At 39.5% G+C, this 133,666-nt stretch overlaps 2 protein-coding genes across 2 annotated transcripts; both read right to left on the reverse strand.

Annotated features, from left to right (window-relative positions):
- Positions 1-17,112: 17,112 nt before the first annotated feature.
- Positions 17,113-116,472, reverse strand: CACNA1S (calcium voltage-gated channel subunit alpha1 S). Its single transcript, XM_031937116.1, has 44 exons — positions 116,306-116,472; positions 109,736-109,841; positions 84,400-84,539; positions 82,356-82,498; positions 81,962-82,114; positions 79,880-80,085; positions 76,820-76,923; positions 75,347-75,492; positions 74,737-74,818; positions 72,771-72,931; positions 68,096-68,321; positions 66,481-66,688; positions 65,364-65,484; positions 64,612-64,726; positions 62,711-62,804; positions 62,286-62,355; positions 58,276-58,408; positions 57,774-57,903; positions 54,342-54,401; positions 50,070-50,176; positions 49,782-49,869; positions 49,359-49,466; positions 47,848-47,900; positions 46,845-46,991; positions 45,389-45,590; positions 44,571-44,729; positions 42,241-42,351; positions 41,363-41,446; positions 35,817-35,873; positions 35,069-35,197; positions 34,496-34,561; positions 34,008-34,099; positions 33,106-33,265; positions 30,848-30,975; positions 30,312-30,408; positions 29,663-29,765; positions 26,718-26,819; positions 24,873-24,997; positions 23,903-24,031; positions 22,475-22,716; positions 20,785-20,861; positions 19,358-19,470; positions 19,003-19,149; positions 17,113-17,954 (listed from the first exon to the last, which is right to left on the reverse strand). Exons 1-44 carry the CDS (start codon positions 116,455-116,457, stop codon positions 17,694-17,696), a joined length of 5,637 nt encoding a protein of 1,878 aa, XP_031792976.1. The 5' UTR covers positions 116,458-116,472; the 3' UTR covers positions 17,113-17,693.
- Positions 116,473-118,124: 1,652 nt separating this feature from the next.
- ASCL5 (achaete-scute family bHLH transcription factor 5) lies at positions 118,125-119,441 on the reverse strand. Its single transcript, XM_003767562.2, has one exon. It carries the CDS (start codon positions 119,439-119,441, stop codon positions 118,821-118,823), a length of 621 nt encoding a protein of 206 aa, XP_003767610.1. The 3' UTR covers positions 118,125-118,820.
- Between the last annotated feature and the right edge of the window lie 14,225 nt (positions 119,442-133,666).

The following is a 133,666-nucleotide window of genomic DNA, read 5'->3' on the forward strand; positions in this document are numbered from 1 at the left end:
AAAGAGACAGCCCCGAAATCTGAGTCACTTCATCCAACCAGGAAGTGGTTTTGGCCGGAGCCCATCCCAGTGCCCATCTTCAGCCTGGCCCCTGGGCTTCTGAGCTCCATTAACCTCCGTAGAACACTGGCCACTGTCTCCGACCACTCAGCGCTCCTGGACGCCGCAATACAGATCGGAGGGAGTCCTTCCCCCGCACCCACCGTTCCGAGTCACAGCCAAAGCTGGATTTTAAATAGGGTTTTAAATTAGCTCTAAGAGGTTCTTGGGTTTTCCCCTTTTGTGTCATAGCGTCATAACACAGTTCCCCGTATCTTCCCGGACCCCTCTGGCAATCTAGTAAAGCTAATAGATCCTTTCTCAGAATGTCTTAAACGGGCAAAGTGAAACACACACACAAAGTAAGGAAATTATGCCGAAATGCAGCTGGTTAGAGTACTGGACTGGAGTCAGGAAAATGAGTTCAAATATGGCCTCAGACACTTAGGAGCTGTGTGGCTCTGGGCTTGTCGCTTATCTCAGTTTCCTCCTCTGTAAAATGAGCTGGGGAAGGAAATGGTGAGCCACTGCAGGATCTTTGCCAAGAAAATACAAACATAGTTAGCAAAAATTAAAAAAACAAATTCGTGTACTCTTGCTAATGGATGGAGGCACGTATAGTGGCTGGCTTCAGAGACTAGGAGAGCCGGATGGAAGTCTTGCCGACCTACTGTCGGACTGTGACTCTGGGCAAGACTAATTTCCAGTTCTCCGAGCATTTCTCTAAGACTATAAATCAAAGAGATGCCAGTCTGTAATAGTAGATGGAATTTCCTCATCCGGGATATAGTCCCTACTTTCAAGGAGTTTACCATCTGCTAGGGAGTGATGTGACTCGTAAATAAATCAGTGTTGGTGAGTAGAGAGTCGGCCTCTAAGGCAGGAAGAGCAGATGGAATTCAAGATGCAGCTTCTGACACATTCGAGCAGTAAGAACCTAGTTAAGTCCCCTAATCCATCAGTACATCCAGGCAAGCCTACCTTCTCCTTCTTCTTCTCCTCCTTCTTTTTCTTCTCTTTTTTCCCCTCTTCCTCCTTCTTTCCTTCTTCTCTTCCTTTTCCTTCTCCTCCTCCTCCTCCTCCTCCTCTTCCTCCTCCTCCTCCTCCTCCTTCTCCTCCTCCTTTTTCTTTCTTCTTCTTCTCCTCCTTCTTCTCTTTATCATCCTCCTCCTTCATTATTATTGTTATTATTATTATTTTGAGGCAATGGAATTAAATAACTTGCCCAGAGTCACACAGTCTCAGTCTCATACAAGTCTGAGTCCAAATGTGAATTCAAATCCTTCTGACTCTAGTGCTCCATTCACTTCAACATCTAGACAAAGCTTTAAACTGCTGAATAATTACAACTTGGCTTTGGGAGAAGGGGCTTTCACACTGGGAGTTCCAATTATACCAATTAGATGATGGGAATCATAACCGAAAAATCCCACAACTTCAAACTTAACAAATAAATATATACTACAAGGTAGAATTTGATGGGGACAAAGAGATTTAGTTACAGTTCTACAATAATTTGAGTACAGAGAGATCCTTTTCAGCTGGAGGATCCACATCGGGGAAGGCTTCACAAAGCCGCTGATGCTTGAACCAGACCTAGAAGAAACAGAAAATGATAAGGAGGGAACAAATATTAGAAGCAATCAAGACTGAGCCTATTCCCCAGCCCATGTTAGTAGGCTGGCATGTGCAAATCATATCTGAACTCTCTTCCCCCAGGTTATCCTGCCCCCACTCCTTGGTCCCAGGAACCTTTTACTGAACTCTCATCACCCACATGATAAAGACTCCAAGAGCCGTGTCATGGAGCCTCCCCCACTAGGGAGACATTAGAGAATTTACACATAAATCAGCTAATATTACATATACTGTCCACTACAGAGACCCAGAAAAGAACCATTTATTTATAGACAACCTCTACTCTCCCATCCTGGGGGACTGAATTTGCTGTGCTGCCCACAAAGGGTAAGAAGGGATAAAAGGGCTGGCTGCTCACTTCTCCTGGTCCTAATTTAATCTTGAAAAGGGCACTAAACCCAATGGGCTGGTATATCCTTGGAATCTGGGATTAGCTTTTCCCCAGAACAGGACAAACACATTACAATCACAATATAACAATGAGCATTTGTACAGCGTTTTATATAGGTGAACTCATTTAGTCCTTGCAGCAGCAATGTTGGGGAGGGCACGATTATTCTAATGCCCTTTTACAGATGAGGAAACTGAGGCACAGAATAATTAAGTGATTTGCTCAGGCTCACACAGCTAATAAACTTAGGTCTTTCTGATTCTAGGTCTGTCCCCTGAAGCCTTTGTAGCACTGAACATCTACGTAGAGCCCTGTTTTAACCCCTGAGGAAGATGTAGAGTTTACAAAAGAGAGAACAAGATTAATGTCCTGCCCTCATGGAGTTCACAAAGAGATGGAACACAAACACAGTGACCATAACATGTTACCGGATAACCCTATCAGGGAAGGGTAAAACAAGCCCCTGAGGGTGTCAAATGGGCAATCATCATTCAGGTGATCTAACTGATCCTAAGAGGTGCCCAGCCTAATGTTTCTAGCTCTACTCTCTGGGAGATAGATATCTAGAGCAGTGGTCCAGAGTCTGGTCCAGTCTGGTCCAGAGCATCCTCAGAATCTCAGAAATCCTTTCAGAGAGTCTACAAATTCATAATTGGTTTTTATTTTTAATGTGATCAATATCTATAACTATAATCCACATAAACAAAAACTCTTTGGACAGATCCTCAATCATTTTAATAGGATAAAGATATTAAGAACAAAAGTTTGAGGACCATTGATCTAGAGGCTTTGTGGAGGCAGCAGAGACTTTAGAATCTCAGCTCCTGTCATTATGGGGGGAAGCTCAAACAAGACCTTATTTCTAAGCCTTAACTGCCTCATCTGTATAATGGGAAGACAATGTTTGCAATACCCACTTAGCAGAGGTTTGCTGTGAACAAGGGGCTATGCAAAGCTTAAAGTTCTGTAAAGATGGGAACTATTTAAATATTGTTAGCCAAGAATCTGGCTCAGCACCTTCCGGAGCTGCACTGATGGATTCCAGTTCTTTCGGGCCTAGGCCAAACTGGAGTTTCCTGGCTGGCCCCTGAGCTGCCTAGGAGGTCCCCTCCGACAGGACAGAAGGTGAATCACTCCAATACAAACTGACTCGAGGATTCTCTGCTGGGAAATGCCGGGTTCTCTGCTCCCATCCCGCCTCCTCATCCTGCAGTCCCAATGCAGAGGAGAAGGTAAGTCAGGGCATGGGACCAGGAGAAAGGAAACGGAAGCACCAATCGCTAAAGGCTTAAGAAAACAACTCCTCAGGAAACATGAAGGCCCATCAGGGTCAAGACTTGGGAAGCTTCTGTTGCCTCAGCCTCTTCTCCTTCCTGAGGGCTCCTGGACTCAGCCACGGAGCTGGGAGGGTCCAGGCCCTGCTGTCTGGGCAGGACAGTTCCGAGGGGATGCGATGGGAGCGTGAGGATCATCAGAAAAACTTGGCCACACGTGGAGGGAAAGGAGCTCCAAGGGCAATAAGAGGGGCTAAGATGAACTGTCCCTTCAGGATGATATAGCCTCATATTCTAGTTTATGCCTCCATGTAAAAGTCACTGAAATTCTGTGATCTATGAGCCCATAGATCTCTGACGGTATTGGGATGATGATTTAGGCTCCCAATTCCCAGATTAGCCCCACTTCCTCTGTCGCTAGAGCGAGGGGAGGAGGCAAGACTCACCCACAAAGGAAACCAGACTTGGTTATAAATAGCAAGGAGGGGAAAATAGCTGTTAGAGATCACAAACATCCAACCAGCCTCGGGGTATTTTTAGTTCCAAGTGTTAATGAAGGTTTAATTAGCCCTCTCTAAAAGTGAGTTTCAAACCATGGTCCTATCCCCCAAACCCTTTCCAGGTGCAGGAGTTTGGCTAAAGGTAGAAGGTAGGGACAAAGACCATTCTGCAGTGAAAGAAACATTGGAGCAGAAAAGGGGCATTGCTCAAAAAGCATCTAATCCAGGGAGTTTTGAGCTGGGGGGCATGGGGATCTATGCGTATATTTTGAGGAGTCTTTGAACTTTTCGGGGAAGAAATTACATCTTTATTACTTTCCTCTAATTGAAATTTGGCTTTTCTTTCACCTATGAATGGAGGGAAACAAATATTCTGACAAGGGATGTACAGGTTCTACCAGCCCGAGAGACAAAAAGGTAAAGAACTGATCTAATCCAATTCCCTCATTTTATAGATGAGGAATTATTGTTCAGTCATTTCTGACTTTGTGACTCCATTTGGGATTTTCTTGGCAAAGATATTGGAATGGTTTTCCATTTCTTTACCCAGCTCATTTTACGGATGAGGAAATTGAGGCAAATTGCGTTAAATGATTAGCCCAGGGTCACACAGCTAGTAAGTGACTGACGTTGGATTTGAATTCGGAAACATGAATCTTCCTTACTCCAGCCTTGGCCCTCTATCCATTGCATCACCTAGCAGGGAAAGGCAAAGTTCCAGCAAGGTGACCGGCAAAATAACTAGCAAAGTCACAAGATATTTTTTGGCTGAGTTGGAACCAATACCAGTCTGGCAATCTTTCTATTACAGGACATTAAATCTTGGAGGAAAAGATCATTTCCAATCTATCCTTTCCTATTTCTTTCCCTCTATTGCCTCACCCTCCAGAAACCAGGGGCTGGACTCAATTAAATGTGAATTAAAAAACATTTAACTAGCTCTGTAACCGTGAACAAATCCCTTCATTTCTCTCCTAAACTGAAGTTTCCTAACTCTAGTTTTCTAAACTGAAAAAAGAGAAAATTGTTATAATCCATCTAGTGAGGACCAATGAGGTATTTGTAAAGCTATGAGCAACTCCACCACTTAGTAGGTATTTAATTAGGTGCTGATTTCCTTTCTTCCTGACCTATTAAAGACCAAGATCTCCCTTCCATTGCATCCAGGGCCATCTCCAATCATCCTGATCTGTATCTTGCCACTGGATCCAGATTGCTCTGGTCTGTCCTCCCTCACGTAAGGCCTAATGTCATTCTTCTTCAAGAAATAGGACAAACAACAAGGACACATATGGGACTGGTGGCCAGAAAGAGTCACTCTAGTTAAAAGAGTTATAGGAGAGGGTGATGTGGTAAGTAGAAATGTAACAAAGGTAAATTGAGGCAATTTCTTGGGAGGCAAGACAATAGTTTATTAATAGCGATGTATCTAATTGCTAATCAACTGATCACTAGCCACCTCAGCAAATGAGGAATCTAAGCATGACCAATTAGCAATAACCAACAAATTGGGTCAATGGCTTTTTTCAATGATCAAAACCTGAGTGAGGTCTTTAAAACCTAGTTGTCTGTTTTGTATAACCTTACATATACCTTCTCAATTTGGAGATGGAGGGAGGAAGGGAAAGAATCTGGAACTCACAATTTTAAAAACAAATGTAAAAAAAGTTTTACATGTAACTAGTGAAAATGAACTATTAAATTATAAATTTAGTTGTGTATTTCTTCTGATGGGCCCTACAATACATTATTTAAAGTTCCCCTGCAAAGATAAGAGGATTTTGATTGGAGACAATTTAATGAGGAGGGTGGTTAAGAGTTGCAGACTAATCTGCAGCTGGGGAAAGTGGGTTGGCCTTTAGATGTGGCTCATTATATCTTGCCTGATAATTAAGAAATGCTGTCAAGTAATTTTGGTCAAAATTTCAAAACCACCCCAATCTTGATCTCTTTCTACCGCCTCCTCCCTTTTAGGGTAGCTAGGCAGTGTAAGAGATGTCAGGCCTGGTGCAAGAAAGGCTCATCTTCCCAAGTTCTAATTCATTCGGACACTTACTAGCGATGTGACTTTGAGGAAGTCACATAATCTTGTTTGCCTCAGTTTCCCCACCTGTAAAATGAGCTAGAGAAGGAAATAGCAAACTATTCTGATATCTTTGCCAAGAAACCTCCAAAGGGGGTCAAGAAGAGTTAGATATCTACCTGCCATCCAGGGAAGGGATGGGGAGAAGGAGGGGAAAAGTTGAAACAGAAGATTTTGCAAGGGTCAGTGTTGAAAAATTACCATGCATATATTTTGTAAATAAAAAGCTACAATAAAAAAAAATAAAATTGCACATAAACTTCTAAGGAATATATTATACAAATATGCATACATACATATCAGATATATCTAATATATTTTAAATATATCGATACTTGTAAAAAAAAAAGTCAGACATGACTGAACTATTTTGCATTGGTAACTTTGCTCTCTGCAATAGTGTGATGAGATCTGAATCTGGGGATCCATCCACCCTGCTTATCATTATTTTGGTCCCAGTGTTGCAACTTCGGAGCTGTCTATTATCCTTTTGCTACTTATTTCTATTGCTTATATGCTTAAATCCTCCATCCTCTCATTTAGGGTTTAGTAGTATTCTACTTTTGAAATAATCAAGTGATGTTGTCCTAAACAGACCCATCTGGAAGATTATACTAGTCTTAAGAAATCCTTCCCTTTAATCTTCACTGGATATTTACCTGTTCGAGAGTGACAAATGATTATAGTTGTTGTATGATTTGTTTTATGTCTGGATATTAGAGTCTTGGTACTAGAATCAGAAATTTCATAGTCTTGATATTAGAATTAAACATTCCTCCAACAAAATTAATTTCATTGTATCTATTGAATCTTATGTGATTTTGAAATGTTCATGGGGTATATTGTATTTTATTTTTCCAAATACATGTAAAGATGGTTTTCAACATTCATTTTTATAAAACTTTATAAAACTTCCCTCCTGTCTTCTCACAACTGCAAGCAATCTGATATAGGTTAAATATGTGTAATTGCAAGGTAATTTTCAAGACTGTGTTTTGATCTACTTAATCAAATACAAAAAAAGTTTTTTCTTACGATGAACAAACTAAGCAGAGTAAGATCTTTGAGTCAGTTGTATGACTGAGATGTGGTTTGCTAAAATATTATTTGTGAAAATCTGTTCCTTTTTCCTTTTTTTCATCAAAGATATTATTAATTCATGTATAGATTATTCTTATAAAGTTTTTTAAATTAAAAAAAGAAAGTAGCTATATGGAGTCAGAAGTTACTGATGACTTTTAAGTCATATTTTTTCCTTAGGATTTTTCTAAGTCATTCACTATCTTATCCTCTTTTATTTGTCTTGAAAAGTGATCCCTCAAAATTGTGTCACCCTCAGCACAGATTTTCTTTTAGCATATTTCCTCTGGCTCAGTTGCCCTTCCAGACTTTTTTGTCCTTTAAGGTAGTTCCTCTTACTCATGGGCCATACCAGGGACTAAGATATTAACGTCCAAAAAAAGTGATTCCATTATTACCAAGATTTCAATTCAATTCACAGAATGTATGTTCCTGACATTGTATCACGTGGAAGTTGGAGGGGAGTCTCACACAAACAGAAAAAAAATAGCCCTTGTCTTCTAGGAGTTTACGTTCTCTTGGGCAAAGAGATGAGGGACCTAATTTGTTAGAGAATCCTGACAGATCTGTTCTGCTTTTTGTTTGTCATTTTCCTTTTGGTTTCATCTTTAAATGTTCTTAGTATCATTTGGTTTAATTGGGACTCACGCCAAGTTCCCTGAAAATGTCTTTGTCTCTCTGTTGCTTCTTGCTGTGTTATGAGGCAGATATTGCTTATAATCTTCTACTACCCTTAAATGTAAAATTCTGTAAAACTCCCAGGGTAGTTGTGAGGATAAAAAATATATATAATATTTTGTAAAGACTTAACAAAACTTAAATGTTAGCTGTTATTTCTAATAAAAATTATATATAATAATTATATATAACTTACTAATAATAATAGTTATAATTATTAAATGGACATTTCCCTTGGCTGCTAAGAAAAGAAAGATTTATCCTCTGCTAATTGAACAAAGTTGCTTTGACTTTATTAGCTTCAGTTTTTCCATCAGTAAAATAGAGATAATACTATTTGTGTTCTGCACTTCTTCTTGTTATTGAGAGGAAAACTAACAGATTATGAAGGGTTATATAAATGTGAGTTATCATTCTTTTTGGGGAGGTGGGGGAACCCAACTTTTGTTTTAAGTATATGAAGGAAAAGAAATGGATCATACATGTGTAAAGGGTTTTTTTTGGGGGGGGTCTAGTCCTCAGAGTATGTGTAATTATCTCTAGCTGCTGTTAATTCTAGGGATAGGTTTTCTGAGCCAGCCTTAGAAGTACATCATGGGCTACTTTTATCACTACCTGGAGGCTTATCGTAGTTCCCGACTCACTCAGCACCCCAGCAAGAGATAGCATGTGCTTTTATTTCTGGATCAGGAACCAATTAAAAGACTTTTCTTCACCATGAAGTAAGAAGATAGGAAGTATTCATAGACTGTCTAAGCGTTTTTCAAACCAGGGACAAGGCCCCTTTATTGCATATCATCACACACTTGCAAAAGCAGGCTCACAGAATCTTTCATGTTTGTTGGCAGCAGGCAGAGACTCCTGGCCATGCTCTGGGGACTAGATTCCCTCTGGCCAGTCCCCAGCGTAGAGAAGCATGCAGAATCCGGGACTGATGGAAGAACAGAAGAAGTTTGTGGACGGGAGGAACCTGATTCAAAGAAGAAAAAAAGGGGGGAGTAACTGGAAAGAGTAGAAGTTTTGAGGGTCCATCAACCCTCACCCTACCCCACCTCTAGATGTGGTCCTTGGCCCCTTTGTGAGTCCTTGCATCCTTGCCATTCTCCAGGGACTGACTGAGAACCCCGAAGTGACCCCTATCCTGGTTAACCAGAGGTGGAGAGGAAGCTGCCCTTCTTTCAGGCTCTCCCCCAGCCCCCACTGGGATGGTTGCCTGCTGCTGGGGAGAAAGCCCCAGTGTTCTTACTCTCTGCAGCCTGCAGCTTTGGCCACCTGTTCCAGAGGCTGAGAAACCAGGAAAGAGGCCCCTTTGTTTAACTCGGATTTTGACATGGTCCCTGGGAACCGAGAGGGTGTGTATGGGGTCTTGTTAACTCTTCAGGCTCTCCAGATGGTAAAGAGATCGGCTGTGGGGAACATCTGCCTGGGAATCTCTGAAACACCCCCAATAAGCGATTAGGAAAAACGGCCCAATTCCTTCTCCTGGCAATTATTTAGGAAATAGGTCCTGCAACGGGCCTTGGTTCTTGAGATTAATATAGCAACATGTCTAGTAATTCCAGCTGCGATGATGTAATTCCTCTCTCAGTCAAGGAGGTGGGGATGGGATGGCCAGACATTATAAGTGCTTAGAGATCTAAGTACCCACTTACATCAGAACAACATTAAACCACTTCACACAATCTCTTCAGGGACAGGTGATCTGCTTCTGTTACTTGTAACCAATGCTATCATCTTCAAAGCCTGGGAAACTGGATTTCTCCCCTCACCCAGCTGTGTGCTCAGGAGGGGGGAAGGGGAAGTAATCCGAGTCTGTCCAACCGAAGGGGCTACGTCCAGGGATAGAAAGTGGGGGGGTCTCAAATCTGGAACATATAACTCTAAGGTCTCAGAAAAAGAAACAAGTCGAAAATGGTGGAGATGTAAATAGAGATACAAAGTTAAAGGGAAGAGCACTGAGGAGGGAAAAAGAAAAAAGGGATGTGTATGTGTGAGACAGAGAGACACACAGACAGAGGGAGAGAGAGACAGAGAAAGATAGAGACAGAGTGATAAAGAGAGAAAAAGAGAAACAGAGACAGAGAAGAAACAGAGAGAGACAGATAGACACACACACACAGAGTAATAGAGAGACACACACAGAGAGACAGAAAGAAACAGAGACAGAGACAGAAAGCTCTGCAGAGATTTGTCAGAGGAAAAGAGGAAATGGAAGACTGCAGAGATCAAGAGTTCCCTGGGCTTTACATAGCCCATAGCTCAGTGAGGGAAAATCATTCTCCTTTTACAGATGAAGAAACTAATCTTTTGAGAGGTTTAAATCGCCAAGATCAAGTTCATGCTCGAGCAGCTCAGGACTGAGCTCAGATCTTTTGACTCCCAAGTTGGGTGTTTTCCCATTTACTCATTGTTCCTTCTCCTCAGTTTCCCCTGATCCCCACAGCTAGATGTGGGCTTTTCCTCACCTGATTCCTAGGCACTCTGCTAATACACTTGTGTCCTAATTTTATATTTATTGATGTGCATGTCTTATTTCTCCTGGTAAATTTTCAAACTTCCTGAAGTAGAGAAATGTCTTATTGTGCCTTTTCCAATACCCGTGTATTGGAACACAGTGTACAACAGTTATATAAGTTATACACAAACATGCATATAGTTAAGCATTTATTAAACACTTAGGCACAGTACTAAGTATTAAGAATACAAAGCAAGGCAAAAACATGGTCCTTGTCTTTGAGGAGTTCACATTCTATCTGGAAAAACATCACGCCAAAAAAAGTCTGTACAATATATATTCAGTCGGTGGAAAGTGAGCTTGGACACTAGCAGTAGGGGGAATCGGGAAAGGTTTGCAGAAAATAGAACCTTAACTGAGTCTCTGAGGAAGCCAGGAATAGAGATAAAGAGGTATTGGGCAGGGGCTAGGGTGGGGGGGAACAGAGAGGGCCAGGGAAAGGGCAGTGGGTTTGGGAGAGGAGTTCTTTGTGCAAAGAACAAGGAGTCTCTTTCATGAGAAACAAAAATTACAAAACTGAAAAGGTAGAAAAGGGATAGATTATAGGGCTTTATAAATACAATAGAGGGTTTTATCCTTGATCGGAGTGTATTGATTGGGGGAGAGGGAGTGTGTGAGATGCTCAGCACTTAGGTTTGGAGAAGTCATCTTGGCAGGCAAGTTGAAGATGGAATGCACTGGGGGGGGGGGAACACTCGAGGCAAGCAGATCCATGGGAAGGCTATTGCGAAGTCCATTGTGGGATACAGAGGACCTTCCCCACGATGTGAGTGGAGAGGAGATAGATGTATGTTATGAAAGTAGAAGGGAAAAAAAACTTACCTGAGGAATAGTAAACATTCAACTAATATTTTCTAAATGATTAAAAAGGCAGAAAGGAAGGATAGGAGAAAGAGGAAAGCAGGAAAAAAGAATAGAATGAATAGGAACCTTCAATCTGGCTGAGCGCCCCTCAGCCCCACAAAAGAACCAACAGATTGTCTTCCTGTGAGCTCCCGGCCCCTTCCCCCAGAGTCCTTGGGGACCCTTTCACTCCCAGGCTGCTGGAACCCAGATGTTGCCCAACACAAGCCACTTCCCTTTGATTAAGTTAACAAATAAACACCCAGCCCAGCCCCAAACCAACTCCCAGACTGGGAGCTATTGATTTTCAGTCTCAGGGGATGCATCATTTCTCAGTATTTTAAGGGATATTCATTCCAGCCAGACCCAGCCTAGTAAACTGCTGGCAAGGAGACTAATGAGCATTTAACACTTTTAAAATAAAGAGGACTGAGGGCAAAGGTTTGAAGATGCTGGAGGAGATGAGGCAGGAAGGAGAAAAGTGCATGAGATTAACCACCCACTTGCTTACCTATCTGAAACTCAGATGGAAACTGGATGAATCAGGAATTGTGATTTTATTGGTATCATCATCGTTAAAGTTTATATGGAGCTTACTATGTGCCAGATAGAATGCTAAACATTTTATAATTATTGTCTCCTCACAACAATTCTGAGAGGAAGGTGCTATTATTATCCCTATTTTACAGATTAAGAAACTGAGGCAAACAGAATTTAAGTGTCTTCTCCAAGGTCACACAGCTAAGGAATATAGGAGGATACATATGAACTCTATTTCTCACTGCAGGCTCAGCTCTATCTACTGTAACATCAAACACAAGAATCTCTTGGAAGGGAAACTTCTTCCACCTACATTACTTAGCTCTTCACTATTGTGAAGACCATTGTCACACAGACAGAACAGTTGTGTGTCCAACCCAGGTCTTCTTGACTCCAAGGCTGCCTCTTTTAAGAGAAAAGTAAGGCAATACTTTAACTCCACATAACTTTTATTTTATTTTATTTGCTGAGGCAATTGGGGTTAAGTGATTTACCCAGGGTCACACAGCTAGGAAGTGTTAAGTGTCTGAGGTCAGATTTGAACTCAGGTTCTCCTGACTTCAGCCTGAGTTCAGGGCGGTGCTCTATCTGCACCTTATTGCTGTCCTTATAACTGTTTTCATTTTGTAGAGAGGAGGTAGGAATGAATGGAGAAGTCTTGAACAGTCAGGAACATTTCAAAACTGGGACTTAGGTCGTATTATAAGAAATCAGCAGACAGAATTATAAGTCAGTCAAAAGAGTTAAAAAACAGAAAGTCTAATCTCTTTTTACACATTATAACCTTTGAAGCACTTTCTGGTTCCTCTAGTCTTCATTTCCAGACTAAAGAACACTAATTCTTTCAACTTTGTAATATGATTTTGGAAATGATTATCCTGATTACCAGTGTAATATTCTCTCTAAAATGTAATATTCTATATTGAATTCCCAATCCCTATATTCATGCCCACCTGCATTTTTTATTTCCTTCACAAGCTAATTGTACAATATTTCAGAGTCTGGTTCTTTTTGTACAGCAAAATAACGGTTTGGTCATGTATGCTTATTGTGTATCTAATTTATATTTAAATATATTTAAGATCTACTGGTCATCCTGCTATCTGGGGGAGGGGGTGGGGGGTAAGAGAGGAAAAATTGGAACAAGAGGTTTGGCAATTGTTAATGCTGTAAAGTTACCCGTACATATAACCTGTAAATAAAAAGCTATTAAATAAAAAAAAAATAAAATGTAATGTTCTCTTGCTGGGGTTTCCTTGGGATCTCTGGAGGCAGTCTTAGTTCAGTAATCACCACACGAGTACTCGTCTTAAAGTCCAAATCCTTTATTGTCTCTTTCCAAGTCTTGTCTCCTTTCCTGGGGCTCGGTTAGTTTTCTGGAGATGTTCCTCTCTCCTTGGTTCCAAGAGCTGGAGCTCCCGCCTGCCTTCTCTGGCTTCTGAATCTTCCCAACTGAATCCTGGCTGAGGCTCTGAGAGCTTCTAGTGCACCTGCCCTCTCTGACCCTGAGAGCTTCTTGCTTATATGCCCCACACTGAGTATACACCAATCATTCTATCACTAGGAAACCATTATTTGTTGTAGGATTAAATCAATGCTAAACGAGATTTAACCGTTGTCTCCTCAATTCCTGTGGGGTTGGGGAGATAGTGGGGTAGGGATAAGGTGAAAGTGGGAGTGGGGAGGCTTATAACTTAACCCTTTCCTTGTGTGAGCCTGAGCTCTCCCACTAATTGTCCCTTCCCCAGAAATCATACCTACGTAAGCAAGTACAGGGTCACTCTGGATTGCACTCCTGCTCCATAACTTGATTTTTCATGTTCATTTCATTTTTCTTTGCACCTAGCCTTCCTAACTTGATTTTAAGTGTCCTTCCAGCAAGGACTTTCAAGTCACTTTTGAAAGTGTTTACTAGGTATACATCAGAGTAACTAGGTATTACAGTGGATAGAGCACTGGTCTTGATGTCAGAAAACCTTATGTTTGTGAGTTCAAATCCAGCCTCAGACATTTCTTAGCTATATGACCCTGACAGCACCTGGTTTTCCTCAGTTTCTTCATCTGTCAAGCAAGATAGAGAAGGAAATGACAAGCCACTTTAGTATCTTTGTCAAGAAAACCCCAAATGGGGTTATGGAGAGTCAGAAATGACTGAATAACAACACGTACAAATCCATTTCCTAGATGGACACAAGCAGAGAGATCATGGACAAATCTCCAAGCCTCATTTTTTAATTGATAAAATAGGGATGTTACCAGATCAATAAACTCTAGTAGCTTCTAATTGTCTCTAAGATGAAACATAAATGCTTCTATTTGATTCTTAAAACATTTCATAACTTGGCCCTAATCTCTCTTTGCAGAATTATTATATATTATACCCCTTCCTCAATTCTATAATCCAGCCAGTTGACCTTGTTTCAGTTTCTCACATGATACCCTTCCTTCTTCTCGGCCTTTGCTGGGGTTGTCCTTCTGCCCCACTACAATGAACTCCCTTTCACCTCCACCTCAGACTATCCTTAAGATTAACTTCCAGCATCAGTTTCTACATGGATTCTTTCCTGATTCTCCTAATTGCTCATGCCTTTTCTTCCTGTCTCATATTCTGAATATATCCATTCTCTTTAAATTTCTATAACCCATTAAAATAATTTGCTCACTTTCAGTCCAGGGGGCAATAGAATGGGTTCCCTGAGGTCCACAGGTTTGACTTCTTTGGTTTTAAGGAGATGATTTTAAATGAAAAATGTCTCACATAGTAATGGCTTTGATCTCTTCAGGAAGGTGTACAGGTCCTGTTCACACTAGGTTATGAATGATTCATTCAAAAAGAATTCCAATGAACAAAGGTTAAATGTCTAGGATTATCAATGGGGCCCCATTTTTATTGTGTTCAAAGTATCCTCTCTGAGAGACTGTAAGTTCCTTGAGGGTAGGCAGTTTCATTTTTGTATCTATAGTAAGCATGTAATAAGTGCTTCTCAATTTATAGCCTCTATCTCACCAGTTTGTTGCTAGGTTCAAATGAGATAAATTTTTTTTTTTTGAGTAGGGTTGGGAAGGGTAAGTAGGGTGTATGGTGGGTAGGGATGAGGTGAAGGTGGAGGTGGGGAGCCTTGTAGCTGATGTGATTTCATCATAATAGGCAATGAGACACTCACTCAACTGTCCTGCATTGAAGACTGCTGAAGTTAAGTGACTTAGTAGAGATCATTCCATCAGCATGTCAGAGATAAGACTTGAACCCAAGACATTGGAACTCTGAGGTTTCTTGCTCTTTAGGCTATGAGAAAATTGAAACTATCAGCAGTTAAGTGATTTGCTTAAGATCATATGGCTACAGAAACTAGGCTGATATTATAAGCAAATTAGGAGAACAAAGGATAATCTACCTCTCAGATCTGAGAAGGAAGGAATTTATGGCCAAAGAAGAACTAGAGAACATGAAATGAAAAATGGATAATTTTGATTCTATTAAATTTAAAAGTTCTCGTACAAAGAAAAGCAATGCAGCCAAGATTAGAAGGGAAGCAGGACACTGGGGAAAAAAATTTTTATCTCCAAGGTTTTTGATAAAGGCCTCATTTCTAAAATATATAGAGAACTGACTCAAATTTATAAGAATACTAGCCATTCTCCAAATGATAAATGGTCAAAGATCCCAGACAATTTTCCCACAAAGAAATTAAAGCCATTTGTAGTCATATGCTCTAAATCACTATTGATTAAAGAAATGCAAATTAAGACAACTCTGAGGTACCACTTCCTATCTCTCAGATTGGCTAAGATGACAGGAAGAGATAATGATAAATGTTGGAGGGGACTTGGTAAAACTGGGACAATGATGCATTATTGGTGAAGTTGTCAACTGATCCAACCATTCTGAGGAACAATTTGGAACTATGCCCAAAGGGCTATCAAACTGTGCATGCCCTTTGATCCAGCAGTATTTCTACTGGGTCTGTATCCCAAAGTGATCTTAAAGGAGGGAAAGGGACCTGCATGTGCAAAAAATGTTTGTGGCGGCCCTCTTTGTAGTGGCTAGAAATTGGAAAATGAATGGATGCCCATCAACTGGAGAATGGTTGGGTAAATTGTGGCATATGAGTGTCATGGAATATTATTGTTTTGTAGGAAATGACCAGCAGGATGATTTTAGAGAGGCTTGGAGAGACTTACACGAACTGATGCTAAGTGAAGTGAATAGAACCAAGTACACAGCAACAGCAAGATTATATGATGATCAACTCTGGTGAACTTGACTCTTTTAAACAATGAGGTGATTCAGGGCAATTCCAATAGAATTATGCTAGAGAGAGAGTATTTTCACCTTTTTTTGGTTTGTTTGTTTGCTTGAAATTTTTTTTCTCATTTTTTTTCTGATTTTCTTTTGATCTGATTTTCTTGTGTTGAATGATGAATGTGAAAATATGTTTAGAGGACATTGGATTATTTGCCATCTAGGGGAAAAGGGGAAAAAATTGGAAAAGGATTTTCTAGGGGTGAATGTTGACAATTATATTTGCATATATTTTGAAAAATGAAAAGCTATTTTTAAAAAAAAGATCACATGAGTAGTTAGTAGCGTCAGAATTAAGGATTATAGGATTTAAAGCTGCTTTTCTTTTCTAATCCATTCATTTTATAGGTGAGAAAAATGAGGTCCAGAGAGAACTGGGTTTGTCTCAGATCACAAAGATAGCAAATAGCATGAATTCATATCTTTTCTCAAGTATTCTCCTGCCTCCTAGGCATATCCAACGTGTAGGACATTGGGAAAGGCAGATCAGAAGACAGAAATCCCACATGATACAGAATTTTCATTGATGATATTGAGAGCAGGGGAAATGAAAGGTGGGGACCCAGCTAGTTCTCTTCCTCTTCTCTGGCATTCCTCTTTCTGGGCAAATTTAGGGACCCTCCTTACTTGGAGGACACTACAAAAATCATTCTGCAAGGACACCATTGAATTGGAGTCAACAGCTCAGGTACTTTGCATGCAAGATTCACAGGCGTATTGCCAGGCCAGCTCCTTGAAAAGCTCTACCAGTTGCCAGAAATTTGGGCTTGGCACAGGGCAGAATGTTGATACCTGCATCCCTTAGCTTGAACATGAGCATACACACACAGAAAGAAAGAGAGAGAAAGATAAAAGACAGAGAGAGAGAGAGAGAGAGAGAAAGAGAGAGAGAGAGAGAGAGAGAGAAGGAGAGACAGACAGAGACAGAGAATCTTATTTCTCTGGCTACACCTTAACTGGCTTTCAGACCCCAGGAGTCAGGGCCCCTGCAGTTGGCAGTGGGACTGACCCAGAGATGCCAGGGTGTCTGAGGCAGACACTGTCCTTAGCTGGGCTACTCAGGTGACAGACGGAGGCTCTCTGGAAGCCCCTTTAAGCTTGCTGTGTCAGACAGTCCTGCTGGGGAGCTGGATTTAATCCCACCCTGCAGTCTGCTCCCCCTCTTCTCCATTTCTGTTTCTATAATCAGGAAAGATTGGTATGCCCCCTCCCCACCTCACCCCCAGTACTCTAGCTCAAATTTCTCTTTCCCAAACTGGTCCCATTTCTAGGATTTTATTTCAGGGACCTTACAACAGAAAAAAACCCCAAGTACTAAAATAAACTGAAGTACCATAATATGGTGCCATCACCTTGGGTTTCTATTAGAATAAGAATCCTTCTGCCTCCAGATGGTGACAGATTGTCCTGATGTCAAATGGGCTTCTGGGTCTGAGATGGGGGTGGGGATTTCAGATTGTTCCAGGTCAAGGAGGGAAAGGGCTTGGGTCCAAGAAAGGAGACAGGCAGATGCTGAATGCTGATGTCACACTTGGGGGTCTTTAATGCCCTGCCAATGGTAATGACCTTGTGCCATTACAGACATGAGTCTGCCGGGGCCTTGGCGAATAATCTGGGGAGGCTCCCTTCATTCAGACTCCTGGGGAGGAGCTGTTTTCTTCTGGTTTTTCACAATATTTCATGACCACCTGTCCCTCAGCTAATTAGATAGCTCTCCTAGGGGGAAGATGCTCTGTTCCCAGGTTGGAACCTCTTCTACACCAGAGCCTTTCTGACAGGCCCATTCTAAGGGGTTTCTCAGTGAGGGGGTCACAGCTGGGTGGTGATGAGGGCCTCTCGGGAGCCCCACGACCCATCATAGCTGCCTGGCGCAGGCCCTATGGCTTGAGACTCCAGGGATGAAGGGGACCTGTTCCTGTCTTTTGGACACTCCTGTCCTTTCAGCAGCTCATTTGCTGCCTCCTCCACTTCCTCTGGTTCCATCTGGCAGGCGTCGGCCAGTGCCCGTCCGGTTGCCACCACAAAGCCCGTATCGCCAGCCAGGGTGCCCAGGCCACCTTGAACCAGAGCCTGCCCAGAGATGAGAGAAATTAATTCCTTGGTGGGCTCTGGCTTTTTCAGAACAGATCTTCCTTACTCATGACCCTGGGACTGTCCTGCTTCTACTTGTCCCAGACCTCATTTAAGTGGGTAGTCTTAGCCCTAAAGCTGTCATGGGCACTGGTGCTTAAGTCAGAGCAAGTAGCTTCAAATTAAGCCTCTGATAACAATAGTGCTTTAAAATTTGTGAGGCCTATTACAAATATCTCCTTTGCCCTAAGTGCTCTTATTATTATTATACTCATTTTATTAAGTGAGGAAATGAAGGCAGACAGATTAGGGGTGTGTGTGGAGGAGATAATAAATTCTGGGAGAGAATCTAGAGGTCAATGAATTTCCACTCCTCTCATTTTAAGAATAAGGAAACTGAGGATCACAGAGGTTAAGTGACTTGCTCCCAATCATACAGGTAGCTAAGTAGTACAGTGAGCAGAATATTGGATTTGAAATTAAGAAGATCTTAATTAAAATCACCTTCAGATCCTGTTTCCCCACCTGTAAAATGGGGATAATAATGACACCTATCTTTTAGGGTTGTTGTGAAGATCAAATAAGATAATATTTGTAAAGTGCTTTGCAAACTTTAAAGTGCTATTGTTATTATAATATATTATTATATTATATTGTTATTATAGCATATAGCTATGTTATATCTATAGCATATTATAGTATATTATATATATATTATATACCTCAGAGACTTGAATTGAACCTACATGCTCTGATTTGAGAGCTAGTGCTCTAACAATTGTATCATGGCAACCAGGGATTTAGATCTGCCATTTATATAATGGAGGGAACTTTCTCTGCCAAAGAAGATCCACATCTGTTCTGCAATTTATAGTTTTGGAGAGTTGTCTGGGAGCCTATGAGGTTTAATGATTTTCCTTTACTCAGCCATGTCAGAGGCTGGATTTTCCTAAGTCCCCTTCTTGTGCCATCTTCCCCTCCACAAGCAGAAACCCCCTCTCCCTTCATCATTTCCTTAATTCTGGGGTGTCACCAGCCCCAGACTCACCTTCCGGATCAATCGGGCAGTAGCAGGTGTAGAAGGTGCAGGAGCTTCTGGGTCTGCCCCCTGACCTCCACCTGTTGTCTCTGTGCACGGGGACTCTGGCGGGGGGCTCTCTCTCCCCCTGGAAACATCATCCTCCTTCCTGTGAGCCTGCTCCCAAATGGACAGGGGAATAGATTTCAGGAGGAGCACGAATCTTTGGAAGGACTCCTGACCAGAAATCCTGAGTCCATTCTCAATTAAGGACCGATGTCTGCTATCCCACTGCCTCCCTAGGTCCCCATCCCCTCTCATCCAGCACACATATTGTCCCGTGGCTCAGTTCCATAAAAGAGATCAGGGCTTTCCCCTTTATTACCTGGTCAGGGCAAGGGGGAGCTTGGGCCTTGGAGCATGCCCCCAGGCTGGTTATCTTCCTCCGGGTCATTCTAACCTTATGTTTCTCCGGATAAAAATCATCTTGATGTTCTGCTGGGGAGAAAGGGGAGCTGGTTTGACCACTGAGATAAAGCCAACTTAAAACCTCACTGGGTCCTGGTAGGGCCCCTGGCACACGGGCATTCTCTGCCAGGCAAGCCAAGAGAATTGACTGAAAAGCACATGCTCAGGTCTCGTTAGCATCAAGACCAAGCAAATTTCCCTGGTCTCCAGTCCAAGCAGTCCAAAACAACTTCCGTATATCCCTTCCTTGGAGAAGGCTTCACCCCTCCACTCCCTTCCTCGCATTCCCTTGCATCCCTTCAACTCATAGAGTCTTTTTGCTACACTCTAAGCCCATCTTGTTTTTTTTTTTGAAAAAAATTTCTTTACATTATCCTTTGCACTCACTTCTGTTCTGATTTTTCCCCTCCCTCCCTCCACCCTCTCCCCCAGATGGCTAGCAGTCCTATATATGTTGAATATGTCACCATATATCCTAGATACAATATATGTGTGCAGAACTGAACAGTTCTCTTGTTGCACAGGAAGAATTGGATTCAGAAGGTACAAATAACCTGGGAAGAAAAACAAAAATGCAAACAGTTCACATTCATTTCCCAGTGTTCTTTCTTTGGGTATAGCTGCTTCTGTCCATCCTTGATTAGTTGAAACTGAGTTAGATCTTCTCTTTGTCAAAGAAATCCACTTCCATCAGAATACATCCTCATACAGTATCGTTGTTGAGGTATATAATGATCTCCTGGTTCTGTCTAAGCCCATCTTGTGATAAATTATTCAACCCAACTCCACATGCTCCCCCATTTCATGCACTCATGTCCTTGCTCGTTCATCTCTTTCTGAAACTTGCTAGGTGAGAGTTAGCTAATCTTAAAAACTAATTCTAGCTAAGGACTGCCATGTTGGGTTAAGGAGCTGAATTTTTCATAAGAGCTTTCTGGAGACAGCTTAACCACATACATTTTCTCTAATGCTGGTGGGTTTTCTTTTCTTAAGGGAAGGTATTTTTCACAAGTGCTGCTTTATAAAACTTCCCTCACTTCACACAATTTAGTAGGCAGCTTCCCACACTGCCCACATGGACTGGCTGAGGATATACCTACCATCCTGCTGTCCCACGTAGTTCCCTTGGTAACAAGCTCCAAGGCAACCCCGCCTCATCTTGCCTACTGCACGAAACCTGAGATTCTATCCCTTCCCCAGGCAAGAAGGGGCAGGTTTGGACTGGAGAGTCCTCAGAAAGTGCCCACTTAAGGAAGCAGAAGAGATGGGGAAAGCTGGGGTTAATCCCAGGTAAAGCTGGGCTTCTCATTGGGCCAAAAAATAAAAATAAAAAGGAGCACTGACCTGGAGCAGAGTGAGGGTGATAAAGGGCATCCTTCTTCGGGGAAGATAATGCTGGAAGCTCATTCTCATGATGGATACTGAAACAAGCAGGAAATAGACCATCACTCTCCCTATTCCTTATGGTGACCATCCCCATCATCTCGAGACTTCATTCCTCCCTATCATCAATTTTTCTGATGGTTCTTCACTTTTCCCATGGATTTGGTTGCAGCATGAGACCATGATGCTCTATGGCCAGATAGGAACCTATCTGAACACCCAACAACATCTAACCCCTCCTGTAGATTGGTTACCTTCCTTGTCACTCACTACTTCTAGGGTCACCCCAGAGTCTCCTTACCTTTGCTCCCATAATTCCCTCCCCCAGAAACATCATTTTCCCTTTCTACCAAGTAGTAATAGGCAATCAGAAAATACTTTTAAATTGAATTGGTCTTCCTTCATGGAAGAGGGAGAGATTCTTGCCTATGGGAGGTGGCTGATGCACTGAGCTCATGCCCCAAAGCTCTCTACTCCCCTCTCTACTCTACTGCACTTTAAATAGTACAGGATTATTGTACTAATCCTGAGTTTGTTGACTTGGAAAAACCACAAATCAACATTATCTATGTTTTATTGTATTTTTTACTATTTTGTCAAATATTTCCCAATTACATTTTAATCTAATTTAAGCTGCTCTAGGGCAGCTTTTTGATACCTCTTATCTAGTCCAAACCTTTTTTTAGATTTGAGGAAACTGAGGCAAATAGAAGTTATTTTCCCAAGGTTACACGAGTGAAAAAATTGGGTTTTGAGCTCAAAATCTAGATAGTCCTCTATCCCAGTCTTACAGGTAACACAATGTTATCCAGGTCTGGAGTGGGAAGAGCTGAGTTCAAATCTAGCCTCAGACTAATGTGTAATTGGGCAAGTCATTCACTGAACTCTGTTTACCTCACTTTTCTCATCTAAAAATGGGGATAATAACATAACCTACCTTCTATGATATAATATTATAATATTATAATAATATATATATATATATAATAAAGTGCTTAGCACAGTGCCTGGTATATAAGTAGACACTAAATCAATGCTTGTTTTCTTCCTTCTTTGTAGATTTCTTTTTTTTTTTCTGAAATATTCAGTTTCTTGTATCTAAATCTTCTTTCTGCCTCCCCTCCCCTGAGTCTGGGTTATTGTAGAGTTCTACTTTTAATCAAAACATTTTCAATAAATTCATCAATTCACTTCACTGCTCCCCGGAGATGCTACCATCTGTCTGCAAGTCTGCAGAATGAGCAAATCATTTAGGTTTAAATGCCAGTATCACTTCTGAAAAGGGGATGCCCCCTCCTGGTCTGAAGGGTCTCTGCAGGCCACATGAGCCAGCCTATGTCCAAGTGAATTGGAAGAGATATCAGAAGGTATCGAGTCTAATGTCTTATTTTACAGAGGAGGCTTAAGAGGTAAGGGGACTTTTCCAAGCTCACAGAAGTAGCAAGTGATAGATTCAGAATTTGAACTCAGATCTTTTGACTCCAAATACAATTTCCTTTCTCAATGAAGCACTTGGCTCCCCTCCTCATGGGAGAAATGAAGTGAATGCCCTTCCTTGCTCCCCCAAGCCGGGATGATGCTTGTTCTTGCTGCCCTCCCCTCCCCCAGGCCTCCATCCCCAAACCCAGGGCCGCCAGTTTCTGGTCCCCACCTGGAGGATACACAGCTGTTGGCGTTGTTGGCGTTGGCATTGCTGGCATTTGTGTTGGCGTGAGTCCTGGCCAGGGGGTTGGCAGGAGGTTCTGGGGGGAAGTCATCTAAAAAGACGGGTGAGTCCATGTCCTCCATCTCCATCTCGGTGAACTGCAGGGGCCTCTGGCTGGCCACGTTGGGGGGCAGCGAGTCGGTCCTCTCCAGGAAGGTGTCCACCTGGCCAAAAAGGCCGCCCGTCCTCTGCAGCCAAGGGAAGGGGGCAACAATGATGGAGAGGAGGCCTAGGTCAGGCTGCCAGGGAACTTGAGACCAGATAAGGTGAGAAAGGGAAGGTAATGGAAACAAAGGGCCACCTGCTGCCTCAAACAGGCTCCCAGGAGAATGGGGTGGGCAGCGAGGCATTTTTGGGGTTTGACGCCTCCAGAGCGGTTTCCTTAAAGAGCTGCTTCTCTCCCTGGAATGGCAGGACAGACAGCCTCCTGAGCTGGGAATGGGGCGGGGGGAGAGAGAGACACAGTCTCTGCCCTCAGCAAGTTTCTAGCCCAAAGGACTAGATAATAATATAATTACTAATGTTATATTAATAATAATCTGGCTTGAAGGGCTAAATAATAATATAATTACTAATATTGCATTAATAATAATCTAACCTGAAAGGCTAGATAATAAAATAATTACTAATATCATATTAATAATAATTTGACCTGAAGGGCTAGCTAATAATAGAATTAATAATAATAATCTGGATTGAAGAACTAGATAATATAATTACTAATATTATGTTAATAATAATAACTTAGCCTGAAGGACTAGCTAATAATATAATTATTAATATTATATTAATAATAATCTGGCCTTAAGAAATAGAAAATAATATAATTACTAATATAATAATAATCTAGCCTGAAGAGCTTGATAATAATAATATTCCATTAATAATCATAATCCAGCCTAAAGGGCTAGCTAATAAAATAATTACTAATGCTATATTAATAATAATTATCTGGCCTAATGGGCCAGATAATGTAATTACTAATATTACATTAATAATTGTCGATAACTAATTATTACAAACAAGGAGAAATGAAGACAAGGATATTAGTGAGAAATGGACAGAGCAATAGATATAAGGCTGGAGAGAATGGAAGCAGGTCAGGCTAGTCAGGATTTGTATGGAGAGAAGGAAAAAGAAGAGGAGACTTAGAGATGGGGGACGGGACAGATTGTGTGTGGAATTAGAAGCAAAGATCATGAGCCAAGTAGCCACAAAAGGTGAGGCTAGTTAGGTGATGGGACTGTGGGCTCTGAGGTTGCTGCTTATCTGAGTACAGTAGTGATCTGACACTGGTGAGGCTCTGAGCTGCTTCCCATGGGGCCATGCTGCTTGGTCATTCCCCAGCCACTCAGTTTTCTGGCTCTCACTCACCCGGTAGATCCCTTCCTCCATGGCCGCCTCCACCATGGCCCTCTCCAGCTCTTCCTCGGCTGTCAGATCTCCAGAGATGGCTCGGTGGATCTCAGGAGCCGCTTCCTCCTCAATACTCCGAAGACCAGCCTTATGCAGGAAAAGAAATGAATGATTAACCAAGGAGAAGAGATGAGGACTCGTAGCTCCAGGGTTGCTCTGTTCCTCTGATCAAGGTATCCCACACTGGGAGCCATTCTCCCTAACGTTCTCCTACTGTCTCTTTTTCATTTTATGTCCCTCACTTGCTTTTTGGCTCATTGAGCTCCCTAAACATAAAATCCTGGAGCTCCCAGGAAAGTCACCTAATTCAAATCTTCTTAAATTGTGGGTTGTGACCCCATAGGGAGGAATTGAATGTGAGAATCACCAAGTTATAAATTATTACCAGAAAATGTTTGATTTGTATACCTATTTTATATATCTACATATCCAAGACTGCATAAAAATTTCTTGGGTGAAAAGGAATCACAAGTAGAAAAAGTTTAAGAAGCCCTGATTCTGTTCATCTTATCTAGGCAATTCCTAATGCTAATCATCCCAGGGGATATACCCTCCTGGGTTGCCTGGAATGGATTTTTGATAAGTTAATTATGGTCTAGCTGCAATTATTCCTATTGCTTTTTACTCTAAAAAGCTGGCCCATCTCCTGCAGGATGAAGTATCTTTTAACCTTGGACCATTCAGAAATGACATGCATCTCCATCATTGATATTGCAAGAGCACTTATAAGTTATTCTGTGCCCGTATTCTCAGCTATAAAATGAGCTAGAATGGATGATCTCTAAGGTTCCTCCAGCTTTAACAGTATGAACCTCTGATATAGGAAACATGGCGTCTCTGCTCTAGATTTTAGGGGGAGATGATATCTCTTAGGAAGGATGGCGGACGTGTGCACATGTGGGTAGCTCTGGGCCATCATGCTACTCACCTGGATCTGCACAGTGTCTTTTTTGGGCCGATATCCATAATACTCCTCCTGGCGCTTCATAAACTTCCGGAAATGCTCTTGGATGAGGAAGGTAGCATAGAATTTTCCTACGGTCACTTCATCATCTAGAGAGTTAACCAAACAGAGCCATAAGCCCCAGTTAGAGTGGGCTTCCTGGGCTTAATATGGGAGTGATAGGGTAGAAGAGTCAAGAAAGTGTTGTTAGATGTTACAAAACTTCATTTCCCTTGGTTATTTGGGCCAATGGGAATACTCTTTCCTGAGGCTCATAGTCAATTCTGGCAGACTTCCATGAGTGCAAAGTCATTCTGGACATTTGATAGCAAGGTATTCCTGTCTCACAAAGCCAAAGGAAATCCCATTCCTTCCTCTCCTTCAATAACTCGGGATCTCAATTAGGATTCCATGTAGCCATTGTTTATATTATGATTTATTATTGGTTATATTATGAATTATGATTCCAAATAGCCACTGGTGAAACACGTTATCCATTTCTTGACAGAGAGGTGATGGAATCAAGATGCAGAATGAAACATACATTTTTGAACTTAGTCAATGTGTAAATTGTTTTGGGGAAACTATGCATTTTTTTTTTACAAAAACTTTTAATGGAGGAAATTATGGAGGAATGAAGGGAATATCTCTCCTGTATTTTCCTACTACTGAATTATTCATTGTTCTCTTAAAAGGAATATCTCACATTGTTGGTGGAATTGTGAATACATCCAGCCATTCTGGAGAGCAATTTGGAACTATGCTCAAAAAGCTATCAAACTGTGCATACCCTTTGACCCAGCAGTGCTACTACTGGGCTTATATCCCAAAGAGATCTTAAAAGAGGGAAGAATGTGCAAGAATGTTCGTGGCAGCCCTCTTTGTAGTGGCTAGAAACTGGAAACTGAATGGATGCCCATCAATTGGAGAATGGCTGAATAAATTGTGGTATATGAATGTTATGGAATATTATTGTTCTGTAAGAAATGACCAGCAGGATGATTTCAGAGAGGCCTGGAGAGACTTACACGAATTGATGCTGAGTGAAATGAGCAGGACCAGAAGATCATTATACACTTCAACAACAATGCTATATGATGATCAATTCTGATGGACCTGGCCATCTTCAGCAATGAGATGAACCAAATTAGTTCCAATAGAGCAGTAATGAACTGAACCAGCTATGCCCAGCAAAAGAACTCTGGGAGATGACTATGAACCACTACATTGAATTCCCAATCCCTCTATTTTTGCCCGCTTGCATTTTTGATTTCCTTCACAGGCTAATTGTATAATATTTCACAGTCCGATTCTTTTTGTACAGCAAAATAATGGTTTGGACATGTATACATATATTGTATTTAACTTATACTTTAACATATTTAACATGGATTGGTCAACCTGCCATCTGGGGGAGAGGGTGGGGGAAGGAGGGGAAAAATTGGAACAAAAGGATTTGCAATTGTCAATGCTGAAAAATTACCCATGCATATATCCTGTAAATAAAAAGCTATAATAAAAAAAAGAAATATCTCTTAAGCCACTATTTCCTTAAAATTGATAAAGTATAGCCAAAAAAATACAGAAAAAAGTAATTGAGGCATCTTTTAAAAAATCAGAGAAAGAAACGGAAGAATAATCAGAAAAATGCATAGGAGCAGAGTAATTTTGAAAACTAAAGGTTGAATTTCTTATACTTAAAGATCAAAGGAAGTAATTATACATATACTTATATACTATTGAAAATATGTATTCTATTGATCATTTGTTAAAAATAAAAAATTTTAAAAAAATAACCACTGGTCTTTGGCTCCTTAAAGCCATACCTACCTCCAATGGGGGGAATGACTTGATCGAGAAGCTTCATACTAGTTCTCTTCCAAATCTTCTTGATGATGGCTCGTAGCTCCTCATTGGCCTGTTCAAAGTTACCTGGTGTCAGGTGAGAGGCAGGAATGGCTTCTTTTAATATCATTCATACCATGTCAATGCCTTGAGATAGAATGGCCTTCCAGTGATCTCTAAAAACCTTGGAGCCAGCCAGTCACTCATAGGAGGACAGGACACTTTTCTTACATCATTGCCCTTCTAGTGGATCTGTAGTAAGATTTCTAGGATCATTGTTTGCTACCCTGTTGTCAGGAACTAAAGCTAACCTTATTCTGGGTCATTATCTCAGCTGTCTAGGACCGAGGGACAGAACACTTCTGCATTTCAAAGTTCTCTGACATCTACCTCCTTGTCCATCTCTTACTCCCTAATGTTAACATGCCTCCTGTAAAGAAATCCATTTTTTCACTCATTAATTATAAGACTCAATGGTGACTATTATATGGAATAAGCTACTACAAGTGCTCAGGGTGGGTGGTGGGTGGTGAATGGGAAAGACTGGGTGGGGACAGCTACTAGGGAAAGCCCACATTAAAGTTGTGTAGAGACTTGGTGATATCTCATGGGGTTAATGGGACAGTAAGGGTCAAGGGGTCTAAACCATTTTTGTATGTCATGCATCCCTTTGGCAATCTGTTGAAATCTGTGGATCCTTTCTCAGAATGATGTTTTTAAATTAATTAAAAACCACATAGTATTGCAAAGGAAACCGATTACATTGAAATGTGGTTGTCAAAATATTAAGAGAACAAATTCACAGGTCCCAAGTTAAGAACCTTCGATGTAGAACCATATACACACACACACACATATGTAAACATACATAGATATGCAGTATATTCTAAAAGTCTTAGTACAGTTTTAAGCTACTAATGTTTAAAACCACTAAGACTTTTGGGCCATCTTGTATTATATGTGTTACAATAATATCTATTATATAATGTATCAGATCATATATAATAATAACAATATTATTATTTTTACTGTTTTAACAATAATATAATAATCTATATTTATGCACATATAATATAATAAAATATTATTTTACATTATTATAACATAATGTCTATATTATATTATAGACATAATATCTATTATATAATGTATCATACCATATATCCATCATATTATATAATTACTAATATGACATATAATTACATAATATGTTATTTAAAATTTATGTGTTAATATATTGTTAATAGATAATATAGTATATAATATAGCATATAACAATATATTAATACTATAGTATATCATATTATAATATAGGTATAGCTAATAATATAGCTAATATATATTTGATAATACATAAAATTAGTTAATACTATATATATATATATAATATTATAAAATTATATAATATAATAGATAATATATATAATACACGGTGACAATTCATAGAATATATTGTTTTTGAGTTATTTCACTCATGTCTGATTTTTCATGACCCCTTTTGCGACTAGCAGAGATAGTAGAGTGATTTGCCATTTCCTTCTGCAGTTCATTTAAAAGATGAGGAAACCGAGGCAAATAGGGTTAAGTGACTACCCAGGTCCACACAGCCAGTAAGTGTCTGAAACCAGATTTGAACTCAGGAAGATGAGTCTCCCTGTCTCCAGATCTGGCACTCAATCCATTCTGAATATTCAAGTGAGGAAACTAGGAGAGTCCAAGAGAATGGCAATCTTCCAAGCCAGGGATGTCTGAAAGAATGGTAATGGCTTCATTGGAAATAGGGAAGTTTGCAGGAGAGATGAGTTCAGTACATAATGAGAAAGGGGAAGAAAAGGAGCTGTTTTACACATGTTGAGTTTGAGATGGAACATCCAAATGGTGATGTCCAATAGATAGCTAGTCATGTAGGGCTGGAGACTAGAGCAAAGACTGAAGTTGTGTATTTAAAAGTAGGAATAATAATCATAGAAGTGATATGTCAGCTGATGGGTATTGATGAGATAACTGAGAAAGTGAAAAGAGGACCCAGAACAGAATCCAGAAAGAATTTCTTAGTTTCTAATGCTGGGTTTTTAACTGTTCTATCTGAAATCTTCATATAATTTTGTGAATGGTTAGCAATTTTATCCTTTCTCTGTAAATATAATGTAATATAACATCATAATATCCTTTCTCTCTAAACCTTTGCTAATCCTTCAGAGGGGCTTGGGTTTGAGAAGGGAGCATCTGCCCCAGAAATGGGACATCTATGGTGACAGACATATTCTAAGGTACAGAGGTGGAGAGTGATTCAGTGCTGGCACACAGTTGGCATTTAATAAAGGCTTGCTGACATTGATTGATGAATGTCACTGACGTTTTTGCTGATAGGTCTAGTTAAGAGCGTGTAGAACTAAGCGAACTACTCCTTCATGTATTTCATGAAGCTGAGGGGATAGCTGGTTTCCATTTAGTCTTCTAGCTGTTCTCCTATGCACCAGCTATATTCCCTCCCTCTATTCTTTTCTTGAATTGAGCCCAACGGTTGCTACCAATGACACTTTTCAGAATAGCCTTAATAGAAAGTCAGTTTAAAAAAATATAAAAATATATATTTATGTAATATATACAGATAAAAATTATATATATTTATATATAATTTATTTATTCATGTATGTATTTATTTATGGGAATGGATCCTCAGGGATTATTCTGTATCCAGAGATACAGTTCCCTTTGAGTCCTGTAGGGCTGAGGGCCATGTGGTTTGGGGAATTTCCCCATTCCTACTCCAGTATTTACATTTTCATCATGCAAACCAAAGGGAGGCTAAGGGTAAAGGATGGCCCTCTCTTCAGCTAGAATGTTGGAGAATCAGGGAGCATTTGGACTAAAAATATCCCTCTACTAGGAGAAGAAAAGAGAAGCCATGAAAGGAGCGGGATTCTCACCTTCTGTTTTGATCTTGAGAGCTGTTCGAACCAGAGCAAAGAGAGTAGCATTGAAGGTGACGGTCCCATCACTGTTCAGGGGCATGTTCATGCTTATCAATCGCTACACAAAGAAAGGGAATGGTCTATGGGTTCAGTAGGAAGTGACTGGATGGGGAGCCAAGTTTGGATGGTGAACACCATCCTCATCAGCAAAGGACCTAACCCAAAACCTCCTGAATCCAAGTGCGGGATCCTATCCAGTAAGCCACACTCGATCTTTACTAGATCTTCATTAAAACCTAGATCTTGTAGGTTACTTCCCAATATATTTTAGAAATGAAGTTTTTATCAGAGAAGCTTGCTACAAAGACTTTTTCCAGTTTCCTGCTCTCCTTCTAATTTTAGATGTATTGGTTTTGTTTGTGCAAAATGTTTTTTCATTTTAATCCATCCAATACCCTAGATCTCCTTTTTCTATGTCTCTACATTTTCTACTACAGCATACAGGGAGATTACACTATTAGGAGACTGCAAAGTTGAGAGAAGAATCTCTCCACAGAGAAACAGCTGGTCAGAGTCAGCATACATGGCTCCCACCTGGAGAATCTCCCCAGCTCCCCAGCCTCCAATGTAGAACCTCCCTGGCAAAACACAAGTAACTGATTACCTTACATGCCACACGGTGGGGGCAAAACTTCCCAAAGCCCAGAGGGGGTTGGATTCTTCTCAACAGGGTCACGACATCCAGATGCTTGATTCTGCCCCTGGGGGATAAAAGCACAATTTCTTGAGTTTATTATCCCACCTGAAATCTCTCTCTCCTCTCAGGGAGTTGGAGACGGGGAAGAAGGCCGGGAAATGTGGGAATGTCTTGCTCTTGGTTTCAGAGTCATGATTTAAAGTCCAGATCTGATGGGAGGGAAGCTGAGTTGCCATTCCTTAGAAAACCCAATAGATACATTGCCAGCTACCCCATGATGTAGCTGAAGTAGTCAGAGGTTGCTGTATCCAGGGGTCAAGGTATTTCTCTCTCCATATTCTGGTATTTTTTTCTTTCCAGGGCAAGAAACTCATTTCAGAGGTAGAGATCAAGGATAAATTGAGATTTAATAGGAGAGATCACTGGTATAACAGATAAGATTCTGAACTAGGAGTGAAAGATGGAGGGCTGAGACCAAGGTCCCTCACTCTGGCTGTACTCACTTAGCTTCAGGGTCATATTCAGCCCAGATCTTCTTGAACTCATCCAGGTGATGTGGGCCCAGGATGGACCAGTCTCGGGTGAGGTAGTCAAAGTTGTCCATAATGACAGCCACAAACAGGTTGATGATCTATAAGGAGCAGACCCAAAAGGTTCCCAAGCATAAAAACCCAGAAGTGATTTTTATCTTCTAAGAAGTCTTAGAAGAGCTGGGGAACTCTGGATGTGGAGCGTTGTATCATATGAGCTAATATTTGTAAAGTGCTTAGAACAGAGCCTGATGCGTTGTAGGTATTATGGAAATGCTTATTCTCTTTCCTTAACCTCCTCTCTTGGCATAGACTGTCAGATTCTGTTGATGTATTGATTGTTTGCCTTTTTTTTTTCTATTTTTAGTCTTTGTTATAAGACTGTATTTGTTATAATATCTCTCTGGGAGAGAGATATTTGGAAATGACATAAAGTGTAAGATTCCAGTACAAATTAAACAAAAAGCAAAAGAAGTGATGGGCAAAAGGGAACAATGGGACAGGAGCTGCTGGTGAGGGAAAAAGAGTAAGGCACTGAAGAGCTCCTTCTGGTCTTCTCTGGGGGTGGAAAGCTGGATGGGGTGTTCGGGAAGAGACTGCTTTTTGTCTTATTCCTCACAAAAGATTTTATGATATTAGACAAATGACTTAAATTCTCTGACTCCAGAGTCCTCCTATTGGGTCGGGGGGGGAGGGGAGGAAGGGAGGTATTACTTTTGTAAACAGTGATTTTGGGGTGAGTGAAATAATATTTAAAGCCTTTTTTTTGTAGGAAGCCCTTTCACAAATATGAGGTCACATTAAATCTTCTATAAAAGTAATAATTGATAACAACACAGAACTTCACAACTTTGTGCATACTTTCTCATTTAAGCCTGACAAAAACCCTGTAATACTGTAGGAGTATATTTTCCTTTCTTCCTTCCTTCCTTCCTTCCTTCCTCCCTCCCTCCCTCCCTCTCTCCTTTCTTTTTCTCCCTTCCTCCCTCCTTCTCTTTCTCCTTCTCTCCCTCTCCCTTGGAGTTCATCAGTTCTCTCTTTGGGGGTGGATAGCACTTTTGATCATGGGTCCTTTCATATTGTTTTGGATCATTGTATTGATCTGAGTAGTTAAGTTTTTCATAGTTGATCATCTTTACAATATTGCAATCACTATGTACAAAGTCCTGCAGGCTAATCTTAAAAAAAAAAGATATCATCTCATATACACTAAAATTCATGGCATCACTTTTTGTGATAATGTGATAAATGCCTCTAAATTTGGGGATGGCAAAACAAAATGTCATGTGTGAAGAGAACAGAATCTTATGGGACCATGGGAAGTGATGAAGAATTTGGGCAAGCATGAGGAGACTTTTATGAATTGAAATAGAATGAAATTAGCAGAACCAAGAAAACTATATCTATGTATATATACACATACATATACATATGTGTGTGGATGTATGACAAATATATATGTGTGTATATATATATTATATATATATATTACAACAAAATAAATAGAAGGAACAAAACCCCCAACTGAATGCTGTTTAATTATAATCAAACTTAGAGAAGACATGAGATATTATACCTCCCTCTTTTCCTTGTAGAGGTAGGGGACTATGGTTGAGAAATATTTTTAGTGTATTTGGTACATATAAAATATTTACACACACATATAAAATAGCCTGAAAATTGTGATTTATGTGAAGGAAAAAAAAACAGCTATCTAATAGAAGCTCCAGATTTACCCTTAGAGAGATGAGTTACAGTCAGGAGAGTCTTCCTTTTCCAATGAATTTGTTTCTAGTGAGTCCCTAGTAAAGGGATCCAGATTAAACACAGACTGAGAAAGAAAAGTTCAGGCTTAGGAACATCTCAAGGCAGTGACCACCCATGATTCCAGAAGACCAGTCATGAAGCATGCTAGCCATTTCCGGACAGAGAGGTGATAAACTTGGTACAGAATGAAATACCCATTTATGGACATGGCCAATGTAGGAATTTGTTTTGTTTGACTAGATATATTTGTTACAAGTTTTGTTTTTCTTTTCTTTTTGGAGAGGAGAGAAGTAGGAAGAAGAGAAAAGAAATGTTTGTTAATTTAAAAAATAAAATTTAATCAAAATAAAATAAAGAGGAGAAAAGTTTAAAAAGGAAGAAAAGTCCTAAAGGCAAATCTGTGCCTTTGATTCTCATTTTCATCCCTGTCCCTGGTTTCCATGATGCCTAAATGGGTGACTTACCAGGAAGGCACAGAGCATGTAGAAGCTGATGAAGTAGAAATAGGCAAAGCCTGTACCACAGGTATACTCCTCCCCAACAGGAGCATCAGACTTGGGGTCACAGAGTTTTCCATAGCTGGAGGCCAGCAAGATTTCCTGCCATGCCTCTCCTGTCGCACACCTAGGGTGAGATAGCTTCTGTTAACTGTTTCAAACCTGGAATAAATAGACTTTGCCAGGATGCTAGGATCCCGTTCCTGACTTTGCTCTTGCATTCCTGTGTAAACACTTAGTGTTTTTCTCCTGTCATGCTTCAATTTGTCCTTTGCCCTTCGAGTCCCAATATCTCCATTCTTCAGGGGGATGATGCAAGGATGTATGACCTCAAATTGTGAAGATTCCTAAGAGTCAACCAAGGCTAGTTTTCAAGACTAAAGTCACCAAAGGGGAGACTTAGTAATACTGTGTGAGAGTGGCTTGTCTGGAGTCATAATAAGGAAGGCTTTAAGAAACGAAAGTTTGAGATCTTTGCCTCCAGGAGTTCCTGGCTGGGTTAATGAGATTCTGTCATCAGTGAGGGATTAAGCTTGTGCTATGGAAGAACAATCTATGTGTTTAAATGGGAACAGATTAGGGAGCAAAGGAAGCATTTTCATTATTGAGGTAACAAGTTAGGAATCAAAAAGGGGAAGACTCCCCAAAGTGTAACTATGCTTTGTCTCAGGATGAGGAAATATTTTCTTTCCTTAGAAGACTTGCTGCCTCCTTATAACCACTATCTTGCCCTATCTTGAAGTCTTTTGCCAATTTATAGTACTATGTGGTACAGCCCACTCTCCCCTCCCAAAAGACCTTCACCCCCAACCCCATTCTATTTTATTTGGTGGAAAAAAAATCATAGTTAAAATTCTAATGGCTCCTACCTGAAGAGCAGCAGCACAGCTTGTGGGAACGTCTGGAAGTTATTATTCCGATTGATTTGGGTCCCATCCACCATAGCAATTTTCCCAAACATCTACAGGGCAAAGAGGGCTACAGTTCTCAGGTTCAGGATGTAAAGATCTCCTAATTTACACTACCCAAGCTCCTCACCCTCATTAACTTCTCCCCAATTCTCCTTTCTCCCTTTATATACTAGAGGGCCCTGAGAACTCAAACTCCTCAAAGAAACGGTTCTTATTACTCTAAATTGGCTGAACATCATTTTATCAGGTCATAGGATGAGGCTATGAATGCAAAGGTGGATGGGGGCTGGAGTTGTGAGTTGTGAGACATTTCACATCTTTTGAGATTTACAGTTAGGACCTGATTAGTGCTGACCAATCCCCTGGTGTGGTCTCAGGCATTCAAACTGGTGCTATTTGAGGTTATAAAATATGGTACTTGGTTCTAGTCTGAGCCCTTTTCTCACCTGCATCCCGATGACGGCATAGATGAAGAAGAGCATCACAATTAGCAGGGCCACATATGGCAAAGCCTGGAGGACAAAACCAGAAGAGTTAGAAGCGTTCCACAATAGAGGAGCCTCCCTCCCAGAGACAGGACAATCTCCTTATCCCTTCTCCCATTTGTTCCAGACTTTATATCAGCAATGTTCTAAACTCCCACTGCGGAAACTTGCTCCACTGATAAAGACTGGTAACTCCTCTGGAATGATTTAGTTGTCCGGGGGCATTGAGAGGTTGGGTGATATGCTCATTATTACCCAGCTAGGATGTATCAAAGTCAGGACATTTTGACTCCAGGACCAGCATACCGCCTGTAATATATTGTCATAACTCCTCTTCTCTTCTCTCCTCCCTCTCCTCTCTAAGGACTTATGGGTCTGCCACTTCCTGATGGGGGGACAGAAAGCTGATGCCTCTAATTTGGCTTTGATGAGCTATTGTCTCCCCAGGAGCCAAGTGATGGGGGTCTCTTACTGAACCCTTACTATAGGCCCCCAGAGTACCAAGGAGCAAACTTGGAGAGCTGAGATACTTACCTGGAAGGACTTGATGAAGGTCCAGAGCAGTGTTCGGACACCCTCACCCCTGCTCAATAGTTTTATCAGCCTCATGACTCGGAACAGGCGGAAAAAGGCACTGGATATGCGGGCGCTCTCATCAGGATCCTGCCAGGGCAGCAGCCCCAGAAATCAGTCTAAGGAAGGAGGCTTTCTCCTTGAGTTCTGCAGGAGGAATCTGCAGGAACCCTCCTGGGCTAGGCTTGATCTGGTTCCTGGTCACTAAGGGGAACCCATATCTTTCAACTAGTGTTAATATTCAAACTTTTCTGTGAGGAAATGTCTTTTCCCTGTTTTTTGTTTTTGTTTTTGTTTTTGTATTCCAATCCTCTGACTCTATGAAGTGCACTTGTGGAAATTAAAAGAATAACATCCTGGGAGTGAAAGGTTCTGGATTCTATTTCTATTTTGGCAAAATGATTTGTGTCTCAGTTTCCCTATCTATAAAAATTGATGGAGGGGTTAGTGAGTGGGAAGGGCTTTTCCAATGAGATACTGTGGTGAGGTCTCAAAACTGCACTGAGAAAAAGCCAGGCTTGTTCTGACCATCAAAATGACCAGCAGCAGCACCTCCAAGGGAGCTAAGCTCCTTGCCTGGCTGCCCCTTGAGTTCCAAGACCCACCCCCATCCAATGCACTCAGCAAGACCCAAGAAGAGCGGGAGGGGGAGGTACAGGAAGAAGCTGCCATGCAAGGACAGGAGCAGGTTCATGCAATCAGGAATTACAGTGTTGGCACAGCCTCCTCCCAGGCAGTACAGTCCCCCACTGGAAGCCAGGAAAGTCTGTAGAGAGAAGAAATAACGGGAAGGGAGAAAAATCAGAAAGATGGGATATAGAAGGAGGAAGAAAGAGATGAGGTAAAGACCCAGGGTTTCCAAAAGAGACAAAGGCAGAGCACAACATCTCATTTTGGGTTCTAAACCAGTAGGCCAGATGGTTTCTAGTCTGTTTCTAAAAGGCAAAGAGGAAAACATTGAAGGGAGAGGGATGTCGGACTTGAGCAATCAATAGGAACAAGGGAACAGAAGAGTTGAGTCTTTCTACTTTCCCCAAGATCTGCATATACTCCATCTGAATTCTTCACCCCAAATGAGGTCATCTTGGCACATATAACACTCCCGATGTGGACACTTCAGAGGGAACCTGCTTTTTCATTTGAAAATGGATCCAGATAAATCCAGATGTTTCAGAAGGATTTGCATCTGGACCTCAACCTCATATAGCTCCAGAGATGGAGAGGTAGGTTCCTCATAGCGTTGTACTTTAATCGCACAAATCTAGTGCTTTCAGTGGATGCTATTTCTTTGCATCGAGATCAGGTGGGGAGAGCACAACCTCTCTCTGACCCAAGTCACTCAGGAATTGAAAGATTAGGTGGAGAAAAAAAGAGGGAATAAGTATCCAATAGCTCCTGCTCCAGTTGACCTTTGAGAGGTTGGGATGTGGGCAACTTGGGATCCATTTGGTGAAAAGTATTTTGTACACAGAGACATGGGCTCAGAGGAAGCCAATGCTCAGTTACATTAGATTATTCTTTTTACAGATTACCTGATAAACATGAGAGAATTAAAGAACTTATTATGGGTGTGTGAGAGACAGCAAGGCAAAAAAAGTGACCTGGAAGCATGGAAGAGCTAGATTTGAGTCCTGTCTCTTGCCTTGACATATCCTGGCTGTGTGATCATAGGCAAATCATTTAGGTAAAGACCAAGACCAGACATAAAGTGAAGAAAAGGTACTGACCTGCATGAGTAGTTGGAGTTTCCCTATCTGAGAGTTCCTTCTAAGAATGAAATCGCAGGTCCAGTAAAGCATCTTTCATTTTTGTGATATTATATATACAGTTTACAAAGGTTACAGCTTTCATAGACAAATATAAACTCCTCAAGAGTAGGTACTGTTTGTCCTTATTGTTAGAGGGGTTGGCACAGAGCTTCATCCACAGTAGGAATAGAAATAGGGGCTGGACCTGCGATTTCATTCTTAGAAGGAACTCTCAGATAGGGAAACTCCAACTACTCATGCAGGTCAGCACCAACCAAATCTGTTGTTGCTTTAAAAAAAAAGCCATATTTCAAAAACTTTTTCTGCAATTTATGTCTGGTCTTGGTCTTTACCTAGAACTATGAGAGGTTAAATGACTTGCCTATGATCACACAGCTAGGATATGTCAGAGACAGGAGACAAGACTCAAATCTAGAAAGACTACTCAGACCTAAAGGGCAAATTCCCTGGGCTCACTATTCTCACTATTTCATTATTATTACTCCTCTGCTAAAGCCCTATCCTCCCTAGCACAGGGATGATCCTGAATTTTTAAAAACTGTTAATTAATAAGCATCCATTAAATGCCTGCTGTATGTCAGGCACTGTGTGTGCTGTTTGTTGGGAATGCAGATGCAATATATCTCTACTGGCAGAGCATTTATATGTCAATGGATTCTAAAACCTGAAGGGTTTTGTCAGCTAGAAAGGCTTTGAGTCTGGCTGAATTTGGTGAGACATCACCAAAAGATCACCAGCCACTGGAGAAGAAGTCTTTTGATCATGACTCAAGAAGGAAATTCATTAGAGATCAGCTTGTGGACTACATTCCCATGTCAGGAAAACCACAGACCCTTAGAAATACTGAAGCATTATTATTGCTGCTATTTTGATTATTGGTATAATGGTCAGAGCACCGGACCTGCAGTCAGAATGTGGCCTCCAACAGTAACTAGCCGTCCAACCCTGGGCCTATTAATTTTTCTCAATTTCAGTTTCTTTATCTATAAAATGGAGGTAACAGGACCCACTTTCCCAGGATGGGTGTGAGGATATAGTGACATAATATCTGTGAAATACTTTGCAAACCTTAAAGTGCTATGTAAATGTCAGCTATTATTACTCCCAACCAGTTTAGTTTCCTTCTGCCACACAGTACACAACTGGGCTGCCTCCCTCCAGACTCAGCTGGTTTATGCCCAAGGAATTTAAATTAATTTTCACATGAGCCTGAGAAAACATTTTTAGGAGGAGAAATCTGTTGTTGCTAAAAAAAAAAAAAAAAAAAGCCATCTTTGAAAAACAAAATAAATAACTCAGAATATTTAAGAGTGTTCTTCTTTGATGATTTAAAAAAAAATCAAGGCATGGCTGTAGTTTGGGAAACCAAGAAGCACTTTGAGATTTTATTCAAACCGTGTTGTTCTCCAAGAGGCCTGTGAACAGTCGGGCTAGGGGATTATTTTGGAATTCTATTTCCCCCGGAAGCTATATATATAAATTCCATGAGTAGAAAGTTCACACACATATACAAACATCACCCACTTTCAAAATAAAAAAATAAAGTCTCTAGAGAAGATACAGAAAAGCCTCAATCTGCAGTCCTTATATCCTGTACACATCCTACCCAGAATTCAGACCTTGGTAACCCATCATCAATCCTTTTCAGGATTCACTTACCAGCCTGCCTTGGTCTGTCACTTCAATGCTATTTTCACTAGCTCCCTAGAATTCCTTTGACTTTCTGTATGTCTGTATAATCACCAGAACTTGTTTTTTTTTTTTATTCCTCTCTTAGACAAAAATGGAGCTAGTGATTGTCATAAAATTATTGGATCCACTAAAAATTCATCCTTGTCCTCAGTGGGGTTCTCACTGTTGCTTGACAGTGTTTTCACCGCTAATTGACTCTATTTTCCATGGTAGTTCCAGATCAATCATTTCCCCACTATTCCAGGTCTACTCTTGACTTCCTTATTTTACGTTGAAGACCTGAGCTCCTGTTTTACAAACAACAGGGTTATCTAACTTGAGATACCTCAGCTTCCCTTTTCTCTGTCTCAAAACCTCTCTGTTATCACATCTTTATTTCAAAATTCCCCTGTAACTTTGTCCAATTTTCATCTTATCTCCTGACTCAGAGAAAGTACCTTTCTTCTTTTTAAAGGTTAACACTTCAATTTGAACTCTTTTAAAAAATGGATGATTATTCAATATCATACTTGCCTTCTAAAGGGGTGGAGGGGGAGAATTTGGAACTCAAAATTAATAAAAAATTTTAGATGTAATTGGGAAATATTTAACAAAATAAAATGTTAAGGGAAAAATAATTATTACTTGTTTTTATATCACCTAGGCTTTCTCCTATATCTTTATTCCTAATCCTTCCTATTCCTTAAGCCATCCCTCATAATAAGAAATTTTTTTTAAGAGGGAAAAAACTCCAGCAAAATTGATCCACACATTGAAAAAAAAAAGCATGAATAATGCTTTACATTTATGGAGCTCAACCTTTACAGGAGTTTTCCGCATAAGTTATCCTCTTTCCAATGGATCTTCCATGAGGAAAGAAGGAATTGTTTATATAGCAGCTACCATGTGCCAGGCACTGTGCTAAGCACTTTTAAACAAATATTATCCCATTTAATCCTCATGACAACCCTGAAAAGTAAATGCTAATCCCTATTTTACAGTTGAGGAAATTGAGGCAAATGAAAACTAGGCCCCCTACCCACAGGTCACAGAGCTAGTAAACATCGAAAGTCAGATTTCCTGACTCTAGACTCAGTGCTCTATTCACTGTGCTCCCAGCTGCCTCTGAGTTGCCATAAGTTTTACCCTTTATTTTGCCTGTATTCCAACTTCTTGCCCTAGTTCCCTCTTGTGTCTAATCTCAGGTCTCCCACTTTTGAAAAATGTTCCCCCAAGCCTGCTTCCATCCTTAAATGGCATCCTATCTGCTTCTCACTATCAAACATCTTGACAGAATATATCTTTAATCTCTACTTTTACTTCTCATTATCCATTTAGACATGAACTATTGAAATTTGTTTTCCAACCCTACAGAAATTTCTGCAAAGATCTTTTATTTGCCAAACTCAAGAATAATACACTTCTCATTCTCCTTGGTCTCTGCAACACTGATATTGTTAACTACACCTTTTTTTTAAGCCCTTATTACTTTTTAAAGCCCTAATTAAAAACAATAGCAACAACAATCCTTCTGTGGGTTCTATGATATAGTTGTATAATGTCTCTTCCTATTTCTCCTTTCTTTTACTTCTCCTGTACCCCAATTACTGATATTATTTTTTCTCTTTGCTCCTCCCTACTTTAATTTACTTTTCACATAGGTTGCCAAAGTGAATTTCTTCAAGCCAGGATCTGATCATGTCACTTCCCTACTTACTAGCCTAGTAGTTCCCTATTACTTCTAACATAAAACATAAAATTCTCTATTTGGCTTTTAAATCCTTTGCAACCTGTCCCCAATCTATCTTCCACTTTCTTTACTACTCCCTTTCCTGTACTCTGCAGTCAAACTGGTGTTCTTTCTGTTCCTCACACATGGTATGTATCTCTCCTTTCCCTCTGCCTTAGTGGTCTCCAGTGCCTAGAATTCCCATCCTCCTCACATCTGCCTTATGGATCTTAAACCTTTCTGACTTTCCTTTCCTTCCCACGGAGACTACAAGTGAGTATGGTCTGCCCCAAGCCCTTCTTAAATGTAAACTGAGAGGATGTGACAGTAGAATGCCTACATCGGTTGTTCTTAACCTTTTCAGGACCCCTTTTAAAAAGGGAAAAATAGTCCAGTATATGAAAAAAATAACTCTTAGAATCACAGGGCCTGGATTCAAATCCCATCTCTGATGATGACTTGTATATCTTGAATGAATCATTCAATCTTTCCAGGTTTTAATATCCTTATCTGTCAACAAAGAGGTTAGATTAGACAGTCTCTGAGTTCCTTTCTAGATCTAGGTCCATGATCCTATTAGTATCTGAGGATTGGGAAAATATATCCCTTTTAACAAAGAATTAATAAAAGAAAGAAAAGCAGTTCAGCAAATACAACACATTTTACTAAGTCTGACAGTATGTGTAGTGCTCTGTTTCCAGAGCTGTTTATTTCTGGAAGGAAGAGAGAGAGAGAGAGGTGAATTTTCTTTGGGGTGAAACTTCTTGGATGTTTTAATTACACAATTTAGTTTTTGCTCTGTGATATTCTTTTGGGATTTGTCACATTCTGCCTTGTATTGTATGAAGTGTCCCAAAAGTCTCAGTGTGGTTTAAAGCTGTATTTATTTGCCAACATGTTTTATGGCCCTCGTGGGATTGTAAATTCCTTGAGGAGGGAACTTGTCTTTTAAAAAAATCTTCATTGTGCTTAACAACACCCTTGACCTAGGAAATGCCCATTAAATATCTGTTGAATCAATGAATGAATTTGCATATCTGGAAACCTTACCCTCCTTTTGGGTACCTACAATCTCCTGAAACTCACATCAATCTCGCTAAGGATGACGTCAATGATGCTGCCGATGACAATCAGGAAGTCAAACACATTCCAGGGGTCCCCAAAGTAGCCCTGAGAAAGAAAGGAAATGGGAGGAGTGAGGGGAAGAAGGGAGATAAAGAGGAGAGAGCAACAGAAGAGGAAGCAGTTTAGGAGGAGAAAGCATCCTCAGTGGCCAGTGGGGGTTATAGAAACTCCCTGCTGAGGGTAGGTAAGAGTTATTAAGTGTTCAGAGTTTGAGGAAAAATCATGAACCAGGTCTTCCTCTAGTGGTTTAACATCTATAATTCAGTTTCTTTCTTTCTTTTTCTTTTTTTTTTTTCCTGAGGCAATTGGGGTTAAGTGACTTGCCCAGGGTACCCAGCTAGGAAGTATTAAGTGTCTGAGATCAAATTTGAACTCAGGTCCTCTTGACTTCAGGGCTAGTGCTCTATCCATTGACCCATCTAGCTGCCCTTGTATAATTCAGTTTTAAATCAGGTACTTCAGAACGCCCCCTCACATTTGTAGTGGGAAAGGTGTTAGATTCGAAGCCAGGATATCTCAGCTCTAGAATTTACTTGCTCTGGTAAATTGGGAAAATCATGTAGCTCTCTGGTCTCAGTTACCTCATCTGCAAAATGGGAATTATAATTCTTGCATTATCCTCCTCACAAATTCCAGAACCTCTTTGATTTTCACTTTCCTCATCTATAAACAGAGGAGATTGGAGTCATGACCTCTAAGGTTTTGTCCACTTCTACACCGCTTACTTTAGGTTCTAACAAGTTAAAGTCTATTTCTCTGTGTTGAGAGGGATCCCTTCTCATTTCAAATTCTGCTTCTCGCATTAATTTGTGACCATGAACGCCATCTCCAACACTCACCTTGGCTTTGAAGGCCATGAGCTTGAGAATCATCTCCAAGGTAAAGATGATTGTGAAGGCCACATTGAGGATATCCGAGATGTGGTTCATTTCTTCTGACTGGTTGTAATGCTGTGGAAATGGAAAGGAAGGGAATTGGACTGGCAATATGGCATTCTTGAACCTATTTTCCAAAGATTCCCAGAGTTTAAATTTTCTGAATCAGAATGTCCCCCCCCCACAAACTTCTTTCCAAACCCTTCCTTTTCACTTTTTCTGTCCTCCCTAAGTTCAGAGAATTCAAGTGATTAATAAGCACTCATATGCCCAGATCCCTCAAAGATAGAATCCTATGGAAACATAACACAAGGGAGGAAAAGGAGAAGAGAGGCCATTTCTTTCAGCCCTTATGTCCACTTTTCTTCAGATCTGCACTCAGTGGTTAGTGGACCAGAGGACTAGACTTTATTTTTAGAATTACTCTGTAGATAAATAGGATAGGAATGAGGAAGTGGCCCCCTTCTTCAGAAAAGTTCTGTGTTCAATCTCTATTTAGCTGTTATTTCCCTACTTATTTAAAAGAGAATGATCTTGTCTCCTCATTATTCATGTCATGAAAATAAAAGAACTTATATTTTCTACTTCTTTTTCTGTCCTCCCTCCCCCGTTCAACTATAAACTGAGCCAAGCTTTATTCCCTCTACTTTCTTTCCTATCAAAGAACTGGAAATTGAGTGGATATCCTTCAATTGGGGACTGGCTAAATAAGTTATGGTAAATGAATGAAATGGAATATTATTGTTCTATAAGAAATAAGCAGGCCGATTTCACAAAAGTCTGGAAAGATTTACGTGAACTGATGCTGAGTGAAGTGAACAGAAGCAAGAGGACATTATATATAGTAACACCAAGATTATGTAATGAACAACTACAATGGACTTGGCTCTTTTCAACAATGAGATGATTTAATGAAACTCCAATAGACTTGGGATGGAAAATGCCATTCACACCTAGAGAGAGAACTATGGGGACTGAATGTGTATCAAATCATAGCATTTTCATCTTTTGTTATTGTAATTGTTTGTTTGCTTTTTTTTTCCTTTCTTGTGTTTTTTTTTTTTTTTTTTACCTTTTGATCTAATTTTTCTTTCTTTCTTTCTTTTTCCCCCCACCCCCGAGGCAATTGGGGATTAAGTGACTTGCCCAAGATCACACAGCTAAGAAGTATTAAGTGTCTGAGGTCAGATTTGAACTCAGGTCCTCCTGACTTCAGGGCTGGTGCTCTATCCACTGCACCATTTAGCTGCCCATGGATCTAATTTTTCTTGTGCAGTATGAGGAATATGGAAATATGTTTAGAAGACTTACGAATGTTTAACATATATTAGATTGCTTGCTGTCTTGAGGAGGGGGCAGGGAGGGAAAGAGGGAGAAAAAAATTGGAACACAAGGTTTTGCAATGGTGAATGTTAAAAACTATCTTTGCATGTATTTGGAAAAATAAAATGTCATTAAAGAAAAAAAACCCAGTAGCCTTCCAAGCATGGTTCAGTGGAAAGAATATTGGATTTAAACCCAGAATTTGCATTCAAATTCCAACACTTTCACCTTGGTGGATCTTGGAACACTTCTTCAAACTCTCTGGCCCTCAGTTTTTTCATCTGCTGAGATGAGAGAGTTGGACTAGAGCCTATCATGTGAATCCTACTGGAGGGGTTCTTTTTGCCCTAATGGATTTGGACATATTCTCACTGCTCATATTCTCACTAATTTCCTTTTCTTTTCCCTCTTAAAGAGTCATAATCTTTGTTCCTTTAGGACTTAGAGAACTTTTCCCCTGTAAAGGATGTGAATACTTTAGCATCCTCCTATTATTATTATAATGTTTTTATCTATATAATAACAGATACATTAGTATCTTATAGGGGGCAGTGACTCAGTTTGGATAATTCTATTTGTATGGTGTCCAGTATGGCATTTGATTATCTATCAATTGTTAGAAATGCCATAGTGGTAAAGGGCTGGGCTAAATGACCTCTGGGATCCTCAAACAATTGTAAGATTATTTAAACAATGAGATGATTAATCAAAGCTTAAAAATAAGCAAGATAATGAAGTATCTAACTTTGGAGATCCTTAGAGATATACCTTCTCTGTGAATACCAAATCTATTCCTAATTGAAGTGTTACTGAGATACCAACCCAGACATTCTAGGGCAAGGATCTCATTCTGTAAGTTAAAAGTCTCTTGAGATACTTCTTTGATCCTGGAATCCCTACCTCCCTCCTACCCTCTCCAGGGATCTGTCCCTTCCCTTAGAGCAGGTGAGCTGACCCAAGGAGCCTCTTACCTGCATCCCCAGGCAGATGGTGTTGAGCATGATGAGGGCGAACATCAGGTACTCAAAGTAGGAGGAGGTGACGACGTACCACACTTTGTACTGATAGGGATTCTTAGGGATGTAGCATCTCAGTGGGCGGGCTTTCAGGGCATACTGCACACACTGGCGCTGAATTATACCATACCCAGGGGTGTTAGAATTGAGGGAGGCAGGAAATCCTCCAGAGGGTAGTAGGGGGTAGGGATATGCTTGTGGGGGAGTGTGCATGATGGCAAGCACAGTCTAATGGAGTTGCCCAGTCTGCTCAGGGGAAGTTGTACCATCCCAGTTCTCTCCTAGCTCCAATGCTAGCAGACTGCCACCTCTTTTGTATTAAACAGCAGCTGGCACAGGAAGGTCCTTATTTTATAAGGCTTGGTGTTCCTTCTCAGCTCCATGCTGCCTCTTGTGGCCTGTAGCAATTATAAAATGCTTCCAGCGATATATAATTGGTGGCAATCTCACTCCATTTGTTTGACTTTTACCCAACTGGTGATGTCTCTATCTGCCTCCCACTCTCTATCTTGGGCTACGTGTAGTGCTCCAGCTCAGATATCTGAGCCAGATATCTCAGTGAATGTGTCAGGTAGACTTCTGGACATAAAGGGCAAATGAATTTGGTGCTACCTCCAAACTAAGAATTGCTCCCTTTGTCTGGGATGGACTCTTTCTATCAGCTGGCAAGATCTCTCCCATCCCACAATCCCACCCTAACCTCCCTTTGGGGCTCTCGAAGTGAGAATCCTCCCTCCCTTTCCCTGATCCCACTTTTATGGGCATGAGAGTACCTGGTTCTTGTCGAGCTCACAATTCTTGTATTCGGTCTCACCCTGCTCCTGGAAGGTGACTATGATAAAGCCCACAAAGATATTCATCATGAAGAAGGCAATGAGGATGATGTAGATGATGAAGAAGATGGCCATCTCTACACGGTTGTTGTAAATGGGACCCATATCCTCAGTATGTGTGTCAATAGCTTTGTAGAGAAGCCTATGAAGGATGGAGGAAATCGAGGGAATAGGGAAAGCTAAGGCAAGATTAAGAAGAGCCTTGAATTTCAGACTGATTTTGGACTTAAGAATAATATTTGTACTAACTACGGAATTTTTTGATGTTTCAATTTCTTTTTAAATTTAAATTTAGAGGGAAGGAAATAAACATTTACTAATTATCTATTTACCTCATTTGATCCTCACAACAACCTTGGGGATAGATGCTTTTATGATCTCATTTTATAGTTGAGAAAACTGAGGTGGACAGAGATTAAGAATCTTGCCCAGGGTCATATAGTTTAATAAATATTTGAAGCAGATTTGAACTCGGGCTTCCTGACATTAGGCCCAGGGGTTCTCACCAGTGTACCACCTAGCTCCTCTCCCTCCCATCTGCCATTTTTTAAAAGTAAGAAGAGGAAAAGCCTTATGACAAATATGCATTTTCAAACAAAGTAAATTTTCATATTGACCATGTCCAATAATCACAGGGTTACTGCAGGGAAAAGTTTAAAAGCACAGTAGAGTGATAGAACAGAATCTTCCACTAGGGAACTGTTGGATGTTTTTGAACATGGAAATGTGATACAATTGACATTTACAAAAATAATGATAACCAGCATTCGCATGGTACTTTCTAGCTTTCAAGCCATCTAGCTCACTGAGCATCCCAGTTATCCTAAGATAAGGAACGGGAAGCTTAGAAAGGTATATGATTTGCCCATCGTCTCCCAGCTAGTAAGTGTTAGAGGTAAGATTAGAATCCAGGTCTGTCCTAGCTCCAGTGCTAGTGGATTGCTGCCTTTTTTGTATTAAATAGCATCTGGCTCAGGAAGGTCCTTATCCTATAAGGTTTGGTGTCCCTTCTCAGTTCCATGCTTCCTCTTGTGGCTGTAGCAATTATAAAATGCTTCTAGCAACGTATGATTGACAGGGCTAACCTATTTATTTTACCCATGTATCCATGGGCACTCTACTTAGTGATTAGGTATCCCAGGTATTTTCCCACCTTGCTTTGAGAGGGACAGCCTCTGAAAATGCCCTGCTATATTTACAGTCTGTAAGTATTAAGCATGTTCTCAGTGAGTACATGTATACACATACACTGCTGGCTACAATGAGTGTGCATGTTGGGGTGGGTAAAAAGGGTGTATTTTAGTTATCCAAGCACCCTCCTAATGTAGCCATTACCATCCTATTTTGTATACTTCCCATCTTTATTCCTACCACCATTCCCAATCCCCACACTTACTGGGGCCATCCCTCAAAGGTTGAGACAGTGAAGAGCGCCAACATGGCGGACAGCACATTGTCGAAGTTGAAGTCATTGTGTAGCCACTCTCGGGGATATACTTGCATCTGGTTCGGGTCTCCATCTTTGTACACATAGTAATACCCCCTGAAGAGAGGGAAGCCAAATCATTTGAGTGGCTTAGCTGCCATCCCTGAAAGTGCTCTTTTGGGGCCTCCCTCCACCCCAGAGAGCCTCAGACACCCCATCTCCAGAAAAATAACAGGAGGGCTTAGAGCTCACAGGAATCTCCCAAGTGCATGATCTCCTGATGTCATCCCCATTGACTGTATTTCTTTGTTAATAAGGGAGGGCTCTGAGAGAGAGGGGAGGATCACTGGGAAACAATAGCAAAGAAAATGATGATGAAGATGTAGATCCCATTTCTCAATCTGGAAGGTAAGTCATGGGGGCGTTGGGTTTTCACAGGAGCGTAGACTCACAGGATTTAGAATCAGAAAGAGCCTTGGAGATGATTTTCCACAGAGCGAAGTGTTTTGCCCAGGGTTTAATAGTAAGAAGAAGGGGAGGAATGTCTCCTCACTGATCTTCCCCTGGTCTTAGTCTCTTATAAGAGTATAGGATCATAGATTCAAAGCTAGAAGAGACCCCCAAGGGCCAAAAAGTCAATTTTTTCCATTTTCCAGATGCAGAAAGTGTAGCCAGGGAAGCTAAGTGAGTTCTCCAATGTCAGACCCATAAGAAAGCTCAAGTTTTTAAAATTCATATTGAGGATTCTTCTCCTATACCACATTGCCCCTCACTTTTCCCCAAATCTCCCAGACCTCTAGGCTTTAAAACACTATCAGATCTTTTCTACTAGTGACTATGTCATTTCCTCCTAGCTGATGCTGGAGTCACCTTTCTGAGCAACCCTGGAGGGAGAGCGGGGGAACCTTCACTAGATCATGTCCAAGTGGGGAGGTTCCTTCAGAAAGCTGGAGGGAGGTGGGAGGCAACTTACTTGCACTCAGCTTCAGTCATCTTAGATAAGTCATTGCAGCTGTAGAACATCCCCTGAGGTGGGGTGGAGAGAGGGAAGAAAGAGAAAGGGAGGGGGAACAGAGACAGAGGCAAAGAGAGACAAAGACAGACAGAAAGATGGAGAGACAGAGATAGACACACACAGAGAGACAGAGACAGAGAGATACAAGGGACATAGAAACAGAGAGAGACAGAGATAGAGAGAGACAGAGATGGAGGGAGGGAGAAGGAAAAGGAGAAAGAGAAAGAGAGAGGGAGGAAGGGAGGAAGAGAGAAAAAGAGAGAGAGACAGAGAGAGACAGAGAGAGAGAGAGAGAGAGAGAGAGAGAGAGAGAGAGAGAGAGAGAAGGACAGGACACAGAGAGGGAGGAGGGAAGGAGGGGAAGAGAAGGAGAGATAGAGAATGTTGTCATGGAAACTGAATTTAAAAATGGGACCAGAAAGGCATTATGATAGAGGGAGAGTACAGAATTACTGATTCTAATAACTATAAAATCTTCTTGTCCATACTCTTTGGAAGGAAGGCAAGGCAGGATAGACTTGAGAATTATTTTAACAATAGCTTAACAATAACATTTTCTTGTTAATAATAACATTGTTAATATGCTATGTTACAATATAATATACTGTAGTGTAATAAACATTGTTAATAATAGCATTAGGGGCAGCTCCTATATCTCAGGGATTACTAGAGCTCAAAGATACACCATTTATTTAACTTATTTTTAACATTTTCTTTTTACATTTTCAGTTTCAAATTATTTTCCTCCCTCTAGTTCATATTGAAAATGCAAGTAATATGCCATCAATTATACATGTGACATCTCAAAGGAATATCAAACACTGTCTAGTCTGGTCTTTCATTCTGAAGGCTGTACTTACTTCCTGTACATTTTCTAAGTGAGGAGACTGAGCCCAGAGAAGTGAAGTGATTTTGTCCTAAAAGTATAAGTAATAAATGGCAGAGGGAGAATTTGAATCCAGATCCCATCATTTCAAATGCAAACATGTTTCTTTTGTGCTCCCTGCCTCTCACAGCTGGTTCTATGAGGTTCAGCACTAGAGTAAAACAACCAGGAACTCACATCCTATTGCTCCTTCTTGCTCTAAAAAAGATCAAACAGTGCAGTTTCCAGGGGGGCACAAATGCTCAACTGTCCTCAGAGAGTCTGTTGCTTCCTTCCTCCCTAAATATCCCCCAGATCAGATTGACCTCTTTAGCAAGGAAGGACTAATTGCCCTGCAACTTGGGATTGGAGCACAGAAGGGCACCTTACTTAAATTTTTTTTTTACAAGTAATAAGTATTTTCTCTCACTCCACTCCCATCCCCTGAAAACAAAAATCCTTGTAACAAGTGGAGCCATATGTACAAAAGTATTTATAGCAGCTCATTTTATGATAGCAAAAGAACTGGAAGCTAAGTGTGTATCTGACAATTAGAAAACACGTGAACAAATAATGACATCTGGATGTAATGTGCGCCTCTTACCTTGAAGAGCTGGACTCCAATGCAGGCAAACATGAACTGCAGGAGGGTGGTTACTAAAACGATGTTGCCAATGGTCCGGATGGCCACAAATACACACTGAACTACATGCTGAGGGATGGAGAAAGGACCAGGTAAGGACCAGCCTCATGGCTTCTAGGCTTTGGGGAGTCCCCAAAACATACAAGAGCGGGGATTCCCCCTGATTGGCGGGAGAGAGACTGACAGTAGACATTTATGAGGTCCCATTGTGGGTGGATGACCAAAAAGGGGCTTGAGGCAAGAACCTAGCATGATTCAATGACCTAGCTACGTGAATCAATGAACCCATTGGTGCTTTGGTGATAATAGATCACCCATTCCCAGCTATCTTCATGTTTCTTTCCCAATTAGGGAAAGTGGGTCCAGGGCCCATAGAGCTCTCACCTTCAATCCTTTGGCTCTGTTGATGGCTCGGAGGGGTCGGAGTACCCTCAGTACCCTGAGGATCTTCACCACAGAGATGGTACTGGATCTGAGAGGGTATAGTATAGTATAGTATAGTATAGTATAGATGCTTTATAAACTTTTAAGTATTATAAAAAGTATGAGTCATTGTCATTGTATGAAACTTATGAGCCCTGAGTTTTGGGAAAGATACTAGGAGCTTTGGGGGTCAGTATTGTCGAACTCATGAGGTCTCCATCCCCAGGGATAGCCCTAGTCATTGCTCACTCAATGCCCATGGAGATGAGGGATACGGCCACGACCAGCAGGTCCAGGATATTGAAGTAGTTGCGTAAGAAGGAGCCCTTGTGTAGGAAGGCACCATAAGCTGTCATCTATGGAGGGAAAAAAACAAACACAACATTGAACCAAGGGGATGAAACAGATTTAACAAGGTTCCTTGTCAATGCTGCCTTCTCTATAGACTGCCCACCTAGAAACCAACTTCTCAATAGTTCTTTTATAAATTGATTTTTTATAGATGGGAATATTGTGAAGTGCCTAAAGGCAAACAATTAATTTACAATATAAATCAGAGCATGAAAAGTGCCCAAGATGGGTCAAAGTACTAGATGAATGTTGAAGAGAAAGAGAGAGAGATCAATTATAAGTGAGATAATCAAGGAAAATTTCATGAAAGAGGTGGTTTTTGAGCTGAACTTTGAAGGGTGGGTAGCATGCATCCATCACATCAATGGTGTCAAGCTTACATAGAAACTAAAATACATGGAAATGATTCCATGTTGATATAGAAACACATATTAATACTATGCTCTATTGTATTTTTATTTACTTTATTAGATATTTTCTCATCATTTTAATCTGGTTTGGGCTTCATTTGAGAATGTTGCCAGATGTATTGTTAGAAAGAGAAAGAAAAGGGATCTGAAGTGGAAATATCTGCATGGATAAAGGCAAAGAAGTGGAGACAGCAAGTCTGACTGGAGAATAGAATGTTCATAAGGGAGTAGCGGGAAGCAACAGAGCTTAGAAAAATAAGTTGAATCTGATCACAGAGGGCTTCAAATATTACACTAAGAAACTTGACCTTTACTTAGTAGCCAAATGGGAATTATTAGACCTGATATAAGGAAAAACTTTCTAATAATTAGAGGAATTTTAAATAGAGTAAACTAACAGAATATAAGAAGTTACTTCCTTTTCATTGGAAGACTTTAAATAGATGCTGGAAGACTACCTGTTGGTTATGCTGTAGAAATCATTTGAAGTATAGATTGTACTAGAAAACCACAGATGTCCTTTCTAAGTCCTAGAACAGAATTAGAATGGAACTACCTAGTACTGGCTCTGAGATCCTGAGCCATGAAATTTCCAGAGTGAAAATTCATATCTCAAAAAATTAGAACGTGATTTATTGTTTCATTGATTATCTAGATTTAAGAAAGTGATGGGCTAAAAATACAGATCAAACTTAAAAGTATGTTATGGACAACATTTCCCCCACCTCTGAAAGCTGATTGTTAAATATTTAAACAGCACACCCCTCCTACAGTGAGTCCATTTTCTTCTTTTCGCTATCTAGTAAGCCCCTTGATTGGTCAAAAAACTATGTAAATAATTTATTCTAAGTGTTTCTTATGGTACTAGTCTAGTACTATGCTCTGTATTTAGAAGGGTATTTTTTTCCCTCTTTTTTTGGATTATATCTGTGATTTTACTGGGACTGGAAACTCCACACGAGATTTCTTTTGGCAATGAAGACTGGTACCTGGTCTGCAATTTATAATCTAAGAGAGCTGCTGATGGCACTGAAAAAGTAAACTAAAAAAAAAAAAAAAAAAGGAAACACCCTTGCCCAGGGTGAAACAACCAGTAGATATCAGAAGTGAGATCTGAATCTATGCTTTCTTAATTTCAAGGCCAGATTTCTATTCACCACATCAGCAGTGCCAAGCTCAAATGGAAACTAAAGTAAATGGAAATAATTCCATATTGATATAGAAAAACACATATTAAAACTATATTCTATTGTATTTTTATTTGTTTTGTTAAACATTTCCTCTGCATTTTAATCTGGTTTGGTTCTCACTTGAGAGTGTTGCCATATGTAGAGACACCTTTTTGACACCTCTGCACTACACCAATATGCTTAAGAAATGTTGATGAATGTTTGATAAATGAAGAATGAAAATATTTAGTAAAGCTAGTGCTCCTTTTGACTTCAAAGGGTAACTCTTCATCTTTTCTTCAGGATATGAAGATGGCATGACAAATTCTGTCACCTTTTTGAGAATTTTAGGAGGGCTTTCTTTTAACAGTTTGATAATGTCCCTTTGCTCTTGAAATTTGAAAAAAATTTTTAAAAGTTTTAGACTGTTAAAAGCCTTCATACCCTTCTTGATTTTTCTCAACCTATCCTTGCAGACTTAGCCCGATTATTGTTGGACGGGTATATTCTATACTCCAACGAAGCTAAATGCCTAACTGTTGCCTGGTCTTGGATCTTATGTTTTCCCACCTTTGAGCCTTTGATTGTGTCAGTCTTTCCAGGAATGCCTTTTCCCTGAACTTCATCTCTTCCTTTTGAGATCCAATTCATCTTTCAAGGTTTTAAACTTTTCCTTGCTCCTTCCAGTAGAAGTGATCTCTCCCTCTTCTGAAAGCTCAAATCACTTTGAATCCTTCTGATGATACTTACATTATTTCTTGTACAGTAGTCATTTTTAGACATTTTTTCCCTTTCCTAGTAGATTTCACCCTCCTTGAGGGTAGGTATTGCCTTCTTTATCTTTGTATCTTTTACAGTAACTTATATATAGATGTTTGCTGAATGAATGAATAACATTCAGCAGATGATGACTCAGAGAAGAATATGATATAGATGTAGACTTTTGGAAGCCCAGACCTAACAACATGGGACATTCTGAAGGAGAAGCTTTCCTAGTTTTAGCTAACAAAGAACAAGAGACTTGGAACTACTCCAGTGATAATCAACCTTCAATATGTTAGAAATATGCTAGAGAGAGTACAAATGAAGATCATGCAGTATGCTAAAACTGGACTGCAACTTATAGAGGTATTGTATTTTGCAACAAAGGGACTATACACCCACTCTGTACTTGTCTTGTGGGTCATGAGAATAGATATACAGATCCTATCCTCACTCATCTATTTACCCATCCATCCATTTATTCATTCATTTACTTTTTCATTCAGTAGAAATTCACTAAATACTCATTGTATTTTAAGTCTTTTGTGAATATAAACTAGATTAGTTTCTGCTTTCAAACAGTTTCCTACCTAATAACAGAGAGGAAGAAGGCAAGGGAGGGTATCATCTTTGTACTATTTTGCTGGGCTCATGCAACAAATGGGCTTCTCTTTGTATACTTTTGGAGGGTTGCTGTTTTTTGTTCCTGAGGTGATAGGATAAGTTTTATTCATATGTGATGGTTACTTGGAATATCCTGATTAGCCAAGTGTGGGCCTGGGCTTATAGACTGGATCAATGATATTGGGTGGGAAGACACTAGTGAAGCAATCCCAGTTCAGAAAAAGATTATTTGATCTGGGGATATGCAATGGAGATGATGCTCTAGGGCAAGAGAGAATCATGATGGGCCAACTTAGACCTGGGACACTATAGCAAGGAAGAAAATATAAGTATCCCCTAAGCAGGAATAGGGTAATTTTCTTTCATTTGTCCTTCCAGTTACCTTACCCTAGTGTATAGTTTGGGAAGTAATATATTTCTATTTCTTTCTTATATAAACAGTGGAAAATACATTCACTTTTGGGTTTGAAGTATATAATAGACAGGGGAAAGAGAGAGAAGATCCAGTGCATCCGCTGTTATGATGACAGCAGCAAAAACAATGGAAAAGATGATTAGGGGATGGATTTTATAGACATATGAACCTAAGGAACCAAACAGATTCAAGGGTCAGGAAAATTTGACATCAGAGACCAAGGAAATTTTAGAAAGTAGAGAAAATTAAAAAAAAAAGCATCGAGGCCTATGTATAACTGTGTCTGGAGAAGTTCCAAGGTGTGTCTGACTTAGCCTGGTGGAAGGCCCAGATAACTCTTCCATAGCCTGACTGAGGCCATTGAATAAGAAATCCCTTTCCTGCAGCACCCAGGTTTTTTGATTTGGAAAGTTCCATTTGTAGAAGGACCTTGGGAAAGATATACCTCTTTGGGGCTGATTTGATCTTTTCTAACTCACTTACTAGCTGTATGACTCTGGGCAAAGCAATTTAATTTGTTTGTGCCTCAGTTTCTTGATAAATGAAGGAATGAAAATATTTAGTGGGGAGAAAGTTAGGCTTAATAGCTATCTAAGATCCCTCTGAATTCTAAATTTGTGACCTTATGGTAAACTCATGGCCAGAGGCATAAACACTACTTTCTTCCCCCGCCCCCTCAAAAATGCAAAGGGGAGTATGGAAACCTTAGGCTGGGAGAAATATGTAAGTCATTGGCTTAAAAAGCTATGTGGGTAGATGGGGTCCCTTGGGAGTCTTCTGGGATACTTACCTTGAGCACAATTTCGACAGTGAAGACAGAAGTGAAGGCAATGTCAAATTTGCTAAGGATCTAAGGTAGGGATGAAGGAATAACATAGGAAAAGAAAAAGAAACCAGTGAGAGTCAGTGAGGTAACAGTGACATTATGACCATCATCGAAAGCAAAATAAATTGAGAACCTATTTGTATTCAACTCTGTACATGATACAGAGGTTTTCATGCAAACAAGACTGAATAGATTCTCAGGAGTTCTTAATTTGGAGTTTTTGAACTTAAAAAATAAAAACTACTTTGGAAAACTGTATTTCAAAATAACTGGTTTTCTTTGTGCTCCTATATATTTTATTTTTTTATTTACAAATATTATTTTGAGAAGAGGCCTGAAGGCTTTATCAGACTGTCCAAGAGGTCTAGGACATAAAAATGGTCAAAGATCCCATGAATTAAAACCCAAGACCTGACACTGATAAGAATGAACATGTAGTGGGTACACAGAAAATTAAATCCTAAAATTTCAAACACATGCTTGGATAGATGGAATTAATACCATTTTGTATAAGTTGCAGTCTAAGGTATTTGGATAAGGTGATGCCCTGGAAAGAGCATTGAACTGGGAATTAGGAACCCTGGGTTCTAATACAGACTAATTCATTGGAAAAGTCATTTTCCCTCTGAGCCTTGTCCTCCCTGATCAAAGGAGGGGGTTGGACTATATGAACTCTAAGGTTCTTTCTAGCTCTGATATTCTATTATCTGACTAACTTAGTGATCAAATAAAGGCTAGCACCTTTTAGAGGCTGTATGTGAAGGGACAAAGTAAGAGACATATCTGGGATTCTCTTTTTGGGAGGAGAGGCGTCTGACAGAAATCTTTGCCTCTGTTATGATTAGTCTGGAAAGGCTTTTTAGTAAAAGTGGCAAATCAGGAGTTGTTTGTAGTGTGGTACCTTGAAGGATCATTATGTTTAAATTAAGAGGACCTGCGTTCAAATCCTATCCATCACTTGCTACTTGTGTGACTTTGATCAAGGTTTAATATTTCTGGACTCAGTTTCCTCGTCTGCAAAATAAGAGATACCTCTCAGGTCCTTTCCAAATTTAGCTATTTAATCCCACACTCCTATGAATGAGATAGGGGAGAGCAGGGAATAAACATAGTTATAGTTGTGTAATCCAGGACTATTGCTTACACTTCAGAGAACTCATGAAGTGTAGGTAGGGGAGTAGGATCATACTATACCTCAAAAGATCCAACAGAAGGTGATGATGTGTTAGATATTGAATAGTCGTGAATCTTGAGTCCAGCCATAGACTAGAGAATATGGCCATAGAGAAAGCTATTTCCGGAATACCATGAATGGCTGTGGGATAGGGATGGTCAAGCCTGATTTATATGAGGACAAATAAGCAGGGAAATAAGAGGTAGCTATCAGCCATTGCTAAGTAATATGGTAATTATCCCTGATATTTTTGAATAGCACCTTTCAATTAGATAGCACAGTGGATGGAGTGACTGGAGTCAGTAATACTCATCTTCTTAAGGTAAATTTATTCTCAGATACTTATAAGTGCAAGTCATTTAACCCCGTTTGCCTCAGTTTTCTCATCTGTAAAATGAGCTAGAGAAGGAAAGGGCAAACCACTCTAGTATCCTTGCCAAGAAAACTACAAATGGAATTATAAAGAGTTGGACATGATTGAAAAGAACAGAGCAGCAACAAACTTCAGCTTCCAAAGCATTTTCATGACACATCTTTTGTTCCTCATTTCTTCTTGAAGCACATTTTGTCATATCCATTTTACAGTTGAAGAAACTGAGTCTCATAGAGACAGGACCTCAGTTAAATGACTTTCACTTCCTATCTCCATGTCTGGAAATATCCTTTCTCTTTCCTTCTCCCTCTGAGAACCCCTTTCTTTCCTTAAGACACAGCTCTAGTACTACCTTCTGTAGGAAGTCTTTCCTGATTTCCTCTCCAATTGCTAGAGCCCTCCCTCCAAAACTAACTTATATTTAATTATTTTGTATAGCTTCTTAGTCATTAACTTTGTATTCATACTGTAGATATTTTGTTATATGCTTGTTCCTCCCATTATAATAGGAGCTTATTAAGTATAGGATTTGTTTCATTCTCTGTACTTGTGTCACTGGGTACCTAGAGCATAATGCCTGGCATAGAATAGGTGCTTAATAAGTATGTCTTAGCCATGGTTAAAGGATGTCTGACTCTAAGTCCAATTTTCTTTCCACTACAATCACACCATCTCTTGTTATGAAATACATGTGATTCATAGAGGAATATAATATCTGGCACATAGTAGGCACTTATTAAGTATTTCTTATCTAATTACTGTTCTGTAAGAAATGACCAACAGGATGATTTCAGAAAGGCCTGGAGAGACTTACATGAACTGATGCTGAGTGAAATGAGCAGGACCAGGAGATCATTATATACTTCAACAACAATACTATATGATGACCAGTTCTGATGGACCAGGCCATCCTCAGCAACGAGATCAACCAAATCATTTCTAATGGAGCAGTAATGAACTGAACTAGCTATGCCCAGAAAAAGAACTCTGGGAGATGACTAAAAACCATTACATTGAATTCCCAATCCCTATATTTATGCACACCTGCATTTTTGATTTCCTTCACAAGCTAATTGTACAATATTTCAGAGTCTGATTCTTTTTGTACAGCAAAATAACGTTTTGGTCATGTATACTTATTGTGTATCTAATTTATATTTTAATATATTTAACATCTACTGGTCATCCTGCCATCTAGGGGAGGGAGTGGGGGGGTAAGAGGTGAAAAATTGGAACAAGAGGTTTGGCAATTGTTAATGCTGTAAAGTTACCCATGTATATATCCTGTAAATAAAAGGCTATTAAATTAAAAAAAAACTATAAAAAAAAGTATTTCTTATCTAAGATAAAGGACTCTTACCTAAGATAAAGGACTCTAACTCCCATTCTCTTTCCACTACAATCACACTATCTCTTGTTATAAAATACATAGGGTTCTTGGAGGAATATGACTGGCACACAGTAAGTCCTTAATAAATATTTCTTACCAAAGCCAGAAGATTTCTGATTCTAAGTCCAATGTTCCTTATACCATAATCATATTGCCTCTTGATATAAATTATCAAGGGATAATGGGGAGAAGTTATAGCCAACAGAGTTAGGAAACAAGAGTTAGGAGTATAAGGAAACACTTCCTAAGAAGAGCTGTTTAAAAGTAAAATGGGATCTTTTGGGAAGTAATGAGTTTCTACATGTCAGGGATGTAGTCAAGGGGATTCCAGTAATCTCTGAGCTGTGTTTCTGTAATTCTGTGACTCAATCTTCCTGGGATTGGCCATACCTCTGGGAATGGAATTTTCTGAGAATCCAGGGACAATCAGGCAAAGAGGAGGTGGGGAACAGGAGTTACCTTATTCCTGAAGGATTCTGCCTCAATGGGATCCTCTGCTGCCAGGGAAATACTGCTGAGCAGAATGAAGAGCAGGATGAAGTTGGTAAACCAGGTAGCATTGACTATGCGATGACACAGTACTCTGATCCTGGCAAAAGGAAAGGGAAGGAGGTGTTCTAATGAGTGTGTGAAATGTGCCCATAACTACCCATTATAGCTAAGTGGCAAAATTACAGGATTTGGGGTTGGAAGATCTTTTAACTCAACTCTTTAATTTGCAAATTAGGAACTTGGACCCTGAGAGAATAAGTTATTTGTTCAACATTGCACACACAAATAGGCTGAATTTGAATTTGCACCTTCTGATTTAATATATAATACTCTTTCACCTGTTTTTTCTTTTTCTTTTTCACCTGTTTTCATTAACAGAGGAGTTTCCACACTGAAAGTTTCCCATACTGAGAAAACAAATTTAGTCCTTCCCCCCTCCACCAAAAAAATTATAATGGACACCACCTACTTATTAGTAGGGCTGAAGATAAAAAATGAACTGGCTTCAGGCATGGGTACTGCTTTTTCTTTCAGCTGTAGCTCTGCCAAGGGGCGAGGCCGAGGGCTCAGTGGGATCTCTGGTTCCTCTTCCTCATCGTCTCCTGTGTGGGATGAGCAGATTAGAAGGGGCAGGAATAACTGAGGTCAGAATCCAATGTTAAATCCTTTCCTGAGAATTCTGTTTGTTGTCCCTGGCTCCCTCAACTTTGCCAAGGTCATAGGATCATAAAATAATAGAATATTAGACTCAGAAGAATACAAGCTCCATGAAGGCAGGTACTGTTTTGTTTCTGTCTTCATGGATCCAGTGCTCAGTGCAGTCCCTTTATTGCATGTAATAAATGTTGGTTAAATTGAATTGAGTTGAATTAGATGAGATCCCTAGATAGATAATTGTATGGACCCTTTCATTTGACTAAGGGAGTAGACTAAGGGAGTCCCACAAGCTGTGGGACACACAGAGTGACCCAAGTTCTCTGGCTTCCAGTCCAACAGCCCCATCCTATCAGGCTTCAGAGGTCAAGCCCAGAAATATCATCTTTCACCTGCGGTCCCTCCCAGAAGCTAGTCCTTTTGGCCAGCATGATAATGTGGCAACTTGCCTAAAGTGAAGCAGAAAGATTTGACCAGAGTGTCAATAGCTTGCTAGCCTGGATAGCCTCCCTGACCTGCTGTCACCCCAACAGGGAAGAATGGTGCTAAACTGGCAAAGAAGATATTATAATGGGCACAGTCTCTGATGACGATGCTGGGGCCTGAAAGTGGAGTAAAGATGAAGGAAGGAGATTTGTAGAACTTGCAAGAAACGTTTCACAAGGTTCTACTCTGAGTCTTGGCAGAAACTTTATGACAAGATTACCTCAGAACAGTCCTGGGGGAGGAGCCTGCAAATCTGAAGACCTGGATTCATAATCTAAGCTCTGCCACAAACTACCTAATTCATTTAATTCCTCTAACCCTTGGTCTTCTCATCTGTAAAAAAATAAGGGTGGACTAGCTCATAGGTAAGATTTCTGTCATCTATACATTCTATGGCTAGAGAGGTGATCTAATAAGTTCCCTAACTAACAAAGTGAGGGAATTCATGAAACCTAACAAGTGAAAGGCACACAAAGTCTAAAAAGTAGGGGTCACACAAATCCTAAAATTGGGGGCACATAAATGCTAAAATGGGGGTACACATCCCCAAAGTGGGGACACATAAATCCCCCAAAGTAGGGAGCATACAAATTTTGCAAAGTGGGGGACACACAAATCCTAAAAAATGGGGGCACGCAAAATCAATCAGAGGGGTATTGATTTAAAACTGGAAAGAACTTAGAGGTCATTAAATTTAACTTCCTTACTTTACAGATAAAGAAACTAAGGGATAGAGAGGTAAAGATTAATCACCTAATATGTAGCAAGCTTTTTTCAGTTTGTGGGTCCTCATGATCATTCATCACTTGTGGCCAACCCACTGATGATGACTCTGCACACTCTTAGAGAAATTGGCCTTTAGATCAGATCTGTGGCCTATAGTTTACTTGAAGCTCTCCTGGCATGGTAGAACCTGCTAGGATTTGGCTCTGAAATAACCTTCAAGTATCCAAATTGTCCTAATAATCCATATGAAAAGAACTAAAAGAAAAATGCCTATTGCCCAGATCACCATATGCAATTAGATGGTCAGTCCATTGAATTAGTATATTAGTGCTCAAATTTAGGTTGGGGTTATAGGGAGACTTGGAATTGAATAGGAAGAAGATACCATAATGGGCAGCATTTAGGCAATTGTACTTTACTTTCAATTTCCATCCCTTCCAGGGACAAAATTCTATCTTTTTCACACAAGCATTCTCCTAATAATACTCTGTAGCCTAGCCTCTCTGAGAAATTAAAAGTGTGGCTAATCCAAAAAGCAATGGGTACACATAACCTGCAGTATATTTTCAGTGATATTTGCTGTTGTTCAGCCATTCTAATGCTCCCTGCCTCTGTGACTCCATTTGGCAGAGAAACTGGAGTGGTTGGCCATTTCCTTCCTTCTCCAGCTCATTTTACAGATGAGGAAACTGAGGCAAACTGGGATAAATGATTTGCCCAGTATTACATAGCTAGTAAGCATCTGAGGCTAGATTTGAACTCAGGATTTGCACCCAGCATTCTATTCTACATCACCTAGCTGTCCAGTGATGGACAGCTGGTAGGCTCTTGAGATGGAGTTGTGTAAGACAGGTTGTTGAATGGCAGTTAAATAGTTCAGTGGATAGAGCATTGATACTGGAGTCAGGAAGACCTGAGCTAAAATCTGGCTTCAGACTTTTACTAGTTGTGGGATGTCGGGCAAGTGTTAATCTATGAGAGAAGGAAATGGCAAATCATTCCAAGAAAACCCCAAATGGAATCATGAAGAGTCAGGCAGTCAAACAGAGCATAACATGCAAGGAACATTTTTTCATATAATTTCTTATAAATATGCCTGTTTTCAATAGCATGAAATCATGCTGGATGACCCACAAATATTTAATTTGCAGAAAAAAAAAGTACAGGTCTATGTTACATTCTCGTCTTAGAAGTTTCTCTAGCTGCCTATTTCCTTTAGGCTAACCTACAGACTGCTTTGTTTAGCACTAAAAGTCCTTTATGATTGGTGTATTACTACTGTATGACTCCCCTTCACATAGTCTGTGGCTCAGCTAGACTGGCCAACGTGATGTTCCTCATACACAGCAGTATCTCATCTCTGTCCCTTTGCAGAGTCTGTGGCATTCCCCCAGAACACTCTCCCTGGACTTGTTGGGATCCTTAACTCTCTTCTCCAGCCTTTTACCTTTACTCTGTATGTATCTCCCTGCTTTGAATGTGTTAACTGTAAACAACATATTGTAGGGTTCTGGCTTTTGATCCAGTCTGCTATCTGCCTTCATTTTATGGGAGAGGTCATCCCATTCACATTTACGGTTAAAATTACTAATTCTATATTTCCTGCCATCTTATTATCCCCAGATGCTTTTGTTTCTCTTACTGCCCTTTCCCCACTCCCCAGTATTAAACTTATGGGCACCACTTGCCTCACGCAGCTCTCCCTCTTTAGAATCCCTCCCACCTCCTTTGAATCCCTTCCCCTTTCTTGTACCCTTCCCTTATTACTTTTCCTTTTCCCTTTTCCTCTTCCGCTTTTTAATGAGGTGAGAGAAGTTTCTCTGTAAACCAAATATGTCAATTATTTTCTCTTTGAGCCAACTCTAATGAGAGTAAGATTCACACAATGTTCCTCCCCCTCTTTAAATTCCCTCAGATATGATAGGTTGACCCTTAATTTTCTTCAAGGCTCAGTTTTGGTGGTAGCCTTTCCTGACATCCCAACAGTTACAGTTCCTTACTAGCTGCCCCATTATTTTGTATCTATTTTAAAAATTTACTTAGCTGTGTATCTGATCTCCTCTTCCCCATAAAATGTAAGCTCCTTGAAGGTAAGAACTATTTCATTTTTGTATTTGAATCTCTAGTATTTAGCAAGGGGCCTGGCAAATAGTAGGTGCTTCATAACTATTTGAATTGAATTGATATTAGGTGAAAGGGCAGTAATAAATTGACGACAAATTTTAATAGCCTTGTTTGGGGTACAAGGGTATGTATGCTTTGTCTTAGTATTCAACATATATATGTATATATAAAATATAATTGAAAATAAAAAGTTTCTTTGTGGAACTAGTAGGGCAAGATAGGCTGACAAAATGACTTCTCAAGCATAAAGGAGCATTCGGGCCACAGAAGGGAGATCTCCTTTCTCTCAGAGCCACCATTTGGGAGTTGTCTCTTAAAAATTCTGGGAAATGTTGCCATAAGGAGTCTTTAATATAAAGGAATTTTGGCCTATGTAGTCAATGTCCCATGGGATGCTTAAATCTTATATATTTCTGTTTCAACAGATCCTGATCCTTTTGACCTAATTTTCCTACTCTCTGACTGAGCTCTTCCAAGCCCAGTCCTTACCTGGAAAATCTGCTGAAGGGTATGGATCCTTCACTTCATTGACATTGGATTCAAACTCATCCACTTTCAGCTGCAGAAAGAAAGAAAAAGGCAGTTTAGGGTGGGTGGTGGTGATATGATGGCTGTCCCTCTAGTAAATCATTGTCCAGCAGCTCCAGGTCTCTTGGCTCAGTAGAATTCAGTGTAGTTGAAGCAAAGGTAGGGTAGAGTGAGTCTGGCTTTAGAGATGGGGAAACTCCTGGGGAAACAGTCAATTCTTTCTTAAAGAGGAGGTGGCAAAGCATATATCTGCCTTGATGGGGTGGGGAAAAGCCATCTGGACTTAGCCAGAATCCTCTCCCCAAAGCAGAGGACTGACCTACTTGAATCTTTGATGTCCCATCACTCCCCAGAGATCTGAAAATGCTCCTAAACGCAGCCCTCACCTTGGCTGTGGTAGGGATGCCTTCTCCCTTGGCTTTCTGTTCTAACTTCTTGGCCAGAATCAACTTCTCTTCCTCAGATTTGTCTGGGAGACCCCTGAATGAGAAATCTCAGTAAGGTCATTCCATAAACAAGCATTTGTACTATGTACCAAGCACGGCCTCGAGGATGCAAAGAAAGGTAAAAACATTAAGTCTGCCTTCAAGAAGCTCAGATTCTAATGGGTAAGGCCATGGCTAAATAGCCATGTATACACAGCAATACATATACATATATGTACATACACCACACACATATATGTATACATATGTCATACACATATACACATGTGTGGTATATAGATATATACTAATAAATCTACATATATATGGAGATGTATACATATATATTGTGTATATCTAGAAATCTCCATGTAGATTTATCTATATTTAGCGATTTATCCATTTATCTATCTTGGATGGATTGGAGTAGAGGCCAGCCAGAAGCTAGAGATAATTAGGAGGCAATTGCAGTAGTCCAATTGCAAAGTAATGAGAACCTGTAGTAGGGGTGGTTGCTATGGGAGTAGAGAGAGGGAGCTGTGTAGGAAGTGGTGTGAAGTTAGAAATAACAAGACAGATTGGATATTCAGAGCAGGTACAAGAGAGGGGTCAGCGATGACATGGAAACCAGGAGGTTGGGTGACCCTTGACAATAATAGTTCTGATTAGGACAGCCTTCCAGTTATGCTTATGATGTCAAACCATGGACAAGACTTCTGGGGGTGGCCTCTGTAGGAATAGGGATTATTATTATAGGAATAGGGACTATTATAACATAATAGTATTATGTTGTTGTCATTGGAAGCCAGATTAGAAGCATGGCCTTGGTTAATGCCCTACAACTCTCTTTGGGAGAAAGGACTTGTTTGACAGTGAAACACAGGCTCCCCAAAGAGTTTCCTTGTTGAATTGTGTCTATCTCAAGTAGTCATCCCACATATCATCAAGAGCCAAATCTTGTTCTTTCACCATTGTTTTCTATGTATTTCCTTGTTGACAGTCCCACAGTCACTACCCTGGTACAGACTATCATCACCTTGTAACTGGACTACTGCAATGGCTTCCTAACTAGTCTCTCTGCTTCAATCCACCTTCTACTCAGCTGCCAAAGGACATTTTAAAATTATAACTCTGATCCCATCATCCTTTTCTCCACCTTAATAAAACTCAAGCGGTCCCTATAACCTTTAGGATCAACTATAAAATCCTCTCTTTGGCTTTTAAAACCCTTCACAACCTCATTAATTTTTTTTTCTTTGTTTTGCTGAGGAAATTGGGGTTAAGTGACTTGCCCAGAGTCACAAAGCTAGGAAGAAGTGTCTGAGACCAGATTTGAACTCAGGTCCTCCTGATTTCAGGGCTGGTGCTCTATCCACTGCACTACCTAGCTGCCCCTTGCCTCACTAATTTTCTTAAAAGTTGCTCTCCTTCATGCTCTCCACAATTCTCTGGACTGCTTGCTGTTCCTTACATATGGCAACCTGTCTCCTGGCTCTTAGCCTTTTCATTGTTTGAGTCCCATAGTTGGAATGCTCTCCCCTTTCACCTTCCCCTTCTTGATTTCCTTTAAGACTGAGCCCAAATTACAACTTCTGCAGGCTGCCTTGTCAATCTTCTCCTTGCTTCCCTCCCCTGACTTACTTCACTATCACTTTCACTATATTTATTTTATTTATGATTATTTGAATGTGTTGTCCCCTATTAAACTTTGAGCTCTCAGAGGACAGTTTTTGCCATTCTTTGTACCCCCATCACTTTGCACAGTGCTGGTACATAGTAGATGGTTGATAAATATTGCCTGCCCTGTCCCATGGCCAAGCACTCCAAGGTTTGTGCCCAAGGATGACAATGTGGCCACTGACTTGGACATTTTCCTGCGCTTCTTCTCTTCAGCCTTGGCTTTCTGGGCAGAGGTTAAACTCTCAGCCTCGGCCAGGTTGTCCACAGCAATGGCCAAAAAGACATTGAGCAGGATATCTGGGGGGCAGAGTAGTTAAGGAATCCTCCTGAGGTACATATGAAAGTAAAATTTCTGAGGGGAAGAGGTGACTCCTACATGTTCCATTGACCCATGGACAGATGTCCTAATTCATGTTTCTCATTACTCATCTGTGAAATAGGTGGGTTTGCACCAGACGGCCTTGAAGAACCCTATCAGGTCTCAATCTATGCCCATAATCTTTTGGTACAGCTGTCCAAATGGGAGGATGTGGTGCTCAGTGATGCTCAGTGACACTAGAACAGTACACTCAGGGGAAGCTTAAGTCTGTTCATCCCAGGGGTCTGCATCTAGGGATGCTAAGCCTTCTCTATTCAGAATAATAAAAACAATAGGGTACTTGAGGATTTACAATAATAATAATAATATTGTTACAATAATATTCAATTATAGTAATCTTCTAAGAGATATAGTACCAGTAATTTCATGGTCATTTTATAAATAAAAAGGTTGAAGATCAAAGTCATTAAGTAATTTGTCATATAGCTAGTAAATGTCAAAGGAGATGGGGAGAGGGAATGTTGGGCAAGGGTGGTGGGTATGGGATGGACGAGGGATAGAGTGGAGAACTGCAATCATGAGTCTCCAGGAAGTCACCTCTTTCTGAAAGGATACAGTTGCCACAGATGAAGAGGATAATGAAATAGATGCAGACCAGCACGCCTGGATAAGAGGGTCCACCATATGCCATAATGCCATTGTACATAATCGAGTTCCAATCTTCACCTGTAAGGATCTAGTTTGGGAGGATGGGAGGGAGAAGGAGAGGGATAGAGGGAAATGGAGAAGGAGAAGGAGATAAAGAAGGAGGAAGGCAGAGGGAAGAGGTTGGAGGGAGGGAGAGTAAAGAGAGGGATAGAGGGAGAAAAGGAGAAAGTAGAAAAGGTAGAGAAGGGGAAATACAGGGGGAGAGGGAAGGAAAATAAGAGATTCCTAAGTCCTACACTACACACATACATACTCTCTCTCTCTCTTTCTCTGTCTTTCTCTTCTTCTCCCTCTCCCTCTCTCTCATTTCTCTCCCTCTTCCTTCCTCTCTCTGTCTCTTTCCCTCTCTCAGTCTCTCTTCTCCATCTCTCTTTTCTCTTCCTCTCTCCCTCTTTCTGTCTCTGTCTCCTCTCTCGCTTTCCTTCTCCCTCCCTCTCGCTGTCTTTGTCTCTCTTTGCCTCTATGTATCTCTCTTTTAAAATTCCCTTCAAAAGGATGTGTGGCTTTCACAGCAAGTAAAAACCTCAGTCTCCTTCGATGACTTCCAGTGAAGCCTTGTGCCTTCCAAGATTTGATTAAGAGGTATCACCTTCCCTGCCTTTGCTCAAAGAATCAGGGGCAGAACTAGGAAAAGAAAGCCGATGGGCATCAGAGCTCTCCTTCCTTGAGAGTGGGGACTAAATCATTCTTTGTCTCCTCAGCCAGATATGTGACCTACAGTAGGGACTTAATAAGTGCTTGTGGATTAATTCTGTGCCTGGGAATTCACTTCCTACTCACCTCCATCTTGCAGCCTTCTGACTCTCCCACTTCCTAATGGCAACCAGCTTTCCTGTATCATTTATACACGTTTTATCTCCCCCATTAGAATGCAAGCTCTTTGAAAGCAGGAACTGGTCCCCTTTTTTCTCTGTCTCCCCAGTGCTTAGCACAGTGCCTGGCATGAAGTAAGGGCTTAAAAAATACTTTTTGATCAACTGATGGCCCGCCAGCCTGGCACCCGGGTGTGATTGAGCGGCCATACCTGGAAGACGCTGATGAGAGCCTGGGGGAAGGTATCGAAGTTGCTGCGCCTCACCTCCGTGTCCTCAAAGTCATACTTGCCCCCAAAAAGCTGCATTCCCAAGAGGGCAAAGATGATGATAAAGAGGAAGAGCAGAAGGAGCAGGGAGGCAATGGAGCGGACAGAATTGAGCAGAGAGGCCACCAGGTTGCTCAGAGACGTCCAGTACCTAAAGGAAGATGAGACCAATGGGTGGGGAACTCTCATTATCTGCAGCAAACAGCCTAGGAACTCTTTAGGGGTTATGAGGAACCTGTCCAGTTTTTGGAAATCCAAAGCAGATAAAACCAGCACAGGACCTGTCTTTTGAAGAAGGGAGTTTGTTTTTTAGAGGCAGAGCTAAGTGATTTGTCCAGGGTCACACGGGTCCTCCTGATTGCGGGGCCAGGGCTCTAACCATTATACCACCTAGCTGCTCTTATAGTATATGTCTTAATAACTGCTTGCTAAATTGAATTGAATTGACTGGTCAGAGAGTTGGAAATTCTGGGTTTAGTTGTTATTTTAGATTAATAGAATTTAGAAAGTGACATAGGCAGGTGTTGGTAAATGTTTAATAATGGCCTTAAAAAAAAAAAGGATCTATATTTAATGAGTTGTTAACATTTGTCTCCATCACTTTCTTCTAGACAATCAACAAAATAATACACAAAGCTTTGATTTGTAATGTTTGCTGATTTCTAGAGTGTAAATATTTACACTGAAAACAGAATAATCAGTTCTTTAGCTGAGTTGAGCTGGCTTTAACAGTCATAGGTCTTTTTGTTGTTGTATTGTTGTTCAGTCATTTTAGTCATGTTTAACTTTCCTTTCTCTCTCTCTCTCTCTCTCTCTCTCTCTCTCTCTCTCTCATTCTTATTCTCTGTCTCTCTTCCACGCACACATATTTTTTCTCTCTGTCCCTTCCTCTCTCCTTTCCCCCTTTGTTTTTTTTTTCTGTCTCTGTCTTTGTCTCTCATTCTTGTTCTCTTTGTTTTTGTTTATCTGTCTCTGTCTCCTGACTCTCTTTTGCCTTTGCTTTCTCCCTCTATATTGTTTTTTTCATCTTCTTCCTGGTGTCTATCCTCTCTATCCTCCAGTAGCTGAGGCAGAGATAAAAGCAAAGGAGAAAATGAGCCCTAAAAAGAAAAGAGTGATTTTCCTTCAAAACAAATCCGATTATAAGTCTAAATGAAAAAGCAAAGTACGTGTGTTGTAGTATTTGGACACTAGATTTGGATTTAGGAAGATCTGGGTTGGAATTCTTCCTCAAACACTGTACAACTCCAAGCAAGTCACTTCAACCTCAGACTTAGTTTCCCTATCTGTAAAATAGGCATAAAACTAACAGAGTTATTGTGATGATTTGATAAGATTTTATATCTATTCAAACATACACATATATAATATGTATAAACACTTTGTAGACATTAAGTACTATATAAAATTAATTATAATAATAATTATGATGATAACAAATGAAACAATGAAGGGGAGGGAAGGGGGGAGGACAGGACTGAGAAACCAAGAATTTTGTTCTAACTAGATGCCCTTGAACCCTCCTCCCTTGCCTCTCTCCTTGCCACCAATTCCTTACTTGGTGATCTTAAAGATTCTCAGAAGGCGGATACATCGGAGTACAGAGATGCCGAGGGGAGTCATGATCCCAGATTCCACCAGAATGATCTCTATGATTCCACTGCACACCACAAAACAGTCAAAGCGATTGAAGACAGACATGAAATACTGTCGAAGCCCCAGTCCATACATCTTCATCAGCATCTCGATGGTGAAGAGAGCCAGAAGCACACGATTAGCCACATCTGTAAGGCCAGAATAGGGTCAGGGGTGACCCACCCACCTTCTTGCCACTCTATGTTTTTGTCTTGACCAGCTCTTCAGCCTGAGTCATACATTGTGTACTATCTTCTTCTTCAAGTCATTCCCTTAATTTTTTCCCCTTAAAACTGAGAATAATATTTATTATCTCTGAAATTTATCAGTAATTAAGTGATGCAATGGATAGAGTACTGAGCCTGGAGTCAGGAAAATTCTTCTTCCTGATTTCAAATCTTACCTCAGAAACTTATTAGCTGTGTGACCTTGAACAAGTCACTTAATCCTGTTTACCTCAGTTTCTTCATCTATAAAATTGAGTTGGAAAAGGAAATAGCAAACTACTCTAGTATCTTTGCCAAGAAATCCCCAAATGGGGTCACAGAGCAAAAATGAGTGAACAACAACAAATGAAATTTTCCTTAATAAACCTCACCCATTTCAGATCATTCAAGGATCTTCCTTCAGTGTAGCAAACCTTAAGTAAAATGGATCTAAATTGAAGGAAGGTGAACCAATGTGAATTAATAAAGTCTTAATTATAACTTATATAAAGCAGTGTATATAATGGCTAGAGATCTAGCCTCAAAGCCAGGTATTCAAATATTGCCTTTCACACACACTGGTTATTATATTTCTGGACAAGTCATTTTATCTCTTAAGTGCTATTCACAAACTCTCTAACCTCTATGACACTGACTGGTATGAAAAGAGAACATATCTTCATCTAAAAGTTCTCTCTACTAATTAAACCACAGATGAAGTCCCTATCGCCTATTAAAAAAGAAATATAGTGTTATTACTCTTAAGAACCTCATATTACAAACTAGACAAGAGAAGTTTATTCTTCTAATTATTCTATCTGTTCTCTAATGGGGCCCTTCAGGGACCTGTTTTAATGATTAGAAAAAGTAGAAAAGACTGATTTATAATTTTAGGAGCAACTTTTATTAATAATTTACTTCAAAAATGATGATGTTCACAAGTCTTTGAATATTGTTTAAGTATTATAAAAGTCCCCTTTACAATCTAGTCTGCAATTTAATAAAATGATACTCTCTATGAATAAAAGATTTGCTAAGTAAAACTGAATTTCTGCCCCATTCTCAGGTAAAGCCTTGCAAGACTTTATAATCAGGAAATGCAGAAAAGCAGGGTGTCTTTGAAAATGATGCATGATAATAGTTGGTTTTTTTTTTCAAAAAGTCTGAAATAGAAATGTATGATTTTATCATAAATCTTTTTTTTTAATGTTGTGCTGTATACATAGAAATAATCTTTTTTCAGTTTTTTTGTTTTTAAGGTCAAAATGAATAAATATTAAAAAAAAAAAACTGATGGGATATAATCAAGGTTGGATTTAAGAAAAAGGATTGTTCATCAAATGTTCTCCTTTGTGTGTTATTCAGTGTGTTATGTGATTGCATGATGAATAACTAAAGATTATAAATGTGTATGTATGTATGTATACATGTGAATATGTACACACACATATATATACATCTACATATATACATATACATATAAAATACATATATATACAGAAAGAGGGAGAAGGGAGAGAGGGAGAAAGGGAGAAAAAAAGAAAGAGAACAAAGAGAGAGAGAGTGAGAGAGAGACAAAGAAACAGAGAGAGACAAAGACATGACTATATCTACTAGGTATCTGACTATATCAAAGTATATGTCACATTGTAAACCTCATATTACAGAAACTGTGTCTATACATTTACTCTGTACAATACTAAATGTACAGTATTCTTGTTCTATCCTAACATTCTGGTGTTTTATAACAAATGTGACCCATCTAAGAAACTTAATATTGGAAAATATAGATTTCCAAAAAAAAATTCCTTTTGAAGAGGAATCCTCCCTTCTTTTGCAAAAGGTTCGTGGGAAATTTTCTTTAAACATTATTGTATTGATCTTTTAAAATATGAGAGTTTGCTTTATGAAATCTCAGTTTAAACATCTTTTCAGAGTTGGAAGGGACTTTACAGTCTTATTCTTACTCTAAAATGTAGTTATGAAACAGCCATAGTCTGAGAGACTTGCCTGAATGGCTTGATCATAAGTTTTTGGCAAATTGGCAGCTTTCAGTGGGCCAGGACAGTATCTATTCTTATATTCATACCCTTTCTAGTCCTCCTTTTAGCACAAAGGATGCTAGTTCGTATTAAGAGGTTATTTTCCTTCATGCTGCCTATTTAGGGTAGAATATGAAGGTGAGTCTTAAGGAATCCAAACCTGGACTCCTACTACATACTGAAAATCTCAGCCCTGAGAATTCTGCAGTATTTTCATAGGACAAAGCTCATTTCTAATAAGATATAATTTAATAGGGACACAGAAAAACTGTAATGAATATAAGAGATTAGGGGCTAATAACCCCAAGACTGGGAAATGAAATCATTATTCAAATAAAACTGTGGGGAATATTTGATGGCTCTATAATAGCCTCCTTCCCCAATTCCCAGGTTGGAATCACTGATTATACTATATACTACAAGAAACTCTCATTGGTTTAATAGTCAAAAACTATTTTGAAATAATAAATAATTATGAAGAAAAATGAATAGTACATTCACTTCAGTTTTGAAGAGAAGAAAAAATACACATATTGAATAGGTCAAATTATTGAGCACAAAATTAGTGAGTATTCTTAAAAAAATTTTTTTTGCCTGACAAGAAGCAATATTGCTAAATTAAAAAGAAAAAAGTAGATGGGGAAAACATGATAAATGTGAAAAAGTCTGAGACTCAGAATTTGTAAAAAAGAAAATTAACTACACTAAATAACTAGAATTTAGTCTTCAATGGAGAAATCATCAAATATCTTGTAAGTAAACAGGTTATGAAGATGAAAATACAAACTGTGGGATGTTGTTCTAAGCTGGCTAGATACAAACCTCTTATGAGATCCTCATAACTACCTTGGAGTGGATTGCCATTTTCTTTTCCAGCTCATTTTAAAAATGAGGAAACTGAGGCAGACAGCGTTAAGTGATTTCCCTAGGGTCACACAGCTAGTAAGTGTTTGAGTCCAGATTTGAACTCAGGAAGAGGAGATTTTCTGACTCCAGGCCTAGTGCTTTGTCCACTGCTCTACCTAGACACTCCTAAAAATGGAAACTAGGTTGCCCTTGGAAGAAATAAACGCCCTATCAGTAAAGGTCTATAAATGGAAGTTGGATGACTACATATAAGGGTTTGTTATAGAAGAAATTGATCCTTCAGACAAAGGTTAGAGGTTGGTCACTGGGCCTAGAGAAACAAAACAAGTTCAAATTCAGCTCAGACACTCACTAGCTGTGTGACTTTGGGTAAGTCACTCAATCTCTGTCTGCTACAGTTTTCCCCCATTTAATAGCACCTAACTCCAAAGATTGCTATGAGGATATGACAAAATATTATTTGTGAAGCACTTTGCAAAGCTTAAAGTGTTATATAAATGCTATTTGTTATTAAAATTTTGTGAATTTATTCTATTTACTTGTAGCAGCTTGTTGGGTGCTATGTCAATAAATGGTAAATATTGTCGAAGCATTTGGTACCGTAAGGATGGGTCTTTTTGACAGGGTTGTTTGTGACTTGTTTTTATGTTGTCTATCCTTTATTGTGAGTTTCTTAGGGGTAGAACCTATTCTTTGCCTTTCTTTGTTTCTTCATCCCTTAGTAAAGTGCTTAATAAGTACTTAATTAAACACTAATTGATTAATAATGTGTACTGAGCACTAATTAATTAAGTAGTGCTTGAAAAATACTCTTTGACAAGGGAGGAAAACAATAAATAACATGGTGTCATTTATCTGACTGCCTCTTGATAACTGTCTACATTTGTCTTTAAAATTTTTTAAGTAGTATCTTATTTTTCCACATACATGTAAAGATAATTTTCATTATTTATTTTTTGTAAATCTTTGTGTTCTAAATTTTTCTCCCTCCCTGCCTTAACTCTCTCCTCCTCAAGACATCAAGCAAGCTGATATAGGTTAAATAAATGCAATTCTTTTAAACATATTTCCATATTTGTCACGTTGTACAAGAAAAATCAAACCAAAAGGCAGCTAGGTGGCATAGTGAATAGAGCACCAGTCCTGAAGTTAATAGGACCTGAGTTCAAATCTGCTCTCAGTCATTTAATACTTACTAACTGTGTGACCCTGGGCAAGCCACTTAATCCCAATTGCCTCAGAAAAAAAAATCAGACCAAAAGGGAAAAACACCATGAGAAAGAACAACAAACAACAACAACAACAAAAAAGGTGAAAAGACTTCAATCTATATTCAGTTTCCATAATTTTCTGTCTCTGGATGTTGACAGCATTTTCCATCCCAATTTACTTGGAATTGTCTTGAATCATCACATTGCACAACATTGTCTTTTTAGGTAAGAAATAGCTAATTTCTTACCTACCCTTGGTTATCCCTTCTCACCTTGCAAATGGGTCAACCACAGAGGCTGGAGGTGGTGTTCTGAGGCAATGGACAGGGTGTTGAGGGCCACGACCAGGATCACCAGCCAATAAAAGACCTTGGATTTCACCACTTCTTGACATTTCCGGCGGAAGATGCGATTCCACTGTCTCCAATGCCGGCTGGAAGATGGAGAAAACAAGGAATAGGGAAATCCAGAGCCTTTAGTGCTAAAACCATGCTCCTGACCATTTGTAATTTCTTTTTCATTTAAGACCCTTCATCCCATCCCCAATATCTTTTCCACTATTCACAAGCAAACCTATTTAACAACTGTCTTTCAATTCTTCACTATCGACCTCCAAATTATATATAATAGAAGCATGTTGATGGGGAAAATGCATTTTCTAAAAAGTTATGGGCTTTAAAGATGGGACTAGGGGTAATTAAGCTCTTGTGACCAATTCCTATTTAACAATGTGTCTGTGATGAATTCAGGGTGATCGTGTCAGGAAGATGGAGGCTCTGGAAAAGAGCTAAACCAGCCCACAGACCATCTGGGATTGCATATGTCTCTGTCCACACCCGCCATCCACAATTTCTTATGGAGAAAGGAGGAAGGTTAGTTTCAGCACTGGTCTTCTGAGATAAAAAGCTAGGGTATTGGATGGAGCACTGGGCCTGGCCTGAGGAAAACCTGAATTCCAATTCAGCCTTGGTGCAGGATGATCCTGGGGGAATTACAACCTTTCTCTGTCTTGAGTTTACTCAATTGTAAAATGAGAATCATAATAGCACCTACCTTGTAAGGTTGTTATGAAGATCAAATGAAATCATATTTATAAAGCAGTTAGTACTAGGGCCGGCCACATTGTATGTTCTTAATAAATGTGAATTCCCTTCTTTCCTCCCACCAGTCAAGTTATGCCCCAAATATCTATTATATCTGCACTGTTTCTCAAAACAAAAACAAACCTCAGGGATAGTTTTGTGTGTGTATGGCTGTGTTAGGGGAAGGGGGAATTGCTGGGAAGTGGTAGTGGTTCAAAGAAATAAGCTCAAATGGGTAACTTGTCTTTGTGGTTTTCGTGGTTGTATTCTCTTTTTCACACAAAAAGAATGAAGAGAATAATCCTTAAGAAGGTTATGATGAGAATTAATTATTCTCAAATATCTCTCAGCAATAGCTCATGCACATATCCACAAGTCCTCTGCTTAAAGAAACTCAAGTAGCCATAAGATGAAAAGGAATAGGGAAAAACGAAACAACTAACCAACAGCCCCTCCTGTCTGTTCAGATTTGGGTGAAATCTTTGTGAATTCAGGGGTCCTCAAACTACGGCCGTGGGCCAGATGCAGTAGCTGAGGACGTTTATCCCCCTCACCCAGGGCTATGAAGTTTCTTTATTTAAAGGCCCACAAACAAAGTTTTTGTTTTTATTATAGTATGGTCCTTCAACAGTCTGAGGGACAGTGAACTGGCCCCCTATTTAAAAAGTTTGAGGACCCTTGCATGTGGATGCTCTCTTAACCTATCATGTGGAAAAGAGCTGAGCCCAGAGGCAGGGAAGAAACTATAGGATTTGGAAGTAGAGAAGCTGGGTTTAAAAACCATGCTCTACTACTTAATCCTTTTGTGACCTTAGGTATATAACTCAGCTTCGCTGAGTTTTAGATTCTGTATCTGTTAAATGAGAATTTTGGCCCTGGTGTCTCTATGATTCCTTCTAGTTCTAAATCCTATACTTCTCTGGAACATTTTTCAGACTAGTAGAAAGACTGTCAGTCTGGATATTTGGAAAACTAATCAGCGGCAGTTGAGTTTCCCAAATGGGTCAATGAGCTCACTTCCATGCTTTCCTGAGGATGGACAATGTATAGTTATTATATACATATAATATTATATAATAATGATAATATTATATGTAAACACATCATATATACATATATTATAAATATATATTATTATATATTTGTGGATACTCACAGAAATTGGATAAATTTGTTCAAGCCTTCTATTTCGTAGAGGCTTTCTGTATCTGAGCCACCTTCATCCAATGACAGCTTTCCTAGGGACCCAAGAGAAATAGTCAGCTAACAAGCAGATGGGCTTTGCTATCTCTGAGGAAATTTCCCACACTGGCACATCTGGAAAGCTTTCCCAAAATAAGATCCTCTTATAGGGCAATGTTTTTCCAAAACATAGTTGTATTAAAGAGACATTAGTATAACCTGCACTTTACTCCAAGTTTGGGCCTTTTTTTTTGTGGACTGCATATGTATGACTCTGAATTGGTGGGGAGAATTCTAAGTAAGATATATTAAGGTTGTTAACATGAGAATTTTAGAGAAGAAAGTCAATCTTTGACAGAAGAAAGACAATCTTCAAGAGAGAAAGACATATATGTAGCATGCTAAATGCCATTGGTTTGGCTTGAAGTCCAGATTACATTGGGATGGACTCGAGTCTCTGACAATAAACCATCCTGGCAAGGCAATATAAAGTCCTGGAGAGGACCCCCTCTCCCCTCTGTGTCTGTACTACTGTACAGAGGGCCAACAAGTGAGATGTTGCTCTGAGCTGGCTGGATACAAACCTTCTCTTATATCATCAATATCCATGACTTCTGCTTGAGTGATCCAGTTCATATAACCCTTAAGGTCTTCCTCCAATTGCTGCTTTTCCCTAAGCTTCTGAAAGGTTCCCCGAGACTTGGCCTTTTCCCGTTCTTTGGTGAACTCACTGAAATGAAACAAAAGGATAAAGGAAAAGGTATTAGTTGGGTATCATCTTCCCTGGAGACAAGGAAGGCTCAATGCTTGAATGAATGGTCACCTCTTTCCCCCACCCAGGGCTCTAGATGGTACAGACAATGATTACTGAAGCCCTCCATCTAATCCTTGGCAAGTTCATGTTTTTCATATTTTTTATCTGAGTCTGAACATCTTTCATTTATAAAGCAACCCTTAGAAAGAGGTGATGGGGTCCATTTATTTATTTTGATGAGGCAATTGGGGTTAAGTGACTTGTCCAGCGTCATACAGCTAGGAAGTGTTAAATGTTTGAGATCAGATTTGAACTCAGGTCTTCCTGATTTCAGGGCTGATGCTCTATCCACTGTACCACCTAGCTTCTCTGGGTCCATTTATCTTTAAAAAAAAGACCTTTTCTTACTGGCCCCTGCAAAATTATACAGATTCCCAGAACTCTATATAATAGAGATGGGAAGGACTAATAGTCATCTAATGCAATCCTTTCCTCTTTTAGATGAGAAAATGGATATTTGAGAAGTAAAAGAATTTGTTTAGGATATCATAGATGTTTGCTATGATAGCAGAATGCTATACCCAGCAATTGAATCCAGGGGCTTTTTTAGTAATATTATTTCATATGAATTTAATATTTAGAAAGTGGGCGAGGACACTGCCTCCTTTATGATTTACTCCCGGAGGAGTGCTTGAGCCAGTTTTAACGTCTCTAAAAAACCTGATTGTTATATTTTCAATCCCTAGTGTCCATGACCTGCTCTCTCTGGGGACTGATGGACACACAATTTTGTTTCCCACACCAGAGGGGGTACTCAAGAAAGAAAACAGGGGAAATCTTTAGAGTTGGATGACAAGAATGAGGCAGATGACTAATATAGGTCAGAGGGTAGGGCCCCTATTTACAGCATCAGTCAAAATTTGGTGGAAAGTTATTCACTACAGCTCAAATATCCTACAAGCAGAAGGTGAAGCTTCTGTACTGAATCATGGATTCATAGTGTCCAATTTCTAGATTGGACTATTTAGAAAAATTCTAACTTTTCTCAGAAGATTACTGAGAAGAGAAAAATGGTAGTGGAAAAAGAAAAGGATTTGTGGCAAGGAAGAGAGGAAAATGACAAAACTGATTAAATCTTCTAGTAGCACAAGCCTTCTTTTGTTATCCCCAGCGTCTCCTAAGGGAGAAAGTTGGATTAAGATAAACAAGATAAGAACTACATCACCAGAGAAATTGTGGTGATCAGCCATACCTCCTCATGACTTCTGTGCTCCTCAATATCCCTACCCTTCAACACACTTACCCACTCAGGACACCCAGAACGAGGTTAAGGATGAAGAAGGATCCCAGGAGAATGAGGCTGACAAAATAAATCCAGGGCCACTCGTTTCCAATGGCATCATTGACCTAGGGATCAGCAAAGACTGTGAGTTTGGACTTATAGAATCCAAAGGCTCAAAGAAGCTTCAGGGATCATTTAAGCCAGAGATTCTTAATTTTCTTTTATGACTCCCTTTGACAGTCTGGTGAAGCTGATGAACTCCTTCTAGAATTATTATTATGATTATTTTGGTGAGGCAATTGGGGTTATTCAGAGTTACACAGGTGGTAAATATCTGAGCCTGAACTCAGGTCCTCCTGATTCCAGGGCCAGTGTTCTATCCATTGTGCTAGCTGGTTGCCCCTAGAATAGTTTTAAAATAACTTAAGGCAATATTAATTAAATTTCCAGTAGAAGATAGTGAAAATAATGTTGTAATTTTCCTCCATTCTAATTCATGGACTCCCTAAAATCTATTCATATATCCTTCAGGGTCCATTGAGAGCCCCTGATCTTCCTGTCTCCGTAAAAGACTTTGGGAAGAATAAATGGGAAGAATGCTGCATTTGGAGTTAGGAGAGGCTAGGGTCTGGAGTTGCCTGAGTTCAAGTCCTAACTCAGATGCTTACCAGCTATGTGACTCTGAGCAAGTCATTTGTCTTGTGTTAGTCCTTGTTTCCATCTACAAAAGTAAAGTAAAAGTATCTCCTGAGAATGTTATGAGAATATAATGAGATTATGTAAAGTGCTTTACAAACCTTAAAGGAATATGTAAGTTAATTATTGTTATTAGGATTTGAACTCAGGCAACTCCAGACCAAGCAGTCCATTCATACACTAACTATCTTTCTGGATCTCAATTTCCTCATCTGCAAAGTAGGACTAATAATGTCTATAGTTTCTATTTCACACAGTTTTTATGAAACCAGAGTCCTATTTTTGGTTACTTATATAACTGAGGCATGGGGATGGCAAATGATTTGTGTAAGGTCACAGAGTTAGTTCACGTCAGGGTCAGAACTGGAACTCAGATTTGATTCCAAATCCAGGGCTGAGTTCAAATCCAGCCTTAGACATTTAATAGCTGTGTATGACTCTGGGTAAGTCACTTAACTTTGTTTGCCTTCATCGGAGAAGGTAATGACAAACCACTCTGCTATTTTTACCAAGAAAATCCCTTGAACAGTCTGGTCCACAGGGTCAAGAAGAGTTGTAGGGACTGAATGGCACAACAATAATAAGAACAATGCTGATTTCCTCCTTTTACTCCTCCCTGTCCTTTCTCAGTCACTCAGGGCCCTCTTGTGCCCATTCTAGAGTTTTTCATCCAAAGGAGAATAGAAAGAACCATGATCCACTAGCAGAGGAAGGAAATCCTTTTGACTATAGGGAAGAAGTATTTGTAAAGATGAGGACCATAGAAACCCAAAGTTGAAAAGGCTGTTTCTCTTTATATAAAAGAAATGCTTTGGAGTTACAGACTTAGGTCCTTTCCCTTCTTATCCAATAGTCAGTACTTCTGGCACCCTCTGAGGTCATTTTGTCCATCCTTCTGCCTCTCTGAAAGACTTTTTTTTTCTCTTTTTTTTTCCTCTAAGGCAATTGGGGTTCCAGGGTCACACAGCTAGGAAATGTCAAGTATATGAGACAAGATTTGAACTCAGGTCCTCCTGACTTCAGATTTGGTGCTCTACCTACTATACCACCTAACTGCCTCTCTCTCTGCAAGACTTAATCTATCCTGTCTCTGGCCAAGAAAGTCTTTTTCTTTACTTCTTTTTGACATTCTTCTACTGGCTACTCCATCACTAATTAGTTCTGATCTTTGGAAACAGAAGAGACAATTTGCAAAGGGCTGAAACTCTTGAGTTCATGCACTGAGGTTGGACAACCGAACATTTAGGGCTAACTATCGATTGGATAATATTCTATCAGCATACACTTGAAAAATGGCTCTTCCCACTATCCTGTGCTGGCTCGATCTTTTGGTGTATACAGAGAATTGTAGGAGGGACTAGGGGGTGGAGTAAGACTAGCCAGAGTCACTTCTGGGCGGGAGACGAAGAAGGAAAGTCGTGGAGATTTTGCGTCCATACAATTCACCTCACCCTCTAAAGACCAAAATAAAGACCAGGGATTTTTGCTTATCCTGACTCCAGCTGATTCTAAGATATCCAGGGTGCTAACATGGTCATCACAACAATTAGTCTTGTGCAATTAATCTTAGACTTGGAATCCAGCGATCTAGAGAGTAGATCCAGCATTATACCTTGGGCAAGGCAGCCTCTTTGGACCATAGTCATTTTCATTTGTCAAATAGGGATGAAAACATCTTCCCTCCTTATTCTATAGAGTTGTTCGGACAAAATATGGGGTAAAGGATTTGAAAGTACTTTCCCAGTATTAAATGGAATCCAAAGGCAGGATGCTATTATTTGTTCTGGGTTGTGGTCCTGTCTGGAAGCAGGGAGATGGACACAACCACCTCCAAACACCCAAGACTCCAAGAATCCCAAGACTCCAGAGTTAGAGAATGAATCATTTCCAGCCTAATCTAAGGGATAATTAGTTAAATTATTAAATTTATTATTAATTATTAAATTATTAATTTATTAAATTATTAAATAAATTTAAATTTATTTTTATTAAAATTAAATAAATTTAAATTTAAATAAATTTAAAAATAAATTAAATAAAATTATTAAATTAAAGGGATATAAGTTAAATAATTAACTCTTGGGCTCTATGATGCTCAATTGTTATGTATCTTGCATGCTGACGAGATTCAGTGTTCCATCATTAATCTCTATCCTCTCTAGGACTGAACTTTCCGAGGGGACCGAGGAGTATGGCTAGGGAATCTACATTTTAGTTTTACATTTAGTTTTCCAAGAGAGAAGGAAGCAACAATGACTTAAATAACCTGGACAGCTGCCTGATGCCTCCTCTAACATCCCCCCCCCCCCAACTCCCTTGTCGTTCCTCCTCTTGTGGCTGGGTGGGGTTGGGGAAGAGATCATGCAGGCAGCAGCTGAGACCTACCCAGTAGAGGACATCAGTCCAGCCCTCCATGGTCATGCACTGGTACACGGTAAGCATGGAAAAGCCAAAATTATCAAAATGGGTGATGCCATTATTGGGACCCGGCCAGCCACCTCGGCACTCGCTGCCATTGATGGTACATGGGCGTCCGGAGCCTGTCCTAGCACAAGGGGATGGCTTCTCATTCTCCACTGTGGCAATGATGTCTGGGAAGAGGAAGGAGGCAAAAGCATCAGTTCTGGACCCAAGAGCCCTTTCAGACTTGGGATATGACTGGATGGAACAAAGGGACTGGTAGGTATACAACTTGTTTCCTGGCTGGAGAGTCAGACACTATTGTGTAACCTTGGTCAAATTAATTGAGCTCTTTAATATTGTTCTTCATATTCAGAATTGTACTCATCCTTACCTATGGGATATAATGTGGGAAAATGTTTTGAGGACTTTCAGACAATGAAAGAGCTAAAAAATATTGGAACATTCAGACAACAGTTCAGAAAAATCTTTTCTCTTTGTTAATTATGAAATAACAAATTTTAAGTCTTTCCTACAATGCAGGGATTATAAGGGCTCACCTATATGCTTATGGAGGGAATAAACTGAGACATGGGATCTTTGCCTTTTCATACTTTACATTCCTTTCCATTGCTTCCATTTTTCCATGCAAGCCCCAAGAATAGTTAATAATCAGCAAGCTGAGTAACTGATTTTTTTTTTATCCAGTGATAAAAGTGTTGGAGAGTCAGAGTAGTAAAGTGGAGAAATTTCCCAATGAATATACTTCCCTTCTCTCCTCTCCTTACATAGAAAAGATGGAGAAATGTAGGTTAAATAATAGCACAATTAGATGGATGTGGAGCTGATTAATTGGTCTGACTGAAAAAAGGATTAATCTTAGAAATCTAGTAATCTTGGAGATTACTAGATCACTAAGATCTAAGTTTGAGATCCAGCTCAACATCTTTACATGGTGAGACTATGGACAAGACTATCTGACTCTTTTGTTTTCTTAACTGTCAAGTGGGAATCAAAATATTTTCCTGTTCTGCAGCACGTGGTTATTGTAAGAAAAGAGCTTTATATACTGCAGGGTACTCTCTCTCTCTCTCTCTGAACTAGTATTATTATTAGGACCTCTGAGATTGCTAGGGCAGTTAAATATGCATATAGAGTAGAAAAGGGATGAGGAATGAGGAATGTTTTGGAAACCTAGGTAAATATGAATATAATGTAGGACTATTGTTCCATGAGAAATGATGAAAGGGAGAATAACCTGGAATATTTGTGAAAATTGATGTAGAATGAAGTGAGCAGGACCAAGAGATCAATTTATACCATAACAACAACTTTGTAAAGGGAAGTATGTTAGGAAGACTTCAGAACTCTGATCAATGATGATTTTAGAGGGCAGAGCATGCTGCCCACCTCCTGACAGCAGATGGTGGACTCATAATGTAGAATGAGACATACATTTTTGGACATAGCTAATGCCAGAATTAGATTTCTTTAATTGAGCATATTTATTACAAGGGTTTCATTTTTCTTTCTTTCTTTTCTTATGGGGGTGCAAAAGAGGTAGAGAAAGAAAAAAAAATAGATGCTTACTAATCAAAAAGAATTTTTTAAGAGATCTAAGGCAATTTTTAGCCTAAGTTTTTCACTTAAGACTTGTCTATGGTACATGGAATAAAATATATTGCTCTTGGGCTTTAGAATTCTTGACTGTGCATATTTGTTACAAGGATTTCATTTTTCTTTGTTTCTTATGGAGGTACAAAAGAAGCAGAGAAAGAAAAAAATAGAAGCTTACTAATTAAAAAGAATTTTAAAGAGATCTAAGGCAATTCTTAGCCTAAGTCTTTCACTTAAGATTTGGTACATGGTACCTGAGATAGTATACAGGATAGAAAATATTATTCTTGGGCTTTAGAATCAGTCCTCTCTTGTACTCTATCTCTGCTTTTCTTCAGAGTCCAAACTAAGACCAACCAATAGGCTTGGGAGTAAATGGCCTAGCCTGCCAATTGGCTGAGACAGCCTCAGGACCTCTCTAGACTCCTTTCTCCCATTGTGGGGGCCCACCTGTTCCAATGAAGTAGCAGGTCTTGTGCATTTTTCCCTTGAAGAGTTCCAGTCCAATGATGGCGTAGATGATGACCATGAAGAGGACGAGCAGGGCGATGTGGAACAAAGGAATCATGGCCTTGATGATGGAATTGAGAACAACCTGCAAGCCTGTACAGGTCAGGGAGAGTCTATCATTGTTCTTCTCTTCCCCCCCAATCCTGAGTTATCTCCCCCTTTTCCAGAAAGCCTTTTCCCAGGAAAAGAAAGAACAAGCTGCCTTTCCATTCCCATCCACCCCAGGGACCAGAGACTCCCCAACTTCTGTCAGCAGGGAGACCCAGAGCTAAAACCAGGGGGAAAGGATGGGGACAAAGGAAGACCAAGTTCTGCAAAAGGCACTACCACCCACTTGGAACCCCTGACACCAATCGGAGGGGTCTGAGGACTCGGAAGGCTCGTAGGGCCTTGACATCCAAACCAGCTCCTTTGCTGCTCATGGGGGTCGAATTGCTTTGGATCAAGTTGATCTCTTCCAGAATCACGGTGGAAACCCTAGAAGGGAGGGGAGGGAAAGAAGTAGAACCCAACATATCAGAAAACCCCATTGTCTCAGTTCTGAAAGTTTAGGGTGCTGGGTTGCAAAGAGGCCCTTCCAGAGGATCAGCCTTGCCCCCACAACCACCCTTTGGCTCAGAGGTATTTCTGAGCAGGGAGCCTAAAGCCAAGTACTATTTCCATACCTTAGCTATCTGTGCACGTTTTCCCTTCCTCTCTGCCTATTTTATCCATCCTTCCTCATATTCAACTCAGGTTCTCCATGAAGCCTTCCTTTCTGTTTTTAGTTATCTCTCTCTCTGAATTGCATCTCTACCATAAAACCTGTCATTCAATTACCCATAGCTGCCTAGTATTCTCTAAGAACTCATGTCCATTTGCCTTGCCTCCCCAACAAGAGTAAAGATTCTTTGTGAAAGGACCTGTGCCATGTGCTTCATTTGCATTCCCTAGCAGCCCGAGCATAATGGTGGACACATAGTAGACGCTTAGAAAATACTTCTGCAGTAATGAACTGAACCAGCTATGCCCAGAGAAAGAACTCTGGGAGATGACTAAAAACCATTACATTGAATTCCCAATCCCTATATTTATGCCTACCTGCATTTTTGATTTCCTTCACAAGCTAATTGTACAATATTTCAGAGTCTGATTCTTTTTGTACAGCAAAATAACGGTTTGGTTATGTATACTTATTGTGTATCTAATTTATATTTTAATATATTTAACATCTACTGGTTTTTCAGAGTCTGATTCTTTTTGTACAGCAAAATAACGGTTTGGTTATGTATACTTATTGTGTATCTAATTTATATTTTAATATATTTAACATCTACTGGTTATCCTGCCATCTGGGGGAGGGGGTGGGGGGAAAGAGGTGAAAAATTGGAACAAGAGGTTTGGCAATTGTTAATGCTGTAAAGTTATCCATGCATATAACCTGTAAATAAAAGGCTATTAAATAAAAAATAAAAAAATAAATATACAAACAAACAAACAAACAAAAAAAGAAAATACTGATCATTATTAGATATATAATAGCCAGCCAGTACAGACTCATTCGTATCAAAATACCCATGCATCAAAATTACTTTGTATTTATTTTGTTTACAAAGTGATTCTGATCCATGAATATTTTAACATAAGTGGAATTGCTCTGAATGGTTGCCAGATATGGAATCATATTCTGACTTTTTAGCACATATTATTTAATTAAATTATTTGATTTAATTTATTTCATGTTTCTGCAATTACTTATCTGTGAACTGTGATAGAATTTTTTAATTTAATTTTTTTAATGAAAAATAAATTTTCATTTCTTCCCATTCTATCTTCATTAAAAAAAAAAAAGGAAAAACAAAACCCTTGTAACAAATATGCATAAGTGGGCAAATCAGATTCCTTCACTGGCCATGTCTAAAACATCTATGTCCCATTCTGTACCTTCCTGTCAGAAGGTAATACTGGTAGAATGTAAGCCTAGGGCAGGGATCTCCTTAAATTCTACACAATGCTTGGTACCTAATAAGCATTTAATAAATCCTTATTGATTAATAAAAAGAAATGATTATAGGAGTCAAAATGCCTCAGCTGGGACAATGGGGTGGGGTTGAATAGTCTCTCAGATAAGGGGTCTTATGATACCCTCCCCTACGTCTCTGAGATGGTGATTGTGGGGACTCCCCTGTGAAAAACATCAGCAGAAGGGTCCAGTTCTGCATTCTTTAAACTTTTTTAATTAAAATTTTTTTTTCCTAAGGCAATTGGGGTTAAATGACTTGCCCAGGATCACACACCAGTTCTGCATTTTTCTATCAGCATACTTCCTATCAAAGATGGAGGAACACACAGATCCCCAACCCCCTCCAATCCTGCAATGATTGCAGGTCACTCCTTACCCAAGGAAGACAATGATAAAATCTAGCACATTCCAGCCACTGCGCAGGTAGGCATCTTGATGGAAGAGGAAACCATAAGCGATGATCTTCATGGCGGCTTCAATTGAAAAGACAATGAGGAAGAAGTACTCCAACTTCTCCTATAGGATTGTTGGAGAGTGAGAGAGAAGTTAACCCCAAAGAGAAGACTTCCTACTGGGTTTGTCTTGCTACCTAGCAATGATTTTTTTCTATCACTACCCCAGAGACTGAAATGATTTTTTTTTAATACAGGTCTGAGATTCAGGATGTTTTTCACTTTAACAGGGACACCCCTTCCCACATTATCCACTGTGATATAGCAGATACAGCCACTTGCTTAAAGGACACAGTATTTTACAGCAAGGGGGGGTGGGGATCATGAGAGTTCATGCTATACAGGTGATGGACACAGTCTCATGTTTCTCAATTCATTCTGACTTGGTTAACAGCAGCGCTCAGTTAGTCTACCCAGACATCCTTGTTTTATAGATTTTACAAGCTTAGTCCCAGATAAGTTAAGGGGCTAGCCCAAGACCACGCAGGTAATAAGTGGTTTTTGAACCCAGGTTCTCTGACTTCAAATGCAACACCTCATCATTATGTCACACTGCCTCCCCCTCCTCCTGGTTAGCTGACTCCTGTAAATTCAATCATTTCGGTCATTTTGTACTTAAGTTATTTTTTGGTACTCTTTTTACTTGTCTATTTAGGGACAGCCAAATGGCACAGTGGATAGAGTGCTGGGTCTGGAGTCTGGAAGACTCATTTCCCTGAATTCAAATCGAACTTCCAACATTTATTAATTGCAATCCTGGGCAGCTATTATTACTCACTAGGCAACTGTGGCTAGAGTGCTGGGCTTGGAGTAAAGAAGACCTGAGTTCAGATTTGGCTACAGATACTCGCCAGTAGTGTGATCCTGGACAAGTCATTTAATCCTGCTTGCCTCAGTTTCCTCGCCTGTAAAATGAGCTGGGGAAGGAAATGGCAAACGACTCCAATATCTTTGCCAAGAAAATCAGATGGCTGAAATGACTAAACAACAAAAAACTGTTTGCTTGTTTTTAATTTCCTCCTTGCAGCCCCCCTCTCCAGTCAGAAGTAAGCTTCAAAAGGACAAGGACTTTCATGTTTCATCTTTTGCATCTCCAGAACCTAGCTCAGTGCATTGCACATTTTGGAGAAAAGGATGGTTATTTCATGAATAATGAGGAAACTTCCTCTATCATGCAGATTGGGACATATTTGGCAAATTCTAGTCTTGAAGAGTTGCTGGGGAACTGAGAGATTAAATTACTTGGGTTATACTTCCAGCTTGTGTCAGAGGTGGAACTTGAATCTATCTACCTATCTCCAAGGCTAACTATTTACTATACCACATTGTCTCTCTCTGCTTTGTACATTATAGGTGCTTAATAAATGTTCACTGACTGAATTTTTGGATTATTCTTATTTTCCACTCTGAGGTCAAAGTTAGTTCTCTTAGCCTCTATTATCACTGCAACAGCAAGATCTGGGATGGAGATTATCCTTTGGTTAAATCATTCTCCTCAAAGTCACTTAAACTTAGTTGGTTTGGTCTCTGCTCATAAAATTTCCCCAATAATAATTGTCATTCAATCATTTCATGTTTGACTCTTTCTGATCCCATTTAGGGTTTTCTTGACAAAGATGCTGGAGAGGTTTGCCCTTTTCTTCTCCAGCTCATTTTACAGATGAGAAAATTGAGGCAAAGAGAGTTAAGTGACTTGCCCAGGGTCACACTACTGGCAAGTATCTGTGGTCAGATTGAACCCAGATTTGAATCCTTACTCCCAGCCCAGCACTCTAGACACAGCTGCTCAGTGAATAATAGCTGACTGTCATATAGTGCTTCAAATTAGCAAAATGCTTTGTTATTTCTTTTGAAATTCACAACAAACTTGCAAAGAAATCACTGTGGTCATGATTACCCCCAAAATAATCACTGTGGTTATGATTGCCCTCAAAGTAGTCACTATGATTATTACCCTCAAAATAGTATGGTCATTATTACTACCATTTTATAAAGGAGGAAATAGACTCAAAAGAGGCTAATTAACTTTGTCTAAAGTGATCCAGATCATGCCTCAGAGGCAAAATTCGAATTCAGATCAACCTGACTTTAAGTCCCGTATTCAATCTACTATGACCCACAAAACTGATGTTTCTGGCTCAGGCCTTGAAGTCACTTTCATCTCCTCATGTTCCTTAAATCTTCTTCAAAGCTTTAAATATTTTCAGAATTCTGCACTTCTTGCCATCATGGGGCTTCCAACAACTTTCCAGCTTTAGTCACCATAATCTTTTGCAGCAGCATCCTTTCAGATCTCATCCTTGGGTTTTGTCTTATCACAGAGAAATATTAGCATTAACTTCAATATTTGTGCAATTTAATTTTAGTTACTTTATCTGGGTCCAACCACACTGGTCTATTATCAAATTCACATTTTCAGAAAGTTTTTTTTTTTAAACTGGTGGTGAAATGGAAGGAAGTAGAAGCCGGTTTCATCAACAGCCTAGTCATGGATCTCCAAGGATCTTTTTCAGTGAAAGCTTCCAGAAAGTGTAGATGTAAATAAAGAGATGAGGAATTGATTCTCAACAGATAATATTGGGAGCTTTGCAAAATCACCCTAAATTCCTCACCTTTGGAATCCTGAAGGGGAAATCTTGCTCCAGGACCTAAGACTGATTTATAAGAATAGGAGATGAGATAAGGCTCCTTAGAGATTATATGGGCTCTACATTATAGAAGATACACTTAATTCTCTTGATTACTCTCATGAATTCCTAATAACATTTATATAGTGCTTATTGTGTACCAGGCACAGTGCTATCTTATTTGATCTAACTAACCCTGTGAGATATAAACAATAATACTGTAATAATAACTAACATTCATATAGCATAGCACTTATTGTGTGCCACTTTGCTAAGCACTTTACAAATATTATCTTATTTGATCTTCCCACTAACCCTGTGAGATATGAACAATAATACTGTAATAAAGCTAATATTCATATAGCACTGCATTTTACAAATATTATCTTATTTGATCTTCCCAATAACTCTGTAAGATAGGAACAATAATAGTGTAATAATAACTTTCATATAGCACTTATTGCATACCAGATGCTTTGCTAAGCACTTTACAAATATTATCTTATCTTCCCACTAACTCTGTGAGATATGAACAATAATGCTGTAATAATAACTAACATTCATATAGCACTTATTGTGTACTACTTTGCTAAGCACTTTACAAATATTATCTTATCTTCCCAATAATCCTATAATATATGAACAATAATACTATAATAATAACTAACTTTCATATAGCACTTATTGTGTACCAGGCACCTTTGTTAAGCACTTTACAAATCTTATTTGATCTTCCCAATAACCTTGTGAGATATGAACAATAATACTGTAATAATAGCTAACATTCATATAGAACTTATAGTGTGCCAGATACTTTGCTAAGCACTTTACAAATATTTCATTTGATCCTCACAACAACCTTGGGTAGTCAGTTTTATTATTATCTTCATTTTACATAAGGGTTAAGTGACCTACTCAGGACTACATAGCTAGCAAGTAGCTTCAGTCTGATTTTAATTCAGATTTTTGTGACCTTAAGTCTCTCTCCCATCCAGAAAGTTGTTAAGACAGAATAAAAATGGAAACTCATGACAGCTTTTTTTTTTTTTTTTTTTTTTTTTTACATTTGACATCTTTCAAAATGGCAGTAAAAATGGCTTTTGACAGGGAAGGTGATGTTTACCTGAAGGTAATCACTAGGAACAACATTCTGTGCTGAAGGAGCTTGTCAATTGCCAATTCTGACTCTCTCCTACTTGGGAGCAGGAAAGGGGAGACTAGAACTGAGAATGTGGAAAACAGTAAAACTGGGGGTCAGGGTGAGTGGATATATCGAGTGACTACCTGATTTCAATTAGAGCTCTGATTTTTTTAGGGCTAGTTCACTAGAGGCAGGAATTCCTTAAGGGGAAGGGAATAAGAGAAGGTAAAAGAATTGAGTCAGCATCAAAAGCCTTAGGCCTGGACAGGGGGAAGGAGGAGGAGAAGGAGGGCCCAAAATAGATGCTGTGCTTTCCACAGGCCGCAGGAGAGGCTGTTAGCCATCCATCACCCAGTCTGGCCTCCCGCAGCTGCTGCTGCCAGTCTCTTAGACATCCCTCCTGGCAGTTGGCCCCAGGCTCAGGTTGACAGTTTCAAGGACTTGTGGGTGGCCAGATGGGGTAAGTCAGCTGTCTCTGCCGCTTGGCCCCTAAAGGCACAGCTTACTCCCCAGTGAGTTCTCTCACACAAAATCCTGGTGTTGATAGAATTACAAAGTATTAGAGTTTCTATATGTATATATGCATACATATATGTGCGTGTGTGAATATTGGTGATGGCACATGTCTGAGAATATGGTGTGAGGTCAGCATGAGACTTAATATGGGTATATTGAGTGAGGGTGTATATTTCTGTCTGTGTGTTCCTAAATGTGTCTGTGTCAGTGTATTTGTAGGTGTTAATCTGAGTCAGTACATTGCTCTCACTCTGGGAAACCCATACATACACACTCATCAAAAGTAGAGAATAACTCCCTCTCTAATAAGTCTATTTATTGACTCATAGAATTAGATAAGATCTGTAACAAACAACAATAATGTAAAGTACTTTGTAAACTTTAAACTAAAAAACCTTATAATTATTATATAAATTCTAACTATTATTATTTTCTAAAAGTGATATGTTCAAGCAGCTCAACTCCCTTATTTTATGAGTGAGGAATGGAGACCCAGAGGTGGAAAATCATTGTCTTGGTCACACAACAATCAGTGTCTGTGTGGGGATTTTAACCATTAGGGTTCTCTGTGTCAGAATAATGGAAGCTAAGAGTTAGGATGGAAAAATAAATGTGTTGTAAAAACAGCCCGTTCATACCCGATAAGGTTTCTCCATTGCCCTATATAGCATATTCATCTTTAATTCTTCAGAAATTATTGCATTTCATGTTTTGCTGACATAAAGCAACACTGGTAGGTGGCATTTGCTCGATGGAAGCATGGGAAACTTGGAAGATTTGGAACTCACAGAAAGCAATCCTGCCTTCTCCATTTCTCCTGTTCAAATCTGGACTAAACTCATTGTTAATCTGTACTATTTGTGTCCTCTCTCTCTCTCTCTCTCTCTCTCTCTCTCCCCATATATATATGTTTGTATTGATGGAAAAGTTCTATAGGTTGTCCATTCAAATGCAAGTTATAATCTGAACAGTAGTCATTATTCATCTATTTGATATTTCCTATGTGGATGATCTGACCAAACACCTTTGAATGATTACAGATCTCTTTTAGGAGGCTCTGCAATGTTCTAGGGCACAGTATCATATAAAAAACAGGAGACTCTAGAAGCCCTCACCATCTATAGAGAACACTTTTCCAATTTGGACTCAGCTGGATGTCTTCTCTTACAGGTAAAAACATTTTGGCCAAGCATGTTTCTCACTATTTTATGTCTCATCTGATATTGAAGATTAGAAAGTCATTGAAAAATTAGTTTTGTTTTTATGTTTCCCAAGGAATATTTAGTAATTTTGATGTGGATGAGAGACATCTTATAAAGGAGACTATAAGATGGCATTTTATTCTATGAAATAAAATGCTTTTTTGTAATAAACAGATAATAACAACAGTGGGGTTGTATATTGTCTACATCTTTTAGTCAGTTGTAAAATGGTAAATATGTAGCCCATTATTGAATATCTCTTGAGGAAGCCTGCTTGTTTTCTACCAATATCCTCATTGAGGATACCTTGTATCATAGATAGATGATTCTCATAAAGATTTATTGGAGAATAGAGGTTGGGAGAGTAGATGTATAATTTAGGTATAATTGATGGTTTCTCTATCTCCTTTTATTAATAAGATCTAAGAATTTCCCTTCAATAGCTTTGATATTTTCCCCTCCCTCAGATATCTTGCATATCAATCCCCCAATGCTGTCACAATTGTGTTGACTCCAACACAGATTTCTATATACACTTAGTCTAATCCTAAGGCTTTCCCTGTCTTTGTTCTTTTGTAGAATTTCTTCCTCCTCTGTAAGCACATCCAGGAATGTGATATTAGAGTCCAAATGTAGTTGATCTCCTGTCTTTGCTCTAGAAAACAGTTTTGTGTTTTCCATTTTCTTCTAGTTATTGTTCTCCTTCTGCTTTCATCCTTAATTGCCCTTGGGATGACTTACTTGGTTATCTTGCCAAGTAGTCTTTTCCTGCTCTGAATCACTAACAGTAAGAGAAATGTAAATAAAACAACTCTTACACCCAGAAAACAGACAAAAGTAACAAAATGTGAGAAGAGTCAATTCTGGAGAGATTGTAGAAAGATCAGGGACACTATTGATCACTGGGGGAGCTGTGAATTGGCACATCCATTCTGGATATCAATTTGGAATTCTGCAAGTGGCAAAAAATGTCCATACTTTTTGAATGAGAATTTCTACTTCTAGGTATATCTCTTTATATATATAATCTTTAAAATATCTTTAGGATATATAGTATATATCTCTTTAGGATATAGAGATCACTGAGAAAAAGAAAGGATTAACATATACCAACAAAGACATTAATAATAACACTTTTTTTGTGCTATAGTAACAAAGAAAAACCCAATAGATCCCTTTTAATTGAGGAATGACTAAATAAATTATTACATGAATCTAACTAAAGATTTCTGTGTTCTAAGAAATGACAAAATGAATTGATGATAAAGGAAGTGAATAGAATCAAAAGAACATTGTATACAGCAACAAGATTATGTGGCGATCAACTCTGATGGACTTGGCTCTTTTAAACAATGAGATGATTCATGTCAGTTCCAATAGATTTGTACTAGAGAGAATCATCTGAATGTGCATCACCTCATCTGCATCCATAAAGAAAGACTATGGGTACTGAATGTGCATCACCTTTTTTTTTCTTGTTGTTAGCTTGGGTTTTTTTCCTTTCTCATTTTCCCCCATTTTTGATCTGATTTTTCTTGTGCAGCATAAGTGTGGAAATATGTTTAAAAGAATTGCACATGTTTAGCGGATATTAGATTATATGCTGTTTAAGAAGGGAAGGGAAGAGGGAAAAATTTGTAATACAAAGTTTTGCAAGGGTGAATGTTGAAAATTATCTTTGCATGTATTTTGAAAATAAACTATTATTTTAAAAAAGAAATGACAAAATGATAACTACAAAGAAATATGGAAAGACATATGAACTCATGCAAAGTCAAATAAGCAGATTCAGGAAAGCAATATACAAAATGACCACCGCAATGTAAATAAAGAGAACAGCAACCACAAAACAATAAAAAAAAGAGTGTGATAATATGATGAGGAATAATCTTAGCTCTAAATAAGGGACACGAAGATACTTCCCCCAGCTTCTGATATTGCATATTATATAAGATATTTTCTATATGTTTATTGGTTTTGTTGAATTTTTCTTAAAAAAAAAAAAAAACCCAAACCCAAATTCCTAAATATAAGAAATGACTTTTTGAAAGGGGAAAAGGAAGAATGAAGAGGAAAATGTACATTATGGAAAAATAAGATATATCAATAAAAATCTACCTAAATATAATTAGAAACTGGCCATCTAGAAATATAAACATTTAGTGATCCCATTTCTTAAAGTATCTAATGATATGTAATGAACAGCCTTGACTCTTTACCTCAGAGCATACACAAGCATTTTCTGACTATGTCTAGTCCGCCTTTTTATTGGCTGTTAGATGAATATATAAAAATGATTTCTGCTAAAGCAATGAGGTCTCTTTCCTTCCCTGAAGTTGAGCTGCTTTGGGCTACTGTGTTGGGGAGAAGCTATGGGCATGGAGCAGGCATATTTGGTTGGGGTCAATGAACAATATAAGGGTAATACTAAATGTAATTGGTGATTTTTATTGGAAAGAATATACTGGAAAAGGAATTTAGGTGGTTAGAATTAAAAAGCAACCACACTGTCCCTCAGAGGTATCCCCCAGAAAAGTCTAATGAGGAGATATATCTATGTAGCATTGATCTTGGGACCTTGTCACATCTAGTGTTGAAATAAAAGTATATAAGGGTTAATTAAAACATAAATAAACTGGCTTTACCCTCCACTGTTTCTCTCTCCTTTATGAGACAATACTACTTGTAAATGCCCAATATAAGGTTTTGCATATGAGCTTATATTCTAGTCCACTGTGGCCTTTGACAGTCACCTCTCCCTGCTCAGCAAATTAGTCAGATAGCTGCTGATTGTATGCTTTCTAGAGTGTTTTGGTCTTCTTGCTATGGCAATTAATTTACATTAGTTATAGTGGATTATAGTTAAGGTCATTTTTGATATCCATTTCCCATTTTGGGCTGTGAATGATTATATAAATGTAAATTATAATTATGCATATTATTATTTTATATTTGCTTTACCATGAATTCCCTATATGATCTCAGATAAATTGCTTTACCTTTCTGATGTCAATTTCCTCATCTGAAAAATGGGGGGGGGAAAGATGAAAAATTGGAAAAATACTATGTCTACTATACAGGATTACCGACACTCGGCATAATACCTGGCACATAGTAGGTGCTTAATAAGTATTTGTAGACTAACTCTCACAAAGGTAAGATGAGATAAGAAAGAAAAGTTTTCTAAAATAAAGCACTATATAAAAAGCAAGGTAACATCCCCTCAATGTATTGCCTTTATGTTTTTTCTCAGTCAAACTCTAAGGGGAAAAAAAAAGACTATTTATATTGATTGTTTCCATTTCTTCTCTCACTTCCAATCCCTTGTTATCTGGAACACAACCTTATTACTCAGAAGAATATGTTCTTTCCCAAGTAACTGACAATCTTTTAATTATTAAGTTCCTTAGTCTTTTCTCAGTCCTTATCCTTCTTGACTTCTTTAAATTTGACACTGCTGACCATCCTTTCCTCCCAAATACCTTCTCTTTTCTGAGATTTTGTCACATTGCTCTCTCTTGGTTTTACTATCTGTATGACTGCCCCTTTTCAGTCTCCTTTCATATCATATTCTTCTAGTGTGAACATACCCCCAAGGTTCTGTCTTTCTAGATCTCAACTCCTCGGTGACCTTATCAGTTGAACTCATGTGTCTTATAATCATTTTCAGGCAGACAGCTCTCAGAGTTCTATTTCCAGTCCTCCCAAAAAGTCTTGCTCTGTAGGCATATTACAAACTCAAGATGCTTGATCTTCTCCCCATCCTAACTTACCCATTCCTCTCAATTGTACCAGGTTTTCAATTTGGAGCTAACCTCTACTTCTCACTCTCCTTTTCCCCACACATCTAATCAATTGTCACATATCGTCTACCTTCATAACATTTTTCCAGGTTTGTTCCTTTCCCTCCATTCACATGGGTGCCAACCTTTTCAGGCCTTCTTCTCTTAACTGGAATATTTTGATAGCCTTCTCATCATTCTGTCTCCAGCTTTTCCTCATTGCTATTCATCTTCTGCACAACTGTCAAAGTAATTTTCTTTTTTTTTAAGCTTTTTATTTTCAAAATATATGCATAGATATATGCAAAACCTTATGTTCCAAATTTTTTTCTTCCTCTCTTACTCCCATCTCCTCCCTTAGATGGCAAGTAATCTAATCTATGTTAAACATGTATAATTCTTCTATGCATATTAGCAATTTTCCTAAAAGACTGAAATGACCATATTACTACTTGATGCAAAAACTTTTAGTGACTTTTTATTGTTCCAGGATAGAATTCAAACTGCATTTGGGCATTTAATACTTTTCACAATCTGGTTCAAGCCTCCCTCTCTAGGACTGTTAAACATTATTCCTGTTTCATGCACTCCCTGGTCTGGCCAAAGTAGCTTTCTTGAATCTCTTTATACATGGTATTTCTCTGTATCTTTGCAGACTTCACCAATGCACTTCCTCTTCACTTGTGTCTCTTGAAATTCCTAATTACCTTCAAAGTTCTGCTCAAATGCTAATTTTTCTAAGATGCTTTTCTCTATCCATCCAGTTACTAGTACTCTCTCATTATTCCTGCCTCCCCAAGTCTCAGGTAAGAATATTTATCTTCATTTTATAATGAATTGTAAAATTGAGGAAACAGACAAGCAGAGGTTAAGTGATTTATCCAGCCAGGATGACTCCATTATTAAGTATCTGAGAGTGGATTTGAACTCATGTTTTTATGATTTTTCAGAAAAGTCATTCTATTCATTAAGCTATTACTTGTTCATCCCTGGCACATAGCAGACACTCAATAAATGCTTGTTGATTCATAATTTAAATTATCATTATTATAATACCACCATTAGCAACAATGCTCCCTCTTTAATTAGGGATGTCTGCCCTCTCCATAAAGAATGCCTGTCAGACCTTGTTATCTTCCCTTAGCTGGAGTGGGCTCCTCAGGTCCTTTGCCACTTTTTTGATAGCTTTGGAGGAGAACTGAAACTTGGGTCCAATCTGTGTTTCTTCTCACCCATCTTACTCATTATGTCTATAGATACAAGACTAGTCTCAGCTTCCATCAGCTAGAGGTACTCATTAAATTACTTTGTTAGCATCTACTTATCAGATCATCTACCTTCCTATTTATATTCCATAGGAGTACTTAGGTAAAGGATCAAGTCAGGGGAATTAATGCTTTCTGACAATAACATCAGGGCTCCAAAGGGGAATATTTCCCTCTTGGAAAGACCAATAGATTCTGTCTAGCCATAGCCATCTGGGACCAAAAGAGCTATTGGGAACTCTTGGTTACTCAGAATCCAGTTACCTGTCCAGTATTTGGATTATCAAAACTCCTTGCTTTTACTGACTGTTTTTCTTCTCTACTGGTTATGGTGATGGTAGAACAGAATGGGTATCATATAGGGAATCAGCGGGCCTGGAGTCTTGATAATCCAGAAAGCATCCAGAGAAAGGCAGCGAAGATGGTGGAAAGCTATTGCATTCATGCTCTATGAATATAAATCGAGGGAGGAAATTGTAGAGATACAAATTTAAGCTTGCTAGACAGCTAATGATTAGAACCGTACAAAAGTGGAATAACTTGTCTTGAGAGGTAGTGGATTTCTCTTTACTGAAAGTCTTTGACTAAATGCATTTCATACATATTTGATTGATTGAAGTTACTGAGGAGACTCCTGTTCCAGTATGAATTGCCCTCGGTGGCCTTCTAGTTCTGAGATTCCTTGCTTCCTTAGAGTTTTCTCCGCCTCTGTGGATCTGCCCAGTAACACAGCCTTAAATATACCTCGCTCTTTGTTTCTAGGATATGACTTGGCAGCCTGCTTGGGCTCCCAGAGGGGAAAGTCAGGCAAATGTACTTTTTGTCTCTCTCCATGGTAGGGGGAGGGAACAATAGGCCTCTCATGCCTATGTACACTGTCTTACCCACATCCTGTCATAGTGTCTCAAATTCTCCCACCGTGCAGTTACTCATTTGGATTAAGCCATAGTTTCCTGTTAAATGCATAGTCCCTGGTGAGAGATAATCCATTAAGCCTTTATCAATCTTTAATGCTTTAACTTAGTACTTTGTCAAACTCTTCCCAAGGTGACTGCTAGCTTAGAAAATTAGCTGCAGAAAAGGTTGAGAGAAAGGTCTGGCGTATGGGAAGGTGCCCTGAAAATATAGGTCTCAGTGAGAGGGGGAAATACAGGGGCTTCAAGAAGCCTTTGTGGGGGCAGATGAGGGGAGGAAGATGCTGGAAGGGAGGGGAGGCTCTCTAAAGACAAACTTCAATAACTTTGCAACTGTGTCTAGGGCTAGCACAGGGGACTTTCCAAAGATCTGATGCTTTGCTCCCCTACTTAATGAACTCCAGAGCCCCCCAGTGCCTCAAGGATATAGTTTATATTATGAATGCCTTCGTTTGGAATCTCATGCTCTTCAAAATGTGCCCCCATCCTACTTTTCTGATTTTATTACACATCATTCCCCTGAATGTATAAAACAGTTCAAGTAAACTGACCTTGTTTTTCCTCACACAAGACATCTCCCATCTCCTTGCCTTTACCCTTGCTATTTGCACTGCCAGAGTTCAAACCCTCCTCACCTTTACCTTTTTTAAATCCCTGTTTTCCTTTAAGATCCATATCAATCATTTATTTCTTCATGAGGCCTTTTCTGGTTGTCTCAACTACTACTGACTTAACCTTCATCTTGACTTTGCATTTGCATTGCATTTATTTTATATACACCTATATATGTACCTGGTATTTCTCCTATTAGCATGTAAGCTCCTTGAGGACAAGGATTGTTTCGCTTTTGCATTTCCCAGTGTTCAAATATGGTTCTTGGTACATACATTTCTTAAAAAAAAATGCTTGTGGATAGAATGACTGATGAGATCCTTGCAAGGGACTGAAGGGTATGAGAATTAATTTATACATAGTGTGGTAGAAAGAACACTGACTAGAGGGAGACTAGATTTGAATACAAGCTCTTTCACTATTTCATTATATATATATATATTTGGTCTTTGTATACATTTGTCTCCCCTTTTCTCCTTCTTTCTCTTTTCCCCTCACTGCCTTGTCCTTGCTATCTCTCCCCCTTCCTCCTCCTCTTCTTCCTCCTCCTCCTCCTTCTTCTCTTTCATTGCTCTCTCTACCTTCCTGTCTTCTGTCTCCTTGATTTCTTATTCTTTGTCTTTCCCCTTTTCACTTCTCCCTACTTTCTCTGTTTTTCTCTGTCTCTTTTGCTCCTTCTTTCCCCATCCCCTTTTCTTATTTCTCTTTCTCAAAGTTGTTCTTTTCCATTAAATGATAACTTAATTTTGATCATATCTAATTTCAGTTCTGACATTCTCTCATCCTCTTTGGGGGTGTACTGTGCCCCTTTGGCTTCAGAGATTTTCCTGGGTCCTTTTGACTTTGTGATTTGATTTCTTGATTCTGACTCTCTCCAGAATTCTGACCTCTGGGTAGCACCACTTAAACCAGTATCACTAAGATCTTCCAACAGAAACCGGCCTCTCAAAATGTCCATTTACCCTCTCCTCTCATGGAGCATTCAGGGCTTTCGTATTACCGAGATTGATTCAGGGTCTAGGTTTGGAAAATGACCCACTTGAGAATGAAGTGAGTGGATATATTTAGGCCTATGAACCTTTGCCCAAAACAAACTGACGCTTTCTGCTACCTCACCTCTCCAAACAGAGCCCTAAAATGGTCTCAGACTCAAAGCAGGCCCTCTTTTCCCCTCCCTTTCCTTTAACTGGGGAAGGCAAGAACAGGAACTTATAGGGTGTAGTAGCATTGTGTGTGTGTGTGTGTGTGTGTGTGTGTGTGTGTGTGTGTGTGTGTAGATTGATGGATAGAATAAGGGTCTTTAGAAGAGATAGCCTGGGGACTATTGGGGAACAAGAAAAGGGAAGGATCAGGATAAAATTAGCTGAAATGGGGGGAACTTGCAAAGTCAGAGTGAGCCTTCACATGCTGTTACTTTTTTTTTCAGATTCTGAGGAGGGTCTATCAAATGTAACCATGGCTATGGGTAAGTATACATGGCGGGGGTGGTAGAAGGATGAACTTTGGTGCTTTCCTTTGAGAAAGTAGAGACAGATGTCTTCTGAATCTTGATTAGTTAAAAGAGTCTCAAAAATCCTCTGCTCTGGAATGTGTGACTAAATTTCATGGGGGGTAGAATGTGCCTGGGTGAGGGGTTAAGCATCAGGGATTATGAGTATAGAGCTGAGAGGAAGTTCAGAAGTGATCGAATCCATTCCCTTTCCTTGACAAGAATGGAAGCAGGATCAGAAAAACGAAATGATTTACTCCTGTTCTCCCAGTCAGGATTTAAATTCAAGTTATGTGACTTCAAATCCAGGATCTACCATGTGGCCTCCCTGGATTGGGGGTAAATGTTGGGGTCCAGGACTGTGTTCAGTAGAAGCTATAGGTTGGGTCTCTGAGGCCTCTGAAATCCAGTCCTGCCCAAGTTCAGGAGTCTGTGTGCACATTCCTGACCCTATAAAAAGTCCCCCCAGTCTTGATGGGATGCCAGGGATGCCAGAGGCTTGGGCCTCAGCCATCTTAGGGACACTGAGCTGTAACCTAATCCCATAAGTCCTTAATGGAGTATCAATGAAGGAGGCTATTGTGGACCAAAGGGCCCTGCCAGAGCTGCCACCTCAAAGGGCACATGAGGGACATGAATGGCCACCTCCCTAAATAATAATAGCTCACATTGAGATCATGCTTGAAGGCTTACAAAGCACGTGTCTCACAATAACTTTGTAAAGTAGATAGTGACCCTATGACTGTGTCTATTCCATCCTTTCAGGGAAACTGAGGACCAGAGATTCGGTGACTTGCTGAGAGTCCTACAGTTAGCAACTTTCAGAGTCAGGATTTCACTTTGGGCTTTGCTTGATCAGAGAGTCCAGGGCACTTTCCACTATCGCCCAAGCTGCCTTTCTAAGAGACCCCACTGCTCTCTTTTTTCCCCTAGCACTCTTGAGTTAATTAGCGAGAGTCTCCAGATGAGACTGACCCCATTGGCCATGGGGTCTAAAAGTGGGCATTATAGTGTTCTGGAGATTTTAGCTAGAGATTTCCATTGCTTACATTTAGAGAAAGAGTGCTATTTGAAGGGTCCTGAGGCTGGGGACTGAGGAGTCCTGGATTCCACCCTTCCCTTGTACCGAGAGAGAGGAATGTGTTGCTTCTGATGGTAGAATGTAAGCTCTTTGAGGACAGGGACTGCTTTGTGTGTGTGTGTGTGTGTGTGTGTGTGTGTGTGTGTATCCCTAGTGTCTGACATGGAATATTTGAGTAGAGTAGGCATTTAATAAATTCTTATTGATTAAATTCACTGCCTCTTTGAAAACAAACTTTCCTCTGTTAGTTTAACTTCATTCTTCAATTCAATATAGCTTTTTTCATTTTCTCTTAAGCCTAAGTCTCTCTGTCTCCCCCTCTCTTTGTATCTGTTTTTCTATCTCTTTCTCTATTTCCCTCTCTCACTGTCTGTCTCTGTCTCTGTCTCTGTCTCTCTCTCTCTCTCTCTCTCTCTCTCTGTGTTTGTGTGCTTCCCTCTTTGTGTTTCTGTCTTTCCATCTCTTTGTCTCTCTGTCTCTATTGTCTCTCTGTCTCTGTCTCTGTATTTGTCTCTCTCTGTCTTTGTCTCTTTTTTCTCTCTGTTCTCTGTGTGTCTCTGTTCTGTCTGTTTCTATCTCTCTCTGTACCTCTTTCTCTCTGTGTCTGTCTCTTTGTCCTTCTGTCACTGTCTCTATGTAAATGTCTCTCTCTGTCTCCTCTTTGTCTCTGTCTCCCTCTCTGTGTGTCTCTTTTTGTCCCTTTCCTTTTCTCTGTCTCTGTTTCTGTCTCTCTCTTCTATCAGCATGATCCTTAAAGATGGAACATCGGATAATAGGAGAATGTCACAACTCCTTAAAGAATCTTCGGCATGGAAAAGTAGTTCTTCAACATGGGATGACCCAAATGAAGTTTTGTTGGAGGAAGAAAGTTGGATAAATGAGATGATTCACTTCCAAGAGTTTTATGATTACTAGTGACTGGAGTCAGCCTGTGATTCAGCCATATTGGCCCCCTTGTTCTTTACAAATGATGATCCATTTCCCAATTTGGTGCCTCCTCATCTTGATTTCTTGGCTTTCCTGGCTTCCTTCAAGGTTCAGCTCAAGTCTCACCTTCTGTAGGAAGCCTTTCCCAGTCCTCTTCTTCCTTCCCCACCCCACCAGGGACTTTCTTTTGAGTGTGACCTCCACTCTCTAGATCTCTATATACCTCTCACTCTCTGGTATTTCTGGTTATTTACTCTTTCATCATAATGTGAACTTGTTCAGGTTGGGAATCGTGTTTTTGCCTTTCTTGGTCTCTCTGGCACTTAGCTTGGTGTCTGGTACAAAATAAGTGCTTAATAAATGCTTGACTGACTTACCCCTAAAAAAAACCTCAAAGCTTGAAATGGAAATGATCTCCCACTGTTTATCCACTTAGTCAATATAGGAGTGAATACTAGCATGGCACCTACTTAGATAGCAGTTACTAGAGTGAAGGACTTGGGTCAGAGAACCAGAGTCCTGGACCTCTTCTAGTCTTATATTCTGACTTGTCACACACCTTCTGAAAATTTCCTACTCCTCCTAGATCCTTCAGGTCTTTGATGTACTAAGGCAGTGGTCCTCAAAATGTAGTCCAAAGAATTGTTGGGGTCTCTGAAACCCTTTCAGAGGGTCTACAAATTCAAAATTATTTTTTTACTTCTAATATAGTAAATAGCTATAAATATAACCCATGTGAGCAAAAACTCTTTGAACAGATCCTCGATAGTTTTTTAACAACATGAAGATACTGAGAACAAAAGTTTGAGAACCACTTCCTTAGTAACTAAGGAATGAAAAAGCCACATAAGTTTAGGGAATATGGGACTGACTTCTATCATAATAGGGTCAGGAAGATCTGGATTCAAGTCTCACTTCTGATATACACTGGCTGAGTGACCCCAAGTCATTTAGTGAGACAAGCAACTGTCTCCAGCTCCTTCTGTCCCTTGCAAGGAGCTGGCCTTCAGAAGAAGCAATGATTCAGACAGAAGAACACTGACGAAGGTGAATGTTTTTCCATCTAGTCTTCTACTTCTCTTCTTCTTCTTCTTCTTTTGCAAGGCAATTTGGATTAAGTGACTTGTCCAGGGTCACACAGCTAGGAAGTATTAAGTGTCTAAGCCAAGTTTGAACTCAAGTCCCCTGACTTCAGATCTAGTGCTCTATCCACTACACCATTTAGTTGCCCCCAGTATTTTTCTATAGCAAGTAATTTTTCTCTCTCTCCCTCTCTCTCAAGACTATTACTCTGTTCTCTTCAGATATATTTTAAAATGTAGATTCTGAATTATATAAAAGGGGTTAAGAATCAGGTTTGGCAAGGCTAAAGATTGTCAAGGTGGTTAAAAGATAACACATCTCATGCAAATTAGTTTTTGAGCTCAAACTTGACTTCCAGAGATTGAAAGCCAGTCATATTTAGAGAAAATCTTCAACTCTTGAAAGATTGCTGCAGGGGAGTCACTGCTTCAGATTGATTACCTCCTTCACCAGGCTTACCTATCTTTATCATAAGGTTGCATTTTGGGAATGTTAAGGTACTTGACAAATATGTTATGATTAAAATAACCTATATACTCTTTCTTTCTCCCAGATGACATGGAATCATGGAACAGAATGAGGTGATCTGGGTCTCTCTTGAACAAAGCTAAATGAGAAGGGAGGCTCCCAGAGCTAAATATTTTCTATTTTGAATGGAACAAAGCTCATGAAGAAATATGATAGAGAATTGTTTATTAGAGGCAGCGAGGGTCACACAGTGGATAGAATGCTATACCTAGAATCAAAAGGATCTGAGTTCAAATACAGCCTCAGACATTTACTAGCTGTGTGAACCTAGGCAAGTTATTTAACTAACCCTGTTTGCCTTAATTCTCTAGAAAAGGAAATGGCAAGACACTCCAGTTTCCTAGCCAAGAAGTCTCCAAGGACAAGCATTGACATGCTATAGTTCATTGGGTCAGGAAGAATTACTTACAAATAAACAACAACAACAAAAACCTTGTGAAAAAGGAAATCAAGTTTAACCTGCATAACCTGAATTGGATGAAACCAATTTTTGTGTGTGTGATCTCTCCTTTCTTTTCCAGATGATCATTAATCAACTCTTTAGTAATACTAAATTTGTATATTATATAAATTTATATATTATATACAATTATAAATTTTAGCAATAATAGAATTTCCCCATGAATTAAAGTCAATCTTATACACTCATAGTTTGCCAATTCCATTCGCTTCCATTTTTTATAATCAGGGTATACATCCTTTTGCTCTGAATTACCATTCTGCAGTGGCTCAACTATCACATTCACTAGTCTTTCAGAACCTAAGAATATATAGTTCATAGGACAGCTATATGGTGCAGTGGATAGAGCACCAGCCCTGAAGTCAGGAGGACCTGAGTTCAAATCTGCCCTGGGACATTTAACACTTCCTAGCTGTGTGACCCTGGGCAAGTCACCTAACCCTAATTGCCTCCGGGGGAAAAAAAGATACATAGTTCACCTGATCCAAATGACTTGAACTCATCAAACATTGGCAACCATCTTCTTAGTTAGCTTGACTACCAGCTCTCTATTAGTCACTTTTGTTTTGTTCTATCCAGTCCCAAAGATTATTCTCCTTAGTAGAGAAAATAGAAGAAAAAAGAATTGAGAAGCTTTTCTCTGTTGTCAAGGATCCTAGGATAATAAATTTCGAAATAAAGAGACCTTAGAGGCTATATAGTTCAATTCCTTTTCTTTAAACATATAAGAAATTGAGGCCTAAGAATTTAAATTACAGCCCAAGGAACTATGATAGCCTGTATGAGCCTGAAGTGGACTCCACAGCCAGCTCCTCTGACTCCCCAGTCAGTGTTCTTTCCACTGTACCCACTTTCTACCAGCCCAAGCTGTAGCTCTATCCTTTCTTTAATCCTTTTGGATCAAAGCCATCAAGCCTCCTGGGTAGATGGGATTACTGGCATGTGTTCCTGTGCCTGGCTGACTAGGCTTTTTTGTAATGAGGGCTGGGGGGAAGGGAGAAGGGACCATGAGGGGACATGAGGATGCTAGTAATAATAGTATCAAAAAAAGAAGAAAAGAAAGAAGAGAGTGTCATTGAAGCAATTTTTAAAAAATGCACAGGGGAGAATAGATGGAAGTTCAGAGGGAGCCACAGATAAGCAGCTTTTAAATATGTTGAATTTATTATGTATCTTAAAAATACAAGCTAGATTTGTTTTGCTTGACTATGTATATCTATTACAAGGGTTTTCTTTTTCTTATTTTTTTCAATGAGCAGATGGGAAGGGAGAGAAAACATTCTTATTCATTGAAAAAAAATTAAATATAATTTAAAAGTTAAAAATATAAGCTGTATATAACAAATTACTAGTTACACATTTTTCTTTTTCTATCCTTCTTTGAATATGGAAATGCTTGGTGATATTTTCAAGTTCAGAATAAAAAAATTTCTGAAAAAAAAAGGAAAATAGATACGTACAGAAGATAGGAGAAAAGATATGTAATAGAGAATAAAAATCTTGGAGGAATCAACAAGGGAGAATTCTCTTTGTAGCTAATTCTAACCAACATTTAGGATGATAACAGCTAACAATTTTATAGACTACACCTCTGTATCTCATTAAATCCTCATAACAACAATAAGATAAGTGGCTTAATTAACCCCATTTTACAGATGAGGAAACTGAGGCTGAGAAAAATCAAATGCCTGGGGTCACATAGCTAGGCAGTACGTGAGGCAAGATTTGAACCTAGGACTTCCTGATGGCAAGACCTGTACTTTATCCTCCTTATCAACTAGCTGCCCTAAAAGCTAGTCTGTGGTACAATTCACTTGATGGGGAATATGTTCTTTTTTCTGGTGTGGAGAAGTCAGTTTTTGAGGTAGAGAATTTCATGTTCCTCAGGGGGCACACTGCTTATTAATCCATGTCCTTTGTAACCCGGGTACCTTCTAGTTCTTGAGAGTGGTCTGGGATTTGTCATTTTGAGAAAGTAGGAAATACTCCAAAGAGAAATTAATGCCTTTTCCCTGAAATGTAAATAGTAAAGCCTCATGCAAATTTTTTTTGTTTATTTTTAAATATTTTATTTTGTTCGAAGCCGGTTTAAGCCTGCAGAGCAGATTGTCTACTCCACAAGAATTTTATTCTAATCAAAGACTCAGATCATATTTTTTTTATTTAGGACCAGACGGCTCATAGGATCATAGCTTTAGAGATGGAAGGGACTTTAGAAGTTATTTAGTAAACGTTCGTTTTATGGATCCTTAAAAGTTATCTAGTAAAACTCCTTCATTTCATGGGTGAGGACACTAAGTCACAAGGTCATAATGATAGTAAGTTAGAAAGCCAGGATAAGAACCCCCATTCTCCAACTCCAAATCTCATACTCTTTCTCCACTCTACTATATTGTCCGCCTCTCTCTCTTTCTTTCTTTCTTTCTTTCTTTCTTTCTTTCTTTCTTTCTTTCTTTCTTTCTTTCTTTCTTTCTTTCTTTCTTTCTTTCTTTCTTTCCTTCCTTCCTTCCTTCCTTCCTTCCTTCCTTCCTTCCTTCCTTCCTTCTTCCTTCCTTCCTTCCTTCCTTTCTTCCTTCCTTTCTTTCTCTTTCCTTCCTTCCTTCCTTTCTTTCTTTCTTTCTTTCTCTTTCCTTCTTTCCTTCCTTCCTTCCTTCCTTCCTTCCTTCCTTCCTTCCTTCCTTCCTTCCTTCCTTCCTTCCTTTCTTTCTTTCTTTCTTCCTTCCTTCCTTCCTTCCTTCCTTCCTTCCTTCCTTCCTTCCTTCCTTCCTTCTTTCTTTTCTTTCTTTCTTTCTTTCTTTCTTTCTTTCTTTCTTTCTTTCTTTCTTTCTTTCTTTCTTTCTTTCTTTCTTTCTTTCTTTCTTTCTTTCTTTCTTTCTCTTTCTTTCTTTCTTTCTCTTTCCTTCCTTCCACTTAATAGTATTTTATTTTACCCCAATTACATGTGAAGATTGTTTTCAACATTAGTCTTTCTAAAATTTTGAGCTCCAAATTTTTCTCCCTTTCTCCCTTCCCTCCTCCCTATTTGAAATAGCAAGCAATTTAATATATAACATGCTGTCTTTCAAGATTATATATCTATATAATCACACACCATCTCTCCCTAACATTTTCTTCTTCCTCCCTCAGTCATTAGCCCTCCTTCCTGGTCAAAAATTGTCAAAGAGCAGTAGTAACAAAGTCCAGGATTTCCTTAGGAATTTTTCCCAGGATCTTTAGGGCCTGTTACTAATCTTTCCTCAAACAGTAGGGAATCTCCTTTATAGATAGCTAGAAAAGGAGATTTTCCAACTTTTATCAGATAATTCTCATCTACATACAAAACAGTTACTGGAGAGCTAAGTGCCTAACTTCACTCTCACGCTATAAAGTTAAATCCATTTTTTTTGGGGGGGGTGATTTATGTTTTCTTTCACAAGATGACTTTTATGGAAATACTTTGCATAACTTCACATGTGCCTTTTTAATAGGGGGGGAAGAGGAGAATCTGGAATTCAAAGTTTTACAAATATTAAAAATTGTTTTATACATAACTGGAAAAATATTAAATAAAAATAAAGTTAAACCCATTTCTTCTTGGTTTGCACTTCTCAGAGATAGAGGATAAAGATTTGTGATCCTTTATAAAAAAACCCTTTGCAGCCTAGTGGTCTATTCTTAACTCAGAGCTTCAGCCTTTTCTTCCTCAGGCTCAATAATACCTGATCCTTCACACTTTTTCTCAGAGGCCCCTTAGTTAATCTGTCAATCCTTAGAATGTTTTCCAGCTGCTGTCTGCCAGCTGTCTTACACACACACACACACACACACACACACACATATATGGTTCCCCCTCCAGATTGTAGCCCAGGACCCTTTGTCTGTCAGTATTGCTTTTATAAAAATAGGGTGATGTCTTCTTGCTGACCACATTCTCTTGGGGCTATTCCTCCCCGAAGCGGGCTTGCGAGCTCTACAGAATGATGATATTGCCCAGCACACACTCTGCTGGGGCAGGTTTGCTTCTAATACTCATAGTCTTAAAGAGAGAATGGGATTCTCAGGAGCATGGGGAGATAGATGGAGGGATGGATGATGACATTACCCAGCACTCACTCTGGCAGAGCAGGCTTGCTTTTAATATTCATAATATTAAAGAGACAATGGGATTCTCAAGAGGGTGAGGAGATACAGGATTGGAGAGGTTTAGGCGCTGCCAGGAAGAGACAGGGGAGACCTGATTCCTAAGAAAAATCCAGCTCTCCTTAGTTTTCATTGTTATGACAAAGAAACAGCCTTCCTCAAAGCTGCAGATGCTGCTAAACTAACTCCCTGATGGGGGAGGACAGACAGAGCTCTCTCCTACCGTGTTGGGGAAACAGAGAGGTTAGCAGAGAGCTGACTTGCACTCCTAGGAGACAAATGGGGGAGAGGGGTGACAGTCAGTGGGAGCGGGTGCCAATAGTGCTGAATAATTAACCAGCTTCCTTGTTATTTCCCTACCACTTTCTTTTACTGGAACATTGCTGCTCTGAATTCATGTATAATCTGACTTGGCTAAAAATACATAATGTAGGGGCAAAAGCCAAAGAATTACATGTGGGAAGCCCCTCTCCTCCCTCATCCCTAAGATTGATTCCAGACAGAACAAAGAATATGTTGTCAAAATCAATCACTATTTCTTTGTTCTAAAGGCAGATTCAATGCTGTTTGACTGAGATAACAGTGGTGGAAATAACAGTGGTATAAACACAAAAGGAATTTATGGTTTTTTTTTTCAAAAGATAAAACTAATTTGTGCAAACTTAGAGAATTTATGCCATTAGTTACATAAATAGTTGTGGTTGGGATTAATCTTAAAGGTTAACTAGTTAGCTCTTGGTTTTCTATAGGCAATTTTTAATATGGGCACAGTTTTTCACCCCTATCTGACATTGTACAGAATAAAGATATTCTTTGTTATTCAGTCATTTTTTAGTCTTACCTGACTCTTCCCAACCCATTTGGGGTTTTCTTGGCAAAGACAGTGGACTGGTTTGCCATTTTCTTCTCCAACTCATTTTGTAGATGAGGAAACTGAGGCAAACAGAGTGAAGTGACTTGCCTACGGTCACACAGGTAGTAAGTATATTTGAGTCTGGATTTGAACTCAAGAAAGTGAGTCTTCAGACCTAGCACTCTGTCCACTGCTCCACTCAGCTGCTCCAAAGAGTGCTCTAAGCAGAGGCAAAAGACTTAGATTTGAGACCCAGATCTAAAATTCCTAACTATGTGATTGTTGGAAGTCATTTAATTAACCTCTTTGAGCCTATTTCCTTCTCTGCAAAATGGGAATGATATAATATCTGCTTTGCAAACTTTAAAACTAGTTATTTTCATAGAAGCAACTTTGTATTTTTTTTTAACCTGGGACAAAAAGTGATGAGGGAAGACAGAAAGAAAAGTGCAGGGAGAGCATTGGCAGAAGACAGCAAGTGGAGTATTGTGGGGGCATTGTTATGATACCGTAGGGGATGGACCTCTACTATCTTTCCACTCACTCCTTTCTTTTTCCCAGAACCTCCATCCTTGTTTTCAAGGTATAGGATTGTGGACTGCAAGAGGATGCCTTGAGGAGAAACCATACCATCCTTTATCCCAAATGAGTACAAGGAGTAGAGCCCCATTTCTGGTTCTGCTATTTGTATAAACTACCCCTTTAGTTTTCACAACTAAAAACTTTTACTTGCACCTTCTTCCTTCTATTCTACCTAGTAGAAAGCCTTTGTCTGAAGCTAAAGTACATGTAGAATCCCAGCTTCCCACCAAACCAAGACAGAAATCTATGAACTTCTAATATAAAAGAACTCTGGAGATTAAAATATATTTATTTAGGTCTCGGCACATGCCCAACGGCTTAGTTAGAGCATCCTTTCTCCAAGGTAAACAGGTCATCTTTCTTTACATAAGGCAATAGAAGTAGATAGATTTGTGTCTTGGGGGATGGGGAGATCAAGAAGTTTAGGACATTCTTCAGTCCTTCAACATCCCCAATCTGATGAACTCCTGATAAAGAGAATAATAAATAACATTTATATAGCACCACACTAGACTGTCATAGACATTTGAGATTTTAAGTTTTCACTAATCTCTTTGTCTCAGGAAATATCGCACAGGTTTGAGATAGGGCTGGGAAACCCCTCCAAATCCTGATCCCCATCTAAACCTAATGGATGTTTCCTTGGCCAGGGAAATTAGCAAAAACCAGAATCTCAGAAATCTGACAGTCCAAGCCACTCCTTTCACTGCTTGGAAAGCAGAGTTTGCTTTCCTCCCTTCAGTGTTTGAAATGCAAAAGTCTTCACCAATATAACCTAATCTGAACTCTGTAAAGTGATTTCCATAAATATATTTTTCCATAAATTATATTTCCATAAATATCATTTCTCTCATTTTATAGATTAGCAAACTAAGGCACTAAATTAAGTGTCTTATAGTTATAGTAGAAAGTATCAGCAATAGAATATGAATGTAAATCTTCCTGATTTCAAAGCCTCGCCTGCCACTCTCTTTAGAGAAAGAGTCTCTCAATGTCCTAGATTTTCTGCCCCAAATAGTCTGATTTAGAGGTAACCTTTGTGGTCTACCAGTAGGCATACTTTGAGGCAGAAGGGACTAATCTTTCAAATTTGTCTCCTCCTCTAAGGTAACATCCATAGCCTTCCATAAGGACAGTGAATAGCACTGTATTTTCCTAGGACTATATTCAGGGAAGGGAAGATTGCAGTCCTTCATCTTATAAACCTACTAAATGGCTTATGACTCAGCGTCACAGAATTTAGAGCTGGAAGGGACCTTGGAGATCACCCAGGTGCAATCTCACCTTTTACCTCCCCAGAAGTCAGTAGAGACTGACCAACTCCATCTGTACCTGGAGCCCAAGGGGTTGTCCAGAGCCAGGTGGAAAACAAAATTGGCTACAATCCAAAGGAATGGGGTGGAATGCAAATTCAGGGTGAGTCAATAGCCTGGTAGGACTCCACAAAAAGCCCAGAAGAACTTAGGCAGCAAGAAGAGGAATTGTTTCCAGCAATTAAAAGATTATCCCTGTTGCTCCTTGCAACTTTCCTTTCCCCTCTCAATTGTGCTCAGTTGTGGGGGTTACAGTTTGATGAAAAGATAAGTTTTGTTCTGTTAGGGGACAGGGCTAAAAGCAATGGGAAGAAATTGTCAGTCTTGTCTGATTCTTTATGACCCCATTTGGGATTTTCTTGGCAAAGTTACTGGAGTGGTTTGCCATTTCCTTCTGCAGCTCATTTTACAGATGTGGAAACTGAGGCAAGCAGGGGACAATGACTTGCTTGAGTAAATAAGTGTCTGAGGCCAGATTTGCATTTAGGAAGATGAGGGTTCCTGACTCCGGGAGGAAATTGGAAAGAGACAAATTAGGCTTAATATCAGGAGAAATTATCTAATCATTGGAGCTGAGCTCAAATGGCATGGGCTGCCCTGCAGGGTAATGAGTTTCTTTTTTGTAGGGGTCTTCAATTGGAGGCTGGATGACTAATTGGATATACAATTGCAGGGATTCTTTTAAAAGGTCTATTTTTTTCAGGAGGTCCCTTTCAGCTCATAAGTTCTATGATTCTGTGGAAATGGGTTGTCAAGGCTTGCTTACCAGGCCAAGGTTGAGGGAATTGTTGTCATCCTCAGGCATGGGCAAGTATACCGCCAGAGCCACACAGTTGGCAAAGATGGTGAGTAAGATGATTGTCTCAAAGGGTCTGAAGTCAGGGTTAAGGAGAGTCCTTGATGAAAGGTGACCCCTTTTGAAGGAAGAGGGTTGACAAATAACCCAGAACTGTATTCCTACACAGCCAGTACTGTCTGCAGAATTTTTTCGGTATCCTTGCAGAATCCCAGGCAAATAATCCACTGTCCCTCTGTGGGAGTCATATCCAGGAAAGGGGATTTAGGATTCACTTACAAGGGTTCAAGGAGAATATCACAATATCTTATACTGTGATATTCTCAAACTTTGGAAAAGTGAATTTCTTACTTCACATTTAGAAATATTACTCATGCTATACCAACCATGAAACTTTAGCACTTCAATTTTGTGGTTGTCTTCCTAAAAAAACTCATTATCTCATTCCTTTAAAATAAAACAACTTTCAATGTCTCCCCCAAAGCCTACAAAATAAAGTCTACTCTAATCCCAGAATTTTAAGTCTCTCTGTGATCTAAGATTTTTTCAGGCTTCTTATACCCCTAACTCTTTTATGGTACCTTCTACTCTAGTCCAGTAGTGGTAAATTCAAATAGAAATAGGGATAACCAAACCACACTTAGGGATCTTTGCAGGCCACATATTGACTCAGAAAACCACATATTAACATTATTTATGTTTTGTTGTATTTTGTTTATTTTCTTAGATATTTCCCAATTATACTTTAATCTGATTCAGGCCACACTCAGGAGAACTATGGTCAGCAGTATGGCTAGTAGCCAGGGGTTTGCTATCTTCGACTAGAGTCTAGTCCAGTGATTCTCAAAACTCTTTGGCCTCAGAACCTTTTTACACTTTTAAAAATTATTGAGGGCTCTCCCCAAGCAGCGTTGTTTATGTAGGTTTTATCTATTGATATTCACTATATTAGAAACTTAAATATCTTTATGAAAATAGTTTTGACCTTACAGACTTCCTAAACACTTTTTGGGGAATTATATCTTGTGCTATAATTAAATGAGATTCTTCACTACTCAGTGAAATTCACTTAACATATATACTCAATTATCCAAATTTTTCAACATACAGAAATTATTCAGATCAGATCTGTACTTTCCTATCTCTATAACTTTTCTTCTGGATCTTCTTCTAGATCACAGAATCTAAGTCTAGTACTGGAAGGAACCCTAGAAGTCATTCAGTTGAACATGCATATTTTATGGATGAGGAGATGAAGTCCAGAGAGATTAACCTCTGTGTTAACCTATTGGCTTGGCTTGCCTAAGTTCACCCAAATAATAAATGGTAGAACTCGGGTTCCATGATTCTTTCCATGTCACTTATGAGCATCAGTGGGTATTATAGAAAGAGCAATGGACTTTCATTCAGGTGTTGGAGATTTGAATCTGTAGGTTTGAATCTGGGTCCTAATTCATGCTAGCTAAGCTGACCTTGAGTAGTAAAAATAGCAAACATTTCTATAGAGCTTTAAGATTTGAAAACTTTATACATGTTGTTTTGTTTAATCCTTGCAATAACTCTGGGATATGAGTGCCATTATTATCCTCACTTTTCAGGGGAAGAAATGGAGGCTGAAAGATGTTAAGTGGCTTGCCCAGAGTCACATAATACGTGTCTGAAGAAGCATTTGAACTTCTTCATTCCATCTGGATGACTCACCAATTTCTAAGATTGTAAAAAGACATAATCATATGTGTCCTACCTACTTCACAGGGTATTGTGAGGAAAGCACTTTGTTAATCTTGAAGCACTTCTATAAATATGATTATTTTTGTGATTATCTCTCATTGTCAAAGTTTCTTCATCCTTCAAGGACCAGCTCAAATGCCAACTCTCATAAGTCTAAATAGGAGGCTTAGGGTTAAATATTGGTTTTAGTAGTTATTAACTATGTGACCAGGTGCAAATCACTTAAATTATCTGAGTGTCAGTTTCAATATTTGTAAAATGGGGAGAATAATTTATAAATTTTATAAATGAAATTTATAATTATTATATGAAATTGCCCCCCAAAAAAGCTCTTTTTTTTTGGCTGAGACAATTGGGGTTAGGTGACTTGTCCAAGGTCACACAATTAGGAAATGTTAAGTATCTGAGACCAGATTTGAACTCAGGTCCTCCTGACTTCAGGGCTGGTGCTCTGAGATCCACTGAGCCACCTAGCTGTCCCCTCACTTTTTTATATCACCAATTTTTAGCTCACACACATGTACCACTACAATGCAGTCCTTGTCCTTGCATCTCCTAGCACAGTGCCTTACCCATGGCAGGAACTTAATACATTTGCCAAGTTTAATTGAAATAATATTGGAGTTATCTGAGTACATATTTTATTCATCATGCAGAAGGGTTTCTCCATCTTATTAAGCTCTGTAACTTTACTCCTTCTTTCCAGCATCCAATATTTACTCCTTGGAGGTACTCAGGAAGTGCACATTGAAATTTCTTCCTCTCAGTAGAGGACATTGGATGCAAAATGGTTGAGGTGTTCACCTGTTTTAATGGACTACTTAACTTTGCTCTCAGGTGTGTGTATTTGTGTGAATGGATGTAATCTTTGGAAGAAACAATGATTGTTAAATAGTCATCAATATAACAGAACAATTGTATGTAGAACTGAACTGAACTGATTTGTAATTGTCAAGTAGTTTTAAAGTTTCACTCTCTTATAAACCTTTAGTCTCAAAGAATCCTACATCTTGAAGAATCATACATCTATCTCCGTTTTTGTCTCTGTATCTGTCTCTCTCTCTTTCCTTTTTCTTTCTCCTCCAAAAGATTCATGGATTTCTGGGAATATGATTAGGTTGGATATGTTGGATATGTATTATGGCAGTATATATTGAAGAGTGTGTATATATATATATTATATACATATATATTATGGCAGTATATATAGAAGAGTGTGTATATATATTATATATATATATATATATATATAATGGCAGTATATATAGAAGAGTGTGTATTATATTATATATATAGTGTATATTACATACATATATATTATGGCAGTATATATAGAAGAGTGTATATTATATACATATATAATGGCAGTATATATAGAAGAGTGTATATATGTATTATATACATATATATTATGGCAGTATATGTAGAAGAGTGTGTATATATATTATATATATATATTATGGCAGTATATATAGGAGTGTGTATTATATTATATATATAGTGTATATTATATACAAATATATTATGGCAGTATATATAGAAGAGTGTGTATTATATAGTGTATAATATATACATATATATTATGGCAGTATATATATAGAAGAGTGTATATTATATACATATATATATTATGGCAGTATATATAGAAGAGTGTATATATGTATTATATACATATATATTATGGCAGTATATGTATAATAGAGCTGGTGATATAGCTATATGTAGAAGTGTATATATATATTATGGCACCATATATAGAAAAGAGCTAGTATACAGCTCTTGGAAAAGAATGAACTCTCATTTCCAGCGACTGAAGGAGATTTCCTTAGTTAAGTCATTGTACACATTTGCACACAGTCCTACATGCATACATTTGAATACCTCCTCCTTATACATAGAAATGCAGAGCTTTAGTAGGGAGGTAGCTCTGGGAGGGAGAGGAAAGGGATCCTTGGAGAAATTTTGATGATGAAAAAACACAAGATATCAACTAAAATTTATTATTTAAAAAACAAGAAATGCAGAGCTTTTGGGGGGGGGATCGGAGAAGAAGGAAGGTGGACACCTGTGATTTCATCAGCATAGAGAACTTCAGGTGTGGAACCTCCACTCTCACCACTAATGCAAATCAGCAATTAATCTGGAATTGACAGCATCAAAAGTTGCCCGAGGGTGCTGAGAGGCTAAGTTGCTTTCTACTGTCACACAGATATTAATTGTCTGTCATGAGATTTGAAGACAGATCTTCACAACTGCAAGATCCATTGTCTCTGTGCTATCTCATATCCTATACTTTCACACACATAGCCCTCTCTCACTTCCCACCAAATCTTAATCTAAACGGTCTGTTTTTATGACTGTGGCTCTTTCAATAACATGATAGATAAGTCATCAACTGTGATTGAGCCCAAAGAAATTTAGCAATTAGGAAAAATTAGGATTGGAGGGGGAGGGTATAATATAAGAAGAACAGGACAGAATAGAGGGGGACAAAGGACAGGGGAGCAGAGAATAAAGAGAATTGGACTCGGTCACACTTAACAAAGAATATATTGTTGTTGAATGAAATTAGGAAGTTATCTCAGCGGCTGAGATTCCCCATTCCTGTTCCTCTCTTGCTTTACTACTGGGTGACAGCTTTAAGGGCCAGGGAGTAAAAATGATGCTTCATAAGTGGTTACTATTCTCTCCTACTGGAACCCTGTCCTATAACCACTGAACTAAGAGATGAAGCTGAATTCTGGGGGGATAGAAAACGGAAGGTAGGTAGTCTTAGGGTTTTCAAAGAAGGACTTGGTTAATCAGTTCCAATAGAGCAGTAATGAATTGAACCAGCTACACCCTGCGAAAGAACTCTGGGAGATGACTATGACCATTACATAGAATTCCCAATCCTGCTATTTTTGTCCGCCTGCATTTTTTATTTCCTTCACAGGCTAATTGTACACTATTTCAAAGTCCGATTCTTTTTGTACAGCAAAGTAACTGTTAGGACATGTAACTTATATTGTATTTAATTTATACTTTAACATACTTAACATGTATTGGTCAACCTGCCATCTGGGGGAGGGGATGGGGGGAAGGAGGGGAAAAGTTGGAACAAAAGGTTTGGCAGTTGTCAATGCTGTAAAATTACCCATGCATATAACTTGTAAATAAAAAGCTATAATAAAAAAAAAAAAAAGAAGGACTTGGTTGAGAAAACCTCATTCTATTGACTTTGGAGAATGGAATGGGGTGGGGAAGGACAGGGAAGCAGAGGAAAGGAGAGGAGACAAGAAAATGAGCAAGTGAGAAATAAGGAGTACAAAGGGGATTTAAGAAACAAACAGAGGGAAAGGGTCACAGAATGGGGATGGTGTGGGTGGGCAGAGAAACCTTTTGGCACATGGGGAAGAGAAACAGAAAGGGAGATTTGATTTAGGATAGGCAGAGAGCAGCTGTGGGGAATAGGATTGATGCATTTCCCAAGTTATTTCAAATAGCTCTCAAACTTTTCCCTGAAATAGTTTGTTTCTCTTGCTTTAACCGTTTCTTCTCCTTTCTGGGGATACCCTGTGCTCACCTTCCCAGAACCCTGGGCAACAGCCTTCCCCTACATCTCTCATTCTAAATATCCTGATTCTTCCTTTGTCCCTTCACTGTTTATAGGGCATGGTTCCAATAGGAGAAAATAGTGACCACTTATGAAACATCATTCTTACTCACTGGCTCTTAAAGCTGTCACCCTATAGTAAAATAAGAGAGGAATCAGGAATGGGGAGTGTCAGTGACTGAGAGAACATTTTCCTGATTTCATTCAATGAAAATATATTATCTTTGTCAGTGTGACGGAGTCTAATTCCCTTTATTCTCTGCCCCCCTCGTCTTTGTTCCCCTCTTCTGCTCTGCTCTCCTTACACTATGCCTTCCCCACCCCAAATTCTATTTTTTCCTAATTTCTTTAGACTTGGTCGCACTAGCAGACTTATCATATTGTTGAAAGAGCTATGGTCATAGAAACAGAACATTTAGATTAAGATTTGGCAGGAGGTGAGAAAGGGTTATGTATGTGAAAGCATATGGATATGGATTAGTGTACAGACAATAGTCCCCATCTTTCTCATACCCCAAGATTCACCTTTTTAACTACATCCTTCTTTTTTAGAGTCCTTCTGTAACCCCCGAAATTCTAAGTCAGTGCAGAGACCTCCCTCCTTCCTGACAGGAGCTATAACAAAGCCTGATGGAGGTGATTTCCAGTGTCACCCTTGGGGCAGTTTGGGCTAAAACCCAAACACGTCTTAGCCTTCTTTTCCACATTGGTGATGCTCTTTAGGGGAGGATTTCACTTTCCCCCTCTCTATTTCAATATCTGATTTCCCCCCTCCCCTACCCCAACCTTATCAGCCTAATACTCTGGGATTTCAAGCATTTATTCCCAGAATCTCAAGAATTGTAAGTGGGAAGGGAATGGAAAGGTCACCTAGTCCAACACCTATCAGCAGCTTGGAGGCTTATATTAAGTCACACACATAGCGGAGCGGGGGTTTAAATCCGGGTTCTCTGACCTGAAATCCAGTTTCATTCACCCACAATTCCATTTTCACTTGGTCTGTCTGCTCCTTCACCACCACTGTGCCCATACAACAGACCTTCGGGAACCCTGAAATGCTGAATGTTGCCAGCTTCTTTCCTCTACCTCCCCTCCTGGCCCCTGACCTCTCCAGGGTCCAGCTGTCCTGCTGGGATCTCCTGATCTCCCAGCCACCTCGTCCCATCCCCATCCCCATCCCCATCCCCGATGCTCCCTGTGATCTCAAAGGATACTTCCATTCTACAATGCTAATGCAGGCCTTCCTCAGGGGGTTCTGGAGGGTGAGACAGAACAGTGCCCGGGGTGGTCGGGGCAGAATCTCAGGAAGTGGCTTCTTGGGTTGCTTCTTCTTCTGGTTCTCATCCTGGGGTGAGGAGGGCTCCATGCTTTCCTTGCCGCCGTTGCCTCCCCGGCCCTGCCCGCCCCCTCCTCCCCTGCGCCTGTCCTGGAGGGCCCCTTGCCCCGGACTGAGCGAGCCTGGGCTTGGTGGCTGCTTGAGATGGGCTGGGGGTGGGGATGGGGGCGGGCGGGTGGCGTGCGTGTAAAATTAGCCCCAGCTTGGCTGTCCTTGAGTGCCTGAGGCTAAGGGGCAGCTGTCGCTCCTTCCCTCGCCCATACACCAGCCTGCACGTGGGAGAGGAAACGATATTCCAGCCACATTTTGGGGTGCTTGGGGAGAGGCTCTTAGGATAGGGAGGACAGAAAACTTATAAAAAGGGTTCAGAATATGTCTTGGAGCCTGGCTGGGCTTCTTGTCCTGGGGAGAAGGTGTAATAAATAGAGTTCTGGATTGGGAATCAGGAAAACCTGAATTCAAATCCTACCTTAGTCATTTAATAACAGTATGAATTTGGACAAATGACTTAAGTTTTCTGAGACTCAATTTCCCCATCGCTAAAATGGGAAAGGTAACAACAGTTCCTATTTCACAGGATCTGTGATCACCAAATGAGATAACAAATGTGAACTTTAATTAGTGTTAAATAAATGCTAGCTATATTATTGTTCCTAACTAGACAGTCAAATAGAATCATAGATTTCTAGCTAGACCTAGAGCCCCACTCCTTCATTTTAAGGAAGAAATAGGGTCACACAGAGAAATGATTTGGGGAGCTAAGGGAAGCAGGAATGGAGTTCAAACCTAGGCTCTCCGACTCTGGATTCTATGCTTCTTCCACTATAGCACTCTATCTATTCTAAAACTGAGACCTTAACTCCAGTCCCTCCTCCCCACTCCCCAAACAAGGGTGAGGAACTGGCCTGAAGCCCAGTTCATCTCAGTTACAGTTTCTCCTTCTTTCCAGTCTATTTTCCCCCTAAGAACAGACTTCTCTTCCTGACACAGGAATAGTTTAAGATTGGGCTGGACAGTTACCTTCCCTACACCAGGCTGGAGGCCAACCAATGGGGACATCGTGAAACCTTTCTCAGGAGACCGGTTAGGGAGAGCTCTGGGATGAAAGAATTGAGGGAGGAGAAGAGGAAGAAAAGGGACAATAAGTTGGAGAAGGACAAACTGCTTTTGAGAGAACACTAAAAAGTCAAAAAAAAAAAAAAAAGCTTTTATTAAAATCTGATTTGTAGGGGTAGTGTACTGGGGATGGGTATAGAGTCAAGGCACACAATTATAGACCCTGCCCTCAAGAGGCTTGCTGTAAAAATTAAAAAAAAAAAAAGAAATGCCAAAAGAAAGGGAATTGGTGCACCATAACATGATGTAACCCTCATTGATAACTCTTTGCTCAGCTATTGTATTTTTGGATGAAAGCTAGCTTGAAAACATAATCACAAACTCCAAAGAGATTATGGAATGGGGCATAGGTTCCAAAGGGTGGCGGGACTTCCCTTGGGAAAGCTAAAACCATCGAATTCAATCCTGTGCTACTTTGCTCAGTCACCCCAACTTCTTTTTCTTCTTTTTTTCTTTTTTGGCTGAGGCAGTTGGGGTTAAGTGACTTGCCCAGGGTCACACAGCTAGGACGTCTTAAGTATCAAGGTCAACTTTGAACTCAGGTCCTCCTGACTTCAGGGGTGGTGCTCTATCCACTCTGCCACCTAGCTGCCCTCCATCCCAGCTTTTACCTACTGCCTACTATGACCTCAGAAAGAGCTTAGAAGAATAAATCCCACAATATCCCACTTCCCTCTTCTGCAAGTATTCAAGTATTCCTTTATGTCATGGCCCAGGAGAGAAATCGAGGTTCTTTGAATTGATAAACTCAAAATGAGTTATCTCAAATGAGAGAATCTTTGAAAAACTTTTAGCATGGTGTCTGGCATCTAGAAGGCACTCAATAAATACTTGTTCCTCTTCCCTTTTTGGTGTAAGCTATAATTGTGAGGGAGGGAGTTTGACGGTATCTTGATTCATGAGCCTGGATTTGTGATTATGTCCTTGAAAGGAATTCTGCTTGGGACAATTCCTACTGCTACCGAGAAGTCAATTGTGCTACCATTTAGTCACAGGAATTGGCTGGAACCTGGAGGAGATGCTAGAATTTTGGGGTTTAGAGCCATCTGGTGGAGATCATGGGATACTGCAGAGCACATTCACAAGGTTTGTCTACAGAGCCTTGATTCCTGGACATCTTTAGGGAGCCTGGGATAAGAAGGATGAATTGGTAGAGAACTGCCCATTAGATTGCACCCTTTCCCACCTGGAGCACCTACACTGTTGACTGTTGATTCAGAGATAGAGGGATGAAGAGAGAAAGGGGAAGGGTTGTAGGCGCTGTGGGAGGGAGGGTTTCAGTGGCTGGATTCCTCTGATTCACAGAAGGGGGATGAGGAGAAGTAGGAGGAAGAGGAAGACTCTGGGACCAGGGAAGAAGAGGCTTTGGATTCGCCATCACTGGTGCAGTCCGTCAGAGGGCCAGGGGGAGGCTTGGGAGCTGGTCCTCCACCCAGGACACTACTCCCAGTGGTGGAAGCTGTGCCCTCCGGTGCTGTGCTAAGTAGGTCTTGCAAGTATTTGATGTACCGGATGGCAGCTCGAAGGGTCTCCACTTTGCTGAGTCTCTTCTCTGCTAGTGCCCCTGGAAGGTGCCCCCGGAGTCGGGCGTAGCCCTCGTTGACACATTTCACCCTCTGCCTCTCCCTCTCGTTACGTTTCTGGATGAAGGCTGGCTCAAATGGGTAGTCATAGACTCCAAAGGGACCATGGAATGGGACGTAGGGGAAGACCCCACCATATGTGTCATAATAGGCTGGCTCCACATTGCTGGGGTAAAGCAGGAAAGGCATGCTCATCAAGGACTCCGTGGGGGGAAGGTGGGAATGCCCAGGAGGGGCCACAATCCCCAGCTGCATACAGCTGGGGGAAGTCACGGACCTGCGGTCCACTAAGGCCCGGCAGAAATTATTGTTCATCGTCACTAGTCAAGATAGACCTTGAAGAATGCCCCCACAGTCTAAAGAGAAATCCACTTCAGGGAGGAAGTCACATCTCTAGCCGCACCTTAGATTTGGAAAGTGAGATTGGAGGTTTTTTTTGGTTGGAAGGTGTCTGGGGGCTTCCAGGCTCTAATAAAAGCCATTACTATTGAAAAACAATTTCCTTCCCTCAAAGCTAACCAGTTCCATCTCAAAAGCCGGCTGCTGCTCAAGGCCTCCTGGTCACCTTCTCTGACATCCCAATTTCACAAGGATAAGTCAACAAAGCTTTTCACTGCACATTTCTATGGGTGGAAAATAAAAAAGTCTTTCTGGCTCTATCTCTGGAACTCCATTCCTCAGACATATAGAAACTGGCTTCTCTCTTTCTCTCTCTTTTTTTTCCCCCAGAAAATAGACAAAGAGGAATTTCACAAAAGAACTGATGGTCAAATCCTGGGAATTGTGGGAAGAGATTTAGATGCCACCTAGGAAGCCAAGGAAGTAAAGATGGCTGTTACAGTTGAAGCTGCGCAGCAGAGATTGTCCCAGTAACTCAGAATCAATCCTTCTAAGGAAAAAAAGAACAAAAATATCAGTCATGATGGGGATCTTTCTGGTGGCCAAATTCTCAAAGATTAGCCAATCAAGTGATGGGCCAATAATGGTGGGAAAACAACAACAACAAAAACTCTTTCCTCGCCAAAATACTTCAATTAGACCAGGCTTCTTTACTCGGAGAAGGCAGAGATATCTAGAAGAATTAAGGAATATTCATTGTATTAATTCTTGTGTTTTATATTATCTAACCAGTTTAAGAATTTAGCTAGCTCTTTTTGACTAAGTTAAAACATCACAGCTCTTAGATGTGAAAGTAAGACTATTATGGTCTGGATATAACTGATCTTCTGAGAGCAATCATGTTTGCAGCCTTATTTTCCTGGGCAAACAGATTTGGGGATATAGAGAATATCAGGGATACGGAACAAAGATAAGGATATATGTCTTTTTGAACCTTTTTCTCCCCACAAATATGATCACTTTATTTGTATATTACTATTTGTATTTGGGGGCAGATAGGTATGGCAATGAATAGACTCGAATCTAGAATCTAGAAGACCTGACTTCAAATCCCATGTGAGACACTTATTAGCTATGTGACACTGGGCAAGTCACCTGACTTTAGTTTTCTTATCTGTAAAAAGGGAATAAATGGAGATAAAATGGGAGTACCAATCTCCCAAGTTCGTTATGAAGATCAAATGAGATAATGATTGGAAAGCACTTAATGCAGTTCTTGGCATATAATGAGTGCCATATAAACATTAGCTTTTGTTATTCTTCTTCTTCTTCATTAAATCCTATAATTATATAATAATAGCTATCAGTTATACAGCCCTTTACAAATATTCTCTCATTTTTCTCCCAGCAATCTTACAAAATGGTGCTACTATTATCCCCATTTTGTAGATGAGGAAATTCAGACAAGTGTTAAGTGACTTGTTCAGGGTCACATAGCTACTCTGTGGCCATATTTGAACTTGGGTCTTTCTGACTTCAGGTCTAACTACTATACCACCTAGCTGTCTGAATTTATCATAAATTTTGTTTATGGTCCTTGAAAGTCTAAAACTAACTGAACCCATTTATCCTTGGAGAGGAGAAGGACCATTACTTCAAAAGGAACTTGGTAAAGAAAGAGTTAAAATGCTGCCAACTCTTTTGCTATGTTGCCAGCATTACTATAACAATAAGTATATCCAATATCCAGTGATATGGAGAAGTCTATAAAACTGAATGAAGCCAAGTCCCCCAAAACTAATAATGTGAAGTCCCATATTTAGTATACATTAGAGGTGAGATTTGAATTCAGGTCCTTTGATTTCCAAATGAATATGCTTCCTCTCTTTCTTCTCCTTAATGGAAAAGATGGAGAAATGTAGGCTATATTATAGAATAATTAGATGGATATGGAGCTGGTTAATTGGTCTGATTCAAAGAAGGATTAACCTAGGAAATCTTGGAAGGAGATTACTGGCATGATACGCAATGATCTGTGCTTGGCTCAGGGTCGTTGGACATTTTTTATCAATGATGTGGATGGAAGGTGTAGGTGGCAAATTTATAGAATTTTCGAAATCGCAAACCCAGGAGGGAGGGAAGCCTAGCCCCAGTAGGTGTTAAAGTCAGAATCTAAAAACTTCTCAAGGGCTAGGATATTGGGATGAATATAATGTAGGATGCAGCTTAATGGGGATAAACACAAAGTCTTATATTGTGGAGGTGAGGGTGTCTAAGAATCAATTTCACAGGTAAAGATGGGATAGGTATGGTTATCAGTTTGCCTAAAAATGATCTGGGAATTTTAGAAAATATTGTGCAGGCACTTAGTAGGTCCTTGATAAATGCTTATTGATTGACTTTGATGAGCTCAATATGAATCCACAGGGAGATATTATAACCAAAAAAAGGAATGAGCTCTTGGGCTATATCAAGGGAATCAGAGATTCTAGGAATAAGGGATGAGAATTGGTCAGATAGAGAGAATTCAGAAGTGGTAACCAGAATGATGATGAGTTTCAGGAGGGTTTGTTGAAGAAATAAAGGATGTTTACCCTGGAAAAGAGAAGATTCGGGAGGAAACATAGTAGAAAGCTAGTTTTTCAGACTTATTTACATTGATGCACATTGGACCACTGTGTGTGGTCCAGTCAAATTGGGGACTACTTGTGCAAAGCCAGGAGATGGGAGATAGACTGTCATAGTCAGAAAACCATTAGCATTTTGATCAAAACATCAAGTATGTGAAGGTGAGTAGCAGGAAAGATAGTTGCAAACCAGAATGTGAAGAACTTTAAATGGTAAGATTTTATATTTTATCCTAGAGGCAATAGAATGTTAATGGTTGAATGTTTTTGAGTAGGTCAGGGCATCATGTTTTAAGAATATTGGTTTGGTGACTGTGTGGAGGATAGAGAAGAAAGAGGAGACTACAGCTGAGGAGACCAATTAGGAAGCTATTATAATAGTTTATAAAGGTGTGATATGGGCATCAATTTGAATATTCAATATTGAGCATTCAATTTGTGAATGGAGAGCAGAGGATGGAGGTTGTCAAAATGGGGGGCACAAGACTTGACAACTGGTAGTCTTTGGTAGTTGAAAGAGAAGACTCAAGGATGATTATAAGATAGTATAAATTAGTTAACTATAGTTAGTTTTATATATGTATATATATAATGATAGTATAGTTTAAGATAATAAACTTTTTTAATGGGAGATGGTGTGATATCATGGTCTACTTCAAGAACAAAGGACAAATAAGAACAACCACAATGATATCATCAACAAAATGGTAATTTGGGAGGAATAAATGATTTCGTAGGTACAAGGTGTGAAGTAGAAATATAATGAGTTACTCTTGGAGTTTGAGTTGTGAAATACATATGGAGATGTCCAAAGAGTATTTGATAGTACCGAACCAGAGTTTGGTTCATCTTCCTCCTACCCATAAAAAATTAATTGGAGGAAAATAAGGGTAGATACATATATTTGAGAGACATCTGAAGGGAGATGGTTAATGAATTATAATAGCTAATGTTTGTGTAGTACTCACTAGTAGTCAGGTACTCTGCTAAATGCTTTACTATTATTTCATTTGATGCCTCACAACATTTCTGGGAGGTAAGTGATATGATTATCTCCATTTTATAAATGAGGAAACTGAAACAGACAGAAGTGCTTTGTTCTTGTTAGTGTCTGAGGTCAGATTTGAATTCAGGTTTTCCTGACTCCGGGACCTGTAATCAATCTATTTTACTGCCTGGTAGTCCCAACTGAAGACTTGGGAGTTGATGAAATGAATTCATAATTATAATGAATATATAGTAAAAAATGAGTGCCCAGGACTGACCCTCCCCCTACTTAATAGGTGGGAGGAATATGATGACACACCAAAGGAGACTAAGTCACATAGATAGGAAGAGGGCCAAATAGTTATGGGAGAAGAGTGCCCTCAGATATTTTTGTCTAATTGGATCCTTGGGGCAATGAGGTGATGTGGTGGGCAGAGTGCTGATCCTGGAGTCAGAAAGAATCAAGTTCAAATCTGTCCTCAGACACTTTATTAGCTGCGTGATTTTGACAAAGTCACTGTTTGCCTCAGTTTCCTCATCTGTAAAATGAGTTGAAGAAGGAAATGGCAGAATACTGTAGTGTCTTTCAGTGTTATTGAAACAACTGGACACCCACAGAGTGAATCCTTAAATAAATAAGGGGGAAAAGGCAACAAAAGGCACTGAAGAAAATTGGTTGTGTTACTTTTAGGGCTTATGGAATCTTAGCAAATAGGAACAGAGATTTAGATGTGTAAGTTCACTGAATTCAAATCATTCATTTTTCAGATAAAAAAATCATTCATTTTTCAGATTAAAAAAACTCCACAAAACTGAGGGCACACAGGAAAGCATTAAAGTCAGCTCCTGGATTGACACTGAATGACAGATAATGTTGGTTTATAATCTTCTAAAGGGCTGATTTCAAATGCCATTGTTTAACCTCACCATCAGTATGTGCTAGTATAACCTCATAACCTCAACTGAAAAAATGGGGATCAATGAGAGGCAGAGAGTGATGTGGCTAAAGTACTGGCCTTAAAATTGGGAAGGCTTGGGGTCAAATGCTGATTCTGGCACTTACCGGCACTGTGACCCTCCACAAGCCACCTCCCTTTCCAGTGCCCCAAGAAGTTCTTGAAGATTTGTAAGTTAGAAATAGTTACTGATCTAAGTGTGTAAAGGGAGTTTCTCTCCATCCCCACCCACTCTCCCTTCTGAGATGGAAGTCAGATTATTTGAACTACTTACCTTATAAGATTATTTGAAGAAGTTACTCTGTGAATCTAAAAGTTCTGTGTATTTGGTGGAGTCCCCATGATGCCAGGCAGTGAGACATTGCATAAAGGGCACCATGGGCTATCACTTTCTGAAACGGTATCCTTGGGTCTGCCTCCAATTTTGATGTCTCATTTGCCCCTTCTCTTCCAGTTCTGGAGGAAAAGGGAAATAAAACTGAAATAACTCACAAGCATAGTTATTGAACTGAAAGAGCTGCCAGCTCTGTAAAGATCTGGGAAGTCATCCTTCCTTGGATTGTCTTGTGTCAGCTTTGAGAATCTGTAGGGATTTCAGAGGAGACTCATTTCCTTTGAACTGGCCACCAAGTGGTATAAAAGCAATGACCTATAGTTCAGACTCTTCTATTAGAAGCACCATGACCAAACCAAGTCAGCAAGCACTTATTAAACACCCACTGTATGCCAGACACTGTGCTAGGAGAATAGAAAAAAAGTAAAAAAAAACGCAGTCCCTGTCTTCAAGGAGCTTACAGTCTAATGGAAGAGACAAGATTCACATGGTTATATGCAAATAAAATGCAGACAGGTTAACATGGAACTATGTGCTATTGTGGCCCTTTTTCCTCCTCTATAAAAATGGGGACCAATGAGATGGAAAGCATTAAGGGAAATCAGGAAAAGCTACTTGCAGAAGGTAGGATTTTATCAGGATTTCAGGAGACAATCAGGAAGAGAATTACAGGTATGAGGGATAGTCAATGAGAATCCAGCATCAGGACATGGATCATCTTGTGTGAGCAATGGCAAGGACATCGGCAGTAGCAAGGACAATATCACTGAACATTGTGTATGGAGGGGAGTAAAGTAGGAGAGTGGAAAAGTAGGAGGGGCCCAGGTTATCAAAGTCTTACAAAGCCAAAGAGAATTGTAAAAATATTTGATCCTGAAGGAAACAGGGAGCCACTGGAATTTATTGAATGGGAGTGGAAGGGATAAAATGTTTGGACATGCTTTTGTCCAAATAGATCAAAGAAATGATCATCCCACTGGACTGTGCTCTGGTCACACTACTTATCAAAGATTTACAGCTGGAAGAGGCCTTAGAGATCATCAAGGTCAACCCTCTCATTTTACAGGTGAGGAAACTAAAGTTCAGAGTTTAACTTACCCAGACTCAAGCAGCTGGTGAGTTTGTGAACTCTTAAGAACCCTGTTCTTATTGCCTTCAAGTCCAGTACTCTCTCTACTGCACCCAAATACTTCTAGAGCAAAGCTTCTTAAACTGTGGGCCATGACCCCCTATGATCCCTTTTTACCTAAGAAATTTTTACATGACCTCAGGTATAGAGATATATAAAATAGGTATACAGATAGAGGAAAGGAAGGAAATATATGGAAGGAAAAATTTTAAAGAGTAATCGAAATTCACATTGTTATTGCCAGAAAGACTCAAAATGGGATTCAGTTTTAAGTGGGCTGTACAAAAATCTTAAGAGAATAATAAAATGAATAAAAGTGAAAAAATTAAAAATATAATTTTTATATAGGTATACAAATCAAACTTTTATTGGTAATCATAATTTCACAACCCCCACATTCAGCTACCTGACCTCATAGGGGGTCATTAAGTAGATACTGAGGACTCTTATTCCTCCCTTGTTGGGAAGGTTGTGACAGGGATTTTGTATTTAGGTGGGAAAGAGGATGGTTTGAACAAAGTCTTTTCCAATCCTGCTAATCTGTAATTCTATTGAAGTGGCTTGGAAGCCAGGAGTATATTCTGTAGCATTTCCCTGGATACAAAGTGACCTGCTATGGAGAACAAGATACATTGATATACCCTGAATCTTTCTTCCCTGGTTGGCACATTTCCATGAAAGCCAAATGAATTAGAAATCTGGGAAGAAGAAAAACATCTCGACTTGAAAGCCAGACACAGATATCCATTAAATTCCAAATCTTACACTGCTTCACCTTTTCTCTCCCATTTTTTGTAGAAGTGGGAAACCTCACATATAAAATTAGACTTTTTGATATGTTGGATAATTTTGTTGAACTTTCCACCTTTTTTTTTTTTTTTTTTTTTTTTTTTTTTTTTTGAGAATGGGTCTTCTTATCTGGAAGTGCAGCTCACTGACATGATCCTATCAACTGGTCCTGCTCCATTTCTAACCTGGGCCATTGAGCTCCTCCTTGGGTTTGAGTGACCTTCCTAGCTTTCCTTAGCTTCTCCCTCAGCTTCCAGGTGCTCATTATATTGATGAAAGACTGTGTGGACCTTTGTTATGGCTTTAGCCTGACTTTGACTCAGCTCCTGAGCTCAAACAATCTACTTCTCCCAGTAATAACAATAGCTCACATTTATATTTATGTATTTATTTATTTATATGATATATATATTTATATTATATATATGTATATTTATATGATGTACCAGGCACTGTGCTGTGTTTTCTAATTAATAACATCTAATAATAATGTAATTAATAATATTATATTTTATAATAATCTAATTAATAAATAATAATTAACAACATTTGATGCTCATAACAACCCTGGGAGGAAGATGTTATTCTTATTGCTGAAGTTAAGTAATTTGCCCAATGTCACAGAGTTAGTAAATGTCCGAAACCAGATTTGAACTCAGTTCTTTCTGATTTCAGGCCTCGTATTCTATCTATTAAGTCTGACCCATTTCTTCTTCTTTATTATAAGGCATGGCTGTCTGGTAGAATAGGAGGGACATACTGGGATATGTATATAAATAAATTTAAATATGTTTATATTAATATTAATTTTATCATTAATAGTAAATATTAAATGCTATTTAATATTAAACTATTGATTTTTTAAAAAAATCCCAAACCTTACAGGTTTGGAGGCAGGACATCTGGATTCTGATATTGGTTTTTATCATTATATGGTTCTATGAACTTGGGAACTGCATGCTATTGTCATCTTGGGTCTCAATTTTTCTATCTATACAATGGAAAGAGAAAAATCTCCATTTTATCCCATTGATTTTCTGTATCTCTATAAGTTTTTTTTTTAAACCATGGACCTGTCTCCAGTCAGCTGTTTATACAAGTAAAGATAAAAGAGTATAGTTTTGTTCCAGCAATCTCTGCAGTTCAGGGTCAATGTATCTTTACTCGCATTAGGATGGGAGAGATCAGAAAGAGAAAGGAGTATTCATTTTTCTTTAGAAGGTCATAATTTAAGCTTACTTTGCTGGCCAAGATATTAAGTACTACCCATACAAAGGCAAGATATTACTATTGTTATTATAAAGAGTCACATGAGTATTTGTAGAAGCAGTAATAATTACTAAAAATTATCCCATATAGGGCCATACTTATACACAGACACATTCAGCCCAGTACCTCTGTCTCTCCAACTCTACTTTAGCCTGAATGGTGGAACTACTTATTTGACTCTTCCCAAAGTTTCCAGAAAGATGCAACAAGATGGCCCAGTAGCTAGAGAACTGGACTTGGAGTCAAGGAAGTGTGAGTGACCTTGGATACTTCCTCTAACAGTGTGATTTCCACACTGCTTGCCTTGGTTTCCTCATCTGTAAAATGGACTAGAGAAGGAAATGCCAAGCCACTCTAGCATCTCTGCCAAGAAAACCCCAAAGGGGACAGGAAGAGTTAGACATGTCTGAAATGATTGAACAACAAGAAAATTTGGATAATAATGGAGCTTACTTCCCAAGATTTTCATGAAGATAAAATGATATTTTTACTTTGCAAATGTGAAAATGTTATACAGCTACAAACTATTATAATTATAATATAAATAAGTTTCAGAAAAGTATTTTTGGAGTCTGAGACTCTGGGAGCATGAAGAAAGATGGGGCCAGAGTAGAAGCTGTAGTGATGATCCACAGGACAAAAATCCTTCAGCTGGAGTCTATGACCTCACCTCCAAGTCACTTCCCATATTGCCATTACTAAATCTACAAATTAACTTTTATACCATTGTCATGCTTATTATAATTGATAGGTCTCAGTTTTGAACACTGAACATTCCTTCAGCTATTTAAGTTGTTCTTTACTTTAAGGATTGAATTGAATTGAATCTATAAAGGTACTGAGTGTGCTCTGGTAATTTGACCAAATCCTTTTATACATTTTGTAGTTACTTTTTATTCTTCTGGATTTTGTTATTAGTATATGGAAATGCTGTTGACATTTTATGGATTTATTGTGTAACTTGCAATTTTGTTGTAACTATTAATTGTCTTAATGAGTTTCTTTGTTGATTCCCTAGAATTTTCTAGGCAAACCAGCATATGATCTGCAAATAGGGATAGTTTTCATTTCCTCTTTACCTATGTATATTGCCTTTAATATCTTTCTCTTATCTTATTGCTAGCAAATCTTGAGCTATGTCAAATAAAAGTGAGGAAATGAAACATCTTTACACTGATATTTTTAAGGAATGCTTCTACAACTTTCCCTATTATGGAAGAAGACATTTTATGATCCAAAGACAGATCTGACCCACCTCCAGAAACTTTCATTATTAAAGAATTCCAGAGGACCAGATGCTAAATGTTCTCTCTAAAAGAGCTAAATATTTAAATCCCCTCAAAATTAATGTGAAAATTTGTTATACATGACTTTATATATGGAAAGGATCTCATATCTCTTGCCTTCTCAATGGAAAGAGGAAAGGAAATTTAGAACTGAAAATAAAATTTAAAAAAATATTTTAAAAACTAAAAAAATAAACCCAACCCATTGAAATCAAGTTCTCCCTGATGTCCAAACTAAACCCTTCTTATTATAGTTTAACACCACCCTTCCTTTTTTCTTATTATATCCACAAGGAAGATGGAAATAATCTATCTTTATCCTCGTAGTTTCTCTTTATATACTTAAAGGTTATCTTTGAGACATCTCTATGTTTATCTCTGCACTACAGATTACTACATCCTCCTCTGTGACAGAGCTCTTTTCTCAATCAATAAATCAATAGACATTTATTAAGTACTGATTTACTATGTTCCATGCAGTGTGCTACATTCTGGGAATGCAAAGATCAAGAGTTCCTGCCTTTAAGGAGCTCACTTGATGCTATATGGGAAGCATCAAGTACATGTATAAGTATATATAGAGCTAGTGCAAGGTACTAGCTGATGGAATTGGGGGATCAAGAAAATCCTCATACAGAATGTTACAGTCAAGTTGTATTTTGAAAGAAAATAGGGATTCCAAAAGGCAGAAATGAAAAGGGGATATATTGCAGATGTAAGGGACAGCCCATACAAAGGCAAGATGAAATATTAATGTGAAGAACAAGAAAGTCATATATTCAGTCAACCATATCCAATCTTCTTTGCTAACATTTCTCCAACATTTTCCTTCCTCCTGCCACTGCCTGCTATCATCTAGTCTAGTCTCACATTAGGTCACGTCTAGATTATTGCAAAAGCCAGTTCTCACTCTCTCTCTCTTGGATCCAGCCCATTCTTTACTCTACTAACAGATTAATTTTCCTATATATCACTTTTATCATGCTACTGTTTTGTTAAAAAAACAAAATCTTTCAAGGATCCTTTTTATATATAGGATGAAGACCAAACCTTTAAGTCTATCATTTAAAGCCCCCTCATCCCAATGTAGTTCCAAACTTCTTTGCTCATCTTATCCCTCAAACCCTCTGCTTTAGTCTGTTTAATCATCTTATGCTCTCCTGAACTTTTCCAGTTCTCTCCTGAATCTGTACTTTTGTTCCGATACTTCCCCCTTCACCCCAATCTGGGCTATGCTCTGACTTTTCATCTCTACAAAGTCTACACATCTTTCAAGAGCAACTTAGGTCTCACTTCTTCCATGAAGCCATCCTTAACCCCTCCAATCCTTATAACTTTTCCACTCCTTTGTTTTTTATTCATAGGATGCCAAAGACGTCTCCCATACTGTAACACTGAGTCTTCTCTCCCAACCAAAACGCAAGGGTTTAATCTTTGAAACTCTCTTCCTCTCCCTTCCCTCCCTCCCTCCTTCCCTCCTTCCTTCCTTCTTGTCTCTCTCTCTCTCTCTCTCCTTGTCTCTGGCTCCATTTTTTTTTTTTTTTTAATAAACTAAGCAGGTCTCTTCCACTGTGCCTAGCTCGATGATATAAGCATTAGGGGTTTGTAATAAATGCTTGCCAAATATGGAATGAACTGATATCTCCTTGCATTGCATATGCTCCAAGTACCCAGGGCACAGCTTCTGTACTGAAATACTGGGATTGGAAAATTAGAACAAATTCAGATGGTCACCCTTGAGCGGAGAATTAAAAAGAACAACCTTCAAGGGAGTCAAGAGCACAAGAACAAGATCTTGGGGATCAGAAACTTCAGTTGGCCTTGATCATGTTGCCAATGCCCTGGGAGAGCCTTCACCTTGTTGATGGCCACGGGGGGGGGGGGGGGGGGGGGGGGGGGAAGCTATCACTTATATAGTTCTTTAGGATTTGTAAAGTGCTTTACAAATATTCTCTCATCGCGAGATAAATGATGGACAACTGCAGGAAAGCCCTGGCTCCCCGCTCCCCCGGCTTCCACCCCATCTAATTGGCAGGAGAGTCTGAGACTCCTAAACAAGCAGAGAAATTCCCCGCCGGTGGAACTACCCTTGTCGACAGTTAATCTCTCTCCTTCTTTCCTAGAAGTGGGTGCTGTAACCCAAGCCCTCCGCTTGGCTCCACTTTATTTTCCTGTGCTTTGCTTAAGAGAATTGTCCGGTTTGCTTAAGCCCACCCTAAATAAACCTTATTTCTGGACCGGTTCCCCGGGGCTGATGTGGGTCGGGGTTATTTCAGTCCCGAAGTCCGGCGAAACCTTCCTCCCGCACTCCCCCCCGACACGTACCCCCGCCAGCACCGGCACCGGCACCAGCTTGTGCTCCAGTGACTTCTCCGGAGGAGCCCGCCGCTCCGGCCGCGACTGCCGCGCCCGCCTGGGGATGCGTCCTCTGCGGTGACTGGAGCCTCAGTCTCCCCGAGGCACCCGAAGCGGACCCGGGCAATCTTGAAGTGCCGTCTGGGAGCCTTCGGGGTGCAGTCTGTTTACCTGCTGGGCACCGCCTGTCTGCCTCTCGCCCGGGTTCCCACTGCCACCAGGTAAGCAGAGAGCCAGGTAAGCTTTACCTGATTCGGCTTCAAACAGTGACACACCCAGAAGGGGAGGGAGAAAGGCGGGTGCAGGGGCTTCTCTGATCTGGGAGAGAAGTCCCACGGGAGCCAGAGGCCACGGACATTCCTGGCTTCCGGCAATTGTCTCCTAAAAAGAGAAGAGCAAAAGAGGGGAGAACTCAAATAGAGGGGCCGACTCCCCCCAATAAGGAGAACGAAAGTTATGTTCATGAAAGAATGATTAGATCAGGCCCAGGATGCAAGGACAGGAGAGAAACTCAGTTTCCCATAGGCAGGAGGGATTAATATAATAATAATAATGATAACTATAACTCACATATAGATAGCACTTAAAGATTTTGTGAAACACTTTATATTATCTTATTGACATATATTGTCTCATGTTGAACCTCACAATAATTTTTTGAGGTGTATGCTATCATTATTCCCATTTAACAGTCGAGAAAACTGAAGTTGAGAGTTCAGCAACTTGCTGAGCGTCACAGAGTAAGTAAATATTTGAAGCAATTTTGCATTAAGGTCGCTGGACTTTGGGACTGAAATAGCCCCCACCCACATCAGCCCCGGGGAACCGGTCCAGAAATAAGAGTTATTTAGGGTGGGCTTAAATTTAAAATCATGAAGGCAGAGACTTTTTTGTGTATCCCTAGTGTTTAGCACACTGCCTGGTACATAGTAGGTGCTTAGTAAATGTTTATTGCTTGCTCTCTCTGTCCATTTCACTACCTCATGCCTTAAATTCAGCGTTCCATGAATGCAGGGACTCTTTTGTCTTTTTGTGTATTTCTAGTGTTTAGCACAGTGCCTGGCACACAGTAGGTGCTTAATGTTTATTGGTTGTTCTCTCTATCCACTTCACCACCTAATGACTGCAGGGGTCCTCAAACTTTTTAAATAGGGGGCCAGTTCATTGTCCCTCAGACTGTTGGAGGGCCGGACTATAGTAAAAACAAACTTTGTTTTGTGGGCCTTTAAATAAAGAAACTTTATAGCCCCGTGTGAGGGGGATAATCATCCTCAGCTGCCACATCTGGCCCGGGAGACCCAGTTTGAGGACCCCTGCAAGGTCTTCAGAGTATTTTCCTCATAACAACCCTGTGATGCAGATATTGTGAGTATTACTATGAAGTGTTCCAATAATTTTCGATCTGGTTTAAATTTTAAGTAGCTTTAATAACTTTCCACTGCATTCAGACTTTGGGGAAACCTTGTACTCCCCATTTTACATATGAGGACTCAGGATAATTGAAGCTACTGATTGCTTGATGTTGCATAACTAGTAAATAGAGTCAGAATTTGAACTCGGGTCTTCTAACTTGAACTCATTACTTTTTTAGGCATGCCATGTTTTCTATTGAATTCCATCAGTAACAGGGCAGAGTACTGGGCCTGGAATCAGAACAACCCAATTTCAAATCCAGGTTCTTATCTTTACCATTTATATGAACCCTTTTGTGACCTCTATCTTAGTTTCCTCAGCTATAACATGGAAATTATAATACACCAGCATCATAGGATTGTTGTATTTTTCAAACGAGTTAATAATTATAAAGCACTTACATAGTATGTGCTTAATAAATGCTCATTTCCTTCATTTCCTTTTCCCCCATCAGACATCAGGAAATATTTCCTGACTATATGTAATGAGATGTAGGAATTACTTGGTCCAATAGATTTCTCTGGATATTTTTAAAGATGGGGAAAGGGAGACAGACCAGTCTTGGTCTGGGGTGGATTTTAAAGTAGTTTTAGAATTGGAAAATGTCAGTCCTCAAACTGTGTTACAGAGTAAGGTTTCTCTATTAATATTTCCAGGGCAGGGGGTGAAGAAATAGCTGCTTTTGATCAAATGTAATCCTTCTATCAAACAAGAGAATCGATATGTTAATTATCCATTCTATTGATAGCAAAGATTGCTATTAGCAATAGCAAAAATGTCCCCCCCCCCAATAACCATTAAAGGAGTGTGTTGATGCTCCCTAGTGAGGGAGAAAGATATCTAAGCTGGGACTCAGGAAATCTAGATTAGATATAATATTAACATACTGTAATTTTGGCCAAGCCATAGTCTCTTGGAGGGCAGAACCCATATCTCAGTAGGTCATTTATTTATCATTCTGTATGTGGCATTCCCTCTGGGGTATTCCCCCAAGTTGCTTTTGTGAGAATGGTCAATTCTTGGGAGACAAACCATTTATTCTAAGCCACAGATTTC

This window comes from Sarcophilus harrisii, chromosome 4, assembly GCF_902635505.1.
Source record: "Sarcophilus harrisii chromosome 4, mSarHar1.11, whole genome shotgun sequence".
Classification (NCBI taxonomy): Eukaryota; Metazoa; Chordata; class Mammalia; order Dasyuromorphia; family Dasyuridae; genus Sarcophilus; species Sarcophilus harrisii.

Bases quoted from the DNA above. Each gene is read 5' to 3' on its own strand.
- CACNA1S (XM_031937116.1), bottom strand. From the start codon at position 116,457: ATGGAGCCCTCCTCACCCCAGGATGAGAACCAGAAGAAGAAGCAACCC. The intron at 109,842-116,305 runs GTATCCTTTGAG...CCCTGACTTCAG, and splicing joins ATTAGCATTGTAGAATGGAA to ACCCTTTGAGACAATCATCT. The intron at 62,356-62,710 runs GTGAGGGCTGCG...TTCTTTCTGCAG, and splicing joins GCATCCCTACCACAGCCAAG to CTGAAAGTGGATGAGTTTGA.
- ASCL5 (XM_003767562.2), bottom strand. From the start codon at position 119,441: ATGAACAATAATTTCTGCCGGGCCTTAGTGGACCGCAGGTCCGTGACT.